The sequence below is a fragment of the Leuresthes tenuis genome, unplaced genomic scaffold (assembly GCF_036924035.1).
Source record: "Leuresthes tenuis unplaced genomic scaffold, fLeuTen1.0.hap1 SCAF_14, whole genome shotgun sequence".
NCBI classification, from domain to species: Eukaryota; Metazoa; Chordata; class Actinopteri; order Atheriniformes; family Atherinopsidae; genus Leuresthes; species Leuresthes tenuis.
The window spans coordinates 33,954,178-34,098,356 of record NW_027325368.1 but is presented as its reverse complement, the minus strand read 5'-3'; the positions used below and the strand labels follow the sequence as shown (position 1 = coordinate 34,098,356).

Sequence of the window (144,179 nt, the reverse complement as noted above, 5' to 3'; positions counted from 1 at the left end):
TGGAAATAGCCCAGGCCAGTTTGATTGGCAGCTATTGTCAATTCAGGTGGATCCCACCACCAGAGCTTGTCAGTAGCTCTGTGACGCCACATAGAAAGTTCACATGTGGGAGTCTCAATGGAAAAGAGGTCACCACCACGGTTATTGCTAAAATACTTCTTATGGTCACACATTCTTTTTGCCTTACCAACAGATTCAGCAGATTTAACCTTCAATAAATCAAAAAAGTCCTCTGATGATGATTTTTCACATTAAAACGTGAAAATGTGGAAAGCAAAGAGGGACATCATTTGCCAACTTCAATTGTCCTTCAAAATGCCATCAAGCACATCTGACAGGAAGTCTCTTAGCCAGGATCTGACATATTGAGAGCGCTTACAGAACCTCTGTAAGGGGGCCTTTGCATTTTAACAAACTTTACACATGGTGCATGTGAATTCGAGATCAATATCAATATCTGAGGTGCAGGACACTGGTCACAAAATGACAAGGCTCTTGGTGTTTAAGGCGTCTCTGACATGAATTATTCTGTGATCGAGCCAAAATGTGGCTTTCATTCCATGTTGATTAACCTACAATGTTTTTCCTCTCCCTCTTCCAAACTGTGACCCAGTACAACTAAAATTAGACTAAAGAACTGACTGAAGTGAATAGCTTCTAGTGAAATGTTGAAGTAACAATATTTTTGCAATTGTTCTGCTCTTTGGCTCCCCCTACAGTTGTGGGATGTAACACCAGTCATAAAACAAATCTCAGTTTGAGCCCTGCTCAGGCAGAGATATAAATGTGTTGTCATGTTGAAGAGGCAACATGAGACCATCAAAAAACCACAATAAAATAAAAATTAAATAAAAAGAACACTGAAACAAAATGGTGTGGTGAAGGGTTGCAAATCAGTGTTGTGAAGAGTAAGGCAGCCCCCGGTGCTCCAGGGCAGTTTCATGCCCGATCATTAGCATGTGGTCAGTGTACTTCAAAGCGAGTTAAAAGAACATAATGTTAATGTTCACAGACTTCTGTAGTGTTGCTTTAGATATATGATGAGAGCCACTTCTCCTGATGATGCGTTGACAGTTTAAACGAACATCGTGGCATTGACCTGCACAGCTAAGCAACGGCGTTCTGTAGCTACCAGTATCCTTTGAACTGTACTTCGTACAAGTTAATGTCAGCCTTTTAAAGACGCTGAAATATTTCTTCCTGCATGAGACATGGATGGCAGCTCAAATGGTAACAAACTGTACACGGTTTCAAGTTAAGAGACACTTTGTTTGGTTTTACTGTGACAGAGCAAGGATGTAGCTCCCTGTTACCTTACAGACATTTTAATGCGTCATTACAAAAGTTCCTCGAACTTAAAATCCTTCATGCACTTTTGTCTTTATGATTCTATCAGAAGATGGTGTTCATTTATCCACAGCTCCTGAATGTGTTTTAATACTAGACTAAACAAACCAAAATAACTCTGCATTTAAATACTATTGAAAGGTATGTTTGTGTTACTTGTACCTCATTTTTCCACCAAGTCCCATTGAATCCATCTCAGTTAGTCACATGTATGGGAAGTAAACCAGTAACCATATGAGAATTTGTGATTAAATGGGAGGGTGCTTCCATCCTGCGAGGGACGTACTGTAGCAGACTTTGGGGACATTTCTAACAAGACCGGCTATTAAGACAAGTTAGCCGATACACATCTCAATTTAACTTGTTAAATCACAAAAGCCACCTGCACTACAAAAGAATGTTCTTAAATAACAGAGGACCATCTCTACTCAATCATGTAAATACTCAATACCATGAGTACACCAGGTTCTTGCTTCATTTGCTGGCTACCATAAGTGATGACAAAATATTTATCGGTTTTCTAACACTTTATTTGAATTTCATAATAAATAAAAACATCAAGGCATAAAAAATAAGCTCCTAAAAAAACAAAAGAATGAACAATGTGACTTAAAGTATGGCATAAAAGTTTCTGTGGTTGCATTCTTATGGAGACAGTCCCACCCAAATGAAGGCATAACTCGTGCACACACACACACAGTGCACGCACACACACAGTGCACGCACACACACACACACTGCACACACACACACAGCACGCACACACAGTGCAAAGGCATCATTGTGCATTTTCCTTTCAGTCCTTGTTGACAAAATCCGCCATGGAGACCTGCAAACAATGGAAACAGAAGACACCAATTCACAAGACTGAACTTTTATGAGAACGTCAACTTCTAAAGGCTCTGTGGACCACTCCCAGTTCAGCCTTTCACACACACAAAATTGAGTTTCATCTACAATATCTTGTTAGAACTCATGAAAGCATCTATCCTACACCAGATTACATAACAATCCAAAGAATGGAAGGATGAGTCAGTTATAGTAATACAGGAAAAGAAAAAATCTGCACTTACCTGCATGAGCAGCCTCTCTTTTCTCAGTTTCTTGTAGAAGAGGAGAACATCCGGGTCTGCTCTGACCACACGGGGGTCAAAGTCCATGACTCTCAGACTCTCCAGGCTCTTTGCCCGAGACAGGGCCACGTAAGCCTGGCCGCTCTCGAACACACGTGCCAGAGAGATCTCAACACAGTCCAGTGTCATTCCCTTGGAAAAAAAAAAAAAAAGTAAATGAATAAAATAAAATACAAAAACTATTTTACAACCAATGGCATTTGTTGTGATTTGGCACTATGTAAACAAAGCTGAATTTAATCGTTTCACGCTATAGTCCAAACAATTCAGCATGTATGGTGGAAGAATGGATATTCCAGTAAGAACAATCACTGGTTTTAGGTCAGTTTCTTAAACTATTTATATACAAATACCTGATCACTTGATAACGAGGAGGGAAAAAAATAATTGTGTTTGCAATGTAATGTTCTTCCCCGCGGAAATAAAATGTTTGCCTAGTGTGCAAGATTTCAGAGAATGCCCTGGCATGGGACTAACTGCAGGATTCTAAATCACCAAGGCATCACCTACACACTGGTATTCTCAGGTGTTATAGCTCTTTTGTCACTCCTTTCCTCTTTTCTTTGATATGAAATGGCAAAGTGGTTGAACTGGTGAGTTATAAATTGTGTCCACATGTATTGATGCTACACGTTCTCCCTGAGCCAGCGTGGGTTATGTTTTCCTGTTCAAAAGACAAGCATGTCAGTTTAATAAGGGCTCTAAAGTGACAAAGTATGTAACCATTTAGGTTGCTAGTCTCCATGTTAGCCCTGTGATGAACTGGTGACCAATTAACCAAAGGGCCCCTTTTCCTTCTCTGGCCAGTTACAGAAGCTGTGGCAGCAGAGGGGAAGCTGCTGGTGAGATAATTGAAGGACATTTCCTGTTCAACATTGTTGCTCCTAGTCTCACCTAAGCTAACCTGAGTCACTTTGCCAGTTGTAAGATTTGAAAACCGTTAGCAGGAACTGTTTTGCCCCATTCCATGTTTGCTTTTATTTGTACACAGAAGATCAATAACAGGAAATGAAGAGCAGAGACAGGGGAACCACACATACCATGGAAGCTTGGACTCAATTCTAATAGAATCCCAACAATTCCAATTTTATCAATCCATTTTAATCCACTAGAGGGCATAACTCATTTGAAGGTAGACTAGTTCAACATACATGAGGTCCAAAGAAGTATTTCTAAGATGAAACTATCGTTTTATCCAAGCACTGTCTGCACTTCTAAGCGTGCATGTCCCCTCTCCTGTGGAAGCCAAACAGGATGTTGACTGACTGAGTTCCAAGTCAGACTCAGTTGGTGTCCAACTTGTAGCCATTTTGCCAACAATGGGGCTACAGATAACAAGCAATAATAATTCACTTCATATTTCTGCTCCTTGGAAACGCTAATCAATGCTTCCTACAAAGAAAGTAAAGTCATCTTTGGTAAGATCGTGTATCCGAATGCGATTTGTGGCTAACGTACTGATGGATGGGCCTTACTGTACTGACCTGGCTCTTGTGAATGGAGATAGCCCAGGCAAGTTTGAGTGGCAGCTGCTGTCGACTTAAGTGGATCCCACTACCAGACTTGAACACCCAACGCTCTGGCTTCATGACCTCTGTGACGCCGCACAGAAAGCGCACACGTGGAAGTCCTGAGGATATGGAGTTATGAGCCAGTTAAGAGGTTATTATATATTATATAATATATATATTATATTAATATATAATATATTGAAAGGTATGTCAAAAGACATATATATATATATATATATATAAAAACAGAAAGAGAGCATGGAGGCACATCAGCTATTTGTGGCATGTTTAGGATATAAAATTGACATGAATATACAGACAATTTACATTGTCAAGTGATTTCTACAATCATTCAAACTTTTTTTTTTTTAAGAAAAAAAAAGATTTGACAACAGATTTAAGAATAGAATAAGGAAAGACAGAAGTAGTAAAATGAAGAAAATATACTGATGCACGGAAGCATCTACAAAACTCCTGGGTCCCTAAATGTGTTTCTTATAATGTCAAACATTTCTTTTAATATGGTCTATGAAGAGAAAATATTAAATTCATCGTTTTTCCCTGAGCAGATATTGCTGGAATATCCCAATAAAAACATACGGACCACATTTTTCAGACTGAAAAGCCACCACAACTCCTCGAGCTCCATTCACCAGACCTCGAGCAACATCCAGGTTTTTTGTCAGCATGACCTTCAAAGAAGAAATATTTTGAAGCAAGCCTTCACTTAAACTGATCACAACAAAAATATTTTACTGCAAGGTAGAAGGAGTTAAAGAACAAACAACCCAAAAGGACACCACATGTGTGTACAAACAGCTACCTGTGCTCCCACTTTGAGCTGGATCAGTCTGTTAACGGGGCTGTGAGCGTCTATAGTCTTCACCAGGTCTGGGTCACTGTCGAGGGCCTCGAACACACGCACCGACCCTGAGGGACACAGAAATTATTCATTTACACATACAGCTTCTAACAATAATAATGTAGTGGGCAGTTACACAAACAATATTTCATGGAACACAGACAATTATAAATGTAAAAAAGAAAAGAAAAAAAAGTTACCAGAGCATTTAACTACAAACCAAAACAGGAAAACCAGTCTGAACATATCGACCCTGCTTGAGGGAATCAAACAGTTTGCTGAAGTAGTTGGGTCTTACAAAAATAAAAAGGTACACCAGAACAGAAAATAACATTACTCAGAACAAGTAGTCTACTAGTAATTATTTAAACAGCTTTTGGAAATTAAGCAGTTTTAAATTGGGTCACTGATAACAATATAATCAGGATCCAGACTAAACTATTCACACCAGTTTGAAGTTAAGGGGGAAAAAAGGAAGTCTTATTATCAAATGTCACATACACACCTGGCAGCTGCTGGAGTTTGTTCTTATTTGTGAGCTCCACGTCATCCTTGTGTGTGCACAACCTGGTGGCTAGAATATCGTCCTTCTCAATTTGATGATAGGCACTTTTCATCAGCTTAGCTGTGACTTCCTCCGTCACCCTGAATGGCGTTAATGGACACAAAATATGTTCCTTAGAAAATAGTTTTTTTAGAGTGAAGGCTGTAATAATATTTGGGTAATACTGAATGATGCAGAGTCATATTCTGCAACAAAAGTTAAAAAAAACTAAACAAAGTGCACTGATCAATTTGGCTGTACAGAAATAAACTGCGGTGATGACATAGCTTGGGGGAAAAAAAACAGATACTTTACCTCCCCACCCTCACTGCCTGCAGGAGGGAGATGAAAGTCTGATCCGTTTGCCTCCGTACTTCTGTTAACTCCAGGTTTACCTGAATGACTTTTCGCCAACTCCTGGCCTGAAAGTTCAAAGAGTTGAAAAAGTATTTCATTAAAGCTCTTCAAGAATGCAAAGCAGAGACTGTAGGATAGGACAGGTGCTGACTCAAACAGAATATCCATTATGAATAAATGTACACTGTTGTAATGACTTACAAGTACCAGACCAGCCTCGCAACTTATGCATTATTGTACCAGCAAAAAGCAGTGCATTGACTGTACTGATAAACCAGCTTTTTACATCCAGATTTACTTCCAATTACACAGAAAAATCAGAATGTATTGTTTCTCTAAATTCAAAGACAAACATATGGGCTGACCTGAAAACAGAAGCTGGCTTTTTCCTTTCCCTTTGAAACTGGAGGCAGTTGAAGGAAGTCGCCACATACGATTAGCTGTATGCCTCCAAATGGCTGATTAGACCTCTTCACCGACCTACAAGTGAGTGAGGTTTTGTCATTTCCATGTTGCCGTCACAAACAATTACAGTCAGGTCCTTAAGCAGTCAAAATCTTCATTTTATTGCTGTTGTGATATGGATATGAAGTAATCAAGCTGCAAATCAAATGCAGATTTTCACCCTTTATTCACCCATTTATCCATCCATCCATTTTCCATACCCACTTAATCTAATTCAGGGTCGCTGGAGGGCTGGAGCCTATCCCAGTTGGACAGGTCGTTAGTGTCTTGATTCACGAGGTTTGAAAAAGTTAGAATAGTTAAGAGTCATACCGCAGAGATTAAATAACTGGGACATCTTGCTTTCTTCTCCGTAGAATCGTCTGACTCGATCTTGAGAGCTATGATGTCGGGAGCGTTAGCCCCTGGTAGGGTCTCCAATGGCAAATTGGTTTAAGGGGAGGGGTCAGACTAAGAGCAATTTAAAGACCTTGATGGAGTGACACCAGAGGAAAAAACAGTTACCTCACCTGGAGATAGCCTGGTTCTAGCCTTGGCTCCTGAGGCTCAGTCAGGCTTAGCCCGAAGAGAAAAAAAAAAAAAACCACCACAGGAAGCCACCTTCACTTGGCATTGCAAAGTGGCTCAACGGATGCGGAACGTCACTTCGATAGTGGGGAATAAGCCTGAGCTGGTGTGAGGTGAAGCGATACCAACTAGATATAATTGGGCTCACACCTCTACACACAGTGTTGGCTCTAGAACCAAACAAATCTGGAGCTGTCCATGAAGAGAGGCATTTGGCGGGTGTGCAGATACAAACTCCCCCGACCCCCAGGTGAGCGAGAGGGTCACCTCACTGCGGCTTTAAATCAAAGTAGGGAAGGTGCTCACTGTGGTCTGTTGGTATGCACCAAACAGCAGTTTAAATTACCTGGATTTCTTGGAGTCTCTAGGTGGCTAGAGGGGATGTCATCTGGGGATTCCATTTTTCTTCTGGGGGACTTCAGTGCCCATGTTGCCAATAACAGAGTGACCTGGAGAGGCGTGATTGGAAGAATCGGCCTCCCTGATCTGAATGCAAGTGAGGTCTTGTTTTTGAATTTGTGTAGCCATAGATTGTCCATTACACGCACCATGTTCGAGCATAAGGTGGCTCATAAGTGTACCTGGTACCAGAAAATCTTAGGCCAAAGGTCGATGAACAACTTGTTGGGTTCACCAGACCTCGAGCAACTTGTGTCATCAGACCTGTGGACATATGTCTTGGACACTCGGGTGAACAGAGTGACAGACTAGGGTGTGTTGCATGTGGAGTATGGGGTACTGGAACCACTTTCATAAGCCATCCAGTCCCTGTATAATCAAAGCAAGAGCTGTGTCCACATTCTTGGCACCAAGCCAAACTTGTTTACAGTGTGTTGGACTCTGCCAAGGCTGCCTCTTGTCACGATCCGGTTTGGAGCAAGAGATGGACAGACTGATTGGGACCTCGTCAGCGGTAATGAGGGCGCTGCTCCGGTCTGATGTGGCGAAGAGGGAGCTGAGTCGAAAGGCGAACCTTTCAATTTACTGGTCCATCTTTGTTCCAAAACCTCACCTATGGTCACGAGATCTAGGTAGTGACCAAAAGAACAAGATTGCAGATACAAGTGGCTAAAATGGGTTTCCTTCGGAGGGTGGCTATATTTGGCTTTAGAGATAGAGTTCCCTCTGGATGACTGAGTAGAGCCGGTGCTCCTCCACATCAAAAGGACTCAGCTGATGTGGTTCGGGCATCTGGTTAGGATGCCTCCTGCTCACTTCCCATTGGAAGTTTTCCGGGCACATCCTACTGGGAGGAGGCCCTGGGGCAGACCCAGGAATCACTGAAGGGATTATTTTATATATACATCTCACTTCTGGCCTGGGAACACCTAAGGATCCCCCAGGAGGAGCTGGTGACTGTTGTTGGGATGAGGGATGTCTGGGTTTCTTTCCTAGACCTGTTGCCTCTGCATCCCGACCTCAGATAAGCAGATGAAAATGGATGGATGCTTTCCACAAAGGGACACCATGATATCCATCCTGCATTAATCCCATCATTTCATGGATTGAATGACGTCAAGTGTTTTTTAATACAACTAATACGACTTTTCAGACAAATATTGTGCATTTGTTAAAAGTTATTGCAATTAACTACTTTCTAAGTAACTTTTTAGAAAGTAGTTTTTTTGCTTGTTTTTTTACAGATGGCAAATAAGACTGCATAATAAAATCTTATATGAAATGACACTGCAATATTAAGACTGGTATTTAAAAAAAAAAAAAAAAAGAGAGAAAGGGAAAGAAAAGCCACAAAAGTGAAAGATGTTTTTTCAAACTTTTCTGCATGACTGAAAGGTAATGCAACATGACAAGACCACATATGCTTGAAGTGCCTTTAAATAAAGTTGGATTAGATAGCATTTAGGATGTCAGGTAGTTGTAAATCTTTCTATTTCAACTAGAGAAGCTGAAATAAAAATACATTTAAAAAAAAAAAAATGGTTTTGGGAAAACTCAGTGAAAGACCTGGAGTGCTCCAGCTGGACAGAACATCTCAAGATAGAAACTTCTTGAGAAAAGAAATGTCAATGAGATTGTCAGAAGTGACAGAGGGACAATGTACATGCAAATACTTTGCCAAGAGAAATTAAGGAAACCTTCCCTTTACCCAGTCTTTATGTTAAGAGTTAGAACACTTATTTGAAAAAACAAAAACCAGTATTTTAGTGTTGTTAACAATATACTGCAACAACTAAATTAAAAAATTACATAATAAATGTAATAATACCACAATGTAGATCACTTTATACAAAGTAAATATAATCTATTTGCTTTGTTAAAGAGTATGTTTATTTATACATCAATAAGATTCATACTGGATGTTTAAATCATTTCCCCACCTGGCTACCGATTCGAGTTTGTCAAAGAACTGGGCCTCCACCATGGATATCTCGTCAATGATGAGGTGTCGACAGCTGGTCCAGTGCTGCAGCATGCCAGGCCTCTGAGCGAGCTCAATACACTGCTCCAGTGGGGCAGAGCCTGAGCCAATACCTGGAACAAAGCATGAGAATGGAGACACGTGGGCAGAAGGAACAAAGTGAACAATATTTATGGAAAATGTAGCTTTCCCCATGAAATTCCATCATTTTTCAATGGTGCCTCTGCATAAAATGAAAAACCTCAATTTATGTAGAAAACCTCCGACACCCAATTCTTCATTATTTTAAATATTCATACGCTGACATACCCAGCCACATTTTAATTTAATCCACAGGTGTGTTTCTTCTTCAAAATACAAACACGCAAGAAATAAAAACTTTTGGATTACACTCATCTTTATAAGTAAAGCTAAAATCAGTTCAATATTATCTAAATTTGAACTGTTGGTGTGACACCTTAAGTAATTTTTATTTTATATTCAAAACCTTTATATATATAAAAAAAAAAGTAAATCAAGAAAACAAGTACAAGCACAGACCCATGAAATTTCTCTTGGCTTCTTTTTATTTGGACAGCAAACACTTTTGCTTCTAGCCACTTAATTTGAGCAGAGTTAAAACCTGAAAATTGACCAATCATTTGTTTGATATTTCTTGTTGATGTTTTTTTGTGTGTGTGCTTTCAACAGAATTAGACTGTAGCACAAGATATTTTTTAGTTTTCCTCAGACGCATGGGATGACTGACCTGCAAAGTTGTGTAATGTTGTTCCTCCGATGTGACATGCAGCCACTCCTGTGCTGGCTGTTGCAAAGGTGCTCTTTGGTGGGAGAGATCCCATGATCCTCTTTAGCAAGAAAGACTTTCCTGTACCTAGAGAAAATTTAACAAAACGGCACAGAATTTGATCAATTTATTACATACACCTAATAAAGAGAAATTTGTCAGGAATAGCTTATCCTCAAACACGTTTTACCTGCACTTCCGGTGAAGAAGACGTTCTTGCCACTCAAGACTGCACCAAGAACAGCAGCTTGGTCTCTATTTAATTTACTTGATGGGAGCGATAGGATGGGTTTCTTACAAGGGTTAGCCTTTACCTGAAATCATCAACAAATTATGATAAATTCTTCAAAAGCATCCACGACGTGGACAGTGAGCAACAGAAATTGAGACTAGCAAGTAAAATAAGACATTAATAAAGAAAGAGCCTAATTACAGCTTCACTGAAGACATGGAGGAACGTGGTGGACGAGGAATTAAAATGCGACTCACGGGGCTGAAGTTGGTGTCACTCCTGGACCGTTTGACCTGGTGCCCGGTACCCCAGACGGGCATCTTATTGGTGCAGTCAGCCAACCCAACAGGGGCCATTTTACTTCGCATCTCGTTGACCTTCTGAATATCCTTTTGCTGCAAGGGGCTGATGGCTTCGAAACTGCGGGGCAGAGCGGCTTTTAGCTTCTCTCGGTCGCTCCGAGGCTTGCTGCCCTTCCAGGCCTGATGTTTGATGCTCAGAGTTTTTAGAAAAAGCCTCAGCTGGTCAGGTGGACAATTGGACATGAGCAACTGGATGTTTGCAGGAAGCAGCTTCACGGTGCACTTTCCCTCTCTGACGAACTTGGTGAAAAGTCTGAACTCCTTTAAGTGGTAACTTTGCTGCACCTTTCCGTCATGCACTCGGAGGATAATCTCCTGGAACTCATTACGGCCGAGAATAACAGAGGTTTTGCGGACAACCTGCCTCCGAGTGGCCTGGCCACAGCTGTTCAGATGCTCCACTGCCAAACAGCACTGCAGCTGTGCACCGTCCTCCCCTGATAGCATCACAGCAACTTTGCGCCAGACAGTGATTCACATTAATTTAGGATCGATTACGTTGCTCCCGTTTAATGGCATCAAGATTCAAACTATTCAGTGCCAACGGTGCGTGAAGTAGGAAACCGTAGCAGCCTGAGCTGAATCAGTGTAACATTAGCGCAGCTGAACTAAATTCAATCAACACAAACATCGTTCTCAAATTAAAGCGAATTGAGCGTTCCAAATAAAAAGATGAGTCCCACTCTTACCTATTAAATTATGTACTTCTCTTTGTCTTCTGTCTCGGCACAGCAGCTGCTTTAAATCTGAACGCAAAACACCGACTTTCAAATTCTCAGTACGTGAAATCAGCCAATGGCAGAGCGACACTTCTGGCCAATCATAACGAGGAGATTTAAAAGTGCATCCAATAATAAAATACATAATCCGCCCCCGTGGCTACAACGACCAATTGTTCGGCTTGTAATCAAATACGTCATGTAATGCGCATGGTTATTCGTAATGGATATGAAGGTTCAGGTAAAAGCCGACAACGTTTCTTTATTAAATCCACCGTTTTCAAATGAAATTCAGAAATAGATATATTGAATTTGTTTTTTTTCATGGTGGATAGCACCGTAGCCTCCCAGCTGGGGGCTTTCTGTGTGGAGTGTGCTTGTTCTCTCCGTGTATGCGTGGGTTCTCTCCAGGTTCTCCGGCTTCCTCCCACCGTCCAAAAACATGCATGTTAGGTTAACTGGTATATATATTTAATGTGTATGGGACACCGCACTGTAAAACAACACTTACTTGGATCTAACTTTTTTAAAAAATAAGGCAACATTTTCCGAAACAAAAGTTTAGTTAACTGACTGGTATTTTAAGTAAGGATAACTTAATATGTAGATGAAAATATGTATGCTAAAAAAGTAGCATTTGCAGAAAAAGCCAAGAAATTGAGTAAAACCACTGTCAAAAACATCAACATATTAAATACATTAGACATCATTAAAATAAGTAACATTCTAATTATTTTTATTCATTTAAACAAATTCCCCCTTTTTTTGGAAAGTGGAAACTGCTTCAAATAATTAGTTCCCATTACACTACACAGTTTTTTCAATATTTCAAATTACATTGTTCTGCCCTGAATGTGTTTATGTTAAAGAGAATCTAAGTTGACTGTTAAAATGAGTTTTGTACCGTTTTATACACAAATAATTGTTAGGCTTTTATTTTGACACTGTCACTGTGGAGAAAAAACAGGAAATAGGAAGTAGAAAGCTCTGTAAACAGAAGACAAGCATGGTTTCATCTGAAGGTTGTCACATCTAATCCAAGCCAATTCATCACGTGTATCCTTCAGAAAGCAATGGCTGTGAGTTTTATGAAGTCTTTACATGTTTGATATTTATGATTATTGTGGACATTTTCTAAGTTTGTGTGAATATATTAGTGTGACGTGTTACTGCTTATAAGATAGCAATACCATCATACAGTTACATGCTACTCACCTGGTTGTTTGTTCTATTATTGTCCTCAAAGTCATTCATACTTACCTGTTGGTGATATAGTAGTTTATTAAGTCTATTTTTTGTATTTTCTTTTTTAGTTTCACTCCAATTCAATGTTGTCGTCTGAGAAGTGAATAAAGGAGCAAGCACGCTCACTTTCCTGGCTCATGAAAAGGAGTTTGGCTGGCTGTTTATCTATATTAACGCTTTGGTACAAAGTACAACATATAGAGAACAGTACATACTTCATTACCATATCTAAACAGTGGAAATGAGCTGGAAAGTATAAACAGTAACTTTTACATGCGTAAAAGAATGCATGATCTCAGCTCTTAAAGTGGTGCTTAGTAGAACACCTTCACAGTACAGTTTTTAAAAAAAACTGTATACATAACATGAAACCATGTTAACATTAATAACACAGGCACTTTTGTAACAATTCACAAGCCATATCCACACAGTGGCTGAGCTATCCAGACAGTTTTTAAATTGCAGCTTCACAGTAGGGCAATTCAGTGTGTATTGTCAGGTAGGGAGAGGTACACTGTGGCGTGGTGGAGGTTTAGGACCCAGATGCAGATATTTCAAGTAAAACTTTATTTATTTAACCACAAAAAAACAACACAAGTTGTGGCTGAGCCGGATTACAAAAACTTAACTTTGACTGTGAAGTAAAAAAATGATGACAAAACCAGACTATGAACATCAACCATTACAACACCCTGAAAAATTCAACTCAATGTCAAATGTATAATAATGTTGTTGAACAGACACAAGAGAACAGCTGTTCATGAGTGCAGTGTCATTGTCTAGGCTTGAAGCTCGTTTTTGAGAGTCATGAACCTGGGGCTTGGTTTTGGGTGCAGTGGGTCGAGCCCCACAAAAAGTCTTTGAAGCACCTCAAATGTTTTGGAAAGTTTGGATGGATTCTCAATATTAAGAGCATATGTCAGCCCAAGCAGTAAGCAGCATGCTTTAGCCAGATATCCAAGATGAGGAAGGACTGGTATTCCCTCAGTGATGACTCCTACCGCATCTGGCTCACGGCAGACGTAGATACTCATACTCTTCATTTTAAGGTCCTCATGAACAGTGTTCTCTGCAATTCCCTTTGAGATACAAACACAGTAATTAAGACAAACAATCTCATTTGTTGAAGAAAAATTAAAATAAATAGAAGTTGTGTGATTTAATTCAGATAATCACAGCTTTCGTTAAGACTATTTCGAACTTGTACATTGTACTTGTACATAAGACTTAAACAAAAAGGTGCCTTTTCAATTTGCATATAAAAAAAAAAAAAATAGAACCAGCAGAAATTCAAAAGAGAAAATATCAATAAAAGGCTTTGATGCTTGTTTCAAGTGAGGGTTTCTTTTTGTTCGTTAGAGCAAAGAGGCATCACACTGTAGCTCAGGAGGAGGAGCAGTCACCCACCAATCAGAAGGGTCCTTGGGTACAAATAAATGAAAAACCGAGGGGCAAGACACTGAACCCCACGTTGCCTCCCAGTGTATCACTGGGGTATGAATGATTCTTAGAAAAGCACGTAGTTAAGTATCTTAAGACGTGCTGTATGAGTGTGTGTGTGTGTGAGTAGCGCTTTGAGTGGTCAGTTAGACTATTATACAAGTACAAGTCCATTTACCATTTACTGTGCTGTATGCTCCACCTCCACTGGACAAAGTTCACACAAAAGTAAACCCAATTTAAACCTATACATCTGCTTTTAAACAATACTTACACAGTAGTCAGAGATGAGCTCCTGTCCACTCTCTCCCATATACTCATATGCTCATCTCAGAGTCACATCTCTCTTCTTCACTGCAGAGGCACTTGGGTCCTAGAGTTAACAGAAGAATAATGAATAATTTAATTTTGTTGACAAATTTACTCCAAACCTGCAATACCATTATCTCTGTAGGTCGATATTACTTATTATTTCTTTAAACAACATTAGTTAAAACTGGTTTGGGGGGAAAAGCTGAACTGAAGCAAGATAGCTGAAAAACAAACTATTGAGTGTAGTAATATAGTTAATTTAATCCTTTCAAACACTTTCACCCCATCTGTATCAGTTCCATTAACAAGTTCTTGATGCGCTGACCAGTGGCTCCTCCCTTCACACCGAAGAACTCCAGGACCTTTGGAGTGTACTTGTCCAGCTGGGACATAAATGTTGATTAATAAAGTATTTGTGATTCTGATTCCGAAGTGGAACAGTAGTGCACCTTCAGAACTCCTCATTAATCTGTAAGACAGCAAATGTTTGACTGTAACTTAGGGAGGATATAAAAAATGTTTAAAGATTAGCAACATTTAAACTTTATGCAATCAAATACTCCACCAGAAACTACAAATAAATGAAAAACCGAGGGGACTCAGTATATGTTGTCAAGCAAAAAGTGAACCTAGTATCTCATGTCAAAGTCACAATGTTCAAAATGTCCACATCTGCAGTGAGCAGTAAATGGAAACTCAGGAAAAAATGAATAATAAATCATTTACCTGGAATGGTTCGAAGAGCGCAGGCCATCTTTCCTTAAATTCTGCCACCCCAGGTGTATTGGCAACCACTTCCTGTCTTCTCCAACTGTATATTCTGGCCATCATATCATTTATGCTCCTGACACAGTCCTTTTTCTGGCAGGCTTCAATTAGGTTAGGGTAGCAACTAACGATTATTTTAATAATCGATTCATCGTTCAATATAGTCAAATAGCTTCAGTAAAAAAATAAATGTATAAAAATATATACAAATGTATGCTATATACCTGTAAAATCTGTTATATATTTACATATACAGTATATATATTCCCTGTCTAAATGCAATTCATAGTGTCTCACTTCTCACTCCCATACAGTGCAGTGTCTTCACTCAGACTTTGTCAGCAAATTAAACCTTGAAGCTTAATCATTAAATTATTTCCATCATTGTGTGCAAGTTAGATTTATTCATTAAGCACATTTAAACACTGCTTAAGACACTGCAATTTTTTTTACCAACATTCTTTTTATTATTTCAACATAGCAAGAAATATAACAAACAGAAAAGAAAAGAAAAAAACATCACAAAAAAAGAAAAAAAACACAATTACATGACTCAAACAAATATGTTATCCCCCACCTCCACCCTTTCAAGTTATTCCATATCTTGGCTGGGGAACAGGTCAATCAATTGGTCCACTTTTGTTCATAGTAAAAAAAAAAGAAAATGTTAATGGAAACAGCTGACTATCAGCTGATCCAGTTTGTAATTATAGATAGGTGTGTTTTGTTTTTTTACTCTATATTAATAATATAAACAATATTATAATCTAATGATAACATGGCGTAATTTAGAAGGTGTGTTTTAGATTTATAATGATTATTTTCCTGTAAATGTTTTTAAAAAATGGAGCATATTAAATTTATCAACCATTTCTTCAAATTAAATCTCTGGCCTATTTTACCTGGAAGGAAGGAGTAATTTTCCCAGATTGGGCTGAAGACAGAGAGCACGGGCAAAAGATATTTTTTAACTTGATACCAAACAACAGTCATATTTTTCACAATAGGGTTTTTTGTTTTCTTTTTAAGGGTTTTTGTGTTTGCTGAGTACAGGTATAGTCAGCTGGAGTTCTTCCATCTTTTTCCAGGAAGGAGCATCTCTGCCACGGGGCCAGCAGCGTGACAGTTTTGGTGCTTGTCTGTACTGTTTCTGTTTGTTACCTTCCCCTCCCCCTTGCACTCTGTCTCCTCTGGATCTGGATCTGTCTCCTCTGGACCGCCTGCCGGCCCAGCCATCTCCTCCAGCCCTCCTACAGCTATTTCCCCCCTGGATCCACTCTTCAGCCCTTCACCTCCTTGGACCAACGCCCCACCTTCCAACACCTCCCTTATCATAGATAAATGTGTTCTTTGGTCAGTTGGTCTCTTTCGATTCCTAGCGTGACATTGGTATGGGTGTCCACCTTTTCAGTAGTTTTGAGATCTCTTGCAGTAATGGTTTATAGTTACTGGTTACAATATACTTAAGTTGTGGCACAATTTGGATACCTATATATTGTAGCCAAATTATATATCACCGGCAAACAAGGCACCAACAATATATATTTATAGCGGACACACGTAGCGTGATGTGATAAGATATAAGGATTTATCCGAAAGTTCTCACTATCTGAATAAGCCTTATTTAACCTCATTTTAGGGCACCACCTTCAATCGAAGGAAAAAGACAGAATCTTACGATTCTGGTATGTTAAATTAATAATCAATGATTAATTAATAACTAATAAATTTCATGTAGTCGCTACTCGTGAATTCTCGTTTTGTTGGACTCACACATACATAAAGAACACATACACAAAAGCCGGTTGATTTTATATATGTATATATATGAACTATTTATTAAAATGACATGACCAAAGACATGAACCTTAAGACAACAGGAGAAATGCTTTGAATATGGATGATTATATAAGAAACATTTAGTGAATTGAAAAGAACTAAGGAGAGGGGATGGATGGATACCGGAATAATTCAAATAGTCGAGATTTGTTACTATCTGAATTTAAAGGCTAACAGCTTGGCTTAATTTATCATTTTAACAGTGAATTCCCTCGACACCCACCGCATACTTTCTGGAATGTAAGAACAGGGCAGATCTTACGGTTAGGTCAGCTCCGAACCACAGGTCATCGCCAGCGGGTCCAACTGGGTCTCTCTCGGTTCCGCGTCTCGCGGCCTTCGTTGTGGTTGACTTTCAGGGACTGGACCCGTCGCTCTCCTGCGCCGGACGCAAAATGTATCTTTCTACTACATTCTTCTCTTTCTGTCTTTGTTCGGACCTTCTTCTTCCATCTCATCTCATCTCATCATTCCATCAGTTAGAGCTCTCTGCTCTTCATCTTCTCTACTGATCTGGACCTTCAATATTCTCTTTCAATATTCCGTCCATGTTCTGTTCAAGAACTTATGCGATCTTATGCCATGACTGGGCAATAACTGACTTTTCCTCGCGGGTTTACTGGTGCAGTTTTCTCACAGGAGGTCATAGTATCCCTTCAGCCATTGTCTGCGCCTTCTACTGGGTGTGACCTTAAGCCGCAGCTGTTTACACACATTCTTATAACTCCGAGGACATCTCTCTTCCACTACTCTGCTACATATCACACTGCAGCCATTATAACTATTACTCACTTGACTTCTGCAAAATTTTCACTATTTTCAGCTTTTCTAGCATGGTCAGTTATCCTCATTAAGTTTTTCAGTATTCTCACTGCTGTTTCGCAGGAACAGCTTTTTCTAGTTACTTATGATATCTTAGGAATGTGGATGCTGTCCAGGAAATTATTCATTTCAGCTGTACAAAGCTTTAAAAAGCTCCTTAAAGCTTCTCGTAAAATTGTTTGAAGTTTTCATTTAGTTCAATTGGGTTAACAATTTTTTCATTATGATTGTTTTTTAATGAAGTTATAAGTCTTTCATTCAGGAGTTGTTTGATACGCCATTCCAGCACTACGCCATGCCAGGCTTTTCTCCTTGGTCATAAAATGTTTGTTAAGTCTACTTGTTGTAGATATTTCCTTATATTGTGCTCCTAACAGAAGTAATAAAATACTTTATTAATCAGAAGGTTTCACACAACCAAACGCCACCGCAACCTTAACAACCTCCGCTCTCTAAAGCCCACTTCACTCTGTGACACACCCTTGTCTGTGGGGTTGTGGAATTGCCAATCAGCGGTAAACAAAGCAGATTTCATTATGGCTTATGCCAACCACCTGTCCCTTGACATCGTGGCTCTCACTGAAATCTGGATTAAGCAGAAAGTGCAGCTACGCTAGCTGCACTTTAAACCAACCACTCATTCTCCCATACCTCTCATACATCTGGGAGAGGTGGTGGAACGGGCTCATTTCCAACAAATGGAAATACACCCAACTGCTACCTGATGCTAAATACAATACCTTTGAATACCACGCCATCTTGGTAACTGCACTGGTCAAAATCTATATGATTGTCGTATGTCGCCCACCAGGACAACTCGGTGACTTTCTAAATGAAGACACCTTGCTCTCTTCTATCCCGGAGCATGACTGTCCCATAATTGTCCTTGGTGACATGAACATCCACCTTGACAGTCCTAACTCTTCTGATTTTCTGTCATTAATGCACTCGTTTGAGCTACAACTGCTCAGCAGTCCTCCGACCCATAAAGCTGGCAAAGTGCTCGATCTCGTTTTCTCAAGAAACTGTGCCACAGAGGCCCTGTCTGTCACACCTCTGCATTTCTCTGACCACTATTTCATTCAGTTCAGAGTGAGTCTCCCGAGAAGACCATCTGCTTCTACCCCTATGGTTTCCTTCCGCCGCAACCTCCACAACCAGTCGCCCACCTGCTTCTCCTCCGTTATTGCCTCTTCCAGCCTCCAGCACATTCTCCTCCCTTCAGGTTAATGATGCCACGGAGTCCCTTTGCTCTACACTGAGCTTATCTCTGGATAGTCTGCGTCCTCTATCCACCAAACCCACCCGATCCTCCTAGTCTCACCCCTGGCTTAATGATACTCTCCGAGCGTTGCGCACTAATCTCAGAGCTGCCAAAAGGAAATGGCACAAGTCAAAGGATCCTGCAGATCGAGCTAAACTCCAGGCGCTACTGTCATCATTCGCATCCAGTGTTACTGATGCAAAAAAAGTCTTTCTACATCAACAGGATTCATAGTACTACTGACACCCGGAAACTTTTTTCCACCTTCAAAACTCTACTTAATCCTCCACCACCTGCTGCCAATCTAACAGCAGACACCTTTGCCTCATTTTTTACTGACAACAGTTTACCAAACCTTGTACCACAAAATCTGCATGCAGAAGTCCTACTGCATCATTTTCCTCATTTACCCCTCTCGCTCAGAGCAGTGTGTCTAAACTTCTCACATGTAGCCGTCCTACTACATGCCCGATGGACCCTGTTCCTTCTAATATTCTCCAATCCATTGTTCCTACTGTAACTGCAGCTGTCACGCATGTGATTAATGCTTCACTGACATCAGGCACATTTCCTACCACATTCAAGCAAGCTCAGGTTACACCGCTGCTCAAGAAACCTTCCCTCCCTCCGACTCATGTGGAGAATTATCGGCCGGTCTCTCTCCTCCCGTTTCTGTCTAAAACCATTGAAAAGGTCTTTAAGCAGGTCACCGATTACCTCTCACATAACAACCTCCTTGACCCAAACCAATCTGGGTTTAAAAGTGGACACTCCACCGAAACGGCTCTGTTGGTTGTGACAGAAGCCTTAAAGGAAGCCAGAGCGACAGCTAAGTCCTCTGTACTTATCCTGCTTGACTTATCAGCTGCATTTGACACTGTCAACCACAGTATCCTTTTGTCCATACTCTCTAGCATGGGCATCACAGGGAGAGCACACTCCTGGTTTGAATCATACCTCACTGGTTGGTCTTTCAAAGTATCCTGGTTCCCAAGGTTCAGTACTGGGACCTCTTCTCTTTGCCATATACACCAGCTCACTGGGACAGATCATCCAATCATATGGCTTCTCATACCAATGTTATGCTGATGATACCCAGCTCTATCTGTCATTCCCACCTGACGACCACACGGTCTCAGTACGAATCTCAGACTGTCTCTCTGACATATCAACATGGATGAAAGCCCATCACCTCCAACTTACCCTCCAAAAACTGAACTGCTTGTCTTCCTAGCCAAACGAACCATACACCACAGCATCTGCATCCAAACTGAATCCCTATCTCTTGCTTCATCAAAGGTTGCTAGAAACTTGGGTGTCATGATTGATGACCAACTAACCTTCAAAGATCACATTACCTCGGTTGCTTGTTCATGCTGCTTTGCATTACTAAACATAAGAAAGATCAGACCATACCTGACCCAACACACCACCCAGCTCCTGGTGCAGGCCATGGTCATCCCCCACCTTGACTACTGCACTGCTCTCCTAACTGGTCTCCAGCCTGTGCTGTGAAACCTCTGCAGATGGTCCAGAAGGTGGCGGAGCGTCTGGTCTTCAATCAGCCTAAAAGAACTCACGTCACCCCTCTGTTCATTGAACTCCACTGGCTGCCCTTAGCCGCCCGCATCAAATTCAAGTCACTGATGTTAGCCTACAAAGTGCTCTACTTGAATGCTCTTGCAAAGGCTTCTGTCCCAACTGGGTCCCTCCGTTGGTCCCAGGATTGTCTCTAGCAGCTCCTACACCACGCCTAAGACAATCCAAACTCTGTTCATGTGTCGTCCCACGATGGTGGAATGACCTACCGAGCGCTACCAGAACAGGGGCGTCCCTGTCTATCTTCAAGAAGCTCCTGAAAACCCAGCTCTTCAGAGAGCATCTCCTATCCTAGCACTTACCTTGTACTTCCCTACCCCCTCTGTCTTTGCACTCTATCTTCCTGCACTTCCCTCTTTGCCTGCACCCTATCTCTACTCTGTCACCTCTGACAGAGTCGTGGGCTAGTGGGTTCCTTCTATGTAGTTTATTGTTAGCTTTTTATATAGCTTATAGTTAGATCTTCATTTGTAAGTCGCTTTGGATAACAGCGTCTGCTGAATACATAAACATAAACATAATCTTTGGTGTGCATCTTGAGAACCTGACTGGTAGTATTCGTCTTCTAATTTCTTTATTTCTGTTTCTAATGATTTTGTTTTCTTGTAGGTTCTTTGGCTTTTGAGCTAATAACGTTAATTATTAGTCCCCTAACAAAGGCCTTAAACGCTTCCCACCTGATACTTCTTGAGGTTTCTATTGCATTTGTTTCCAAATAGTATTTGAATGGAGAGGTCTGTAATTTTCATCATAGGTACACTTCAACTTTGACATACAGAATCTAAAAAAATCCAGAAAATCACATTGTATGATTATTAAATAATTCATTTGCATTTTATTTCAGAAAATATCTATTTGATACAATAGAAAAATAGAACTTAATATTTGGTACAGAAACCTTTGTTCACAATTACAGAGGTCGGACATTTCCTGTAGTTCTTGACCAGGTTTGCACATACTGCAGCAGGGCTTTTGGCCCACTTCTCCATACAGATCTTGTCCAGATCTTTCAGGTTTCCTGGCTGTTGCTGGGCAACATTGAGTTTCAACTCCCTCCAAAGATTTTCTATTGGGTTCAGGTCTGGAGACTGGCTAGGCCACTCCAGGACCTTGAAATGCTTCTTACAGAGTCACTCCTTAGTTGCCCAGGCTGTGTATTTCGGATCATTGTCCTGCTGGAAGGCCCAGACTCGACCCATCTTCAATGCTCTTACTGAGGGAAGCAGGTTGCCCAAAATTTCGCAATACATGGCCCCATCCATCCTCCTCTCAATACGGTGCAGTCGTCCTGTCTCCTTTGCAGAAAAGCACCCCCAAAACATGACGTTTCCACACCCATGATTCACGGTTGGGATGGTGTTCTTGGGATTGTACTCATCCTTCGTCTTCCTCAAAACTTGGCGAGTGGAGTTTATGCCAAAAAGTTCTATTTTGGTCTCATCTGACCACATGACCTTTTCCAACGCCTCCTCTGGATCATCTAGATGGTCATAGATAAACTTGAGGCAGGCCTGGACATATTCTGGCTTGAGCAAGGGGACCTTGCGCTCCCTGCAGGATTTTAATCCATGACGGCATAGTGTGTTACCAATGGTAACCTTTGATTCTGTGGTCCCAGCTCTCTTCAGGTCATTGACCAGGTCCTCCCGTGTAGTTCTGGGCTGATCTCGCACCTTTCTCATGCTCATTCTTTTTCCACGAGGTGAGATCTTGCATGGAGGGAGATTAACAGTCAACTTGAGTTTATTCCATTTTCTAATAATTGCACCACCAGTTGTTGCCTTCACACCAAGCTGCTTCCCTATTGTTCTATAGTCCATCCCAGTCTTGTGCAGGTCTACAATTTTGTCCCTAGTGGCCTAAGACAGCTCTTTGGCCATGTTGGAGAGGCTGGAGGCTTTTCAGAGAATATGTGGGACAGCCCAATAATAAGGAATTACAGTAGTCCAATCTTGAAGTAACAAATGCATGAACTAGTTTCTCTGCATCACCCTAAGACAAGATGTTCCTGATTTTGACATTATTACGAAGGCGAAAGAAGGCAGTTTTATATGAGCGTCAAATTATGAATTCTGATAAAAAACATCTCCAAGGTTCCTCACTGTAGAACTAAAAGCCAAGGAAATATAATCTAGTTTCATAGATAAGTACAGCTGAGTATCATCAGCATAGCAATGGAAATTTATGCCATGCTGTCTGATAATATTACCTAATCGAAGCATGTATAAAGTAAAACGAATAGGTCCAAGCACAGAACCCTGAGGAACTCCATGACTTACTCTGGTGTGTGAGGAAGATTCTTCATTGACAAGAACATACTGGAATCCATCAGGTAAATATGACTGGAACAGTCCTCTCAAGCACGGGATACAACAACATCCACAGGTGATTATTATGGCTGAACCAACAGACAGAGATAACAGGATTGAAGTAATCAGTCCACTCCATCGGCCAAACCATTTCTCCATCATATCCGTGAAGGGGTCGTTGATCCCATAGTTCTCTGCCAGCTCTGCAGAGAGTGCTGCGAGTCCCTCTAGGGCCTTGGTGATGCTGCCATCTGGGGAAGTATTGTTAGGAATAAAGGTGCAACAAAAAGTTCCAAACATTTTACATACACCCCCTTTTTCTGCTAATAAAATATCTAAAGTCATCCTATTTTACCATGCCATAAGTGAAGTTGGACCTAATTGTGCAGCAAGGCCTTTAACAGCATCTCTAGTGTAGTTCACAAAGCCCTGTTGGTTGTAATAGATGTAATTCATCCAATCAACATGCTGCTGAGGATGAGGTTCACCTTTAACACTGTCCATGGCTGACTGTAGCTGTTTCATCTGCCTTGTTATGTCTTTCATGCGGGCTTCCATCCCTTCCAGCCTGAGATCTTCTGACCCAGTGAGCACAGTGTAGTCTGGAGCCTCTTCCTGATGCACTTCTATCATTCCATGCGTTGTATCTCATCTATGCAGATAGCCAGGGTGTTATCAAAGTGATATCCCAGTCTAATTTGTGCAGGGCTGTATATCTGTTAACAATTAATACAGTTTGCTCAGGATAAATCAGGTAATTTAATAACCGTGAAAGCCACTCCTCAGATTCCTAATACCCACTAGTGTAAGGACTCAGTTGACCCACCAGTGTAAAAAGTCACAATTACCTTGTAATAGTTAATTATTTGAACCAAAATTACAATGAACTGTAGTTAAGGAGTGCATCCGACATGCTAGACGAGGTATAAAGCTTGTTCTGAGAGCTTAGTGCTAGACCAGTAGTCCAAAACGACCTTCTTTAAACCCTGATGTAAGTGCAAAATTGTGAAGACTGGAGAGGCTGTATAAACTTGTGTAAAAAGGAGAGGTGGTATCCCCCTCCGGTCAAAATGCTGGAAATGTGTGTGCGTTTACTACTAGTTTTTGTATGAGAAGATAGTGGCTAAGCTTTCTTTGTCTGACTCACGCAGGACTGTGTGTCCATTAACGATTACTACAGTATGTTTTGTGATAACTAGGGTTTCATAAAGTATTTTTTCTGTTTTGTGTTTTGTGCATGTCAGTTAACGACAGTAGCAGTTTGTTAGTTATTATATAGTAACTCTGAAATTTCATAGAAAAGGACCCGTTGTTAAGGGCAGGAGTAGTAATCCAGTTTCCATACTATATACTTAGGGTACAGTGTTGTTATTTTAGGATAAATCAGGTAATGCAAAGCCTGTGGAAAAAGACTGTGGTTCAAAAAGGCATTCTTCAATTCTGATACAAGTGAACCGTTGTGAAGCCTGGAAAGATTATGCAAATTGGTGCAAAATGGGAAAATAGTGTTCCAATTAGGTCAAAATGTTGTAAATGTGTATGTTTATTCATAGTTTTTGTCTGTGAAGATGGTAGTTAAGTGTTTTGTCTGCCTTGTGCAAGACTGTAAGTCTGTAACAGTCTGCTAGTTTTTATATTGTCACGCCAAAATTCCAAAAACTTATGAAAGGTAGGAAAGGGATATCTGAATGTTCAAAAGTGTATGGGTCTCAGGAGTTTACTCTTGAAACGGGTGGTAGCTAAGTGTTAATAATGTCCATCAGTTGCTGAGGACAAAAGTAATATGCAAGGCTACAGAATATATACTTAGGGTACAGAGTTGTTCATTTAGGGTGAGTAAGATAGTAAAAAGGCTGTGTAAGTCGTTGCTGTAATGACCCAGTTGATCCACTAGCGTTCCAAGTAGCAGAGTGATGTAACCGATTTGGGTTACATGCTGCCATTCCGACATCTCGCCATTCCGACATTGGCCTCCAATTGTCGGAATGGCGACACTTAATTTTTTATTAAACGTCCCGCCATTCCGACACTTTTTTCCTCCTATGGTCGGAATGGCGGTATGTTTTTTTTTTTTTTTGACATACCGCCATTCCGACAGTTCCTTTTAATAGCCTATTTTTTACCCAAAACATTTTACACTAATGAAGGCGCCGGCAGATCAGCCTCGCTTCCATCCATTCCAAACATTCTGCGCAGGAGACTATGAAGTACAGCAGTAGATTCTTTGTCTGACTCTTGTCTTTGGATAACTGCTCCTAGCACATTAGCGCCTACTAGTGGTTGTGGGAATGACGGTTGACTGACTAGGAATGGGGCTTGTACAGTGAGGTTGTGGTCTTCTTGACCAGCTACAGTGACAGTGAGCTCGACCCACCCACCATTAACTGTATAAACCTCAAGCTCATCATTTAACATCTCCTGGAGTGGTCTCACTTGGTAGCTACAAATGTATCCACTGTCTGTCAACTATGCTCACTTGTGAACCAGAGTCAAATGACACTGTTACAAGATAACCACCAATCAAGCATTTACGTAGACTTTTCTTACCGACCAGAGGAACTTTGCATATTGTGGGACTTTGGCAGAATGTCACACAGTGTTCTCTTTTGTGCTGTTTAGACTGGTTCCTCGACTGCTTACTGCGGCGTCTGGTGCACTGAGTTGTAGCTTGTGCAGAGGCAGACTTTACTGGCTGGGACTGTGGTTCTGCACCAGCCTCTGGCTGTCCCTTGACAGAGGCCAATTACAGTTTTCCTGAATCTTGGGCCACTTTAGACATCCAACTGCTCTGTGCCCTGACACGCCACACACAAAGCAATGACTGTAGACCTACAAGTTTTGCTCAGTGCGCTTCTGACAGAGAAAGGTTTTATTTTGGGGTGTGGTGGCTTGGTTAGGTGATGGCTGAAGATGTTGAGAAGAAGGGTTGAAGGGGTTTGCAGCTTCACGTTCCATTAAGTGAGTGGCCACCATGTTGGTTAAAGTCTCTACTTGTGCAGCAAGTTGTTTGAATGTCTGTGCAGTTTGCTGTTCTTTGATCAGTCCGATCATGTGATATAAAAACTGCTGAGGTGACTCTTGTTCGGACTGTCTAGCACACATTAACTCCTGGAACACCAAGGTGGGATCTGAGAAAGTCCTGAAATTTGGGAAGAGACCGTTTATCTTTGAGCATGATGTAGTGAACTCAAGTGTGGAATTTAGTAGGGACAAGATGGGGATTTATACACCAAGAAAGAGACCAAGATTGTCTTATTATAACAACCTTTGTCCTATGAAGGTATTTGCATAGGTTCTCTTTCCACAGACCTGCCCCATGAACTTAAGGGGATACATTAACAACTTAGTGCTAACAAAGGATTCACTTTCAGTCGAACCTTAAAACTGTATGAAATGTGCCTTATATCTTTGTACAGGTTCTTTCAGGTTCTCAGGGAAATCACAAGTTGTATTTTAAGAATCTAAATAAAAATCAGTAACTGGACATTAATATGAAGTAATGCAACTGTTAACCGATGTTTCCTGCTGTTCCTTTTTGTATTCCATGTTTAACACAGAATTTTGAGATTCACAATCTTTATTTATGTTATGTTATGTTGTTATTTTTTTTTACATCTTTATATCACAAGTCTATGTCATATATTTAACCTTCATATCTTAACAAGTTGTGGTGATTTCAGAATCCTCTAGACCAGTGGTTTTCAAAGTGTGGGATATGTCTCCCCTGGGTGAAGTGAAAGAACAAAACTTCAGAGAGGGCGAAAGAAGCGAAAACATCTTAGCTAGCTAATTTATCTGAGGGGCATGGAGCGATTTGTGGTACCAGCAAAGTGATTATCTACAGTTTGGATTTTCATGGATTGTTACTGAAGATATTCCGCAGCCACAGTGTGTTATTTGCAAAGAGGTACTAGCTAATGACAGTATGAGACCATGCAAACTCCTGCACCACGTTGAAACAAAGCACCCAACTTTGGCGACCAAACCACAGGAGTTTTTTGACAGGAAGCTAAATGAATTGCAGTCACAGAAGAAAGCAATTGCGACATTAAGCACTGTGAATACCAGGGCAACAGAAGCATCATATCGGGTGGCGTTACATATAGCGAAGGTAAACCCCACAACATTGGAGAGACCTTACTCCTCCCTGCAGCTAAAGATATGAGTGCAGCAATAAAAGGAGAATCTGCGCCTGCCAAGCTAAATGCCATTCCCACGTCTGACAATACCATCCAGCACCACATCTCAGACATGGCCTCTGATGTCAAAGAGCAGGTGCTGGATAATGTGCGTAAGAGCCCTTTTTCCTCCATTCAGTTGGATGAGTCCATCGACGTGGCTAGTTTTGCTCAATTAACGGTTTATGTGTGCTATATTAAAGAGCTCAGTGTCCAGGAAGAGTTTCTGTTTTGTCATCCACTGCCAGCTCGCACTACAGCAGGAGAAATATTCAAGGCTTTGAATGATTTTGTTCAGGAGAGTCACTTGGATTGGGGCTGCTGTTGTGGAATATGTACTGACGGTGCGAGGGCAATGACAGGCCGTCACAGCGGTCTGGTGAAACAGGTGCAAGTGGTTGCCCCCGCTGCTGTTTGGAAGAACTGTATCATTCATCGTCAAAATTGTAAACCAAATGAAATTGCACGCAACCAAATTAAATGGATGCTCATTTCCAGCAGCTGCTGCTGCCCTCCGAGGTCAGGTGGCTGTCCCTCAGCAAGATCCTCATGTCTGTGGGATTTGCGCGAGGAAGTGCTCCTCTTCCTCACTGGTGAAACACACGGAGGACATGAACTGGCTTGCAAAGTTGGCCTATATCTTTCTGACATGTTTGACCGCATAAACACCATGAACACCTCTCTTCAGGGCAAAGAGTGCAATGTGTTTATGGCTCAGGATCAAGTTGCTGCATTCAGAAAAAAGCTAGATCTCTGGTGTACTCGGGTCGAACAGGGTTCGGGAGAAATGTTCCCAACACTGGAAGATGTTGTGGGAAGAGCAGGGCTGCAGCTGGACTCTACACAGCCGTTGATCATTGCGCATTTGAGAGGCTTGGGTGAGCAGTTTGGAGAGGATTTTGGAGAGGAGAGCTTGACAAATCAGTGGGTGAGAAATCCATTCTCCTTCCCAGTGACATCCTGGGATGGGCTGAGCCTGCAAGAAGAGAAGGCTCTTATCGATCTGAAGTCCAACATGGACTTGAAAAAAAAGATGAGTGAAGTCTCACTTGCGCACTTCTGGCTGTCTGTGGAATCCAAGTTCCCGCACCTCTCCAAAAAGACTGTCAAAGTGCTCATCCCTTTCACCTCCACCTACCTGTGTGAGTGCGGATTTTTCGTACTGACCATGATTAAAAACAAGTACCGCTCAAGGCTGCAAGTGGAGGATGATTTACGTTTATTCCTCTCGGAAGTGCGTCCCCGCATCAGCCGTTTTTGCGCATCAAAAACACAGACCCATTGTTCCCACTGAAGTAAGGATGAGCAAAAGTTTGCAGACAACATACAGAAAATGATACTGTTAGAAAGTGTGCTTCAAAAAATGTTAGGAACAGATAGACATGTTTAAAATGTTTGAAAATATGTTAGTAATTTTTAAAAATCTTTTGAAGAATGTGATGGTAAGAACACACGTTTTTAGATATCGATGAGACAAATTTGAATATTTTCTTTTAAAGAATTGAACAGTTGAAGATTTAAAAAGATTAAAAATGATAAAATGTATAAAATTATAAGATGGTGAGTGTGGCATACAGAGCCATCAGTGATAAACCCACATTGTTATTATTTATATGTTTAATATTACTTGCATTAAGTATTGGTCATGAGTGTGTTGAAAATTGTCTGTGTGTTGTCTGATCGGGAAAGGTTTGTTTATTGTCTGACAAATGTGGTGATGCAGTGTCTAAGTCACACCAGCAGGGGGCGCGCTCACGACACTGCGTACAGGGACAAGTCTCGCGAGAATACGCTGTGAGAACGAGAACACACTCCTGAGTCTGAAGATGTGTGTGGTGTAACGTTGATAAATAATATATATTTTTTGCTTTTTGCAGGTAAGAGAGGAGAGTGGTAATTATGTACTTAATGGGTGAATGTGTAAAGTGTGAGTTTATGTTCTCTGTTGGATTTTATGTCATATTGTTCATAAACTTTACTGGTTTAGAAAACCTAGTCCGGAAATAGGCTATCAGTTAATAGTACTCGTTGCCAACAACCGCGAGCAAGCGTAAGGCTGGAGAAAGCTATGAGCCGGTGTAAAGAGCCCGGACTGTTCGCGTATTGTTAATAGATAAATAAATAAGTTAAGATGGATACATAATTAATTTCGTTAATGTGATTATTTTGGTAGATATGTATGGCTGACTGTGTATTGGAGAAACAAATGGATATTGAATGTACAAGATAAGACAACTGGTCTGGAATAGCAATGTAATGGTCATGATTATTGTTTGGATGTTTTGTGCAGATGTTTATAATTTGTCTGTGTTATGATGTGTATTATGTGTTATATACACGGTGAGAACGAGAACACACACCTGAGTGTGAAGATGTGTGTGGCATAACATTTATAAAGGATTTTTTTATTTTTTATATACTTTTTCAAATTAAATGTGTAGTGGAGGACAACTTCACTTTGTACCACGCTCCATAAGCATTGATGGAAATGTTAAAATGAGTTTAAAATGTTAAAAAAGGTCTTAACAGACAGATTAAGAGATTTTTGTTATTTGTTTTATTATGAGAGATGTTTTATGTGTCTTTATATACTCTCTAGGGGGAGGCCCATAGGGGGAGGCCCATAGTCTCAGACTTTGAAAACCCCTGCTCTAGACAAATGTGTTGTAAGACGGAGAAATGGAGAGATCGAGTTTCTTTGTTTTAACGTTAGAGTTAGATCGTCTTCCAAAACATGCCCAGGTAGACGTCACAACAGTCTCAGGCACATCATTGACTGAAAGTGGGGCGTAAGCCTACGTGTTGCCCTGCCTCCGTGGATCAAAAACCGAAAACCCGCGACAGAATAAGGAAGACCGACAGAGAAATGACAGAATGATGATAGAAGATGAGGAGGAAGAAAAAGATCTGAGCAAAGAAAGAAACAGGATAAAGTAGTAAACATATATATGTTTTTGTGTTTTTCGTTCGTCCATCGTCATCTCTTCTCCATGTCTGTTTAGGTCACGTTTTTAACTTCCGCTGCTGCACACATTATCACATAGTTAGTTTTTCTTACCAAGAAAGCCAGCTTAAACTTGTCAAACTGTGAGATAGCACTGTTAAGTTCACTAATTGTGAAATATTTCTTAGAAATTAAATGGCTGAAGCACAGACCTAGTTCCAAGGGAACAATCCCTTCAATAATGTTGTGCAATACGCCAGGTGGGTAGCCGGTGACAGTGGAAGTAGCTCAGATTTTCTGTCAATGGGCAAGCCTTTTTCAAAAGGGTGTGGCCCACGTGAGCCTTTATTACCTTATTACTCAGGTAATAAGGCGCGCTGCACATTTTGAAGAAAATCTAAAACTTTTATGTGCGCCTTATGGTCGTGAAAATACGGTAACAAATGCATGAACTAGTTTCGCTGCATCACCCTGAGACAGGATGTTCCTGTACTTATTTACTGTATATTACTGTAATTTATTCTGTATTTTGCCAGATTATGGTGATCCTGGGGTCTTGATCACGGGGCCCCTGAATATTGGTGCCCAGGGTACAGCGAAGTGTTAATCTGGCCCTGAATGTGATGCATGTATGGAAGAAGGGGGATGCACTTCAGAGGCTGAAGATGATTCAATAGTTACACATTATCATGGATGTGAATTCAAATTTTTCACCCACTAGCTTTTAAAGAAAAAAATGGACCAGACTTAGTTAATAATTCCCTATAATCCCTATATAGACCAGTGAGCAGTGCTGACCAACATGTCATTGGGGTCATCAGATGGGCCCACAACACCTCCAGGAGGCTAGACAGTGATCATTGGCATCCTAGAGTCACTCCCCTAATGCCATTCATCACTGCTCCCACACCACAACAACCATCTTTTTTTTTTTCCACAACCACAAGCTATCCCAGCCTCTCACCAACTGCACACCAGTCATAGCAGGGTGGGGATACAAACCCTGGTTTGGGTAGGGGGTAGAAATAGAAGAGGTAAAGATAAGTAAGAATGGGATTCAAAGCCTGGTTCGGGTAGGGAGTAATGAAAGTATAGAGGGTGCCAGAGGTGGAGGCAGGACAGGACACACAAGCAAATTCAGCAGACAAACTCACCTGAAATGGCCGCCTGGTTTCAAAAGGCTCACGTGGGCCACACCCTCCATTTAAATGCATCCTGGATTTCTTCCTTGCTTCTTCTTGGTCTGTTTACCCTAAGTGCTCCCCCTGCTGGGCCCCCAGCATTGCTTCTTCTAATCCAAATCCATTGACTGGACTGGACTTTACTGCCTCATCTGACACTTGCTTCACTATTTTCCTCACACTCTGTACACTTACATCCAACTCCCACAACAATGAGACAACAGACAACCTCAACTTTTCCCCTGTTTGGGGGGGCCTGGGTGATGGTGGGTCTAAGGCCCGGGCTGCTGCGACTGGTATGACCGGGTGGTTTGTTTGTTTTTTGTAGAGGTCCTCCGGGGTGGGGTTGGGTTGAGTGGGGGGGGCGGGATGGGTACCTTCTGGGGGTACAGTAGCTCCCGGAATATGGTCGCTGCAGGCCCCGAGCCTGGTGGACATCAGGCCCTCCTGCCCTGTGTTGGGTCCCAGGTAGCGGGGATGCCTATTGTAGCCAGTCCCTGGCTGCCCTCTCCGGGGGAGAGTAGCTCCCCCCGGTGTATATCACCATACCCCTCTCCCTTCTGGCTCCTGTACACAGCACACACTCACACATGAAGGGTTTTGGGGGCGTGTGTGTTCGGTGGGGTGTAGTGGATGGGGCCACGTAGGTGGTCCCCTTGGTTGCACTCTGCAGTTCCCCGCCCCTGTTTTAATTGCACCTTAGACATCACTACTTATCAAACACACACACACACACATTAGGTCTTGGGGGGTGGTTACACTGAGTGGCATCTGGTGGGCGGGGCTCTTTGGGTATGTAGGCTGCCCAGGGGGCCGCGCTCCCAGTTCTACAAGGTTGGCTGCCCCTCAATTTTAATTGCTCACTATTAGAAAATATTGAAGAGCCAGACGGGTGAGGGGAGGGGTCTTCTTCCCACACCCCTGCTTCCTGCCTCTACTTCCACTGGACAGATCCTAACTTTCCATCCTCGCTGCTCTGCTTCTGCTACCATCTCCACGTACTTAAGCTTTTTCCTTTCATATGCTTCTGCTACTAATTCCTCCCAAGGATCTGTCAGCTCTATGAAATAGACTGTCATTCTACTCTCTATTCATCCTCTAAGCTGCCTTGCCTCCTTATTATCTTGTTAACTTTCTGCCCCTCTTGAACAAATTGAATTGCCACTCTCTTAGATCCTTCTAAATTTACCTGCCTTCGTTTATCTTCAATACCTGCAGCTAAGCTTCTTAAAACTTGGTTATGTCACCACGTATACCGGCCTTGTGACAGACTAACCTTACAACCTGACAAAATATGCCTTAAAGTTACAGTATCTGAACATAACGAACATAATGGGTCTCCATTTACCCAGAGTTTTAGGTTCTGGGGAGTTGGCAATACATCATATGTTGCCCCTATTAAAAATCCAACACTACTTTCCTCCATATACAGCTCTTTCCAACTTTCCAAAGTTTTTTCTTCTCTACACCTTCCCAATTCAACCACTGTCCCTGCTTAGCCTGAGCCACTGCCTTGAAAGAAATACTATATAAATTAGTGTGTGAGTTTGGTTTAAGGTTCTTTGTGTCGTCAACAAGAAAAGTAAATACAGTCCACTTGTTTTGTTGGAAATGTTGGACAAAAAATGCAAAAACAAGCTTATAAGACACCAACTTTTGTGAAAATGATCTCCAATAACATTAATTGAACGAACCCATAGGGCCTACTTCATTTTGCAAAAACAAACAAAATTTATTTTGCACAGGTATGGGAGGGTAAACCTCACAAGATGGCGCTCCTTTCCCAACATTTAAGTGGAAGCTTTGTACATCATCCTGTGATAAATAAAGGAAGTACTTTGCAATTAATAGAGTTCATTTCAGTTCATTTCATATACATACTCTTAATTTAATTCTGATAGGATGCCTCTGATTTGCATCAGCACATTATTTGCAGAACACAGGCAAAAAATATGTAATAGTAATCCTGAGTAATGTTTTTGGTGGAAGACACAAGAAATCAAACCTTTGACCTGGGACCTGAACAACAGAGCAAAACTAGTTGCTAAGAGAGGTAACCTCAGCTTCAGCTCTGGGTTTTCACTGTCACAAAGCTATTCACTTCTTACCAAGGTGTATCACCATGGCAACCTATACTGGAAACCTAACTAGACAAAGAGGAGCTTAGAAGAGACAGCACATTTATTACATATTATAATTATATTTATTCTATATATTATAATTTAAATATAATGTTTACCTGTTACAATACATAAGTTATGAACACATGTAAAGGAACCACCTTCTGATCATTATCACAGAGCTGTAAAATATTTCCGTGCCATATTCTTCTACAGTGTACCAGTGTGCAGCTGTCTTGTTTTTCAGTTTGATGTTATCATAATTGGTCATTTAATGCTATCTCCACCCATTTTCCATTAACACGGACATATCCATAGTAAGAAAACCTGCATTAACTTACTGAGGTGAGAACCAGCAGTATAGTACTCTGTGTGGTTAGTTACTATAAGCCAGATAAGACAAGCAGGAATTGTTGAAACAGCCTCATAGACTTGGCTGTTGGAAGAAAATAAATGTATCTGTGGCATGGAGTACAAATATTTCTCAAGTTTGCATAAAGGTTTTTTACTCAGAGGGCTTTACATAACAAGCACACATACATTTCTGCAGCATTTTTCAATTATATACTGTGCTTTTTCTGTCACCTTCATCAATGATACATTGTGAGCAATCATAAGTTCAGTGTTAGAATGGTGGAGATGGACAGGAAATTAACCACTGACTCTCTGACAAGTGTATGACCTGTTCTACATCCTGAATCACAGCCATCTCTACATCTAAAAGTTCTCAAAATTCTCAAATAGAAATGTTATTCACTAAAATATAGCTGTTATAATCTCGCTGCAGGCAAAATGTTAATTAGCATCCTTCTATGCAGACCTTCAACCTTGGGTATAAAACTTTCATGGGATTTAGCAAGAACTCAGCAGAACAAGAGTGTTTTTTAAAGCTTTAAAAACTTTCCATCCTACAGTTGTATTATGACGATAGACCAGTCCTTTCATGAAAAGCAAGTGGCTCTTAACAGTGGTTCATTTGGTTAACATTTAAAATGTAATCTGAGGTGATGTGGTTCCCTGCGGGCAGTGGACTTGAACATGGGGTTTTTAAGTAGGTTGTTCTGATGGTACATTTACAGTAAACACTGGCCTCTGATGCTACTGTAGATACTATGGCTTGTGTGTTAAGTGTGAGCACAACACATCACACGACTCTCTGAAAACCGCAACAAGTTTTAATACTTTGTATTCCTTTCCAACAGTGCAGGAACAGCAGCAACATTCACTTCCTAACAACGTGTGAAAATGGAATGATATATTTATGCATTAAAAAACAGGTATCTAAAGGCTTAAAGTAATAAATGCAGTGTTGTTTTCAACGCACTTTGAGCTGAGAGAACCACTTTTACCCTGTGGCAGATGCATTAGAGCACATTTTCATTAAATTCGATGGTGTGTGTGATGGTTCCGCTTTTAGATGAGATGGCACAGAAGAAAATTATTTGCAATTTTCTCTGCCCTTTAACACCTGCCAAGTGATAGATGTTGGCGCCTTCCGTTTCCTACAATCCTAGTCCTTTTAATGAGGATTTATGGGAAATAATGTTGACACATTATAAATCAAATCACAATGACTCCAATCAATGGGTATTTTTAATGCTTAGTATTGTGGGTGCTGTTGTGTTCTTGGCATCATTTTTCATTGCTGTTTATTTTGTGTCTTTTACCCGCAAAAACCACCAGGGAATCAGTATGGCAAAAGTTCCAATTTGAAGTGTATTAAGGTCACTATCTCTAAAACTGTGAAATACAGCATTGGTCCTAACTTAGGGTGTACTCTCCATTTGCCTTTCTGGTTTTAAATTCAGGTTGAAGCTTTTGAGGCTCTTTTTCATTTATTATTCAATAACTCACCTGTGTCATTTGGCATAAGCTAATGAATGGCTTCACTGGAGTACTGAACACAAAAACAGAGGACATTTATGCTGATGGAAATCGGCATGGCATTAGCATTATTTCTGCATTTTCTTTCTTCTCCCTCCATTCTCTTCTTCTGCCTTGTCACATCACATTTTGAGTTTTGTTTTGTCTTGTCTTGTTTTCAGGTTTTAGGTTAATTTCTGGTCATGTTTTTTCCATCACGTTAGGTTCACTCAAGTCACCTGTTTTTGTTCACAGCTGCACTCCATCACCAATCACCTCCCTTAGTATTTAGTTTCCAGGTTTCCCCAGTCTCATAGCCGAATAGCCAAGTCCTTACCTCACCTTTCCCCACGTTTGTCAAGTCAGGTTTTTGCCTCTTTGTTTCCAAAGTCATAGTCTCGTCTTGTTTTCTTTTGTATCCAGCTCAGCCGCGCTTTTTGTTCTTGCATTTTGTTCTCGTTTTTTAATTAAGTCAAGTTTTTGTTTAAGTTCTGCATCTGGATCCTCCCTTCAACACCTCGTCCCTGACACATCATTTTCTATGATGTGTTTTTGTAGGGTAACAGAACAGGGAGAGACTTTTCTTGTACAGTGTCAAAATATAGAGTAAGTCTCCTCAACCTTTTGCTGAGCCATCCACCCACACAAATGCTTATTAATGTTGTACCACAGGCAGAGAGTCTTTAACAGACCAGTAACAATTTATGTGTTTTTAATATGCAATCTTCTCTGACTAAGACCAGCAACAAATCAAGTAAGCATTTGATAATCATCTCTCATTTAAAATGTTTATCGTGTGCTTGTGTGTTGTTTATTCATGGTGAATTATTATGAAACACCTGGATGCACATGCTATTTTTAATGAAGATGTTGCAGTTGGGGAAACAAGAGTAGTACAAGAGTTTATTTTATTTATTCATTTATTTTTTTTGTTACAGAAAAACACGTGAACCAACCATAATGTCTGAAATGCAGAACTGTTGGGTCTTGTTACAGTTAACAGTTTGACCTGGCCATTCAAGTAGCTCACCATCCTTGTCCCACTGTACATACACATGTTGGGAATGCAGAGTTGTTTACCAAAGTATGTTTGATGCTGCGGTGCTGTGTGTGTGTCTGCTGTTCAGGACCTCCATTGCAGATGCAGCTTTATAACTAAAGCAAGAGCTGTGTCCACATTCTTGGCACTAAGTCGAACTGTATGTGTTGGACTCCGCCTCTTGCCACCGATATTCAAGGACAGGATCTCAAGGTGTAGTCCTTGAGAGGAGGGCATCTGGTTTGGGAACTTCAGGGTTGCATCTCTGCTTTTTGCAGATGATGTGGTTCTGTTGGCTTCTTCAAGCCAGGACCTTCAGCGCGCACTGCAGCGGTTTGCAGCTGAGTGTGAAGCAGCCGTGATGAAAGTCAGCTCTTCCAATTCCGAGCCCATGGTTCTCATCTAGAAAAAGGTGGAATGTTCTCTCTGGGTTGGGGACGAGTCCTTGCCTCAGGCAGAGGAGTTTAAGTATCTGGGTAACTTGTTCACAAGTGAAGGGTGGCTGGGCTCAGCCTTAGATATAGGGTGAGGAGCTTGGCCATCCAGAGGGAAACTGGAGTAGAGTTGCTGCTCGTCTGCTTTGAATGGAGTTAGCTGAGGTGGTTTGGGCATCTGATTAATGCCTCCTGGAGGGAAAACTTCCTTTTGGAACTATCGAGTCCCAGGGCTGGCCTGGGACTCAATAGTGGGATTATATGTCCCTTTTGGTCTAGAAACGCCTTGGGATTCCCCAGGAGGACAAAAGAGTGTCGCTGGGGAGAGCGTTGTCTGGGTTTCTCTACTAGACCTGTTGACTTTGTGATCCAACCTCAGATAAGCGGATGAAACTTGATGGATAAATTCATAAATTTCTTTTAATAAGATTATGAGTTCATTACAATGAATTGACTTCTGATATGAGTGAGTTAGACTCTAACTTTGAATTGCCTTGAGATGACATTTGAAATATGGTGCTTTATAAATAAAACTCAACTGAATTCAATTGAATCCTGTCAGGTGATTATAAAATCAGGAATTTATTAGTAGAAACCGCAACTGGACACATAGTCTTCACGGGCTGCTGCTCAGCTTCTGACACATTTAGCTGTCTGAGAAAGAAACAAAATGTGTGAATGGTTGCGAATATATTGGGGGTTCAGCTGTTCTGATATGCACTGGTTTTTTTTTTACAAAAAGATTGAACTCAAGAGCATGTGCAGTGTGCCAAGGCCCATTTGAGTCTTGTTTATCGTAAACATTCAGGTGTGATTTGAAGCCCAACTTACTGCAGTTTTGAGGGCTTTGATTTCAAACTACTTTAGTTGAACTAACCATCCATCCAACCATCATCTGCCGCTTCTCCAGAGATCGGGTCGCAGGGGCAGCAGCTTGAACAGAGAAACCCAGACGTCCCTGTCCCGGCCACTTCCTCCAGCTCTTCTGGGAGGACCCTGAGGCGTTGCTGAGATGCCCAAGCCACCTCATCTGACTCCGCTCGATGCGTAGGAGCAGCGGCTTTACCAGATGACCAAGCTTCTCACCCTATCTCTAACCGGGGGCTCACACCAAAAGCGTTGTGAGCGACCACAGCCGCTCACGACGCTCACAACCCGCCGCTTGTACTTCTTCTGACGCCGGAAGCGGCCAGAGAAGCCGGAAGCGGCCAAAGGGGCGGGGCGGGGCTTATATGTATAGCAACTAGCAACTAGCAGATATATAAAATAATCCATCCATACATCGGTTCCCTCTTTCACCATGGATCGTACTCTGGGCAGCCTTCTTTGTGTTTCTTTGTGTTTGCGCTCTGCCGTTTTCTCCGCCGTTTTCCGCTTTTTTCTCGCCTTTTTTTCGCCTTCGGAATCCAGATCGGCCCTAATTGGCTGTCGTCGCGTCACTGCTCATTTGCATAAAGTTGAGCCTTTCTCAACTCTTGAAGCCCACGAAGCCCAGGAAGCTCAGAAAGCTCACAACGCGCCGCTCAGAACGCCGGCCGCTCATCGACGCCAGCTTACATCGAAAATGAATGGCAGCTGGCCGCTCACGCCGCTTTTGATGTGATGTAAGGGAGAGCCCAGACACCCTGTGGAGGAAGCCCATTTCAGCCGCTTGTATTCGCAATCTCATTCTTTCGGCCACTATGGGTGAGGGTAGGAACGTAGATTGACCAGTAAATCGAGAGCTTCGCCTTTTGGCTGTCACGATTTACGTTCTGTTTCATGTCTTGTCTCGTCATTTCCTGTTTTATTTTGAAATATTAACTTTCCCCTCTCATTTCAAGTATCTTGCCCTTCCTCCCGTGTCAAGCGTCTGATTGTTTTCTCTGATTCCCAAGTGTTTCCACCTGTTCCCCTTGGTCCCTCATGTGTTCAAATAGTCTGCGTCTCCCTTGTCTTGTGCCAGTATGTTGTCTCCGTTTCCGAGCTTCATTACCAGCCTTGTCTTGAACCATAGATCCACAGCCATAGTTTCCTCGAGCCTGAAGTCGAGTGATCCTCGGTCAGAGCCATCTTTGTTGTAAGTTTTCATAGTCAGAGTTTATGTATTTATTAAAATGGTAAGTTTCATAGCTTTGTTTTGTTCCTCCATTTTAGGAGAGTTATTGATTTTTAATTTTCATAGTTTCTCCTCTAGCGGAGCGGTTTTGGGTTTTCGTTTATTGAAAGATTTTGTGCCGCTGTTAAAGGCGAGTTTTTACGTTTACAGTTTAAAGTATTATAGTGCCTCTGTTTTGTAAGAGTGTGTCCTTTGTTAAATCCGCCTCAATAGGAGAGCGTGTCTTTGTTTTGTTAAATAATTCATAGCCCTTTGTTTTCCTCCCAGAGTGGAGCGGTTTGTGTTTATAACTTTCATAGCTGCACTCGTCCTCACCCGTAGTTACTGAGGAGAGCGCTTAGGATTTTCACAGCCTGTTATTTTGCTCTGTGAGGAGATCCTCATCCTGCCTTGCTGTGCTCTGTTTAAATAATAAACACTCTTTGCATCTGAACCGACCCTGCATTTGTGTCCTGAGGCCCTGACACTGGCTCAGCTCCTTCAATCATGTTAGTTGAACAAACATGATTACAGAAAATAGTGACAGCAACAACTTTTTATTTAAAAAAAATAAGAAAACTTCAGAAAGTCAATACAAAACCACATACTGCCTCTGTCACAACAGCATGGCTCTGTAGTGGGAAATTTCAGGTGCTAGACTGGTTTGTATGGTGTCTGGACCTTTTTGCGCATCATGAAATGCAAAACACAACAAAGAAGACCTAGGCTCGTTGTGCACAAGCATGGGACACCATTCCCATCCCAAAAGTCCAACTACTGATCTCCTCGGTTCCCGGATGTTTATAGATGTTGAAAGAGGGATGAACTTGTCCCCATCCCAACTTTTTTGAGGTGTGTTGATCCCATTGTCTCACTTTCTACATTTGATACATTTTCTATGTTCTATAGTGAAACATTGGTTTGTATTGTTACAAGTTGTTGTATTTTGTTGTAATTTATATTTGTTTTACTCAGCAGAGGAATTTAAAGAAATCTTTTTTTTTTATCTATGTCATATTTATACCTAATTTGCTCAAATGATAACATGTCATCTAAATTGGGCAGATACAAATCTTGAATTTTTCCTAGTCCCTTTAATGCCCACCTTCTAAATACAGCATCTGCTCTTCCTGGTATAAAACGCTGATTTCCCCAAATAGGAGTGTACTGAGATAATAGACTAGTTTCTTTAGTAAATTTTTGTACTTCAAACCATACTCTTAACATATTTTTGACAATTGGATTAGCGGTTTGTTTTATCAAGTTTGGCACTGTATCAGAATAAAAATAAAGGGGTAACGGCAAAGGCAAACATTCATCCTCCATTTCTTTCTATTGTGGAACATCCCTTGTTGCAAAATAGAATTTAACAGTCCTTAATTGTACTGCCCAATAATACCATTTTATATTTGGACATTTTAAACCTCCATTACTATGTGGTAGGTTTAACAGGGATAGTCGAATTCTAGCTTTGTTATTTTGCCAAATGAAACCAGTAAATACCTTATTAATTTACCATCAAGCGGACACAACGGAATATTCTGAAATAGATACAGTATCTTAGGGAGTATATTGATTTTTATAATGTTGATTCTACCAATCAAGGATAAGGGCAGGGATGTTGATCTATTTATTGACACTGTTATTTCTTCAGTCAATGATTCATAATTAGATTTTACAATTAGAGCTAATTTGGACCTAATTCTTATTCCCAAATATTTAGACTCATCTCCCACTTTAAACTGAGAAGCTTCTCCAAGTGGATTGTCCTTCTCTCTCTCATCAAGTAACAAAATTGAGGACTTAGAGTTGTTAACTGTATATCCTGAGATGCTACCAAACGTTTTATTAACTCCAGCAACACAGGAATAGTACTACTAAGTTGTGAAATGAACAGAATAAGGTCATCTGCGTACAACCCTAATTTATGCTCTGTTTGACCAATTGTTAATCCAGCTATTTCATTATGTGTTCGCACAGCCATTGCTAATGGCTCTATCGCTAAGGTGAATAACAGCGGAGACAGGGGGCACCCTTGACGACATCCTCTTTTAATTATGATTGGCTGTGATATATTTTTGTTTGTTAATATTTCTGCTGTAGGACTCCCCCCTGAGCTGTCACCTTATCGTGGTGGGGGAGTTTGCGTGCCCCAATGAGTCTGGGAGCTATGTTGCCCGGGGCTTCAAGCCCCTGGTAGGGTCACCCAAGGCAAACAGATCCTAGATGAGGGACCAGACAAAGAACAGCTCAAAAGACTCCCTATGATGAACAAAAAATTTTGACCTCGTGATCCCTTGCCCGGATATGGGACACCGGGGCCTCCCCCCGGAGCCAGGCCCGGGGGTGGGGCCCGGCAGCGGGCGCCTGGTGGCCGGGCCTGTGCCCATGGGGCTCGGTCGGGCATAGCCCGAAACGATGACGTGGGTCCCCCTTCCGACGGGCTCACCACCCGTGGGAGGGGCCAAGTGGGTCGGGTGCTATGTGAGCTGGGTAGCAGCCGAAGGCGGAGGCCTTAGCGGTCTGATCCTCGGCTACTGAAGCTAGCTCTTGGGACGTGGAATGTCACCTCTCTGTTGGGGAAGGAGCCGGAGCTGGTGCGCGAGACTGAGCGGTTCCGGCTAGATATAGTCGGACTCACCTCGACGCACGGCTTGGGCTCTGGAACCAGTCCTCTTGAGAGGGGTTGGACTCTCTTCCACTCTGGAGTTGCCCGTGGTGAGAGGCGCAGAGCAGGTGTGGGCATACTTATTGCCCCCCGGCTGTGTGCCAGTACATTGGGGTTTACCCCAGTGAACGAGAGGGTAGCCTCCCTCCGCCTTCGGGTGGGGGGACGAGTCCTGACTGTTGTTTGTGCCTATGCGCCAAACAGCAGTTCAGAGTACCCACCCTTTTTGGAGTCTCCGGGGGAGGCACTGGAGAGTGCTCCTACCGGAGACTCCCTCGTTCTGCTGGGGGACTTCAATGCTCACATGGGCAATGACAGTGAGACCTGGAGGGGTGTGATTGGGAGGAACGGCCCCCCCGATCTGAACCAGAGTGGTGTTATGATGTTGGACTTCTGTGCCAGTCATGGCCTGTCCATAACGAACACCATGTTCAGGCATAAGGGTGTCCATATGTGCACTTGGCACCAGGACACCCTTGGCCGCAGTTCGATGATCGACTTTGTGGTTGTATCATCGGACTTGCGGCCGTATGTCCTGGACACTCGGGTGAAGAGAGGGGCGGAGCTGTCAACTGATCACCACCTGGTGGGGAGTTGGCTCCGCTGGTGGGGGAGGATGCCGATCAGACCTGGCAGGCCCAAACGTATTGTGAGGGTCTGCTGGGAGCGTTTGTCAGAATCCCCCGTCAGAAGGAGCTTTAACTCCCACCTCCGGCAGAGCTTCAACCATATCCCGGGGGAGGTGGGGGACATTGAGTCCGAATGGGCCATGTTCCGTGACTCCATTGCCGAGGCAGCTGATCGGAGTTGTGGCCGTAAGGTGGTCGGTGCCTGTCGTGGCGGCAACCCTCGAACCTGCTGGTGGACACCAGTGGTGAGGGAAGCCGTCAAGCTGAAGAAGGAGTCCTATCGGGCCTTTTTGGCCAGTGGGACCCTGGAAGCAGCTGATGGGTACCGACAGGCCAGACGGGCCGCGGCTTCGGCGGTTGCTGAGGCAAAAACTCGGGCCTGGGAGGAGTTCGGTGAGACCATGGAGAACGATTTCCGGACGGCCTCGAAGAGATTCTGGTCCACCATCCGGCGTCTCAGGGGGGGGAAGCGGCTCACAGTCAACACTGTTTACAGTGGGGACGGGGCTTTGCTGACCTCAACTAGGGATGTTGTGAGTCGGTGGGGGGAGTACTTCGAGGAACTCCTCAATCCTACCAACACGTGCTCGGAAGAGGCAGAGTCGGAGAGCTCGGAGACGGGGCCTCCCATTTCTGGGGCTGAGGTTGCCGAGGTGGTCAAAAAGCTCCTCGGTGGCAAGGCCCCGGGGGTGGATGAGGTCCGTCCTGAGTTTCTCAAGGCTCTGGATGTTGTAGGGCTGTCTTGGCTGACACGCCTCTGCAGCATCGCGTGGACATCGGGGACAGTGCCTCTGGACTGGCAGATTGGGGTGGTGGTCCCCCTCTTTAAAAAGGGGGACCGGAGGGTGTGTTCCAACTATAGGGGTATCACACTCCTCAGCCTCCCTGGTAAGGTCTATTCGGGGGTATTGGAGAGGAGGATCCGTCGGATAATCGAGCCTCGGATTCAGGAGATGCAGTGTGGCTTTCGTCCTGGCCGTGGAACAGTGGACCAGCTCTATACCCTCGGCAGGATCCTGGAGGGTGCATGGGAGTTCGCCCAACCAGTCTACATGTGTTTTGTGGACTTGGAGAAAGCGTTCGACCGTGTCCCTCGTGGAGTCCTGTGGGGGGTCCTCCGGGAATATGGAGTGCCGGACCCCTTGATAGGGTCCGTTCGGTCTCTGTATGACCGGTGCCAGAGTTTGGTCCGCATTGCCGGCAGTAAGTCGGATACGTTTCCGGTGAGAGTTGGACTCCGTCAGGGCTGCCCTTTGTCACCGATTCTGTTCCTAACTTTTATGGACAGAATTTCTAGGCGCAGCCAGGGCGTTGAGGGTGTCCGATTTGGCGACCTCAGAATCGGGTCTCTGCTTTTTGCAGATGATGTGGTTCTGTTAGCGTCGTCAGGCCGTGACCTTCAGCTCTCACTGGAGCGATTCGCAGCCGAGTGTGAAGCGGCTGGGATGAGAATCAGCACCTCCAAATCCGAGACTATGGTTCTCAGCCGGAAAAGGGTGGAATGCTCTCTCCGGGTCGGGAATGAGATCCTTCCCCAAGTGGAGGAGTTCAAGTATCTCGGGATCTTGTTCACGAGTGAGGGACGAATGGAGCGGGAGATTGACGGGCGGATCGGTGCGGCGTCTGCAGTGTTGCGGGCTCTGCACCGACCCGTCGTTGTGAAGAGGGAGCTGAGCCAGAAGGCGAAGCTCTCTACTTACTGGTCAATCTACGTTCCCATCCTCACCTATGGACACGAGTTGTGGGTAGTGACCGAAAGAACGAGATCGCGAATACAAGCGGCCGAAATGGGTTTCCTCCGCAGGGTGTCTGGGCCTCCCTTAGAGATAGGGTGAGAAGCTCAGTCATCCGGGAGGGGCTCAGAGAAGAACCGCTGCTCCTCCGCATTGAGAGGAGTCAGATGAGGTGGCATCTGGTTAGGATGCCTTCTGGACGCCTCCCTGGGGAGGTGTTCTGGGCTCGTCCCACTGGGAGGAGACCCGGGGAAGACCCAGGACACGTTGGAGAGACTATGTCTCTCGGCTGGCCTGGGAACGCCTCGGGGTCCCCCCGGAAGAGCTGGAGGAAGTGGCCGGGGACAGAGACTTCTGGGTTTCTCTGCTCAAGCTGCTGCCCCCGCGACCCGACCCCCGGATAAGCAGCAGATGATGGATGGATGGATGGATGGATTTACATATAACAACTGAACCCATTTTAGAAAAATATTTCCACATCCAAATCTTTCCAAGATATTAAAGAGATCTGCAGATAGCTTGTTATACTCTGCTCTTAAGATTAGAAATTATTTTTTCTACACCAGGGGTTCTATTCTTAAAGACCTGCTCTTGGAGAGTTTGTATTTTAGATTCTAACTGCTGTCTCTTTTGCCACGATTCTCTTGTTTTGGATGAGGTATAACTAATTATGTGTCCTCTTAAAAAGGATTTGAAAGCCTCCCACTAAATACCTGCTGTTGTTTCATTTGTGTTATATTTAGAATAATTATCTATCTCATTCCCTGCATACTTAATAAAGTTTTCATCCAGTAACAAATTTTTATTTAGACTCCATCGAGGTGGATCTTTTACCAGCCTTTTATCCACATAGATCAGACAGCATGGACATGATTTGATATTAAGCCAGTGTAATAAATGGTAAATGGACTTGTACAGCGCTTTTCTAGTCTAAGTGACCACTCAAAGCACTTCACTACATGCCGCATTCACCCCACTCATACACACTCATACAGCACGTCTTAAGATACACATAACTACGTGCTTTCTAATCATTCACACACCCAATGATACACTGGGGGGCAACGTGGGGTTCAGTGTCTTGCCCAAGGACGCTTTGACATGTATCCTGGGGAAGCCAGAGTTGAACCACAGACCTTCCGATTGGTGGGCGACTGCTCTTCCTCCTGAGCTACAGCCGTGGTGCCCTATTTCTAAACGAGGTCTTAAGAAATAATATCATAGCTAGAACGCTACATACTATACAATTATTCTCTGGTGCCCCGTGTGAGGCCTCCGCAAAACTGGGTTACGGAAAGAAACATTGTTTATATGGTCTGGTTACTGCCTGTGTGTGAGCATTGCAAGTATTTGGGTTGTCTGTATAAAGTGAATGAATGACTGAGCAAGAAATAACCTCATACAACAAACCTTGTCCTATGAATGGTCAGGCCCAGATACAGTAATAGTGGCCATGGTTGCCCTAGGCTACCTCCTTACTTTTGGGATAGCCTACCTCTATTTTCGACGCGCTAAAGCTCTCCAGGGCCAAATTAACAAGTGGACGGCGCGCCTAGGAAAACGTAAGAAGCTGGATCAGACGCAAAACACCAATAAACTTTGAGGAGGAGACAGATTTGGGAGAAAGTAGGATTAGCCAAATCCCCACGGTCCTTGAACTGGTGAGTGATTACTAAACTCTACGCCAACCCAAGTAAATATAGAGCAAACCTCATAGTAATCACCCTTCGTCACCTCCCCCTTTTTTCGTTTCCCCTGTTAGTTTTTCGCCCTTCAGTTAAAATTGTATTAATAGTTAGCGATAAGCTATGTTAGATATTAGACTAGGACTATAACTGTAACCACGTTAAGTAATCATAGTCCCATTTAGTATATCATCGACGTTGTGCATGTTAACTACGTAGAATTACCAAACCACAGCCATCATGGAGAAGACCTCAATCTCTGAAACTGGACCTACTGGGATTATTCATCTGTGATTCGGCGCTCCCTCAAGGCAGATCCGAATCAAGTGGGGGATTGTAGCGTAATCATGATGACCAGAAAAGGGGGGGGGGGGGACCCAAAGGAACCCAAAGGAACCCAAAGGAACCCTTTTTGCTTTGATCTGTTAGGAGTGGGTTCAAAATAACAAACCCCTTAATTTACGATCATGAGAAACGGAGTGAAAACAACACTCTAAACAAGGACATCCCACTTTTTGAAAGATTCTGGAGTCAGATTAACATCTGCTCGGCCAGCCAGAGCTGAGTTGGATAAACACAGCCTCACCTTTGGTACCAGATAAGGTCACTGAAGCACATACCAAAATGAACATTATCATCCTTATCTAAAGAGCTGTAAATTAAGATGTGACACCCACCATCTGGACAACAGACAGACTCTTGTAGGAAATAAAGGAAAAACTTCAGAGCCAGTTTCAGATGGATTAATGAATCTGTTACCAATAGGCCTCATAATTACCTACTGACTGTGGAATACGAAAAAGGAAAGCTCAAGCATCATTTTAAGACTTTCCACGACGCTGCACGTAAAACACCAGGAAAGTTAATATTACTCCGTAGGACCCGACCGTCGTGCTGTGGAACCACAGCGCCATCTACAGGTCGCGACAGCGAATCTTGGGATTAAAATCATTCTGTATTTTATTCTCTTGTTTATAATATGGTGACTACTGCATTAGTGCCAATTAAATGTGTGTGTGTTACAATGAACTGGAGGTCCAACCGACGGAATAATCGGCAGTCGATAAACCGTGTGAATAATACATTTTCAGTTTTATTGGTCACTCACTATAATCCTTCGTCATCTCTTGGTTGAACATGTCTACTGATTCATGTTTACATTGCTTATGTTTAATGCCTGTGTGATAAGTACGGTATTAATGTATTCTTTGATTGTGATTTGGGATGCCGGGATAAGAGAGATTAACTTTTCTTTTATAAAAGTTCATTTAAGAATCAAAGCCCCTCTGTGACGCCCAAAAGCCAACCCGACACTTCATTGGATGTAAACCAGTGACGAAACTCCGCCCTCGCCAGTGAAATCGAAGCAGTTTGCAGTCTAATTTTATTCTTTTTATTAGTCTAGTCTTGTTTTATTTTCAGTCTTGTTTATTTTATTCTTCCTTTATTTAGTCTTTACGTTTATTTTACACTTTCAGACTCTAGACTCATTTTCCCTTTTTGTCACTTATTTACCCTCTACTTAGATTATTTCCCTTCTCTCATTTTTGTTACCCTTTTGAGACGCTCATTTCCTAAGCAAACCCCACGGGGCAGACTCAACCAATAAACCCCCTTTTTGACCAAGTTTACTTGAAAACCCAATTTTTGTTGGGGTTATTTTGACTCGACCCCACTCAAAGCCACTCAGCCACCTGTCCACACCCGTCGGCAAGAAGAGGAGACCAGATACCGCATCAGGTGCCTTCAAGCCGAACCAGAACCAGAGACTGGACCGCACGCACCACGGATCCTGAGCTGCAACAACGGCCACAATTCCGTCGGAGAAAGAGAATCTACTAGCTTCCGCTCGTAGACTCGCTTATCCGATGATCCAAACTCCTGGGAAGGCGGCGGCCAAATTCTCTGGATTCTGCGCAAAGTATGGTCCACCCTTGTCTACCTTGGCTACGGAGCATCGGCTGTGGTTTGGTAATAAATAGGGCCGAGTTAAAATAACCAAGTTTTCATTCACGCAGTAAACTCATCCCTATAATCAGCCAGAGACCACTAAAGAAATATCAAGTCCCGTGTCTCTCTTATCCTTGGGCTCTTGAATTGAATCTTTGGTGTTATGTCCTCCTTATCATAAGTACTGTCTTTCCCCCATGTTAAATAAATGACCATATATATGTAATCGATCCATGTTTCATGTTTCTTAAGTAATTCCGGTCAATTCGGAGAGAATTCTAACCTTCAGTAACGACTCTTAATATAAATATTTTCATACGCTCCTGCCAGTGTAAATGGTAGGTGGTGCCCTATTTCTAAATGAGGTCTTAAGACTTAATATCATAGCTAGAACGCTACACAGTTATTACACTTATGCTGTGCGCTCTGTAACTGTCACTCAGTTCTCTTCATTCGCTCCTCCGGCTTCTTCTTTGATCTTGTTTATAAACTCCTGGCTCTTCGGTGTCCCGTCGTGGTCCGACTCGGTGCACCCTTTCCAACACTATCAGGCTTCGCAGAGGGGCCAGTCCAAAGGTCTTTTTTAAATGTATGAGACAGGATTTGGTCAGCTCAGACCTCCAGGTTAAAGAACAGCTTTTATTCGAGAGCCATTAGCCGCATTCGGACAGAGACGTTCTAAGAACGCAGTTCTAAGAACTGTCCACCTTGAATTTCGTTATAAGAGCTGCCCTTCCCCAGGGGAACTGTTTCATTGTGCATTTGCACATGAATCAGGGACCTTGACAGGGACTGATTTGACGCAACCGTCTGCGACAGACGTGTTACTTTAGCTCCACACACAACAACAAAACAAAACCCGCGAAACGTAAGGAGAGAAGAAAACAACAGCACCAAGAAGCTAACATGGAGAGCGAGGAGGCCACCGTGTTCATGGTCTGCATGACGGTGATATTAATCATGGACGATCACATCAGGCGTCTAAGATGGAGGCTGGAAGAGCGCACAGCGAGAGTCAGGAGACGGAGAATCCAGCAGCGGGCGATACTTCTTCGTTTCATGGAGGAAAGAAGGAGAGCAGAGCGCCGCAGACAAAGGAGAAGACGTCTAAGTTTAACTTATTAAACACACGGTGGTGGTGTCAATGTTGTATGAGTAAACATTTCAAACAAGGGGTGTAGTGACCAACCACCAAATACCTACGTCATATGTGTTCCTATGGAATCCAGAAAAGACCCTGCCTCGGAGAAGGAGCTAAAATGGTTGTACGAACTGAGGGCCGTGGTCCCTAGTTCCTGTATGTCCGAATGCGCGAAAAAAAAGGCCTAGGTTATAGGTTATAGGAACTGCAAATGGTTCCTACAGTGGGAATGCGCCAAATGTTGCATTGAACTCATATGGTTCCCCAGCTCTGTGAATTAGATAAACCTTTTTATCTAAATTGCGTGTGCATGCGTGAATGCTTCTGCAGCACAGCTTATCTACTCCGTGCTCTGTGGTAGTCAGCTAACTTCACACGTGGTTTGCTACTGATAGTTTTGTGCAACATGGCAGGATATTTATCAGATTTTGACGACGTGGACGACAACTTTGAGTACGATGGACGTCCTTACCGGAGTGAATGAGCTGTGCTGCAGCAGCGCGCATCAATGACGTCATACCAGTAGACGAGTGTGTAGAAAGCCCTCTATAAGCTCCCTGATAGCCGCCAATAACAACAACATTGCAGCTATGAACTAACAGTGCAATAGTACGCGTTCATTCATTCATTCGTCTTATCTTAAAGTATTGGTGAAATAAAGACAGATAATGCCTTATTTAGAGGCTGCATTGTCTATGCTCCCGTTCACTCCGTTATATGGCTCTTGAGGAATCTAAATTCTAAATATCTTTTTTTTTTCTTCTTTTTTTTTCCCTTGACCTGTCCAGCATTATGGCAGCAGAATTGTAGTCTGAATACCTTTTATGCCAAACAGATTTGCTTTGCCAAGGGAAGCTTTATAAATGTAAAGCTCCCCTTGATGCCCATCAACATATTACAATATATTACAATATATAACATGTAATAGACCCGAACCGGACCGGGGGACAAGGAAAGAAGAAGAGGAAACAAAAACCAGACAACCAGCTGCTACACCTGTAAAAACAAAACAGACGACAATCCACAGCCTCTGTTGGGAATCCAGCCTTAGCGCCACCAGGAGCACCTGAAAGCAGACAAGCAGAGAAAAAACAGACACACAAACAAACAAAAACAAGCACAAGTCGCAGCAATCACATACAACACAGCTGTGGATAGATGACCTGAAACCACAGGATAACACATCAACTGCTTAGCGAGCCTGCGACAGGGCTAATGAATATGTGTGTGTGTGTCTGTGTGTGTGTGTGTGTGTGTGTGTGTGTGTGTGTGTGTGTGTGGGTGTGCGTGTGTGTGTGTGCGCGTGGACATGCAATACCTGTGGCACAGGACCTACATGATAACCGTGCTTAGTTATGAGTGTATAAGTGTACAGAGCCACAATCCACAGCCCCCCCCCCCCTCAGCAATCAGAAGCAGGCAGAGAGGGCCACAAGACCCAGGCCACCAGCAGCCCCCACGGAGCACAGAACCCAGGAAGCCCACCACAGGGACAACCACGCATCCACTCAGAAGACTGCAGAGGAAGCCCTCGGACAGAGCCCCCATAAACACAGGGCAATGGCCCACCGACCCCGCCAGGCCCCAGCCACCCAGACATGGGCCATGCACCGGACCCGGGCCCCAGGATCCCGAACGTGTCCACGACGTGCCCACAGGTGGGTGAAGTTGCGGGGAGAGGCAACGCTACCCCTCCATCTGGAGCAGCACAAGCAGGCCAGATGACAGGAAGTCCCAGGAAGCAGGGGTGTGGGAAGAAGACCCCTCCCCTCACCCTTCCGGCTCTTCAATATTTTCTAATAGTGAGCGATTAAAATTGAGGGGCAGCCAAACTTGTAGAACTGGGAGCGCGGCCCTCTGGGCAGCCTACATACCCAAAGAGCCCCGCCCACTGGATGACACTCAGTGCAACCACCCCCCAAGAACTAATGTGTGTGTGTGAGTGTGTGTTAAGTACTTACTGTGATAAGTAGTGATGTCTAAGATGTAATTAAAACAGGGGCGGGGAACTGCAGAGTGCAGTAAAGGGGACCACCTACGTGGCCCCATCCACTACACCCCACAGAACACACACCCCCAAAACCTGAAACATCCCATAGTTATGCTGCTATAGGTCCAGACTGCTGGGGGACCTTCCATGATGCGCCTCTCCTCCCTCTGCTCCATTTACTCTCCGTGTACATATGACATTATTGTTGTCATTAACTTGTGTTTCTCTTTCTCATGGTCTTTCCATGGTCTGGTGTTATGGAGATTGTTGTATCTTCTTTCCTGTCCTCTCAACCCCTAGCCAGTCAGTGCAGATGGCTGCCCTTCCCTGAGTCTGTTTCTGTTTTTCAAGAGTTTTTTATTTCCACCATTGCCTTGTGCAAGCTCATGATGGAAGGTTGGACCAAAGTGAAGTTTCGGGGCAATCTGTTAGTTTTTTTCAATTGGCTCTGTATGAATTGGACCAATTTGATATATAATTCATTTTGATGGGATTATGATTATATTGGAATGACTTTTATTCTAATTGGCTTAAACTGGATGGTATCTTTGACGTGACTTAAAACAACATTGTAGTGATTTGGCACAATATAAATAAACTGAATTGAATTGAATTTCTCCTATCGCTGTTGACGGAATCTGGAGATGCACCTCCAAAGTCCTGTTCACCCTTGTCACTACATGCAGCACAGATGCCTATGTCATGAGCCTTAATCTTTTGTGCTCTGTAAAGATGCTTAATTGGTATTCTAGTTCACTAATTTTTTTTGTGCCATTTAGAGCTGCCACCATTCATCGATGAGTGAGGAGGTAGCCATTGTAATTAATTCTTCTCCCATCTTTCTTTTTTCTCCCAAGTCATATTTTCATGTCTTCTGCCTCCTAATTTGTCAAAGCAACACTAGGCCTTCTGAAAATCCTGCAGTGTGCCAGGCTTTCAAATTGAGTCATGGAGCTCTACACCCAGAGCCTGAGAGGCCTCTAATTAATGCTGGCATCTCAGTGAAGTGTGTGTGTGTGTGTTTGTAATGTGTAACTGTTAAATGGATTGCTTTTGTTGGTTGTGTTTCTCAGCAGGTATCCCTGGTTTGGTGTTATGGTGCTTGTTGTCCCTCTTCCCTGTCCTCTCAACCTCCAACTGGTCAAGGGAGAAGGTCCCCCTTCTTAAGTCTGGTTCTGGTTTCTTTCTGTGAAAAGTTTTTTTTTTTCCATCTTTCCACCATCACCTCTTGCATACCAAGAGCAGGATTGAATCAAAGAAAAGTTTTGATGCTGTTGGTGTCTTCAGCTATGCAAGTTTTTTTCAACTGGCATTGTACAATTTTGACTTCTTTAGATTTGAATTCATTTGATAGGATTATGAATGGACTACAATGAAATGGAATATAACTGCCTCAAATCCCCTTGTATCTTTGAAGTGATCTTAGATAACATTTGTTATAATTTGGTGCTATATAACTAAAACTGAGTTAAACTGAACTGAATTGAAATTTGAGATGCAATGAATAGGACAACACACAGGAGGAAAACAGAGACAAGAAATACCATACTTCAATTTATGCCATCACCATGGAAACACTACACTTTATGCCTTTTACTTCCTTTTGGCAAAATAGGCTTATGAAGCACAACAAGAAAATGAACCTTGTTGGCAAAAGTAAACTGAATTAACAACTCAGTTCTCTCATTTTGTACAATGCAAATTATCTCAGAAGTGTATGTTTAGATCAGTTTATCTAAATGCCTTTTTTCTCTTCTCCCAGTTGGCACTTATGGCAGAGACATGACATGCTCAGCAATCAGTAAGAAGTCAGAGGTAATGGCAGAGAGTAGACAGTCATTTAGTAATGAGAGCTCCAAGTTTTTTGTAAGAAAAATGATTGGAGAACAACTGTCAGATGTTAAAAAGAATTTCATGAAAACAATAGCATGACCTTTTATTTGACTTATAGAAAAAACATTCTCATCAGTGTCATCTCTTTGTGGTTTGTGTCTTGAATGGCTTTCACATTTCAAATTATGCAATTAATGGAGTCAGATGACGATTCCACATGGAGATGGTGGCAGATAGCTTATTTCTATAAATTAATTTGACTGTTTGTGGCAGGATTTCTTTGTGACAGCGACTACTTGCTTGCTCTGAACAAATGTTTCAAACTACTGATTCAGGCCCCCATTATTCTTTCCAATAAGGAAGTCTTTGTGATGTGCCTCTGCCTATTCATCCAGAAGATGTGGAGGTAGGAGAAGACTCCTCTAACCTGGTTTTTGAGGTATTTATTAGGTAATTAGGTGAAAAATATTTTTTCATCCCAATCAGGGTCACATACTGCTGTACAAGGGATGTTTAGTTAGGACATATCAATCTATCCAACCATCCATTTTCCTCTACCTAATAAGGTTGGATTGCAGAGGTAAGAGGTCCATTAAGAAAACTCAGACATCCCTCTCTCTAATAACACTTTCTAGCTCGTCCTGGGGAATCCCAGAGTATTCCCAAGTTAGAGGGGATAGATAATCTCTTCACTGAGTTCTGGGTCTATGCAGAGAAGCAGTGGCTCTAGTCTAAGCTACATCCAGATGCATGAGCTCCTGACCTCCTCTATAAGGCTGATCCCAGCCACCCTCTGAAGAAAACATAATTCAGCTGCTCATATTTAATTTTTTTGGTTACTACCCACTTGTATCTCGTTCTTTCGGTCACTGCAAAATTACCATAAGAGAGAGTTAGAATGTAGATGGACCAATGAATTGAAATCTTTGCTTTTTGTCTTAGTTCCCCATTCGCCACAACGGGCCTGAATAACACCCTCATAACTGCTGATGAAGTACCAATATGACATTCATCTCCCACTCCCTTTTACCATTGCTCGTAAACAAGATACCGAGATACTTAAACTCCTTAATTTGAGGCAAAGACCATCCCAACCTAAAGGGAGCGCTGCACCCTTTACAAGGTGAAAAATATGGCCTCAGATTTGGAGGGGTTGACTTTCATTCTGGCTGCTTCACACTCAGCTGTGTATAGCTCAAGTGCACACTGCAAATCATAGCTTGAGGACGCCAAGAGTACCACATCATCAGCAAAGAGCAGAGATGTAGCCCTGAGGTTCCCAAAATATACAACCTCCACTCCTCAAGTATGTCTTGAGATGCTGTTCTCCATGAACACCTCAAACAGGATAGGTTACAAGGGCTGCAATCTGTGTATCATTTGTTCATTGAGTTGAGTCTACTACTTCCCTCTAGTATATTACATTATGTAACCTTTCAGTGTGAAGTATCTGGCGTTTACACAGGCAAAGGGATGCAAGCGAGATCAGCTTATTGAGCTATGTTGAGCTGAAAGTTTGATCCGATTACCTTTTATTGGACGTAACACCAGTGTTGTAGTCAAGACCACCTAAACCGAGACCAAGACAAGACAAAGACCACAGTGTATCAAGACCAAGACCAAGACTTTGAGGAATCGAGACCAAGACAAGACCAAGACCAAGGCACGGCGAGATTGAGTCAAGACCAAGACCAGACCAGTGTCCCACACTGCATGACACACTTATGATAAAATGTGGAACATGCAAACCGTATAGACCTGTAAGTAATCCACATTCCCATACAAACACCCACAGAAAATAAATGAAGATTCCTGTTCATTCACATCTTTTGTTGACCTCTATTATATGTCTGTATAATGAAATGTCCTGATAAAATAATCAAAAGGCACTGCAGAGATGAATTTCATGTGTGGGAATTTTCCTTTGTTTTCTATAAGCTGACAAATACAAACACTAAGGAGCTGAAATCAACTTAACCATCTTTATTTAACACTGTACTGTACTGAATCTTTTTCACATAGTTACACAACAATATTATTGACATGGTACAATATGGCAAAACCAGTCAATTTTCTTACCATAACACTGAACACATCACCTTTAAAATTAATAAACGTCCATGGAAAATGGACAAAAGGGACAAATGTGTAATTTTCACATTTCTCAGCACCCATCTAACACACAGTGTGAGACAATCTGAGTGATTGAGCAAGCCAGAGAGTAGCTTACAACACTTACACACATAAGCTCTAGTGTTTGACTACATAAAGTTGTATATTTATTTGTGTATTCAACCCCAAAATTAGCACTCTTAAAGTATGTAATGTATGCTTATAGCCACGCAAAGCATATTTAATGTGTGAAACTAAGTGACAGGGAAAAAACATGACAAGAAAGTAACCTAGAAACCTGAAAAAGAACCTTAAACTTAAACTAAACTTAAAACGTGACAGCGATGTGGTCCCCAGGACGCCCCTCCAGAACAGCAGCAAGGAGAGGTGAGGGCAGAAGCGAGCCTGCCCGGGCTCCCACTGGTGAAGGCAGTGGTGAACCCGTCCAGGTTCCCACTGGCGAAGGCGAGGACAGAAGCGCACCTGCGTTTTAGGTGCTATCAGGTGCGTCACCACCAAAGATTCGTCTACATGGAGCCAGTAGTTACCTTGGGTGGAATATGCACATAATTCCCTTACCTCTGCTGCCACCGGTCTTTCGCCTTTCGAGTGCTCTCTTGGCTACCAGCCCCCTTTGTTCCCAGAGTTGGAGAGGGATTTGGATGTCCCTTCAGTTCAGCACAATCTACTACGAGTACAACAAACCTGGGTTACAGTCCGTGAAGCCCTTCTACGGATGGTAGACACTAGATAAGTTAAAATATACCATGCAGATTTCGTGCCTAGACACATGACAAAGGAAAGGTTTTTAACCTGGCGTTAAAAATGTCTACATTTGGTGACAGTTTAATCTCCTCTGGCAGTTTGTTCCACTTGTTTGCAGCATAACAGCTAAATGCTGCTTCTCCAGGTTTAGTCTGGACTCTGGACTGGACCAGCTGACCTGAGTCCTTGGATCTAAGAGCTCTGCTGGGTTTATATTCTCTGAACATATCACAGATGTATTTTGGGCCTAAACCGTTCTGGGATTTGTAAACCATCAGTAGGCTTTTAAAATCTATTCTGTGACTGGCTGGAAGCCAGTGTAAAGATTTTAAAACTGGTGTGATGTGTTCAGATCTCTTAGTCCTGGTTAAAACTCCAGCAGCAGCGTTCTGGATGAGCTGCAGATGTTTAATGCTCTTTTTGGGGAGTCCAGTGAAAAGACCATTACAGTAATCAAGTCTTCTGGAGATGAATGCATGGATGAGTCTTTTTGGGAGAGAAAACCTTTAATTCTGTTGATGTTTCTGAGTTGGTAAAAAGTTGCCTTGGTGACAGCTTTGATGTGGCTGCTGAAAGTCAGATCTGAGTCTATCAACACTCCAAGGTTACCAACTTGGTCAGTGATTGTAAGGTCCCGAGTCTCAAGGTATTTACCAATGCTGACCCTCTACTCTTTGCTACCAAACAGAATGATCTCAGTTTTGTCTTCATTTAGTTGAAGAAAATTCTCTCTCATCCAGGAGTTTATTTCCTCCAGACACTGACACAGTACGTCTGCTGGGCTGCAGTACATTGACGGTGTCAATGTGACATCGTCATTGAGCATTCGAAGTCAAGGGAACACGTTGCTCTGCAATTCATCACGTCGCTAGGGAGGTGTGGCTGTATGTTTGTGTGGTTTCAGGGGTTCTAGATGAATCCTTGCTTTTTCTTCCGGTCACAGTCAACAACAGCAAACAATGGCAACCAAAGTGGAGCAGCTGTATCTGCAGTTGGAGCTCATCAATATTGAAGAACAAATGCTTATATTGCAAATGTTGAAGCGCAGGCGACAGAGAAAACGTTTGCGGAGGTGGTCTGTACGACCGGTCAAGGCTCGGAACGGGTGAATTTACAACACTGATTCACCCACTGAGGGACCTGGATGAACAAATGCACTTTCGATACTTTCGAATGTCAACGGGCTGATTTGACGAGCTTCTTTGCCATTTACTGCCATTAAAACCGGAAAAAGCAACTGCCAGAAATGACGTTCTGAGCGGACCAATCACAGCCCTTATGGTCCACGTCTTTGCGACGTGTAGTTAGACTGTTTTGGAGGTGCACGTCAGGCTACGGCGTAGGGGTCCACGTTGATGTCATAGCTACGTCGTCGAAATGACGGAGAAGTATAAACTACGCTTTAAAATGCAGTAGATTCCGAGAGGAGATGGAGACCTTCAATACCGATCTTGAGTACTACAACACTGCCTAACACAGATTTGAAAATTTGGTCTAAAAGCTCTTCATAGCATAATTGATAATGAAATTAGTTTTCACTTTAATTCCGTGATTATTATGATCTTTTTCCAGCTCGACACAAATGCACTACTTTTTACAACTGACATTTTTTTCATTGCAGTCCTCACCTTCTTTGATCCCATTTTTTTTTTGATATATGGGGCACCAACCTGATCTGCCGCCCCAAAATGGTAACTTAACGTCACACGCACACTCGTGCAGCACTTCTAAGTCCATGCAGTGCTACAGGTTACACAATTCTTTTTTTTCTATATTGCACACAATTACATACAAGATGCGTCAGAGGCAACGTGGGGTTCAGTTTCAGGTTTTTGGAAGAAATGGATGCCATGCAGTCCAGACCAAAGATGAAAAGGACCATCTATCACCAAGTCCAAAGGTCAGGCTCTCTGACTGTATGGGGTTGTATCAGCATCCAGAACAAAGGTCATATAGACTTTTGTGATGGAAACATTTATGCAGAAGAGTTTAGAAGAGTTTAGAGATTCTAGAGCAATATATGCGGCCTTCAAGCCAACATCTTTTCTAGAAATGTCCATGTATTTTTCAAGAACACAAGTGCAGTCCTGATATGTCCTCAATAAAGAATGTGTGAAGAAAGACTTCATTTCTTGGTATGCTCAATGCCTGAACATGTCAGTACTCTGAAAATGAATGTAAATAGTTTTTGTGTGTGTTGTAGGCCTGACATGCAAAAATGAATATATATTAACAAACTGAATAAAGCCGACCTAACAAAGCATGAAATGTTTGAGTTCATTCTGTTTGCACCTAAATTAAAGATAAAGAAAATGCAATAATAGCTGCATTTTGTATACCATCACAAATTTTTCTGACATTGGATCATAGGTAAAGTGTATTCTTACAGGAAAAATAGGGGTAAAAGGTAGCTTTTTGGTGGCAAAGGGAGGGAGAATGATGGCATCATGACGTGAATACAAAGTGATCATAAACCAAATATTTGGCTGTGTGGCCTACACACACATCTTTTCATCCAAACATAGCCTTACTTATATTCTGAAATCTTAGCCTGTAACTACTGCTTTTGTTGTTTCAATGGCAACATCCCACACTTACTGTCCATGTGAGTGTTGCCACGCAACTTACACTTTCCAAAATGCAGCTGTATATGTGTGTGTGCATGAGTTTGTGTGCATATTAGTGTATGTACTGTGTGTAGTTTTTTGATTGGACTAATAATTCAGGAATTAGTGTCAATACCCTGAAGAGAACCATACCATTTTTTTAATTCAGCACAGTGAATGATTATGTGACTGTTTCTAATAGCTATATGATGGAGATATGAAATCCAATACTAATCCCTCAGGAGGCAGGTCTTTATTAAGCTTTCTTCTTAAACTTGTCAAAAAAAATTATGGCTAACTTGATTACCTACTCTCAGTTACTCAGTGCCCAGACAATTTAGTTTGTCGTAAAATGATACAGTATAGAAGATACCGTTATGATCTTAGCATTCCATTTTTCAGAACTGCAGGCTGCTGAGATGTTGGTTAATATTATTTGTGGATACCAATGAATAAAAAGACAAGTTGAAATATGTGTTAATAATATGAGTGATTGTCTCACTATGCTTACTTTAGTGTGCAGTGAGGGTTGCGCCCAATGTGTATGACTGCGGTAGTTTTTTTTTCCCCTCTGAATTAGGATTTTTAAACCATTGTATATGGACAAATTGTTTCACAATAGGTCTGTTTTATTTCCTGAAAATATCAAAGTTCACCAGAGATTTAAAAGATAAAAGAAAAGAATATGTGGCTGAACACAAGTAGGAATGTGAACCATATGCAGCCAAGCTTTAGCTGTCAGACAGCCTTATATTTGGCTTTGGAACACTTTTGTATAGAGAAGAGTTCAAGGTTGACACAATGACTGTAAAGTTCAAAAGTCCCAAGCCTGTATGGAACCACCATTTCATTTTCCAAAGATTGCTGGTCATTACCTTGTTTTATCAGATTTTTATTTGCTTTTATGTTTTTGGTTTATTGAACTAGCAGAGCTTCAAGGATTTCTGATATCCATGTTTCATCAATGTAATATAGTCTTTGATTGTTTTTTTATGGTTCCTAGTTTTAACACACCTTTATATGCAATATTCATTGTAAGTGAAATGCGCATAATGCACACCATAAGTTAGTACATGTGTTCTATTCATGGTTTCCTCATTCAGATTAACCAATTGGGACATTGCAAACAGGTAGTTCTATTCAAACTACTGTGTGGGTCTATAAATACAAAATAATTGATGTGCAGTACCAGAATTCAGTCCTGTTGATGTTGCTTATGCGCTGACAAGCTGGTTTGGCAACCACTTTGAAGTGGTAAGTGAAAAAGTAATAATCAGTAATTTTGATCAAATTCTTTCATCAATCAAACCATCATGAGTACTGTTCAAAAAGCTGATGAGTCAAGGCCTTGGCAACGTGATATAATTAAACTTAGGTTCAATTAACAAACAATTTGCAGCAGTTGCTTATACTGGAGACTGTGTTAAGGGAACAGGACAAAATAGACACAAAGACATGTGGTCCAGGCAGTAAATAGTGAGCCAGACCTGAAGATGGTACATGGGTCCAGACGTTGGGGCCACAAGGCAGCACGGCAAGAAAAAAGCATATGAAACTATGTATTAACATATTAGCAAATATTTCAAAGCATAGTGTGCGTACTGGTGAGAGTTTGTCCTTTCAGATTACCTGTATGCTGCTTTCTGTTTGCTTCCCTCTACTGTGGATACATACAGATACATGAAGTATTTGTTTCAACACAATAAGGAACCTCGACTTCTATTATCAACACATGGTAACAAAATAAACCCACGTGCTGCCTTCTGTGTGCTTCAGACATCTGTTTTCCGGCATCCTCTCCCTTGCATTTTCAGGTGGAAGAGCACATCTCAAGCACAAAGTTTCCCGCTGTGATGTGCTTGCATGGACAGTAACTGTGGAAATAGACAGCATCAAATGGCCCACACATTCTTCAAAAACTATCCAGTGTTCATGTATAAAGACAATAAACAACTGAGGTAGTTCATGGGGTACCATGCCTGGGTATCCTCTGCTTTTGATGCTTTTTGTTTAGGCATAAAGAAGGTAGAGCTCATTTCAACACTGGTAAAGATCAGATCTGATTTTCACAAACACAACTGGATGCAGTCTTTAGTGACGCTTAATCTCCATGAGTGGAGCTGTGCAGAAGTATAGTAGGTCAGAAACCCAACAAACTCCTACTACTTTGAATTTCACTGTTCTCTGCTATATTTCAAGGTATTATTAGATTCACTGGCTGCTGTCTTTATCTGAAATGATAGAGCCCACACTAATACATACCATTACTCAGACACAATATTACAACTTACAGATACCAGATATTAAAGTCCAAGGAGAATTTCTTGTTCCATTCATCCCTCACAATAAATGGCATCTCACAAGATGTGTTAGTCTGGTATTTTGTTTGAATTTTGAATTTAACTGTACACATACACATACATATACTTTACCTAAATAAGTACTTTGATGCATTTAGAGCATTCCCTACCCAGAGGATAAGACACTAATTAGACTTCCAGCTGCACAAACATTGTAAACATAGCATGTTTTATTCAGAAACTTGAAATCAGTATGCTCATCTGTACATCTGTGTTAATGGTGGCTCACATGATAAACTCCAATATCTTGAAGCCACCTGGTGAATTATGTGAAAACACAGTATGAAGGACCATTAACACTGAGCTGAGTTGCTCTCTGTTTTAGAAGCTCCAGTGAAAGGAACTTAAAGAGAGACAGTGGAGAGTCTTCTCTAAATGAAGAATTTAACAATGAACTTTCTGTTCTATCTATTTTTTAGCTTTTAATGTTTTTTGTACACATCATAACACCATAATACTCCATACTAATCCACATTAGTTGACAGCTTTTACACTTTTAGAGATGATGCAGCTGATGAATTGAAAAGGTGGAGATTTGTGGTTCACACATGCATACTTGTACAGATATGTTGCAGAGCATGTGTAGGATATTAACAGTGAAAAGTACACATCACATGATAAAACAACTATCAACTAACTGTACTTTGGGGGATGTGTGTGTGGGAGGGCCAGCTGTGTATTGTTTATCATAACCATCTAATGTACAATAGGCTGCACCACACATATGATTGTTGAGCATTTTCACCATCATGGTGAAAAAGAACACTTTCGGAAAAGCTGATGGGCCTTAACATTGACTTTTTTTTTAAATATAGTGTTACCCATTCAGTGAAGGCATTATCAGCAATGAAAAAAGAAAAACAATTGATTTACTTAATTGGGGTAGAGGAATGAAGTTGACAAAAGGAGGCAGAGTAGGCTACGGGGAGTAATTAAGCCTCAACATGTGATGAGCTTGGCAGACAGCAGGCTGCAGTGGGATTGCGTGTCGGTGTGTAGAAGCAGAGAAATCAGATAGAGCCAGATCACAGAGGCACAATGCCAGAGCTATGTTGTGAAACATCACTGTTGAGTCACAGCAACAGTTCCAACCACCAACATGGTAACATCATTCTTTCACTTCACCTAAAAGGCAAAGCTGACATCAGACTCCTTTTTTCTCTCTCTCTCTCACTCTCTTTCTCTCTTGTCATTGTCTTCCCTGGGTTGATGCAAACCTGAGGCACTTCTAGTTATTCCTACATCGGTTTTTGCTCATTAACTGAAGGCATATTTCACCCCAGAATTAATAACTTGGCCACCTTAAGAGTTATTAATCCCTCAAACAGTCACTTATGTAAAAGGAAATGCAACACTTTTTTTTTTTACCAAACTCTACCTTAGAGTTGTTTGAGTTTCGATCTAAGGGAATACTTGGTAAGTCTCAGCCATGACTAACAACAGATAGACAGCGCTGCAGAGTGATGCAGAGCGTGGGCATCCGGTACATCGGTTTGACTGAATCCTTTTAGTCAAAGAAAAAAACAAGAGATTTTTTTTTTTTGTCAACTGAATTCACTTTGACAAATTAAGGCATATTCATTTAAATATAAGTTGTTTGGATTCAAACACTTGTGAGCATGCAGAAACTCATTGTTGTAGCTGATTGAGGTTGAGAGATTCACTGACAGATTATCAAGGAGATTGAAACTTTGTAGTTACTTCTGAGAAAAGATATCCTTGGGCAGAAGATACCAAAAACACAAACGCAAAGATTCTCAATTCTTTTTTTCCTTTCTACTTTTTTACCTCTGCCAGAATTATGGCTGTGAACATTTGCATTACAACACAAACAGAGGACCTTCAGCTTGCAAAACCATCACATGCGGATCAATACCCAACCTATTTTTTTATTTGTCTCAAGGCAAAGGTTTGATTGAGGCAATTGAACAAAACAATTTGCCTCTACTAAGAAGTGCTTCCAAAGCCACTTGGTGTCATTGCTCAAGTGTAGTGGTCATCATCAAGTGGGATTGTCAAAGCCAGATTTCCCAAGCGTCCAGCGTTAATGTGTGTATCAATATCTCAGCAGCCCTTGAGACTGAATTCAAAACTAGGCAACGACAGTGAGAGGAGATAAACATCATGAAATATGAATGGGGAATCCCCAACAAGTGTTGGCTGGGAATAACAATGACACACACACATTAATATAAACACACAAAAAGGAAGCTCTTATTAAACCCATGGTAGCTCAGTGTGTGTGTGTGTGTGTGTGTGTGTGTGTGTGTGTGTGTGTAGAGAGAGAAAGAGTTTATTTTTATGAGTGGGCATCAGAGCTGCTGACGTCTGAAAGCTTTGGGTTATTACAGCATAGATAGCAGACGCAAAGCCCACACTCCTAGGAGGCACAAGTTCATAAGAGAAGGAGAGGAATCCATTTACATCGACAGAGACAGAGGACCCCAGTGCCACAGTCTACTGTTACCAAAGCCCTTCCTCTGCTGTGTATGATGAATTCTTTCATTTCCACTGATTAGATTTTCTTGCTGCTGCTGTGTGTTTGTATGTATGTGCAGTTTGAGCTACTTGATGTTAGTATGTTTGTACCTTTGATTTACTATATCTAAGAAGAAATTCTAATCAGTCATCAGCTCTATGACAGATTTTTACATAGGCTACAAATCTTACTAACATATTTATATAAATTAGACTACTTAAGCAAATGTAAATAAACTTTGTTAAACACTGCAATTTTAATACTTAGGTAAGGTTTGCAGTACTAGAGTTTTACATTCAAGCTTTCCTCTATTCAGTAAAAGATCTAAATATTTCTCCTATCATTGTTCATTGAGCTTCACGAGCTGCAGAACAGAACTGCTCATGTGAGTTTGTGGCCTCTTCTCAATAAGACGTTTTCAAGACACGTGTACTTCTCACAGCACTGAAGGAAATGTGTGCTTTCTTCACTGTTTCCCTCCATTTACAGTTTGACTGAGGCTCCTGTCTGTTGGGGTTTAAAGTTAGAAATAAAACAAACAAAAAAGGTAAGCCTCACAATGGCAAATTCTGGAAATTCCAAAGCAAAATTTAAGCATTATGAACCGATGTTTTGTCTGGGTAATATTATATCATGTGTGACCATACATTCGTTGCTGCATTTCAGGCATAAATGTTACCAAACCACGCCTGTTTGAGCGGCTAACGCCACCAGCAGAACAAACCAAATAAAGCTCCGATCAATTGATGTTACAGTAATTTTCCAATAAATTTGCGCTTGTTTTCGACATCGAAGCGCTTATCTACCACATTTTTACCCGTTTTGAGCGGGGATATTGTAATTAAGGTGGCGTTATGAACAGGTTACGTTTCTTTCACAGTGCAGGTGAAAGAAAATCTGCTTCTCTGGTGAGGAAACCCATGATCAGACAGATTTGTCTGGGTTAGGCTGATAAAGAGAAGATCTCAACCTTTTCTTTTTTTTGCCATTTTCCTTGTCCGAATCGTGACATCTCTGTTAGGTTGAGCGGGGAAGAAGCATCTAGGTATCCATACACGAAGGTCACCTCATAAAACAGGGGGCTTTTCAGAGCCTTAACTAGTTTCCCTGTAGTAACGACGGTATTTCCCACTGAGTCCTCTTTTACTGAAGTGGCATGTGCAAATCTATACGATTGGTGGCTTTTTCATTGCAATGTGTGGTTGACTTTAGGTCACACAAACAGGGTGATAAGCCTGCTTAGAACTATTCCTGAATGATAATGAGAAGAGCGGGTTTTACATGTGAGTTGTTTGTCTTCAAATCCATGCTTACTAAATCAAATTAGCGGTGAGACGCGGTCAGTGTCAGTTTCAACCTGCAGGTTAAAAGGTGCTGATTGTTTTTTAAGGCGCTGACCTTAGTGCTGAAGTTTTGACGGCTCTGTACCATTTCTATGCACTTATTCTTATTTTTGGATAGCTATTTCATATATAAAAAACTTTGGACTTCAGGTAGTTTATCATAATCATGAGTATTCATGTGTGAGTTGTTCAGTCTTTGTAAGCCTCCCATTGTAGACAAATTATTGATGTGCGCAAATCTTTAATTGAAATGGAGATAATGCTGGAACTTTTCAGATTAATAGACTGTCACGATGTAACTGACCTGCATTCAGGTGATGCCATTACACTGTATCTTATTTTTAATCGACCAAAAGGGTCTACTAGATCAAACCTGACTGTTGCGCTCTGTTAATTTTATAAGCGATGTGACGCATGTAACCCTCTGATATTAACACACGGTGACCACTTGGAATAAAATTAATATTGATTCCACATTCGCTGCAAAAGTGGGATTCGTAAAAGCCTGTGCGCACGTCACTAGTCTGACATCAGCACAAGGCTTAAATACCCGTAACACTGTGCGATTTAAAACATAAACAGATACACCTTCATATGGGCATGCCGAGAGGCAAACACACGGCTGGGAAGTGAACACAACAGTCTCAATTTAATGCACTTTGCGGTCTCTCGGAGACAAGATGTTAGTGTTTTTCTCTGAATAGCGCTCGGTATTTGCAGAACAAGTTTGCTCGTCATAGATAGTCTCCCTGCTTTCATGCTTGCGCACTGTTGATTTTAACAATGATCAACGACACTTTTGCCTTTGGAGACCTGGACACAAATGTTACTGAACCACCTCTCCCTCTCAGCCACAATCACAGCTCTTTTCCTGCACTTCGCCTCGAGTCCAAGTCTCTGGTTACTTCAGCCACAATGTTTGCCGTGGGAGTCCTGGGAAACCTCATCGCTATAGTCGTGCTGTGTGTCTCCAAAAAGGAACAGAAGGAAACAACTTTCTACACTTTGGTCTGCGGGATGGCCATCACGGATCTGTTGGGGACATGCTTCACCAGCCCGGTGGTAATTGCCACATATGTGACCAGTCGCTGGCCAGGAGGAGTGCTACTTTGCCACTTCTTCTCCTTCTCTATGCTATTCTTTGGTTCAGCTGGTATGTCCATCTTGTGCGCAATGGCTGTGGAGCGTTACTTGGCCATAAACCATGCATATTTCTACTCTCAGCACATTGACCGAACAATGGCGCGATTTGCGCTCGTAGTCACCTACCTGGCAAATATTGTACTGGGCATAATGCCCAGCTTTGGCTTCGGTCAGCACGTCAGGCACTTCCCCGGGACTTGGTGTTTTTTAGACTGGAGGGCGATGGATTCATTCGGTGCTTGTTACTCATTTCTGTACGGCAGCGTGATGCTGGTGCTGATCGCAGTGACAGTTTTGTGCAACCTGGCGGTGTGCAGGTCATTGGTGGGGATGAAGCAGAAGACAGGAATAGTGAGGACTGAGGTGTGTGAGCAAGGAGGCTCACGTCGCTGCTTCCCCCGACTGCAATCAGTCACTTCGGCCGCGGAGATCCAAATGTTCTGGCTTCTAATCTTCATGACCATCGTATTCCTGGTCTGCTCCATCCCTTTAGTGGTAAGGACAGTATGTATTGTATTTCACTTGTTTCCATATTTGCGTGCCAAAATGTTAATATTTGCATTCGGTTAGGTGAAGTTACAACACCCAGATTGTTCTGTTTCTTTCTACCTGACAGGTGCGAATCTTTGTAAACCAACTCTACGACCCAGACTATATATCTGCTGGGGGAAAGCCTGACTATCGGAGAGACCTACTGGCAATCCGCTTCGCCTCATTCAACCCTATTCTTGATCCCTGGGTGTACATTTTATGCCGGAAGAACCTCCTGCTGAAAGGCTGTGAAAGTGTAAAGAGAGCAGTTGCCAGGGCGAAGGGTGGTCGCGGCGACAACCGCGGCTGGGTGGGGGGTCAAAACTCCCCTCCATATTTACACAGTAATGAAACCAGTTACGCGTCATTACGCATAGCGGCCTACAAGAACGATTTGGGACACCAACTGTCAGTCAAGACCAGATGTTTTACAGATTTTGAGCTGACACAAGCGTGGGAGTACGACACCGCTCGAGAAAACTTTCATCCTTTCAGCGTCGAATCGACGGCGATCAACGGCTGTCAAGAATTAATAGCTCATTCAGACCGGGACGTGACGGAGAAAACTTCTCCAGGACTCAGCGGGGTTACGTCTATTAGAAGAGAGGACATTGTTACCTGCACATTTAGCACACCGAGCTCTAGTCAGTCAGCGAAATTTATTTAAGGCACGTCTCTCAGCGCATCTTGTGACGAACTGCAAGCTCACTTTATCGCTGATATAAGTTGATTTTAAACCAGCATATACAGTCATGTAAACAATGTAGTATGCCCTATATAGTTTAAAAGGTTTACATTCTTGACATGATAAAAAGTCATTTGGTCCTCACAAAGACTTAGATTGAGGCAAATACAACCTCAGAGACGTGTCATTTTTCACTGAAGAAAAACTATACAAAATTTGCTGGCCGAGAGCTTTCAGATGTGTTAACACAATGCCAAGGAGGAGAGACATCAGTAATGATATTAGAGAAGCTATAGCTGCTGCCCATTAATCTGTGTACCTTTCCCAGATTGATAAAACAAGAAGGCTATAGCTTGTTTGGAGGGGTTTCCAAAAGAAAGCCTCTCCTCTCCCAGCTTAGGTTTGTAAAGCTGCATATAAACAAACCTCAAGACTTCTGGAACAATGTTCTTTAGATAGACAAGACCAAAGAGGAGATGTCATAATGCACAGCAGCATGTTTAGTAAAAACCAAACACAGCATATCAGCACAAACACACCAACTAAATATTCTAGAGTTAAATGTGAGACCATCTTTCAGACAGCTAAAGATTGGCTGAAATTGGGTCATTAACAGAACAATGATCCAAAACACAGATGGTCTGAAAAAGAACAGAATCAAGGTGTTGCAATGTCCCGGTCAGAATCCAGACCTCAGTCTGACTAAAATGCTGTGGTAGGAACTTAAGTGAGCAGTGCATCAGCAAATGTTCACGTTACCTGAATGAACTGAAGTAACATAAAGAGGAGTGAATCAAATTACTAAACAGAAATGAGAGACTCAACACGTTACACTGAGAACAATTACCTCAATTTACTGCCACTAACAGTGGTTCTACATGCTGTTTAGTCACGTCATTTTTCACACAGTGCTCCTACATGTTGGCCTAGTTTTTGTTGAATAAATGACATACTGTACTTTGTCATGGTCAAGATTGTATTTACCTAATTTCCAGACCAGGTGGACCAGATGACTTCTTCATGTACTCATGATAAACCACAGAACTGAAGGGGGTATGCTGTATAATATCTTTAGCTGCTCAATGAAACACTTGAAACAATGCATTGGAATTAAATCTCTATTGAATGATTTAACCTAAACTGAAGAAAAAAACTCTTAAAATTTAATCAATGCTTAATTGTGAGATGTAGAATGTAACTGTGTGTTGAGTGAGTCACCTGTGAGGTAACTGTGATGCTAGAATAGAAAAAAAGTTTAATTTGGCCAGTGGTTGCAATTTGTTTTCAATTCTGCCTCAGAATAGAGTTTACATTATTAAGTGTGTTATGATGCTTTCCAAATATGGAAACTACAGTCAAATACAATATACCCTATGGGTACAAATAAAATGTTTATGGGTACAAACAAATAGCCAGTTTGTGTCATCATTAAGGACGTTTACCCATTACATGTTGCTGTTACACTATATTTCTGTTGCTCTGAAAGCTTTATTTTTGTAATCCTAAATGATGGATTTGTTTTGTTCCAATCGACAATGAACCGATTGTAAATGTTTAGCTTTTTTTTTTTTTACATTTCTGTTACACATTTGCACGTGTTGTTCTGATAATAGCATTTGTAAGCAGTCAATATGAAAATGTCTGCAGGTGTTGGACCTGAGATGGTTTCTGAATGTGTGTTGGCTGTGAAGATAAATAAAACAACACTGATGACATTCAATTATGAAACAATAGTTTACAAAAACTTCATGTGACAGGGAAGTGGCAGGAGAACAATGCTTCTTTTACTTCAAATTTAGAGCAGCATCACACTTAGCTTTTTATGTTTGACCAGCAGGTGGTGCAACATGATAAGTAAGCTGGAAAAGGGGCTGGTCAAAATGTAACGTTATTAGTTATCATGAAGAGGCAAGTGAACAAAGAAATGTAAATAGTCCTATAATGAGATAACAATAGTCAGAGTCAAATTTAAAAACTTTATTCCCTTAGAGGATAATGCCATACAAAAATAAAGAACATTTAATAATAATAATAACAACAATAATAATAATCAAATTATTAATAACAATAATAATGTCAGGGTGTAACTGAACTGAATTATGGAACAACTTTAACATGAGCCATAAATGTTGAGGTGTTGTAACAAAAATATTTAATCTATTCATATTAGTGTATTTTAGATTAATGAGATTGACTGTCCTTTCCCAATAGTTGACACCAAAAACATGATTATCTGTAAAACTCAAGAATGTAATGTATTCTGGAGAAAAGAAATGAAAGGTCAAAACTGAAGTGCACTACACAATTTCAGCACAGGCCTTTTGATTTCTATCCATCAGAGATGAAATGTAGGGGAAAATCTGAGATATTTCAGATTGTTTGTTACCACAATGTTTGGTTAAAGTTAGAATTTCTGCGCTGGGTAAATGTGAAAATCAGCTCCTTGAGAAGAAAAAAGAAAGAAACAAAAGAAAATAATGAAAGTGAGCATAAGCAACTGTCAACATGAAATGTGAATCTTGGCAATAAATATATATATATATATATATATATATATATATATATATATATATATATATATATATATATACATTATAGCGTTCATAAAAACAGCTCTAATATCAAGCCATAATAAATAAATAATTTATCTGAAATAAATATATTTTACTTTTCCACAGTAATACATGAAGATGCATGGCATCCATTTGGCTGAGTTCACCTGAACATTAAAAAGATATAACATAATGTCCTGTTTCTGTGTGGAAAGGAAAAAAAACTATTTGGAAAGAGCTGGGGTTTTTTTGGTGAGCGCCACATCTGTCGGTTTTATCTGAGGTATAATATAAACACAGAGTCAGTCCTTTAACTGTATTTTTTTCATATCTCTTGAGCTTCAGCCTTCAGGTCTCTCCCACATAAAATCAAAACATTTTCACACAATAGGTCTTTTTGATTTGTAATAACCAGCCTCAAATATCCTGCATTAGCTGCCGAACAATTCATTCTTTGATGAGACAAATATAAATCCAGACTGGGATTCCCTGATGAAGCTCCCCCTCAGTCTCTGATTTTGACCTTGACCCTTAATTTCCCAGCTGCACCCAACAAGTGGCCTCTATCACTTCCTGTGCTCAGTGTGTGACATCGCCCCCCACTGGTAATTTCCTACATACAGGCCTTCCTGCATACATGTGAGCCACTTGACTATTCAGGAGTGGTGACACCAGTCCTCATCACCAGTTTCCTGATTTGTCTCCTCAGCCCATACACATGCAGCTCGCAGCAGACAATGACTGGATGGTCCTCCACGTGGTCTGTGCATCCATGAAGGAAACTGGCTCATACCGGTCTGGCCGGCAGCAGGGGTGGCTACTGACCTTGCGGGCAGTGCGCCGAGGCAGTGAGCCATTTTCCAGCAGTGCCTTCAGTGCCAGGTCATAGTTTGTTCTTGAAGACTGGCAAGAACCAACGCAATACTTAAAGAGGACAATCTCATCCGAATCAAACCCCAGTCCCAGGTCGCGAACTTTCATCTCTCTTTTCTCTACACGACAGTCTTTGCTGCTCTGCTTTGGGCGCCGGCTTTTACCTTTACCCTTCCTATTGCCATTTCCTGTCTCTTCTTCTTCCTCCTTTTCTTTCTTCTTCCTCTTCTTCTTTTTTTTCTGTGATCCCTTGGGTTGAGGTTCTGTGGGGTCAGAGGAGCGTGGAGAGCGCCCAACCCAGCGGAGGCTGGGATGGTCATCCATCTCATCCATTACAAAAGGTTCTGAATGGAAAGGAATGAAAGGAAGTAGCAGACAAAGAGAAGGACAAGTTCAACTCTGTTTCACACAGAGAAACTACGGGCAGATATGTTACAAATTCTCTGACATAAGTTTCACTTTTGTGTTTGAATCTGAAATGATTTAAATTCTAAATATGCTGAAATGACTGAGGTAAAAAAAAGCAGATGCAGAGGCTCAAGCCTCTCTTCCTCACTGCAGCTTCTGTAAATTCTACTTTCAGAGCAGTTTTAGTACCATATAGAGCATGCCAAGTGGAGTAAGGGTCGCTGTCATCTTCCTGCTCCTTGTCCTCCACAACCTCTGGCAGTGTCACAGGAAACTCTCTCTCCTCCTGACCTCCCAGTAGGCCCACAGCATGGCCTGAATCTGATCCCACACCAGAGGCAGCAACTCTCATATGGGCACCTTCCACTAGAGGCAGCAGAGAGACAAGAACCCACAGCAGCACCTAAAAGGAGACAGATGAAATGAGCTGGCAGGAGGACATCTGACAGATATGAGTCATACACTTTGCTGTATTCTGAAAGTTGGTTAAACAAATTAACAATTTAAGGCTCAGTGTATGAGCTATTACAGTTTATTACACGTACTGTGACTTCTGCGAGTAAGCAACTATAAAACTGGAGCTGATGGGAAAGCAACATCTGATAACTAGGTGAACACAAGCAACTCTTGTCACATGATATACTGGTCAGATCCATTGATGATACAAAAATGCAATAAAATAAAATCTGGAGCTCTAAGTTTATTTCCTAGGACAATTTGTATCCAACTAACTCTATGGCAGTAGTGCTGCCCTTACAGTTTACTTTTCTGTTGTGTGCTTTCAATCTGCGTATGTCATAAGGGAATTTCATGTATCAGTAATATTGAATTATTGTATTTAGCATATTTACCTTTGATATTAGACCCTCGCTTGCTGTCTTTAACCATTTTCAGTCTTCGTGTAAGACTAAGCTAGCCAACTACTCATACTTATCCTACAGACAAGGGGATAGTACCAATCATCTCATCTTACTTTCGGTAAGAAAGAAAATATTTCCCAAAATGGTGAACTGTTCTGCTGTGTAGGTTTATTTGAAATGAAATCTTATAGGCTTCAAAACGTTATTACAAATAAATGGCTTTCACCAAGAGAGGGATTGCTTATTTAGTCATGACTACATGCTTTACTGGCAGACTATAAAATTGAAGAAAATATATTAGTATCAATAAAACACAGAACTCTGCAAAAGCTCTTCAAGTGAGCTCCAGCAGTACTTTGTTTTAGGCATTTTTCATCAAACGTGGGCTCACACACCCTTAAGGAACACTTAAGTCAGTCAAATAAGTCTTTATTTCCATCCTGGATTGAGAGTTGTCTGCTAATTCAGCTCCGCTGTCACAAAGAACGGTTCAAAAAGTCTGTCTTACCGTTCACCATCAGACTCTTTAATAGTTCTCCTTTTGGCAACAGATGAAAGAGTTTGCACATTCATTACTCTGTTTGCACCTATCCATTTGGGTTCAGTATTGATTTGCACAATAAAAAAAAAAAACACTTTATTCTGTGAATATATATTTATTCTTATTATTTTTATACTATGTATATATCTCTGGCTTATCCTCTAACTTATTATGTGTACTGTTTGCTGCTGCATTGAGAGAATTTCCCCTTGCGGATTAATAAAGTACTTTGATTGATTGATTGATTAATTGAAAATTCAACCACAGGAGCTTCTGTGCTGAAAAACTCACTTCTGAGTCTTGTGCAGATTGATTTAATAAGTAATTCATTCCTGCACTTAACTCATCTTCTGGTTTATAGTCATCAGTCGAAGGAAATAAAAATGACATGGCAAGGCTGTTTGCATAGTCGGTGATTTTTATTGTCATGGAGGAATGACCAAGAGATGTTGAACAAAAGTGACAGAAGATAAGAGGAAGAAAGAGAACAGACAAGAACAGAGGAAAGTTTCTGACAAACCTTGGCCTTTGCTGACATTACATAAGTAATCTGTCTATCCTTCCGCCGAACCCTCCATCTGGTCCCACCTGGAGAAACAGAGGCAGAGAGGAATTTAAGAACAAGAACAAGGCCACACTGTCAGCTGTCGTTCTCCCAGTAGGTCCTTTGAAAGGCTAACATAAACTAAAAACACAACATGCGGGCAATATGATGTCTATACATTCACAAATGTCCAGATACTGTAAAAAAGGAACAGCATGGTGGGCCCCCAAGCAGGTCCACATGTCACATAAATCACGTCCTCAATGCATGAGGACAGTGTTTTTGTTGCTGCTTAAGAAAAAGACCTGTTTGCTGCCAACAACTGTGGCTAGTGTTGGCTTGTCTGTTCAGACATCCATGCAAACAGACCCAGTTGGGCAACAAAAGGCAGAAACTGTGATATACTTGTCAAAGACATTCTTCAAGGTTATTCTTGTGACAGAGGTTCAAGCAAGGGGGAGTAAGGGGGAGCAAGGCGTAGTAAGGGCACTTCGCGGAGGTCCCACACAAAAACCACAGAGATGGAGGGCAGGTGATAAGAAATGTTACGGATGCAGATGTTTATATATAGTACGTGCTGTGTGGAGGATAGTCCTGGTCGTTACATGAGGTTATAACATAACATGATGTCATCAGGTTCTGTTGTAGCCCCAAAAACGCAAAACTCGTGTAAAGTCAGAATTTCACACACTTTGAAAAGAGGAGTAGTCTTTCCTGTTAGATTATGTGTGTATTTATATATATATATATATATATATATATATAAATATACAAACAAACAAAACAAAAAAATGTTGAATGCCTGTATCAAATTTTGAGCCATTCCATTATTACATTTTTAATGGATCTTGTTTTACCACTTTACCTACTCTGCTCTTTTCTCCCATTCATTGTGAAATGGAGCCAACTTCAATTTGAAGAGTTTGATTTAAATCCAACTCCTACAGTTATTAATCACCTAAAAACATTTCAAAGGTTTTCATCAAGGAAAGGAAAAAAAAAACAAAGGAAAAAACATATTGCTTACAAAATGGTTTGGAGTGTGACTTTATACATTTTTCTCCATCCATGACCTTACCTAATGTAATGGGAGCTATCGACTGCGCACACAGTGCTATATCCCGTCTTCACAGCATCATAGTTGGTGGTTAAAGTTAGTAACTTGCTGTTTTTTGCTGGTTAAACTACAGCTTAAGATCTTTCTAATAAGCCCCTGATTGTCTCTGTGTGCAAATGTTAATAACCCTGTACGTAAAGTGTGAAATGTTTTAATCAGCCTCACTTTTTCCCCGGCGCACTTCTCCTCTGGTTACTGTATGAACACGTTTGTTGTGAGTTACACAAATGTAGGTATTTACCTTGGGGGGTAATCAGAGGCACCCACACTCCCACACCCCTGAGAGAGCAGTGTCACCCATAGCTGTGCCGACTCTCTGTTCAAACAGCCCCCCCCCCCCCCTGTTTTGGCCACACTTTGGCGGTGGGCAGCCAGTCTCTGCTTCACATCCACCTTAATATCGGACCACTTCTTCTTCACCTCTGCTTGTGTGTGCTTCTCAGACTCCTCAGCATTAAAGGCCTCGCTCCCGCTCTCCCACCCACTGCTCTTACGTTTGCTGCTTATATCGTAGGACAGCGTGCCAAAGAGCACATTTTTGCGGGCCTCCACTTCAGAAAGTAGCACCTCCATCTCGCTTTCCTTGAAGTTCTTCTTTTTCCCGTCTTACTCACTCTTTTTTCTTTATTTTCTGATCCTACAGAGAGGAATCGCAGGTGCAGGGCTTAGCATATTTTGCATATTTAAGTAGGGGCGTGGCCAGGGAGGAGTCAGGTACTCCGACATGTGCGCTCAGTTCCACGTTGATTGGGATGTACAAACGAAATGTGCTTGGATTCATGCGTGCGCACACATTGATACATCCGGATATTTTTGTACGTTGGAGGGCATTTTGGTTTGAGCGTACGCCATGTTTCAGTAGGAAATCCACACAAGTCTTTGTACATGTCTGCCTTGCTTTTATAGTCTTCTTCATCTAGTCTGTGCTAATCTCTCCTCTACCGTGAGCTAGCCTCTCTTTTCGTTTGCCCCTCACAATGCAAGCAGAATCCCCACCCAGCAAGAGGTCAATTGGTTCTTACCATGTTCTACATGGAACATATGGGCTGTATGACCTCCGTTTTCAAGAGTGTAGGAGGTGCTCTGGGGATTGAAAGCAAAAGTCCTCAGCTATAGCATTGATGGCTGACTTTGTTTATTACATGTGTTGTGAAACATAAAAACATCTTGTGGACATGCTAACAAGGTTAAAAACCTCAACAAGTCAGAAAAGTCTTCATGGGGAAGATGCTTTCAACCGTGGGTCTCCAACTGAGACCATGATGAAACAGTGCTGTTAATCTAACATCTAAAAAATATATATTATTTATTTATTTTCATGAATTCATATTTCTCTTTTGGTTTCATTTACTCTTTATGCATCACAACTACTTAGAGCTATGGAACCTGTATTTTTGGTGAGGCTGAAAACTACTTGGCTAGGGTTAAGAATCACAACTAATGTGTGAGGGTTAGAAAAAGATCATGATTTGGACTAAACACACATGTTTACAATGCAATTGTTAAAACAATGTGACAATTCACAATATGAACCAGAAGGCACAGGTGGTACCCACTGTATGGCAAGAGTCTGCACGACTGAGAATTGATCTGCTAGCAGTAGGATAAACAAGGGTATAAGGAAGCTGCTCGGATTTGTAGAAAGAAAAATGGTGGATTGGAGGACCACCTAACTTTGTAATTCAATAGAGCCACATTTACTTATATCAAAGCTCTGTGAGAACTGGTCTTCATAGTCCCAGTTCCCAGAAATCACTTTCTTTTACCCAAATGTTAACTAAAGACTGAAATATTCTGTAAATGTTCATTTGAGATCAAAGGTTTATACTCGATCTCACAGACAGCGCTTGATCAATTTTTGTAATCTCAAAGGTCCATTGGCAAAACAGAGGCAAGGTGCCAGATTAAAATGAACATAGTTACTGTTGATGAGAAGTTTATTCATACATTTATTGATTCAAATCGTTTCATGCAGTTCTGTGTAAGTTCAGGGTTAAAAACCTTAGGTAATCATGCCTTTGTTCATGTTCATGTTTGGCCTATGTTTTGGAGCAAAGTTTCAGAAAATCCAAGAAGGTGCATATCTTTACAAAGCTAAAGAAAAATCTTACCTATTTGCTTGCTTTTGATAATATCAATTTAGCACATCTGTCTTGTTCAAATCTCACATGAGAATTTTTAAACAGTCTGCCCACAGTTACCTCCAGCATCTTTGAAACCACCACATCTATCATCTCTGCAAGGCTTTGTTTAACCTTGGCAGTGAACTACAGCAGCGCTGCATACCCACCGTAACGTACTCCGGCGTGTACCCTTCATGTATTTGTAGATCTCACCGCTTTGTAGGCACCATGTTTATTTAACAGTCAAAAACAATCCCAGCAATTCTGTCTGTGCAATGAGATGGAAGACTGACAGCTGGTTATGGATCACAGGTGGCGATAAGACCTATTGATGCATTTATGCAATCCTGCAAGTTCCAGCTGTAGCGATCCAGTCCAGGCAAAGTGGAGTCACACACACGCTGAGAGGTTGTGGGCTCGAGAGAACGAGGGGAGATTAACTGATCCAAACTCAGACACACAAACAGACAGAATTTATGCTATTGTGGCGATCTAAAACTAATCTATGGTGACTCTATTGCTCCCTTTGCCTCTGAGCTGTTTTAAAGCCTACTGGAAGAGGGAGGACGGCAGGTCTTCACTGAGTCTCTGGAGAGGTGCGATTCCGAGTCCCTAATGCCACAGCTGGAAGTGTTTAGCCATTTTTAGATCAACGAGCTAGGAGTCTGCATGGGCCTGTCCGCTGGTTCATTTCACTCCAGCACTCTGGAGCTGTTTACAGCTCAACGCCTCCAGCCTTTTCAGAGATGAGGTGGGAGGGGGAGTTTAGGGGTAGAGAGAGAATAAGGAGCGAGACACTGGTCTGAATAGCTTAAAGAATTACATGAGCTTGCTAACACTATTTGTGTGCAAGTGTGCATCTCTACAAGCTATGAGAAACCAAGAACACATTTTTGTGTCTTGTTTGGGTTATTAAAGCTCTCTGTTTGTTCATCAGTCTGCAGAAGGGAGCGCTGACGTCTTTTCACCCCATTTACATTAGTGGTCCTCTGCACTCCAGTTGTACATAAATGGTTGAGTGGATAAACTCTCCAAAAGAAAGAGCAGTACTTAAACCAGTGAGCAAAACATACTCCTCTGGTGAAAGAGCATTAAAAGAGTCATTTAAATGACTCTTTTAATGCCTGTAAATAATAAAGCAGAGAGGATATCAGTTTTAAAGGAGAAGCTCAAAATCAAATGTCACGTCACTCCTATAAGAATAAAAAAAAACTTTGTTAAATGATGCATTTGGGTCTTTGTCTCTGAACTATCAGACCACGGGTACAAAGCTGGAGAAAACTGTGTCAAGAACAAGTAAGTTTGTTTTACCACATAGAAGAATTAATCAATTAATGTTTATGCACCTAAAAATAGTAATAGAGAACCACTGACAGGAGGTTTCAAAAAGGTGTAATAACTTTGTGTCCACTTAAGAAAAAAGTTTTTCCTTTTATTTACCTGATGTTGAAAACTAAATCCCATATCTACAAAATGTACATGAAGAATTCATCAAACCAGCTCATTCATTCAACTGGACTAGAAGAAAAGATGCATTTAAGTAAGTTCCCTGAGCCCATTCAATTGTCTAAAAAATAGCATGCAATATCTATTAGTTTACATTTTATGTGATGTCCTTGACCTTACTTGATAGTTTAAAGGGCCTAGATATACATGTGCAAAAGTTGGTTCTAACTCTTTTCTCTGAACTTTACCGTTACTGTGCTTATGTTTGGGACCATAAAGTATTCTACAACTTCCTGTCTGTTACTCACAAATGTGTTTTTTGGAAAGAAAGAAAAGACCACAGTGATATCAATGTGTTTCTGATTAGTGATCTGTGTGTGTTTGATGCACACAGTTACATCCTCAGACCTGAGCTGTGTTCTAAAGAAAGAATGCTCTTGGGTCTTTCTTCTCTTCCTGAAAGCCAAACTTCTCTAATACTACAGTAATGTTCTCCCATTAGAGACGAGCCACGTTCATGCACGTATGTAAAAAGTTCTGACCTCCAGCTTCAACCTGTCACTACTGTGGTGCCTGATTGCAGGAGCCAGGAGAAAAACAAGAGAACAGTAAATCATGGCAGGCTCAATAAAAGACACCTGCAGTGTAAGAGGAGATGTAGAAGAGGGAGAGTAAGCACCAGGAGAGTTGCCTGATCAGTACCAGACACTAGGCAACCTGGGGAGGTCCCACAAAGTATAGCGTGAAGATATCTGCTGGTGCTCCAGAGCTCACAAAGCCGCGTTAAAACTGGTTTTGTAACTTTGCATTTAATTTAGCACCCAGCTGACAGAGTTTGATGTTTTGTTGCACATATGTCTTGCAGGAGTCTTTAGGGTAATACACTGAGTTGTTATTCTCTATTCTGACCTGACGGAAGAGTCTGAGAGTCCTCTAGGAGGAAAAGGGTGTGGATTTAGGGCAACAAACTTAGACTAAATTGAACCTTTACAGACATTAACAAGATATTCAGGAGTCAAGCTGTCAGATTCTTGCAACCGATTCTCATCTTCTCCCATTGATTCTGATTTCAAGCTTCTGATTATAAGCTCCTTACACATTAATTGTATTTCTCTCCTTTTAAGTATGCTTTCTTCCCATTCACAGCTAAACCAATTTCACTCTTCAGCAGTCAACGACTGTGAGGCAGCCACAAAGTCAAGGGTGAAAAAGCTATAAGGGGAGTGATAAAAAGAATGAGATAATTTTAAAAAAAAAACATGATAAGCGTGAGGAGAAAATGGGTTACTGTCCAGGGGAAAGAAAAATGAAAAAAAGATAATTAAACATCTGAACGAGAGAAGTCTAAAAGCAAAGATAAGGATGAAAAGAGGGAAATGGAAGAATGACTAAATGAGAGCGCAGTCTGAAGCCCGGTCACTCTGTAATCCCATAATCCCTGCCAGGCAGGCAGGATGTAATTGCTCGTTAGTGCCATTTTCCACTCTGAGGGCTGTCAATGCTGGAAAACCACAGAGTGCCGGCAAAATGAGAAACAGATAGCAGGTCCCATGTCTGTGTTCAGATAGGTTAAGCAGGGCACCAGCCTAGGGCGCACGCACACGCACACACTTCATGTCTGCTGCTCTTTTTTGGTTATAATCCTTTCTCTGTAACAAAGGGATATACCCTAATTCTGTTTCAACACACACAGGGCAGCTGTAGCTCAGGGGGAAGAGCAGTCGCCTACCAATCGGAGGGTTCGGCTCCCGGCTCCCCCGGGCTGCATTTCGAAGCGTCCTTGAGCAAGACACTGAACCCCACGTGTCCCCACGATGCGTCCATCGGTGAATGAATGGGACTGAATGCATAGAGTGATGGGTGAATGTGGCATGTAGTGGTAAAGCGCTTTGAGTGGTCAACTAGAATCTGTATGACCACGTCACTATACAAGCTTCTCCCACCAAGTGCTTTTATTGACTGACTACATCTAAGTGTAGAGATGTCTGAAAGTCTTTCAGGCCAGAATCAGACAGTAAAACGGTAAAAGTACAGGAAGCGAAGCAGGGAGGCTGAAAAATCTGTCAGGAGAAGGATAAATAACCCAACCCCTGCTGGGTTGGACTTAATTCCAACAAACAAAACAAAACACTTTTGATGATTTCAGTAAATCAAATTTATAATCAATTAGCATGAGGTCCCACTTTTTAAAGTGTTTATTCTTTTAGGACATTTCATTGCAATTAAATATCATCAGACATGGGCTGTAGTGAACATTGAACTGGATTTAGGTTTTGGGTATTTGATCTTAGTATCAAAACAGAATAGAGCAAGCTGACATGTAGGGTTCATTCTGTCATTTCCAAACTTCACCAAAATGATTGTTACCATGTGAGAGCAGAGCATTTATGGAAGACTTAACTAAACCAAAGGAAACCACATAATAATGCCAGATTAAGCAAATTGAGTGATTATAGATATATGACTAGCTTTCAACACAATACAGATGTAAACACAAAGTTTAGTGACAAACACATTACACTGAAATAAGATTACTTTGAAAATATTCACAGAAAGTAAAAACAGAAAAAAGAAAAAAAAACTTCAACCAGTATCCCTCACACAAAACAAGACCCTCTAAATGTGAGTATCCATCCATCCAGCATCAATCCATGCATTTATGTTATGCTGTTGGAAAAGCATGAAAGATTCCTGACGGATCTGCACCTTTTCAAGGCGTTTACCATAAAGAACCAACACTGGGAGGCTGCTTTGCCAGCAGAGATGCAAACATTGTACTGGTTTGTCAGTCACATCCAATCGGTTTCCAGCCTCATTGTGCTAATGAAAGGCCAAGGCAGCAGCTGATGCAAAAGGTGGCTATTTTAAATCCAGGACATACAAGCACTGTGTTATCATTGGTTAGGATGGTGTCTGGCTTCAGCTGCTACTATTCACCTCTGTTGGTCACTCACTAGTGCTAATTTTGTCCTTTTTTCTGTAACACAAACTGAATATATATTTGATAAATGATTAAATTCAGGTGTTCCAGTCACTTCCATGGCCACGGGTGTATAAATCCAAGCACCGAGGCATGCAGACTGCTTCTACAAACATCTGTGAAAGAATGGGTCGCTCTCAGGAGCTCAGTGGTACCCTGATAGGATGCCACCTGTGCAACAAGTCCAGTCGTGAAATTTCCTCATGACTAAATATTCCACAGTCAGCTGTCAGTGATATTATAACAAAGGAGAAGCGATTGGGAGCGACAGCAACTCGGCCACAAAGTGGTAGACCACTTAAAATGACAGAGCGGGGTCAGCGGATGCTGAGGCACAGTGAGAAGAGGTCGCCAACTTTCTGCAGAATCAATCGCTGCAGACTGTCATGTCACGTTTTGAGTTTTGTTTTTGTCTTGTCTTTTTTTCAGGTTTTAGGTTTATTTCTTGTCATGTTTTCCTGTCACATTAGGTTCACTCAAGTCACCTGTTTTTGTTTCACAGCTGCACCCCATCACCAATCACCTCACCACAGTATATAGTTTGCAGGTTTCCCTCAGTGCAGAATCCTCACCTCTCTCGATACATCAGGTTCACAGTTTCCAGGTTTTGGTCAGGTCAGGGTTTTGCCTATGTTTTCCACAGTCATAGTCTTGCCTTGTTTATTCTTTCCACAGATTTTTTGTATCCGGCTCAGCTGCGCTTTATGTTCTGGTTTTATTAAATAAATCAAGTTTTGCTTTTTGAAAATTCTGCATCTGGGTCCTCCCTCTACACCACATTTCTGACACAGACCTCCAAACTTCATGTTGCCTTCAGATTAGCTCAAGAACAGTGCATAGAGAGCTTCGTGGAATGGGTTTCCATGGCAGCTGCATCCAAGCCATACATCACCAAGTGCACTGAAAAGCGTCAGGAAGCAGTGGTGTAAAGCGCACCGCCACTGGACTCTAGAGCAAGGAACTCTGAATGTTTCAGCATACCAAGATATTTTGGACAATTTCATGCTCCCAACTTTGTGGAAACAGTTTGGGGACGGTCCCTTCCTGTTCCAACGTGCACCAGTGCACAAAGCAAGGTCCATAAAGACATGGATGAGCCAGTTTGGTGTGGAAGAACCTGACTGGCCTGCACAGAGTCCTGACCTCAACCTGATAGAACACCTTTGGAATGAATTAGAGCGGAGACTGTGAGCCAGGCCTTCTGTCCAACATCAGTGTCTGAAATCACAAAACCAACAGGCAAATTCCACACAGAAAGGCCCCAGCTGGGATTATAACCAGTAACCGTCTTGTTGTGAGGCGACAGTGCTAACCACCACACCACCGTGCAGCCCTGCTGGGTATGTGCATCCAACAATTCCAAAAATGACTGGAACGTTGTGTAAAATGGAGATAAAAACAATGCAGTGAACTACAAACAAATGAAGCGTTTTACTAATAAACGAAAAATGGATTTAATAGTGTGTAGTATCCCCTCTCCTGTTAACAACTTTTGAGGGTAGAATGTTGTCACATTCTTCATTTCATGACGCACCAAATGTTTTGAAATGTTGGAAGAACTGAATTGAACTGGAGTCAGGCCAGTCCAGCATGCAGACTCTTCTACAACAAAGCCATGCCGTTGTATAATAGACACGGTATGTGGTTTAGCATTGTCATGCTGAAATATGCAAGTCTTCCTTGAAAAAGAACATGGATAGGAGCATATGTTGCTCCAAAACCTGCATAAAGCTTTCAGCACTGATGGTCAAGATGTGCAGATTGCCACTTCCATAGGCACTAATGCACCCCCAACCATTAGAAATGCAGGATTTTTAACTGAGTGCTGATAACGAGCAGGTCCCCTACTTGTCCCTCTCCTCTTTACTTAAGATCACGGGGTGTCCATGATTTTCAAAAGAATTTTAAATGTGAATTAGTCTGACCACAGAACAGTATTCCACTTTGCCTCCATTTAAAAACAAGATTTGGTCCAAAAATTCTGTTCAAATATTGCTTCTTCTTGATGTGATACAACTTTAACCTTTGCGGATGGCACGGTGAACTGTGTTCACAGTTATTCCTGAAAGTGTTCCTGACGCCATTCAGTGATTTCAATGACAGAAGCATATCTGTTTTTAATGCAGTGCTGCTTGAGGGTCTGAAGATTACAGGCATTCAGTATAGATTTTCGGATGGGTCCTTTGCAAACAGAGATGTCTCCAGATTTTATGAATATTTTCATGATGCTATGTGCTGTAGAAGATGGAATATTCAGCGTCTCTCAAAGTTACAATTTTACGTTGCGGAACATAATTCTGAAATTAAATTACATGTGTTGACACAGTATTTTAGCAGACTGCTGAACGTCTGTCTATCTTTACTTCTGAGCGACTCTGCCTTTTCAAGGTGTTTTTTATATATCAACTCATGTTACTGACCTGCTAGCCAATTAGTTGCAACATGTTTCTCCAGTTACTTCTTTTTATCACCATGTAACTTTCCCATGCTTTCTCAAGTTCTTTTAAAAATGTTGCCAAACTCAAGATGAGCTAGTATTTTACATGACAGTAACATGCCTCAGTTTCAACAGTTAATCGTTTTTTTAAGTTCTACAGACTGTGAAAAGTAAAGTAAGTAAAAAAAAAGTAGCTTTAAATTGCATCTTTATCATTTTATGGGATGATCTTGTTTATTATCAGCTTGTGCTGGGTTAACAGGCTACATATTATGGAAAACAGTACGTCTTTCAAGCTTTACGTGCAGAGTTTAACAGCATAACCTGGACTTCATTAGAAACACCTATTAGAGGTAAACTTATTAGTTGTCTGATTGTAAAGCTGAGTGATAAATGTTTGACTTCACTGACCCTGCAGCTTTAACTCTGCACCAAATAGCAGAGCTCTAAAGAAACGTGCTTAATGGTTCTTCTGTGGGATAAATGAAGCACTTCCAGTGGAGAACAATGTGTTTGAAGTGTAACAGTCCTGGATTACTGCCCTCACACGCTTAGGTTCAGGTTGCCAAAAAATAAATGAAAAAATTAGATCTGCGAGTTGACAAAGTTCTGAGATCAGTGGGTCACAATGAGCATGATAAGATGCATTTTCTATAGGCCAAGGATGACACATTAATGAAGGAATTATTATGACAAATAATCTGAACCACCACAGCCACCTGACTCCACCAGTCACACCACATGTTCTAACAGAGTAGAATGCTAAAGCTGCAACAGAGCATGCATAGCAGACAAAGTCAACAGATATACTGTACTACACAGTTGTGGCAACCCTGTATGACTTTGCCTTTTTTTGAGGATGTGGTGGTGTAAAGAATCAATATCACCTTAGTAATGTTAAAGTTGGCATTAGGGTGTCTCAGACATACTTTCGTGTTTGACTGGTCTTTGTTATTCAAATCAAATCCTTTCCTTGGTTTGTACGTGTTTATGTTCTTTTGCATTCCTTTCTAATCACTTCTTGTTTGGTAAATTTGTCACATAGCTGTTACTGTTATTGGTTGACACACACTTCCTTGGAGCTACCTCTCACTGTAAGTCAGTGTGTTTAGCTTGTCAGTAACATTTAATTTGGAAGGGAAAAAAACAAGAGAGCATCAGTCATTTGAACCAGTTTTGTCACTACTGATATGTCCAAAAATGTATTATTGCCTAAGATATTTCTAGTTCCAGGAAGCTGATGTAAGTGATGGATGTTCAGCCAACTTTTACTGTTCACTGCGTTCATTTCCCTCTTTGAACATGATAAGTTTTACCTTTTGGGTTTAGTTTAAAGCTACACTAATCAATAATTTGAGACGAACAATGAAAACGACTGGATGTTATGCGACAACTCTACAATTTCCTTCAGCTTCACAGTGCATGTTTGACTTTTTTTTTAAGGAGACTGTCTCTCACAAAAAGATCCCACAGGTTGTTTGTTCATGCAGCCAGAAAGGAGCTAAAATCATGTTGGAAAACTATGGGATCTTTTAGCGGTTGAGAGAGCAACTGCATATCAAGTGTAAAAATGGCATTCATTCGGGAGATGGTTATATTGAACAAATAATGTATTTAAATTCTAATCAACGTGTTTTTAACCCGTGTTTTTTCATTTCTAATCCATCTGTGAAATATATCTATCCTGCTGCTTGTACTTAACAGGACGCTAATATAAGTACCATTTAATAGTATAAACAAATCAGTTTGGTTACAACAGTTTGGTTGTTTTAGTTGGAGGACTTGTTGGTTTTAAAGGCACACAAATTTACGATTGTAGTTCACGGTCAATGCTGTCATTACTCTCAATGTAAGATAAGCCACCGGCTGTTTTTACCACAAACACTCTGTACTCCACCTGACAAGCACCAGACAGCAGGAAAAGCTGCTGTGCCGAAGAACAAGGCATTTCCCTCAGGGAATGGTGGAGACCAAAACTGCTCTACACATCTGCTGGATGTAATATTTCAAATACGTATTTTTGTGTTTACATCTTGAAAGTAATTAATTAACTTCTTTATCATCTGACTGCTCTTTATTTTAGCAGGATCCCTATGTTCATAGATCACAACCATCAAATCCACAAATTCTTTGCTGGAATAAGCAATAGAAATAAAAGAAAAACACGTGCTTTCGAGAGGTAGCAAACTTGCGAGGCAAGGAGAAAATGAGGACTACAGTATGGAAGAATAATAAACCTGTCAGGATTTTCCATGTCAGCTTTAGCTTCCACAATGTACAACTGCCTTAAGACAAGATTAACCGTGTAGGGTCACCGGAAAGTTTAGCTGATGTGCAGTTAGCACTAATTACCCACACAGGAACCCTGAGAGCAACAGACTTACAAGCATCTTGTGACCTGTTCAGGTAAATTAAACGAGACACCACCATCCGCCACACAGAGGCCACTTTCCCATGAACACTCAGATAAAGACAGCCTCATGATAAGACACATCTGTGTCCTCACCGTCTCGCTCTCCTTCACTTTGTTTCTTGCTCAGGCTGTTTCCCTGTGTCCATGACCCTAATAACCCAAATTCCTACCTGATTAAGTTGGTTTTAAAAGGAAGCCACACAGAGAGCAGTTGGGTGAGCCTCACCTTAAATGGGAACACATTTTAGCTGTGTTGGAACAATGATCAGAGAGTAGGATTTCACTTTCCGGTGTGTGTGAGGACTGTAGCACTTGAAAGGCTGGAGAGAGGAGCAGAGAGGGAGAATTGCTATGAAAAGGAATAGATAGAAAACACGCTCATCACAGAGCAGCTTTTTCCCTGCCAAATACATGGTGTGAAAGTCATATGTCGAGTAAGAACTGACTCTGCAAAACTACAAACAAACACCTAAATCTGCTCTCCCATAAATCCCTGACCCTCGCAACCTTGTCTTGCTCCCTTTTCATGTGGTTATTCCTTCAAATTAAGCTCACGCTGGAGCAGAGAGCAGTCCTCAAAAAAGTGGCGATCAGTAAGAAATGAGCACACACACTCATCATTATAAGTGTGTCTTGTGTCTGGCTGAGCCAGCGCTCTCCAAAGTGTTTCCGTGTCGCCCGCTCGTGCCCCAGACAGACTGGGTTTAATGACCCGGCCTGATGGTTCAAAGCAGCCCTCAAAAGCTATGATTAATGTATCTGACCTGCTAATTTCAGGAGAATACAGCTTATTGTATCAAAAAACGCTCTCATAAACACAAGCACTATACTCAGCCAGTTAACATTCTTGTGCATTTTGAGGAAAAGTTGTTCTAAAGAGGGAGATTTCATGATAAGGACAGGAGTTAGCTACATGTTTCATCAGCGGCTCCAAAAGTATTAAGTGCTGCTTTGTTCTAAACAATTTAAGCAGTTTAAACTTGAAGAAAAGTGCTCGACATCAACAAAACAATTCAAGATCACAGAAAGAAAAAGATTTCGCCCATGTACTTACACGAGACTGTCCACCAGTACAAAAGCAAGGACCCAGAAAACAGAAGTAGTATGGGAAGCATTTGTCTGAAGGAATACATCTAACAAATTGAAATTCCTTTTTGTCAGATCATGCCTCCTTCAGTTTGCCCTGAAGGAATCAGTGTGGTTTGCTACATACTCTAAGCACTTCCAGATTGAAGTTGCCCTGTGGCACTTCAGGTTGCATAATCAATCTCTCTCCCTGCACTCTCCATTAGTGCAGGGACAAAACAACCAGAGTAACATTACACACCAACGCTGAGACACAGCTGAAGACAAGGCTCCCTGCACAGAGCACACATCCATCTTTAACTGACAGATCTCCATTATTCTGAAAAAAAAGGTCTTTAATGGTTGAATGTAGCACTACATTAGAGTTGCTTTGGAATGAACATGATGCTTGATAGTTTTGTGCCTTTTGAGCAAGCAGTTCATTTCACCTTTTGCATTTAAGTTCTTTCTACCTCTTCATTTGTGTCAGGACTCAGCTCTTTTATTATTCTCTGGTGCAGACCGTAATTCATATATAAAAAAAGTTGGGGCCTTGTTCTGAATGTCAACAACATAAATGCTATTGTAAGAAAATGCTTTTCCTTGAGGGAGCAAAATCAGTAGCACAGAAAAAACCTGAAAGGTGTTTAAATGTTAAGATTATACGTTATAATTACATTCTTCTTCATTCAAATTGTGCCAGTAAAAAACAAGAATTTAATGCTTTTTGTAAAGAAACAAAAGAAGAAAAGAGCTACTAAATTACAAATGCTAAGTGTGGTTAAGCATATTCAAACTAAATAACTCAAACAAAACTGAAATTTAAAGACATTTAGTGATGTCATTCCAACTACAGCACAATTTGATTTAATCCACATAGCCAGTATTGTATACATTTGACAATACTGCAGCTTCTTCTATCTTACTGTCCTTCTGGGAAAGTCCAGAATTACAACAATCACTGGGATACGCACATAACAGGATATATTAAATCAAAGCATTTGTGTAAAACACAAAACATAAAACAGTCACTAAAAGACTGCCATCTTCAGATAAGAAGATGAGACAGATTTTGTTAAATCTAGTGAAAAGAAGTTCCCAGTTAAAAAAGCAGAGATGTGGAGGTTTCCAATTAATATCTTAAAAACGTCTCAGTATTTCTCTTACATACACCAAACTCTCCAATTTTATCCCTATACATATGTGAACATATGTTTGCCAATTGAACTGTTTACAGCCTGATTATCTTTCAAAGGGATTTTCTCAATGACATAATGATGAAAATAAATATTCAGTTCATTTTGAAAAGATCTTTAACTGTCTCTGTCAACAGAATGTAAAAAATAAAACCTGGTTTTACACAAATTTATACATTTCTGTTGGCAAATATATGCATATTAGTGCATATTTAGACAGATGAACACTGCATTTAGAAAATTAGTAACTTAAAGAATATTGGGCATAATTTCAGTTATGCTTTCTAAAGTTTCTAAAGATATCTTATTGCCACAATGATGCAAAGTCAATTTATGAGGATGCCTTAATGGAAATTAATGGTAATAATAATAACTTATCCAGTGAGAAGACCAGTACCACAGAACGGCATTTGAGCAAGAAAGAGTTAAACCCATAACACTAACTAACAGCACGCTCACTCTTGTAAAGCCACATGCCAGTTAAAACAAACCAGACCACACAACAGCAGGGCGGTGGTAAAGAGAAAACGCCGGTCTGCTGTACCTGACCCTCTGCAAGGCCACTGACCCCATGACCTTTGACTGGAGGAAGTGAAAGCTGTGGCAGCGTGACGGGCCCGTGTGAGATGCCTAAAGCGGGGGCCATTCCCTTGTGTTTAGCTTGAGAACAAAGTGGAGATTTTTAAAACAAACCAAGTCAAGAAAAAAAAGACTGTTTCACAGCATGTCTTCATGCAGTTTATAGATATTCAGTGAGGTACACTTGCTACAGAAGTGTGACATGCCAAAGCTCTCGAACACAGCTTTGAGATTCAGAGAGGAGATGACAAAACTAAATAATAAAGAAAAAAAAGAGCATGAGGCTGATCATCAGAGAACAGCGTAATCTGTGTGTGACATTGTATGTACATGACAAGGCGAGCCAGCAGGTCACTGAGTCAGTGAATAAGTATGAAAGTTCATCAACAAACGTGTGACTCAGTGAGACATCATCTCGTTTCTTTTTCATCTGTGAGCAGACAAATCTTGTTAGTTCTGCACAGGGTTGTGGGTGTGATAATGACAAAATGTAGAGTTCAAATCCTCAAACAGCATCCCTGCCACCAATTTCATAAAGCTAAAGTCTTAAATAAGGGATCTGGTCCTAACCCCTTTAACAGAAATTAAACATGACCAGCACTTGGATTTTTCTATTTGAAACTCACAACAAAGGAGGATGCACTGGAAGACTTCCTGTCCTACACTGTCTCCTCTTATGCCAACACTTTTTTTTTTCCTCATGTCAGACTTCACTCTCACACCTTGTAAAGACTTCAGATCATATATATATATTCTTCATGAACCAGTCAAGCAAACATTTAATTTTAGTTTAAACTGAGTTCTGCAGAATCCAGGTCACAGTGACCTGGAGTCAGTGAAGCCCTCGAGCAGTTGGCAGGTGCGTGCAGAGAGCTTTTCAGTTTGGCAAAAAAGCCACTGAAGGGAAAGGAAATCAAACATCAAACAATCGTGTCAGTGTTGTCACAGCAAACAAGTAGACAGGAGCCCAGGTCTGCTTTCATGGCAACATTACGCACAAAGTATCTACCTATAATACTGTAAGACCATGTTGTTGGCGTGTATGACTGTATAGACATCTTTTTAGAGTCGGAATGCTGCCTTACCTGCTGTTCCGTGGGTATTCCGCTCCAAGCGCGCACTGGGGCGGGCAGGAGAGCCGCCTCTTCCACGTTGGATGCCGCTCATAATTTTTTCAATCCATACGCTGCGAAGCGTCATGTTTTGCAACGTGTTGTCACGGCTCGCAAACGTTCTGAGCAGACTGTCTCTTCGGAGGCTGAAGCAAACATGAAGAATCCATCTACAAGCGGCGCAGCTTCAATGCGAGAGGCGCCTCCTCCTGCTCCTTTGTGCGCGGCCAAAATGCCCTTTTCTGTGGCAGCACTCCTGTCAAGGCCTCTCACAGTTTCAGCACCCTGAACAGGAAAAAGGGAAAGTGGATGGTAAACACAGGGTAATATTCCGCGAGCTCCATCTCGTCATCACATTTAATGCCCTCAGTAGGGGGTTAACCCTTCAGTGAGACAACACCAACAGAAGCAGTTTTTAATCATTTGAATTTTTATTTAAGAAGCTTTTTGAGTGAGATGTCTCAAGACTTTTTCTGCTTCTGTCACTCGTGAATTCTCCCACAATATTTAATTAAAAACCAACAAAGAAGCCCAGACACGAGTAAAACTTTTGTAAAAAAAAAAAACTTAATCTTTTACTTATCATTGATCATTAGTTTTTCTTTCTTTTCTTCTTTTTTTTGTAGGCGAAATGTGAGACTAAGTGACTCGTTGAATTTGACATTTTGCAGGCGGTAGAGTTATCCCGGACGAGGAAAATAAACTTCAGCCTTCAGGAGTTTGCTCGCGGTCACATAAACAATCCAACAGAGAGAAAAAAGGCAGAGAGAGGAACAGAGAGAGGCAGGAGGACAGACAGTCAAACAGCCAGAAGTTTACTTCTTCTTTTTTTTAACCCTGAATCTACATGTGTCGCTCTGGTGACTCACGTCTAACCATCGTTTGATGAAATGAAGCCAGTTTTTCAGGCGCGACTCCCCTCTTCGTACCTCCAGCAACCTGTTCAGTCTTGTCTCTAAAGAGCTCGTAAGGTTAATATGTAAATAACAACACGAGAAAATTCCTTACAACAAGCTTTGCGTCTCTTTTAAGAAAAGTCGAGGTCGACACAGTACCAAAACGTCCGATGAGAGACTGCACGTTCACAGGATTGTGCGAAACCACCAATAAGTCTCGTTTTCAGTAGTGCTGTGAATTCATACAGAGAAATACGATGCACCGTTGGTCAAAATATCTTACTCTAAGAACAAATTGTCCATGCGTCACGCCTTTACGCAGCTAACGTCCGCATATCCATGGACGCGCGTCCCCTCTTCCTATACCGGCTAATCAAAAACAAATCTTATTATTTAGACATTGGTATCCAGTTAGAATAGGTCGCGCCGCTGCTCTGTCTTCTACAGCAGTGCACCACACAGCGACTAAATATCTTCTTGAATGCTGACTGAAGGCTATGCGTAAAAACAGCGCGCCGGTCCGCCTGTCAGGGACTTTATGAAACCGGAGCGCGGTGCCGGCCTCACAAAGCGCTGTGAATTGTCCTCCCCATCCACATGTCTCGGGTGTCTTTTTGTTCCTGCTGCTTGGAGCAGGGAAGGAGGGGGTGACTGTCACACAGGGTATTCATGGAGTGTTTCTGTAAAAGTGTTCCAGTGGAAGAATCCAGCAAGAGACATCTGTCCTTCGGTGTTTACACTCCCGAACTGATAAATGTCGAGTGTTTCACTGTGTTCCACTTGAAGGCGTAGACAGTCAGCGTGGATAGACACATGCATGGCAGCGCTGATGAAATACTTTGTCCCTCAGCATATGCAGGACCCTAACCCCTCGTTATGGAAATCAGACTGCCAGATTTATAAGTGTATTGTTAGATTTTTTTCCCTAACAAATGTTGCTTTCTTGTTGTTGCCCCCGTCCTCATAAGCTGCAGTCTTTCCATGCTTACATGCATGACTGAGTGCACCCATCGCTTGTAGACCCATCTGTGACAGACTGTCACCTGCTGTCAACCCTAAAGGATGGCTGAAGGGAGCAAGCGGAGGGATTCTTGTGACACAGACCCTGAACACTGCACCACAAGCGAAACATCTTTACTTGTCCATCTCTCCCTGTTATAGGTTGGTCTCATTCTTGTATGCCACTCCGCTCCACTCCACTCCACCCACCCATCCATGGACACCCGGTAGGGCCTTCAAGCTGAGGCACTCCCTGCAGGGCAAACACAGAGGCCCGCCAAGAACAAAGGCTGGGTAAACAGCTCCTTAACTTTCGTCTTTGGGCCCACTCTCTGTGCTGAAACAAAAACAAATGCAGGGAGGATCCCTGAACTCTGCCACCACACTATTAATAGTAGCAAGCCACAATGCAACAATGCACACAGCACACAGCTGAGGTGCCTGACATGCAGGAATGTACCCTCAGATGATAAGGATGAGCTCAAAAACAACAGAAGGGAATAGAGAGATTTGTCACAATTATTGAGGTAAACTTGACTAAACTAGTTATCCAAAATGCAGACTGGTGCATTATCACACACATCAAACTGATCTGGCTGCTTAATACGGTCTGTTCTCCTATTTAAAAGATGACATAATGACCTTGAGAGTGAAAAAAATGCTCTAAATAAAATTAATCACTTCTACAGCAGTGAACAAGATGACAGAGTTTCAAGAGTGGGCATCACAAATTTAAGAAGTGTATGCGTTTGTAAGCAGTGTGTCTATATCATCCATCACTGTGAGCCATGCTGAGGAACTTGTTTGGCATTGTAAAAGGGATTTGCAGCATGACATTGTTTGTACACTCACAGTTAAACCCCATGCAAGCAAAACACACATATATCTTCAACACGCACTCATTCATTCATTCAGACTAGACTAGAACGGGCCGCCTCTCTGGCAAGCACTAGAAACATGATGGCTGCTGTGGAATTTTTCATTTCCTTGCAAGAATATTAAAGTGAATTTATGAGAACATTATTTAATGTGAGAATATGATCTTTTTTCTCTTATTTTTTTGTTTGATTATTTTTTCATGTGTACTTCTGATGAAACTCAACTCTCTATGCTGTTCTATCACCCCCTTGGGATATGCACAGAGGTTTCCATGGATACAGTGTGCAGGTTTGGGTCTCTTGAGCCGATGAGCCAGTCCAAGTTGAGGTCAAGATGGGAAATAAAGGCGAGTGTGGGTGGTTTGGATTTTGGGTGGTGATGCAGTAAGATAGAGGAGAGCAGTCAGTGGCTGTGCTCCTCCAGATGTGATGTGAAGGAGGGTTAAAGGGTGTTCCTTTATTCCTTCCATGCTTTCTCCAGTTTTTTTATTGAAGGCACAGGTCACAGCCTGTCCTTCCTCTCTGACTTTTTTCTGTTATTATTCTTTCCATCTAAAGGTAAAAAGTTACCTTCCTTGGGCCTCTTCCAACCCCCAAATTTGTTTTCACTTTTCACCATCAAATCTCCCCCCCCACCCCCAACTCAGGTCATAAGTTTTTTTATCCAACTCCATCGCAAAATCCTTCCACATTAGCTAATGAAAAATACACATTACTGATAAATCGGCAGTAATTGCAGCTACATCGGAGCACTTCAAAGCTGCTGTCCTGCAAGTTTGTTCTATCTTTTGCTCATACAAGCCACTATGAAGATGGATAGGTGGATAGTGAGTGGAGTTAACAGTGGTGCATCTTTAGATAGCTACTCTGTCTCATCTCAGAAAGCACAGCTGATAAGCTGAACAATGAAAACTGCAACAAAAGAGTCAAAGAATAATGGTAAGCCTTAAAAAAAAAAAAATAAATAAATGAGAATAACCCCCAAGTTTTGCAAAATGGGCTCAGACAAACTCTTTTTGGACAAGCCCCTCATGCTTTAATCTAAAGGCCACATCGCTCACAGATGTTCCTGCCACCTTTTAGGGACCCACTGGAACGTCCTTGTTAAAGTTCTATGGATAATTTAAAAATCAACAGAGTCTGGAGGCTCGCCTGCAGCGTAAGAAACATTTAGTTCCTTGTGTGCACCGTTAACGCGACAGACCTATAGGTGCGCCACATATAAAGATAAACTAGCAGAATGTGGGACACTGCGTTAAAGGGAATGTTGCTCTTCCGCACCCCAGCTAACCCAGCCTTAAGTAAACGAAGTTTAAAAAAAGAGAAAGAAAGAGAGAAAGTGTCCGATTAGGTGTTTTCTCCTCTCTTTCCAACTCTTTTTATGAGGAGTTTAAATTTCAGGCCCGGAGGTCGTGGCCTCCCCGTTGTAGCTCTTCTGAGAGGAGGTGGGGCGGGGGAACCTGTCGCTGAGAATAAAAGCCCACGTCGGCTGAAGCGGTGCAGGCGTGCTCATACCCCTGTCTACCAGACTAACAGGAACAACCGCCTCCAGCCAGCCGGCCCGGCCAGCTGCCCCGGGGAGATCCCAGGTGGCAAATATTCTCCTGCTGCTGGGAGCAAGCATTCAATCCCACCCTGCGGAGGTAAGGAAATCTGTCGAGTCAGTGTAGCCAGAGCTCAGTGGTTTCAGTGAGCGGTGAGGCGTGACTTTGTTGGGGCTGAAAGCTTCTGGCACCCCATTAACTGCAGGATGGGACGGTCCAGAGGCACTGCAAGGGCCTCAGCTCTGGGTCCTTTCACACAAGCATGGACTCACAACACTCCACAGCTGGATGGCTTGTTCTCCCTCCCTTTCTTAGCAACACCACTCTGAAGCTGCGGGGCTGTGAGAGTTTTTAAGGCCGCAGATTACTGATCCTGTGTGTTTATTGTGTGCGTGCGCACAAGTCTCACGTGGGTTCCTTGGGAAGGAGAGAAGTTTGAAAGAAATTGGAATCAGATTGAGACATTTAGTGAGACACACACAAACACGTGAGGAAATGAGAGTGTGCTTCTTTAAAGGGCAAGGTCCAGTAGATGGAGAATTGAAAAATGATTCCCAGGTTGAAGACAGAATACAGAGCAGTAAAGGAAATAAAATGTCTCCCAGATACTCCACCCCATCACTCCATCTTCAGAGCTCCCTGCAGTTTGTAACCTCTGCAACAGGCTGACACGCCAGACAGTTGATACCTGATCTATTATGCATAGCACGAGGCTCCCAGCTATAGGCATACTGGACTGTGACACTGAAGCCCACACTGTCTGCAAAAAGCCACCCTCTTGCACATTACAATTGGATTATAATGAACTGGACTAAATTGGGTTGTATTTAATTGGACTTGTATTGAAATTGTTTACATTCTCTGTAAAAAATACCTCAAGATGAATGGTGTTTGTGAACTGGCACCATATAAATAAAGTGAATTGAATTACAGTAGAAGAAAAGCATGTTTGATGACATAAAGCAGAACATAGACTAACTAACTACATAAAGATATTTACTGTGTACACAGAAAACTTACAGGGTACAAAATGTATATACACACTATGATAAAACCAACACACAATACCCTGATGCTCCACAGAATGCAAAATGAAAAACACATGCAGGGTCAAATATCAATTTCAACTTATTTATTGAATTGCTGAAAGCCATTATACTTAGAAAGGAAACATCGATCTTTGACTTTCCACTCATGGAGAAATGAAAAAACCCAACATAAATATGATGAACCAAAAGAAAAGAAAAATGACATCGTGTTTTACCGTGAACAGGAAAGTAGTGGTAGAGATTCAGGCTTTCCAGCATTTAGAGGAAAAAAAAAAGACTCACTCCAACAGACGGTCTGCTTAACTTCAATGCTTCTGAAAGCATAATGGTAGTTTGATGCACTTTAGCCCACAAAGTACAAGCCGCACATCTTTTATATGATTAATGGATTCTTGTAAACGACTCCAGTGCACTATGACAACCTATTTTTTCTGGTTTCTGGTGACTCTGTGGTGAGGGTGCAGACCACATGGAGAGAGACCGTGGTTTGATTCCAAACCAGTCATTTGCTACAGGTCATGTTCTGACTAGCATCTCTATATTTCCGGTTTCTCTTCACTTTTCCTGTGAAAGTAAAAGAAGACAAAAACAAACCCAAAAAAAGAAGAGCGAATGAAAAGTTATGTTTGTGGAAGTCTCATTTGTAGCCATGGGTTCAACCACCAGTAAGGATCTTCAAGTCTCTTTCAGCTTATGTGATGAATATTCTGCACAGAACATCAAATGGACTGTTCTGAATCACAGAAGTAGGAAGTAAGCAGTCTTATCCTGGAGCTGATCCTGCAAACTGCATTACACTTTACAGTTTCCAGGTGATGAGGTGTAAGGCACTTCAAGCGCCTCATGATTGTGCAGTCAGCGGTTCCTGTACCTTTGTTCTTCCAACAGTACCACACAGGGTCGGGTTCGTCCAACAAGCGCTCCACTGCTCCTAACCAAGTGAAAGACTTCTGAGTGGACTGAGTAGAACACACTGCTGCACGATCCAGAAGTGATTGTGGAAACCAATCAAAATGATTACGTGACAGACACAACAGCAGCAGCTATTTGATTGAAAACACAACGAGTAAACGTGTGTGTATTAAGTACATGCACTTGCAAAGATGTAAAAACAGAAGCTAGATGAAAATGTCATCAATTTTAAGAAATAAAACTTCAGAAAACAGTATTTCAAATGCACCATCACAATGTAAAGCTGGTTATAGCATTCATATGATAACAAGACAAACAGACGGAACATTCTCAGCCTGGAAGAAGCACAAGGTTTGATTGTGCAGCGATAATAACCACAATAATATGCAATAAGAATACTGAAAAGCATACAGCAGAACCTTTATCTGCAAAGTGCAAAGGCCTGATCAGCACATTGAATCTTTCTTTGAAATGATCAGAATTGAAAGAAAGCTGAATTGATATCTATACTGTCCATTGTAACAGAAGAGAACACACGTGAACTGAAGAACAGCAGACATGTAACACAAGGCCATTTTTAACCAATTCAGTCAGAACGCTGCTTCTGCAACTTCCACAAAAGTCTGAGGAAGCACACGGTTGTGAACTAAAAACTCAAAAGAAAAGACGCAAACGTCTGTGTGTAACAGGGAGCAGGCCAGCCTGTGGCCATAATGATGGGACTCTGTAACAAAATAAATAATCAAATCCGCCTAAGAACGAAAAATATAGAGATTTCATATTCTACAAGAAAAGATTTCACAATTTATCAAAGAATAAGAAACTGCAGCAACAGGGGTTTGGAAAAGGGATCAGACATACAGCCACAGTTATCCTTGACCAGGACAGATCATGTTCCAGGCAGCACTGTGTCTGTGCTGCAGCCTCCAGGCTCCCAGCTGATGAAGACGGGACTGTGACATGAGTAAAAACAAGAATTTTACTCCAAAAAAGAATACTTAACACACTACTTAAATAGAACTCATCAGAATCAATATGCAGTTTTGGAGCCTGATCTGAGGCAAGCAGTTACCTGGGAGTAAGTAACCATCCAGGTATTTTCCAAGAGCATTGTCATGCAAAGACTGAGTGGTTAGAAAGGACCTTTATGTGGAGTCAAAGGAGAGCCATGAAAAAGAATTACCCCGGAAATAATGAGAGAAGAAATCTGGAAATATAAAGAAGCTATATATAAAATAACTGCTTAGTAAACAGAAAATTATATAAAACTGGAAAAACTGGAATTATAAAAATCAGCTTTAGAAAATGCTTTTTTTGGTCTGGACAGCCACAGACAGGCCAGCCATACAAACACGAGCGCCTCGAAATATGTGATAAAACACCATTGGTCAGAAGTTGCAGCGTTTCATTTTCCCATTGGTGCTCTTTTAAAGCAACACTAGAGAAGAGTGGAAACCCTCAAACTGTCTTCTTCTGACTTGTACTGTCGCTCCCTGACTTTGTTATGCACATTTTAGACACCGCCGTTCACAACTTTGCTCCCAGGCCCGGCACCACAGCTGCATCGTGTTAGCTTTGACTGATTCCTACTACTCAACTGAAGAAGCACGTTTATATAGCCCAACATTGACTTTAGAGCTCATCGTGGCTAAGGGTTAGGACACGGATCTGCGTTCACTCGGCAGCGGTTTACTTGCTTGAACTCTTCTGTGCCACATGGGGGTTTCATTGAAAATGTGTGGAACCAAAGTAACGGCCCGTTTGCTTCTGTTGGTTCTTGCCCTGTTGGGGGAAAGAGGCTATTGCGGAAAAAGAAGGTGAAATAAAAGTGGGTGCTTCAAACTATGGAAAAGTTTGAAACAACTAAGTTAGAAGCAAAGCTTTTGTGTTAGTGATCCGAAATAGAGCTGATCAAAGAAAGATCATATTTCTTTGTGGTTATATCACGCTTCTTCCTTTAATGGTAACCTCTGATGACGTCTCTTCATTTTTCAGTTTAAACCAACTTTCAATCAGTCAGTATTCAACTACGGGGGCTCGCGCTGCATCTGTATGTAGGGTGTAATAGCTGAAAATCCTTTGCTCTGACCTCTTTATGACCAGGAACCAGGTACCATGGGAAATGCACCACATTTCACAGGCAGCGTTATGTTTATCAGAGATGTGGCGTTTTAGCGCGCTACACAGGGCACTGTAACATACACCCAGGCACAGAAAGTTCAAAATGTCCTGTTAAATTTAGATGTTTGGAATATAAACATGGAAATTAAATACTTTCTGTAATTAATCCAAAAGTTTTCTTTTGTAATTGACCCTTTTTTTTTAATGAATAACTTTTACCATGGCCCACATTTTTTTTCTCATTTATTCTTTTTTATGGCACTCCGTACTTTCTCGTCTCACAACCACACCAGTCTGTGGCAGGTGATGCGCACTGATGTGATCTGGCTTTGGACAAGGATTCACAAACAAATCGACTAATGAAAGGTGGGAGATGGAGTCGTGGAACAACTGCAGTTTGTTAGAAAGCACATTAAAAATCTTTGATATTTACACTGAGTAAGGTGAATACATTCAGGCAGCAAAAGGAGAGGGGGGCACGACCTCTCCCCTCTACGAGGTACATTTGGCACTGCTAACACTCAATCCATCCCCAAACCCCGCTCAGTCCTGTTTCATCCCTTTGTCAACTGTCCCGTCATCACATTAACCCCTAAGTCAAGTTAAACTGTGACTTTGTAATGGTCAACATGTTACCTTTGCTCTTCTCTTAAATTGTGTTATACTTGGGGTTCTGAAGTGGTAAACGTTGAATTGTGGGGCCAGCACAGTGCTACTGTGGCTGTTGTTTGATAGGAACCAGCGTAACCAGGCAGATCCAGTCTTCCCGAGGCCCATTACACCCCCACCCCCAACCCCCTCCCTGCTTTGATGAGCAGGAGTCTTTGGTTCAGAAGGCACGAGAGTGCATCTTTCCACAAAATCTCTCCTGTATTTTCTCATAATCTCCTTCGACAGAACAACCCAGGCGGTGAACAGGTCACTCGGAGGGTCTTCTTCTCCACAAGCCAATCCATTTCCCTGCCTCCAGTTTTTGTCCTTTGGAAATGGCAGAGGGAGACTGTGGTTGGGTATAATTCAGATGCCTTTGGTGAGATCTGTGACAACATTGGCCTTCACCAGCTTGCGGAGGAACTCCTTCTCCTTGGATATGTTGTGTGTCCAAGACTGTGGAATAATGACCAAAAGGAACACGTTAAGACATACAACATCACCAATAAAGTGGGAAGATACTGGCCCAAGTTACCCACAGCACCTTTTCCAAAAGCATTGCTATGTTCACTAATATTCAAACCTGTGTGTTAGTTTAGCATTTTCAAATTCCCAGGACGGGGACATATGGGTATTCTACGGTGAAAATATAGGTGTTGAGCAAAGCTAAGTCAGTTTTCCTCCCTGCTGTGTAAAGAGAATTCAGTTAAGCCAGCCGATGCGTAATCAGAGCCAGCGGTTCCTGTGAGGTGCTTTGGGATGAAGAGATGAAGGAGTGGCCAGAGAACAAGCAGATGAGGGAACAGGAAAAGAAAAAAGCTCCAGGGGACTCTCTGTCAGGCTCCGTCTGTCTGGGTCAAACCTCCTACCACTATGTGAACGGGTCCCACGTTAGGGATTGATGAGCTTCAGTTTCACTGAAAATTTACTGAAACCACAATGACACAACCCATTTGGAAGTCACAGAGCAAGCCAAAATGCATTTTAATTTTTGATGGTAAACATCTGAAATGCTTCTAAACCCCACCAGCCTTGAAAGAGCAATTCAAGGTGGACTGATGCATGTGGGTGGTTTAATTCATGCATTTACCATCAGCCTGTTGCCTGAGCAACGCGCTCCACACCTGCATATTACAACGCAAAAGTCCAACTTCACAATAGGAAGAAGAAGAGAAGAAAGATAGATATTTCTTTGATGATTAGGAATAAAGGTGTAGATAAAGGTCACTCTTTTGGTAAAAAACCACAATCTCACAGGTTCTTATTGGGACTACCTGTGTAAGACAGGACCGCTTTTTCTAAAATGTTTGTGCAGGGAAGAAATCCCCGATATGTGCACACTAGGTGGCACAACCTAGTATACATTATTATTAGTGAAGGTTTTCTCTTATAAGGGAACCCAGACTGTGTAAATCAGATCTGTATGTTCTGAGCAGCATGCTTATAAAGAACTGAACTTAAGTTAAGTTGTGCTTCTTTATTATTATCACCCTTTTCCAACTGGAAACAGTTCCTTTCTCTAAAATAGAGGCAGAATCTAGGTGGAAAGTTTCACAGCTGTGTGTTCAAGAGGAGCAAATAACCCCATTGACAAGCAGCGACAGAATTTTTTGTTCCAAACAAAAAATCCAAAAGTATTCCCATTAATTAGCCATGTGTGGCTGATGATGACAGTGTTGATGAAGATGATGATAATAAATGCCAAAGGTTGGCTGGGAGTTTAGACAAAGGTTATCATCATACTGAGCTCATGGTCAACAAACGGGTGACATCTCTGATTCCACTGGGTTTCAGTGTAAACACAGAGAGAAACACTTGACTGATGGAGCAGAGAGCTCTGTCACATGGGCGCTCAGAAAATGATCAAATGACATGCTGCTGAGGCCCCTGATGAAAGATCAGTGCCGTTTCATTGTGGCCAATTTACAGATTCTGACTTTTGCTTTCATTTTTCCAGTCTAGTTTATTTTTGTTGACCTGTGACATTCGATCTGATTGTGTATTTCAGTGTGGCTCTAGTTTCTAGTTGTTATTTCTAAAGAATCTTTAATCTCCTGTTACTCTTGCTTCCATTTCTGCAATAACATTTTCTGTGACCATTGTTACCATCATGGCATGCGATATGAAACAATGACATGGATGTGGTACAATTATACAACTTATTCACTTAAGTGGAACATAAAGCAACATACAAGTGCGCATTGCGATTATGTTCAGGGTACAGGCATGTCTCAAGTATCAGTGCTGGAAGCAGCATTTCACATGACAGACTCTTTACACTCCATCACTCATAAATTTAACTGCACTTAAAATCGTGTTCTTAAACTCGTGATTTAGCAGGGTACAAGACGCTGCTGATCAGTACAAACCCTGAACAACAGATTCAATGTGCCCCATTCAAACATGTTTTGCCATAATGTTCATCAGGCTTCAAAGTACCATACATATGGTCTTGAGAAAAAAGCTGACAGAAGTTGAAACCTAGGAGAATTCTTGGGCTAATATCACCATCAGCCTAAATAGTGAAGGCTTTGTAGTAAATGTATTTTGGCTTCAGGCCAACCCCCCACCCCCACAGGAGTGGTGGTCCCTCCTAATCAAAGACTACAGTTATTTGGATCTTTAGCTATTCCTCTAAGGACAAAGGGGGTAAGGAAAAGTCAGAATATACTGTTTCCATTAGTGAACGTATTTCAGTGAGGTATGCATGTTGCCACATTGATGCATTTGTACTTAAATGTGTACTGATGGTAAAACACTCACCTCTTTAATGGCAGACATCTTGACAGTCTCGTAGTAGTGCAGAGGTGCATGAGGCATGTTCATATCATAGCCAAAACCAGCCACTGCCACTTCATCACAGTTGTGCAGTGCCATCGTTATGGCAACTGTTCCCAAAGTTGGAATGTTCTGCAGTGAAAAGAAATGTGGTTATGGCGCACACACACACACACACACATCAGTGGTATTTGTTAACAAGAGCAGACTGCATGCCTCCACTAAGGCTGGATTCTTCAAAGATTCCTGGATCCAAATCTGGATCAACATCAAAAGTTAATCACAATTGTACTGTGTCATGCCTCACCTCTAATTACAATTTCAAGCAATTCAGGCCATAAATCCTCCTAACAAACACACTAAGCATATCAGCCACACAACCACATCTGTTGGCTGAGCAATTTTACAACTTTATTTTCAGTTATAATTTGTCCTCCAACAATTACAAAAACAAGTTAATCAAACTAAAATCCAGCATTCTGTTGTGCAATTAGCCCACAAATCCAGCGCCTCTCTCACTCCTTCAGAGGCTGTGACATGCTTTCTCAACTTAAAGTTAGATAGGGAGAGAGAGTTTTTCCAGTCAAGAAGTCTACATGTCATCCTTAAAGATCAATAAAAGCATCATGTTTCTGTAGTTTACATAACGACTCAAATAAGCAGGAATATTCTGATCTTTGTCATAATCAGTCAATCTGCTTCCATTCCTCCTGTGTAAATCTGCCTTTGTTCTACTCCACTGCCACTAACTGACTTTGAGCACTTGGTGATTAACTATTACCTTTACAATGTGACCCCTGCAGCCCCCTACTACAACATGGTGATCTACAGGGTTGAACTGTGCTTCCTAACTGCTCTGGGCTGCCAGAGAGCTGGGGTGTACAGGGGCTGGGTACATGTGTGTGGACATTGCAGAAAAAAAAAGAAGAAAAAGGGTTTGAGTTGGAAAAAATGCAGGTGGAGAGGGGAGGGAGGCCCCATTTAAATCATTACCCTGATTTGCAGCCCTCAGGGTAGGTGGAGCTCAACCAGCAGCTGGACAACCTCCTACTGCGTGTTCTAATGCAGATTATTTTACACACATGCACCCACACACATTAAACATAAACACCAGTATAATAAATAGCCCTCTACATTAATTTCTGTGTGCATAAACATACACCACGAGGGTCAGAGGAGAAATAGTAAAGTGTTCCAGGGAACAAATGTGCCAAATCATACAATCTGCAGCCTGTAATGTAAGACAGCAATGCAAAGACCACTCCACACTCGTCTCTCTTACACTCACACAACCAGATAGCCACATGTTCAACACATGTTGCAGAGTGGAGTTCATGCAGGGGTGCTCCGGTGGCCCCAGAGGGTAGAGTTAGGGTGATACACTCCTCATGTCCCCTCCAATACTCTAACAGTACTCCCCCTCTTCTTACAAACAGCACATACAAAGCATGTGCAAATGCATCTGCACATACATGCACACCAGCATTTCACTCATTTCACTTTGGTTTGCCATTCTGATCTGTACTCTGCTTATTGGTTGGACAGGTCTTCACCTTGTTATCTCTCTCAGGTCAAGACAAATATGATTTCTAAACCAAGTTAAGCTACATCAGTCCTAGTGAGACTGGAATATCTACTGAACAATTAAGCAATGAGAAATTATTTGTCATTTCCTCTTTATATATTTCATTTCTCTTTGTATGCTGGAGGTGGTTGAGGTGCACTGCGATAGTGAGGTGAGGTGAAGAATCAAACAGCCAAGTACAAATATATAGCAAAAAATAGCTTTTAGACAGAAGTCCCCTAATCAGAGGCCCCTTTAATTGAGTGAAGAATTCCACTCATAAGATACAGCAGACATCCTTAAATGACTCTAACATAGCAGATTATGTGATGTTTTTCTTCCTAATGCAAACAATTCTATGGAGGAAAACTCAGCACATTTCTAATCAACAAGTGAAATAAATTCTATTTGAGTAAGTTACTCGTTTTGAATAAAGCCCTTAGAAAATGATATTCATTTGTGTGTGTGTATTGCTGTGAATCGTGGCTTTAAGAATCAGTGAGCATCTTACCCCCTTGCCCATTAGGCCATTGTTGAATGGCAGGCCTATGAACTGGAATGCAGCCTCCTGGATAAAGTAGGGATTGAGGATTCTGATGTCGCTCGGCTCCCGAGGCACATAGTGAGCCACCGACTTCCAAAACCCCTCCGTACCCCTCTTGAGTGTTGAGAAGGAAATGGGGACAACAAACAGTCATTTTCAACATTAATAGTGGACTGTTTCTGCAAGAAATATAACACACAAAACAGACACATGACACCTCTGCTGGGGACAGCGCCGTGAAATTTACCAAGCAAACATCAAAGTGGGATTATCCTCTGATTCATTGACATGAAACACAGAAGCTAACCAGGAGCCAGACTCTTTCTAGCACTCATTAGGGAAATGGCTTTTTGGCCTTTAATGGACGAAGTAAGGCCGAGGGCCACGCAGGACATCAGTAATTATGACCTGTCAAGTGAAAAGTCTAACAGTCTGTGAGGGCTGCAGATGCCCTGGAGGGTTAACAAGGTCTTACAATACAGTCAGCCTCTTCCAAGTTTAGTAGATGGAGTGAAGATGATTGTGTTATCATTTGTTACCCCAAAGATTTCTTCCCACCCGTTTTCCCACCAGATCTTATTTATTTTTGCATTCACTAACTAATTACTTATCACCGACAATTATTTGTCTCCCATTAACGCAGTTTTTATCATTTATTATTCTTATTGTAAACATCTGTCGCTCACCAGCTTTTATTTTGAAAAAGTCCATCATGGGCGAGCCTAGTATGTTGCTTCCTGCTGCGGCGCTCACAGGAAACAGTCAGAAAAGCAAAGAATGGCAGATGAAGCGGGCTAAACAAACGTGGAGAAGGTTACGGAACTTTTACATGGCCGTTTTCATTTCAAAGTTCTTCCAGACGGCAGAGCCAAAGTTATCTGTAAGCACCGGAGTACTGTGTATAACAATGCGATTAATCACAGGAAATCATACGATTAACGCGATTAAATCATTTAATATTTGCCCAGCCCTAAGATATATACATCACATAACACCTGTGGTGAAATGGCATTAGACAGGAAATGGTTTAAATCACACCCTGACCCCAGGGTGTTCTGTGAGACCTCATAACACAGGGCAATCATCATCAGTCGCTCGGACAAGCTGTCAGACAAGCCGCTAACACCACCTGAATGATACGTCACACTAATAAAACACTCAATCATAAAAGTACAGTCACTTAATGTTAGAGAAATGGAAAAATAACTATACAAAAGGGTATCTAATAACAAATTCTGACTTTTTAAACTGTACAGAAAAGAACACAGCATGATCAATAAACCCCCTCACAGCATTACTAAGAGTAAATAAAAATACAGCATACTGGCAGTGCATGATTGACTCGCCTGACAGTGTGACTTCCTAAAGCCATGAAGCCAATAGGGTCAGCAGATGTAAATGGAAATCACCTGTTCAAATAGTCAAGCACCCGCCCAGCCACCTTTGACAAAGCAGTGCATGACTCTATGTGAGCGTTGGCAGCGTTTTAACAGCGGCGGCTCTTTTTGAACGTGGGCCGTGTTCTGTGCCTTCAGCAAGCTGCAACAGGAACGGCAGCTCATCTCTCCTGTCAACACAGCTTGTGTTTGCCAAGAACCTATTAAGCTGCAATGTTTGGATGTGTTTCTATGTCCTGAATAAAGAGAGTGATGCATTTTTTTCTTTATTCTGAGCACGAGAGAAGCTCATGACACACAACACACACCCCTTGCTTTACAGAGCCATGACCTTACATGTACATTGACACAAATGTCACAGGGTGGGGATCTTTTTGAAGATCTTCAGACAAGTACAGGTGGCTTTGAGAAATGTAAGACCAATTAGTATGGACAGATTCTGGGCTGCTCGGAGGAAGGGGGGTTGTGGGTACTGTTATGAGTTAAGGAATGTGGGAAGTTGCTTACATTAAAAAGGACTCCAACTCAAACATCTTACAGTATTTACCTTTCAAAGTACGGCAAAAGAGCTGTAAAAGGACAGCAATGAATAATTTGGGTTTGTGGGCAAAAAACCAAAAACATCCATTTGTGTCGGAAGGCAAGTTTTAAGGTTAAGGCGTCACTGAGCCTTGTTTGAAGGTAACAAAAGTAAAGGGGAAGAAAGTTACTTATCAAAAAGGTTTCACTGTCAGTCCTTAGTCCTTCAAAATCAGTTCAAAGCTCTGGCAAATGACTTGAGAGTGACAGGACGAGGTTACCAGCGCTAACCTCTACGTGAGCGCGGTTTAGTTTGTCAGGACAAATTTTCAGCAGGGACAGGAAGCTGTAGAATGAGTAAGTCCCACAACACTTCCCAAGTCCCGACCCACACATTCTTAAAGGTGAACAGCAGTGTGTGGCTTCGGATGGTTGGGCTGTCACTGAGCTGTGGTCAAAGAGGAAATACTGTTTCCCCCTCTCCTGCAACAGCTTTATGGTTAAATTGGGCAGGATTATTAGATTTAAGTGTGCGCAGAGGGCTGTGTGCTCGAATAAAGCACCTGTAAAACAACCATGAAATGGCAGAGTAAATCATTTGCACTGCATGGAGATGGACATACAGAGGTCAACATCTGCCAGTCAGAAGGACGCACAGTGAACTGGAAGAAGCCCTGCAGGATAAGAGATGATCTAACAATAACATTACCACCCTAATGCTAATGGTAGCTCACCTTTGCTCATTCATCCGACCAAAACAGAGGTCGTGCTATCAAATATCATAGGTAAAGGTGTTGGCGAACAGAGCGTTGTCATCGCTGTGCAGGCTCTCCCCTTCACTGCTCTGTTGACTTCACACTGACCTGCCATTCAGCTAAAGTACCTTACAACAGAACAACAATGCACAACTGTCCTGCCTTCAAAAAAACTCAAACTTGTTTTTGCAATTTCTTGTAATTAGCATTTTATTTAGTTTTGTGAGATTGTTGTTCTAGATTTAGCAATCAATATATAACACGCAAAGGGGGAGAAGTTACACATTTTCTTCCCTGTACGAGTGACCTTCCCTTTGCCTGCGCCGCGCTTAAGTTTTGTTTGAGAGCACTAGAGCACGCATAAGGAAGAGTCATTCAATAAGAGTCGTTCAATTACGTAAAAGCTACGTCCCTCATTTCGTTTCCCTCTGTCCGATGGCGGCGGCGACAACAACAACAGTAATATCGTCTCCTTCGACTTCCAGGTCACGATCCTGGGAAAAATAAATAAATTGAGCAGGCACAGAACGCAAAGTCCAATTCCTAGTCCAATTCACCGTATACAAACACGTTTAGTGCAAGTTATTTCAGGGTCTTAATTCGACTTCGAGGAACCCGAACCGCTCCAAGGTTTAGTCAGACTAAGGTGTATACATGAAATGATAACTCAGTCTTATTGTAATTTAGCCATTAATTCGATTCTTTACGGTGCCTTGTAACCCCACTCCATTCTACGTTCACACAGCAGAAACAACCATTTCAAATAACAGAACACTGTTTGGCGGCTGTTTCGTAGCGCCCAGCACAAGGGGAACCACCCATAAATGTATAAATGTACAATTGGACCTCTTCAAACACCAGTGTAACATTAACACAGGTCATTGAAATGGTTCAAAAAGTTCTAGAGTGAAAGATGGATAAAATCCATCCTGTTGTCGGCAGAGTTCCAGTGTAAGAATTGTATCCATGTTATTACGGAATTCTTTTTAAATCGGGAAAGACACTGAAGATTACAAAACTATGAAAAAAGAAAGTAATCTGTGTACTAATCTAACTCTACTTGTATAGTTATGTTTACTTGATGATATTAAAATCAGCCTGAACTGAAACAAAACACAGAGGGATGGATGGACATTATGATTACAATTATTTAAGTGCCTTGAGATAACATTTGTTTTAATTGAATTGACTAAATTGAATTGAATTGAATGAAGCCCAGATTAAATTGAACTGTATGCAACAGAGGAATTAGAATATGATTTTGACTAATTTACCAACGGCAGACTGACCGTCACGTCCCTTCAGCAATCCTATCTGCAGTGCAACAAGAAGAAAAAGCTTGATTAAAAATGAACAGTTTGGTCCAAAGAGCCAATTAAAGCAACATAAAGCTCACAAGTTTGGAACGGCTAAGAATTATCATTTCTGAGAGGCCAAAATGTAAGAAGCTAGTTGTTGTGCAGTATGTTTTCAGTTCACTCAGAACTGAAAAAATATCTTCAAAACTAAAAAATCTGAAAGACGTTTTGCTGTCTGAACTCAAACAAAGATACCAACATCTTATAATGAGAATATAAAAAGGTATAATTATTGATTCCACAGGAAATTGAGGAAGTACCATTACTGAATGTCAGAAAGCAAACAAAAAAACCCAAGCCTGTCTGTCAGTGTTGTCAACGAGAACTGAAGCTTTGCTTGTGTATTTGTCTTGTGATTTCACAGCTGCAGGAAAATCAGAGCTACACAAACCATCAAATAAAAAGACAGAAAAGCGAAGGATTAAACGGAGACAATGCTACAGGCAGAGGAGAAAGCCTGCTGTCAGCCAAGAGAAGCAAAGGATCAAAAAGATGGAAAGAGTGATGTGGAGTGAAAAAAAAAAGGAAGCTAAAATGTCAGTTAAAACTGTTAAAATAGACACGGCAAAAAAGTGACGCAATGAATCCTTTTCCTGCTGCATTAAATACAAAATAAAACTCCCTAAAAACATAAAAATGCCTAAACAAGAAACAGTGTGGTTTAGAGGGCCTCTTTTATAGTTTTCAGCATGGCTTGGTTTCACAAGCACAAGCCAATGAAATTTGACTCACCTTTAAACTAAAAAGCTTCTCTGTGTTGAATGAAGCAGATAGATCAGTTTATAGCTCCTGAGGGGCTGAGTGAAAACTGTAGCAGCACTAAATGGAAGTGAAATATGGCAGGTAGAGGAAAGACAAAATGTTTCACATATGCTGGTGACTACAGGTGGCTTCGAAGCTCCTCAATGTAAACCAACACAAACAAACTCCAGATTCATGACTACCACAAGAAGCTAAAAGCATCTTGTCACCAGGCACGGTGTATGTACATTTCAAGGTTACGGCCTGCTTTTGTGTATTCTCCACAATAATCTCATAATACAGCTGGAATATGGCAGATTTGCTTCCTTCCTTGATAGGCAGCTATCACACAATTTGGCTCTATCTGGGTTCTTCAGTCCTGTAAACCACTGAGTGAGGATGTGGTTATATTTGATGTTTATGGCGAGACTCAATTGAGGAGGACTGGATTCCGGAAGGCCGACTTAAAGCAATTTAAAAACAAAAACAGCAGCCCTGAACTGCGAACAATTGCAATTAAAGTAGTCTGGAGGTCTTTAGCACTGGGTACATGTTAGGTCTTTGAGTTTACAATGTGCAGAGTCTTACCACATAAGCGCTCCACTGACGGGGAACCATTTCAGAGAGAATGCTCAAAAAGGAGAGAGGAAGGTGGTAAAAGGTCGGGTGCGCAGCAGGGGATTACAGTTACTAAAATCAAGAGGTGAAATTCTGAACAACTGTGGTTATTTTTGTTCACCAGGAATCTGAAGCACTGACCAATTTGTCTCTTGTGTCTCGTCACACATACCACAACCTCTGCCCTCTGTGAGGTCACAGTGGCTTCTCAGTTCCTGCCCTCGCTGAAGTTTTCCGGTGTGTGAAATCTTTGTCTCCACACCCCCATGACAACAAATGTGAAAACAGTACAAAAACCTGACAGCATTGTGACCCTGAGCACCTCTATGTTGTGCTGGTCTCTGGGAAATAACAGGTGACACATCACAAAGCGTCACAAAGACCTACAATTCAATGACTAAAAACTAATAAGCTCATCTCACGACCTACTGCGAGTTCTCCAGAAATACTTTATACAAAGAAAATAAATATCAGAACTCACCAATAAAAAAGGGGACCAGATCGCTGAGTGTCAAACATGGCAGAGTAGGTAGGTGACTCACCCTCATGGTAATCAGGGACATCCGGACACCACGTTAGTAAATTGGTTTGTGTTCAAAATCCCTGTCTACAAGTATGTAAATGTTTACATCTACATGTATGCATGCTACTAAGTGCTTAACCACAGATGTTTGGATTTAAAGGAGAGCCATATAGCTGCCTAGAGAGCATCCTCAGTGATTATAATAAACTTCCTGAAAAATCTGAAATGTACAAAGAGAGAAACCAAGATAAACACTTCATAGTATTTTAGCAGGAGAAAGTTCATTTGTCTGCGAACAATGTGCAGCTATTTTAAAAGTAAAATAAAAAAGTTAAATTCCTTATACACTCAGTTTCTGACACTGCCGAAGAGAGGGTAATGCAATCTAAATACCGGCTTCACTAGAATATTTTGGTACTTCTGTGCAAGAACCTCTGGCTGGATTTCTATTAAAGGAGAAGTACTCTTTTCCTAAAATTGTCTGCATCCATCATTTATCTTTCAGCGCTGTTGCAAGCAGGGAAAGCTCCTGTAAACAAACAGGAGAGACTGAACACCGACACTCCACCTTCAAACCTCGTGTTTACCACCAGCTGTATATCCTTCCTCAGCCCTGTTTAAAAATAACCCCACATATACAAACAACTGGAGCTGCATGTGCACTAACCACGAGTGTGCACTAACCACGAGTGTGCACTAACCACGAGTGTGCACTAAGCACGAGTGTGCACTAACCACGAGTGTGCACTAAGCACGAGTGTGCACTAACCACGAGTGTGCACTAACCACGAGTGTGCACTAAGCACGAGTGTGCACTAACCACGAGTGTGCACTAACCACGAGTGTGCACTAACCACGAGTGTGCACTAACCACGAGTGTGCACTAAGCACGAGTGTGCACTAACCACGAGTGTGCACTAACCACGAGTGTGCACTAACCACGAGTGTGCACTAACCACGAGTGTGCACTAACCACGAGTGTGCACTAAGCACGAGTGTGCACTAACCACGAGTGTGCACTAAGCACGAGTGTGCACTAACCACGAGTGTGCACTAAGCACGAGTGTGCACTAACCACGAGTGTGCACTAACCACGAGTGTGCACTAACCACGAGTGTGCACTAACCACGAGTGTGCACTAACCACGAGTGTGCACTAACCACGAGTGTGCACTAACCACGAGTGTGCACCAACCACGAGTGTGCACTAACCACGAGTGTGCACTAAGCACGAGTGTGCACTAACCACGAGTGTGCACTAACCACGAGTGTGCACCAACCACGAGTGTGCACTAACCACGAGTGTGCACTAACCACGAGTGTGCACTGTGATCGGAGGCAAAATGGAAAAAAATCATCAACAACCGTGGCTGTAAACATCATGTAACACAGGTCTACAACATCAAGTTGAACTGAGTAATCCCCTAAAAATGCAGCAACGAGGAAGCTGGAAGTCCTCTGATGCTGCCACTAATTGTGCATATATAGCTGGCAACAGGCTTAAAAAGATAACTGATCAGTACCAAGGTCAAGAGAGAAAGAAGGAGCTTATACGCGTTTGTTTGTGAGAGTACAACACGCCAAAAGGCAGACAGGGAAGTTGCCTCTCTACATTGTGTTTTGCTCAGACTCCAAGCCTGAAGTCATGGCAAGTGAAAAACGATAACAGCACAGAAGGGTAAAACATGCTGTTCACCGGCTAGATGAGTCACTTGTGACCGCACAACTGTGCACCACCCACCAGCACTGTAGAAATTAAAAGAAAAAAAGAAGGAAAGAAATACACTTGCTTGCATAACCACAAAGTGAATCAGTTTCTGCATGCTTTCCAGCTGCAAGTGTGCAGGTTGCACAAAGATATTCCCCTCTGGACAAATAGATGCAGAAGCTGCAATGTTCAGAATTACATCACATTTCTATCTGTGATCCACAAAAAGGAAAGAACAAAATAAAGGAAGCTTTCGGCTACATGATGAGGATTTCCTGTTTAAAGTTTAGGACGCCACTTTCCACTTCAAATGTCTATAACTGATCCCTTTTCTTTGGCTTAAACATATCCTGTCCTAAATATAGTGGAGCAAAAAGCAATAAATAAAGTAGAACCGATATGATATTATGAGTAACTGTTTTTGGAAAAAGTTCCCTGAGTTCCCAATAGGCACATTTAGATGCACAGATAGCTCCTTCTTTATGTTTCCTCTGCATTTGTCTTTGCCAAGTGATATACAATGAATGCAGGATACCAGTCTTTAAAAAGGAATCACAGGGGTTTTCATGTAGTTGCCAAGAATGAAAATCCACTGAAAAACAGATATTGTTGCCCTGGAAACACAATCATTTCTGCATTACCTAGTGAATCTTTAATGATACTTGTGTGGATACTTGAATGCTAAATCAATACGGAGGGAATGCAAAGGTACACCTCTTTATACATGTTGGCTGAAAGAAAAGTCAGACAAATAGTTTTCTGCAACGCTGCCTTGCAACAAAACCGACAATCAAACATTTTTTCACAAGTTGAGCATCACTGCAAACTGCCATGGTGAGGTTAAGTTACCGTAAGAGCAATTTGACTTTTCAATGCGTTTGCTGAGCTCTTTTGTACAACAGTTCAACTAATCTTGAGAGATTCCTTTAAGTATAAGCCTAAACTGATGAAGAAAACATTCCTTAATATATCTACTTAAGTATTTAACAACAAGACTTAAGGTTTTTTTGTGCCGAAATATCTGCATTTAGACAGCAAGAACTTCCTCAAGTAACTAACCAAATCAAACTGGCCAAGTATTTCAAGATAAAATGGGGAAAAAAACCCAACAGCCTCTGCATTAATGCAGCTCAAGCACACTTTCTGGTATGTATGCTTTTAGTGTGCTATAACTATCAAAGCAATCCTCACACTCCAGAAGCGAGTTTGGGGGAGGAGCTGACGCTTCAATGGACTTCATTTGCCTAATCTACTTTGCACCTTAGACCTAGCTGGAAATGTAAAAGACCCATGACTGAAATAATCTTATAGCCCTGTTAAAAAAAAAGTAAAAAAAACAGTCGTGGGCTGTTGCGTTTGGTCAAAAAGTGCCTTGATTTAATTTACGGACTTCTTCACTTGGACTTAACTGAAGGCGTTTTGTAGAAACAGCCCCTGATTATTAACCCATGAGAAACATTCTTCCCTTCTCAGCAGTTCAAAGGGGGCCGAGTCTGACGCCAGAGGCTAGATCAATTATCCCAAGCAGCCATTTCCATTGTCCTCTCCCTCTGACACACCAAAAAATCTGGGCCCTATCAAAGACTCAGCCAGCCAAGCAAGCCATTTTCCTCCATTTGACTTACCTTTACTCACCACTGCTCATTTTCTTTTCCCCAGCCATTATCCCTTTACCCAATTTCACTCTATCCTTTTTCTCATCCTTTAATCCAAAGTCACCCTGTTACTCGGTTCCAGCCTGCCCTTTCTGTGTCCTATTCATCCCTTTTTTAATAACTTTATTGTCCTTTCCCTTAAACTGTTTTATTGCCAGTTTTTCTCACTAATGGCTGTTTTGACCAATGTCACCTTCGAGAAATTCCAGATGGCAGCTGGTGTCTTATATGTCCAGACAGCTGTGTGACTTTCAAACGGTTTTCCCAATCTTGTGTTTCCTAATTACACAGAAGAATCCTGCACCAAATACATAAAAGGGGTAGTTTGGCTGCTCTGCCAGTGTAGAATCTGATCTCAAGATCATAATTACAATTACCATACATAGGCAAAGGCATAGACGGATTATCATGACCACGGGCCCTAGACACAAACTTGCCACGGGCCCCTGCCTACATGTGCAAAATGTGCACGCGCAACACCAGGCAACACGCACACAAAATTACTGTTATTTAAGGTCTGTTGTGTGTGGCCCCTCTCATGTACAGGACAATATCAATATACAAATTATGGGAGATACACAAAGCTCAAATAGAATAAAATACACCTTGATTAAAATATAGGCAACCTAATAGGTTATCTGCACCGTTCTTTTTCCGTAGCCTCTTCACTTGGGCTACAGGACATTTCTATTGCACAGTAAAAAAAAAAAACATTTCTCTTGGTGCTGCCCCTGGCAGCTGTCCCGTATTTTATAGTAAACCTACGCTCACTTCCTCTGAACTGATGCTGGGGCAGTCGTTTTACGGCAAGCTCTCTTTCTCGGTACAACACTTGTACCATTAAGTCCTATTCCTCAAGAATTATCTGAAATTTTCTGCCAAAATTCTTCAGAGGTGTCACAGAGAAACAGACAAAAGGGTTTCCAATATGCATTTGAAAGATACGTTCACCAGATTAAATGTTGGCAAAGTTCAAACGAAGAGGAACTCAAAATAGAGGGAAAAGTACACCGCCCTCAATGTAAGTGCTAGGCACCACATATGTTGACACTTCAAATAAAAGTTGTTTTTTTTATTTAAAAAAAAAAAAAAACAGCCAACAGGGTAACTCAATATATATTCATTAAATTTAAATGAAATGTTATGTTAGCTTTCTCCATTGTTCTGCTTGCCAATTTCTTGCTAAAATAAACTATCTTGCATTTGTTTACAGAATATTGCTCACGTATGTGGGGCTGATATACACATTTGACCTCATTAGGGCACATCAAAGCCCAGCAATATTTTGCACAAAGTCTGGCGTGAGCGCAAGCGGAGACCCGTAGATTGTTGCTATCTGTTAGCATTTATTTTGCTTAAATATCACACAGTGGCTCAAGGTTTAACAGAAACGTTTTTGTTAACGTTATCACACAAAGCTATGGTTAGCTCACGTTAGCTAGCACTTATTGATTTTGGAGGGATTCAGCAGCTCGTGTGGTCTTCCACACTGCTTTATGCACACTCGGCATCTTTCATGCATAGTTACGGTTGCTAACGTAGGATTGGACAGAAGCTGTTTGTGGGAGGGGTTTAGCAAAGGGTCAATTGTGTCATCACACATTACCGATTAATCTTAGAATTTCTAAAACATTCAGATGATTTTATTATCATACTACATTTCAAAACCACATTGATTGTGCGGTTACATGAGTGCCATCGGATCGGATTAATGGCTAAATTACAAAAAAAAAAAAAAAAAAAAAAAATCGGATTGGGTTACTCGCGACCAAATTAAGACCCAGAGATAACTCGATCCAAATGTACACTGAACATGCCTGTAGACGGCAGTGGATCGGATCAAACGTTCTGCGCATGCTAAAGATTTTTTACCGGGATCGTCACCCCGAAGTCAAAGGAGACGAAATTACTGTTGTTGTCGCCGCCGTCAGAAAGAAATAAACAACGCGATGGATACAATGCGCCGTTGTGCATCGCGTCTGTGCCATAACCAGCTCATCATAAACGAAATGTAGAGGGACGTAGCTTCATCTTGCTCTTCGCTCGCCATCTTTCTCAAATGCCTGAGTTTTGTTGTTGTTGTTGGTGGTGAAGACGTCATCAGGAAGTGGCTCTATTAGCGATAGCTGAAATGGGGACAGCGCCACCTATCGTACTGTGGTATTGCATGCTTTGTGCCAGTGATTCGATTCATTCACTGCCATATATCCAAGGATAATTACCCTCAGATAAGGAGCAGAACCCAACTACAGCTATAATCCAGTTAATCTCATCACGTAGACCCACTGTGTGATAGGTTTTTAATCCGACTAATTGAATACATACAGTCGACTACTGTTTTTTTGAAGAGTCGACTCATTTTTGTTTGGGGGGTATTAAAGGTAGATAAGGAGCATAACCCAACTACAGCTATAATCGAGTTAATCTCATCATGTAGATCCACTAACTGGGGCTATTTGATCTGGGGCTACTTGTCCATCTCTGCTGCAGGAGTCTTCCAACCAGCCAGCTGGACCAAACAGTACAGCGGCTGACCCAAACACTTAAAGCAGGGAAATGGACGCTGATGGGATGAGGTGACTGTATCTGTGCTTGCATGCTTGCTTCTGTATGTGTAGCCAGGATGGATGAACCAAGTTTTACTTGAGTTTTTTTTTAATTTTTTTTTAATAATTTTTTTTTTTCTTCCCCTTTAAGTTGTGCCACTTAATTCCATTTTTCTATTTTACTATAGCTGGTGCTTTTAACCAGACACGTAATCATCCCCAGCAGAGGAAGAAGCACTATGCAGCAACAAAACCCTCCCACATCCTTGCTTTGGACTATTAGACCAGGTTTGCCTGCTTCTGCTAACTCCCAGCCGATAAAAAAAACGATAATGTTTCAGCTTATATGCTGGTGACTTGATGGAATAATCACATTATACAATCTTGTGTTGTGTAAAAACATGCAAGCTTAATTTTGTGGTGGTAAACATCTACCATCTGTTTATATAGTGTTTTTTTATGGTGCTGCACTGCTGCTGGAGCCTTAATTTCCCAGAGGAAACCTCCTGTGGGATCAATAAAGCGCCATCTATCTAAACAGTTATTCAAGATATAAAGCCTGACACAGCAAAGCTAAAACATATTAAAAAAGCAAATATGGCTACCTTCATTTTGATAACTCTATGAAGAGCTTTTAGGTCGATTCTATTAATAGGGAGATCATTTAAAGAGGCACAGTGTCTGTGAAATCACTAAATGTAAATAGAAACTGTACTGAGTAATGTCTTCGCCCAGGTGCTGAGGGGATGCAAAATGATCTCAAGTTCAACAAGAGCACGATGAAAATTATTTTCTGTGAGAGTGGACATAAAGGACTAAGGAGCTATGAATAACAGCTGTGCTCCGCTACAGTGATAAGGTAGAAACAATTCTGCCTTTCAGTCCGACCCTTGCCAATAAAAGCCTCCTATCATTTAACTGTGGCAGCCATAATGTTCACAGGGAGACAAACGATGTCTCAGTTAGAAAAACTAAGATAATAACTTGTGTGCTAGTCATTTTCTTCCACTGTTCTTTGCAAACAATGTATTTGCATAATCTAGAACCCGCATACTATATAGCAGGTATTTGTGTTGTTCCTGTAACCACAAAACAAAAAATGGCTTACATCAGCACTAAATTTCATTGCCGTCTTACTTAAAAACTGAGATATTCAGGCACAGTTTGTCACTGGATGAGGACATTGTAAGTGGATCTAAAGCTGAATTATTCAGCAAACACTCCTCTCATTTTCAACCAGTTTATATTCCAAACCTGTAGCACCTGCAGCATTTCAGATCTGTCTGCATATTTCAGCCATCACTCCTGAATTAATTAAGATTCTGTGCGTTTTTGAAGCAAAAAAACGTTATTTTCATTCCACAATAATAATTATCTCCTTACCAGTTTTTCCTTGAATACCATCTGTCTGAGCCACTTGAAATCAAGTGGTTTGAAAGCAGAAAAGACAAAAAGTGAGTGTTTTTCATAGTTCTCAGGTTTCTGGATAGCCCCCTCTGGATAGGTAATCCTCAAGGTGGTTTTGGTCCCTACATCTTTGCCATAGCCCCTTACTGGGGCTTCATTCAACCTGCCAACAAAAAAGACAAATGGAATGGGATCTGCATTGAAAAAGGCTCATTGTACAGCAGTTGTACCTTTGATATACATTTATTTTTTAGTTAACACAATCCTGCAGTTAACAGAAAAAAAAATCTGAGCCTTATTCAGATGATAATTCAAGTTCATTTCTTATCAATTTAAAAATAAAGGTGGAGAAAAAAAAACAGTATTACATGAACAAGTATGACACAGACAGCTAAGTCTACAAACATTATTAAATGGACACACCCTAATAAAAAAGGCCTCTCTTGAAGCCCCACCACAAAAGTCAATATTCAAAATTGGCAAAGCAACATCTGGATGAGATTCTGCGAATATGTGCTGTGGACAAATACGTTCTAAAGTGAGCTCTTCAGCCACAAGCACAAAAATATGTTAAGTACCTTACTTACTCCGCATATGTAGGTGGACATATTCTGCTTTAGAGGCTATCAGGCCCCTCCCCAATTAAAACAGCAGTAACAGCTTTTATCACAGATATATCTAGGGTTGTGCACACAAAGTTTGCCCACTGCTGAAATGTATCAGAAACAGGGAAGTAGTAACAGAGGGGAAATGCTCCCACCTTTGTGCTTATGAAGTACAGACACCTCCCAAAGCCCACAATTAATCCACCAATGACATTTTAAGCCACCAAGATTTATATTGTCAGCTAAAGTTTGACCGAGTGTTAGGGAGAAGCCCTGGAAGAAAGTCATTGGCACTGGAAACACTGTACAGATGAAACACATGGCCACAAGTGTGACCCATGAAGATGAGATTTAAAAAAAGGCTCGTTCCTACAACATGCCAATGATTCAAAGCATATTCAAAACACATCACAGAGGACGTCAAGAAGCATAAGTCAAAGCTTTCCGAGTGGCCCTCAGAGTCTTCTGACATGATCATGGAAAATCTATCAGGGTGTCTTTATGTGTAAGAGTTAAAATATCACAAGACTTTACATGATCTGCAGAAAGAGTGGGTGGACATTCGGAAACAGCACAAAAAGAACTAAATGTGTTTGCAATCTGTGATATCTACCAAGTGGGAGACTCTTGCATATGCCAGAAGCACCTTACTTCATGAAAAAACGATTAAGAGCATACTGGCAGTTATAGAAAATCTCATTTGGAACGTCTGTTTGCTGCAGAGGCTTTTACCTAATTTCATTTCAGAAATCAACTTGAAGTAATAGTAAATAGAAGGCACATATTTTCACATCCAAATAAATACAGAATGCATCAAGCTTATTCAAATGAATGAAAAACAAAACATCAACGATCCCATCCTATGATTTAGCCTTGGATGAGACATGATTCACACACAAAACTTTCACGTTGACGGACAAACTGTTCAGAATGCTTAATCACAGTGTCTTATTCATATTTTTGCCTCAGCTTACCTCACTACAACATCATAGTCATCTATACGGGAGCCCAAAGACTTATTGGACAAGATTCCACCATTGCCCACTATGATGCATCTTTTACAGCTGAGACTGGGAGGAGGGACAATCAGAAGTTAGTGATAATGACATAAAGGAACTTCATGTTGACAAATGTGAGTGAGTGTGATTACCTGTCTAGCTTCTCTCCAAGTCCGTAATTTTTCGTCTCACTTAAAATGTTGTCTATTATTCTTTCTATAGAGGAAGAAACAAAATGACGAGGACAAAAATATATTAAGAACTGCACTGAGCATGTTCACTAAAAATAACTTGGTTAATTTTATCACTCAGTTGGGTTTGTGTACAAATATATCAGAGAGCTTTTTATCTTGGCATTAAATGGGACTACTGGTGCAAATATCTCAAACTATCCAGACCACCGCAACTCACGTTTTGGCACAAAACACAGCAACTAGTGTTGCGTCACCTTGAGCATGTCACTTTAACATCATAGATGTTCTCCAATAACAAAAAGTAGGTAACTGAAAAGTGAGGAAATTGCTCCTTTAAAAGATGAGCAGACCTCAACATAACACTTGAGACATCACAGTTTAGGTGGTCCTAAGACAGAGGGAGAGAACATTTGTCTCCATTTATTCGGCTACAGATATGGAGCGACCAATCAACCCTCAGAATTAGTGGGAAAAAAGCTGCTGAGTTCCAAAGAGCAGTGAAGCTGGGAGAAGCAGAAATACAGAGTTCAGAATGGTACAAGTGTGCATGTATGAACTCTCCCATAAAAAGCACTCAGGGAGGAATGCTGTTTTCAAACAAGCGCATTCTCCTGGCTAAGCAGTCGATGCCGAGCTTGCCTCCTTGCGTGGCTAGCACCTCTCTGATAGCAGGGTGAGAAAGGAGGATGTTTAGCCATAGCATGCATACCTGCTGAGTTCTACAGGACATTCTGCTGGAGTCATGCTTCCAGTATTAGATATTTTAAATAATTCCTCTCCTCCTGAGTATTTTTAGGTCTGTCAAACTCATAATTCATGTTCCATAACATGCCCAAGTGCAGATTCCATTACAGTTGTATCCATCTTTGACTCATTTGTACTTGGAGTTAATTCTTAAGGACCATATAAGGATGCTTTGGATTACACGATAAATTGATTTTCTTGTTTTGCTATCTACATAACACACAATCAATCTTCACCGCATTGTTAAAAGTATCAGGTATTTTTAGTGTACTCCACCAAATATAATCTCCACAGAGCACACTGTCAGATAGGGCCCAAGAGAATCTGAGAAAGTAAGAGTAAAGGCAGAGTGATGAGAGTTTAGATGAGACCTCAAAGCTGTTTGTAAGGCATTACAGTTCGTTCACCCAGACTAACGATCCTAATGATTAACCTGCTGTGGAGAGGCAGGCAGAGCCACAGCTCGTTGTTTGGATGTGGTGTCGATGTCTGGCGTCAAGCATCACCCCGAGCAGCATAAACACAAGGCTGAGGACCACACCTGGATCCAAGCGGGTGAAAAGTGAAAGATCACACTGGGCAGTGCTCTATTCCAAAAGACAACATGGCAGCTAATTGTTATAAGAACGGGGTAAACATTTCAGCCAAGTATGTCTCGTGGTGGAGCCAAAGACGAATGGCTTAAGGTTCAGTCATTAGTCCAGCATGGAACTCTTGAAATGAAGAAAATCTTTAACCGTAACACAGAAGAACTGCAGAAGCATCACATAAAACATAAACACAGACACATTGCTGGGAAGGGTGTAGCCTAAACAATATAAAGAATCCTGTGATGAGAGAATGGTACTTTTTTTTTTAGACCTGAAAGACCTTTGGGGCTCTTGATTAAAAATGTTGAAGGGGATACTTAACTCTTTAAATGATCAAAAAACCAAAGAAAAGAACATTTCGCCTTTACTTCAAGGACAACTAAAAAAAAAAGAAAAAAGCATTCAGGTTTGTATTGTCAAACAGTTAATATCTCAGTCAATTATTGTATTTTTTTTATTGGATCCATCCAGGGATCAAAGGAAAAGCCATCCTTTGAGGATTTATGTCAGTAAAGGGAAATTAAGCAGTAAAATAACTGTAAGTATCTGTTAATGAAAATCTTTATCAACTTCCCTGATCTGATTTAAACCAGTCTGGGTGCACATGAGCTTTCAGAAATTACAAAGAAGTCTCCTATACTTATTAAAACAGAATAGAATTTAAGATTCTTCTCCTCACATATAAAATCTCCTAATGACCGAGCTCCATCATATCTTAAAGATCTCATTGTAAGATATTTTCCTAACAGAGCACTTCACTCCCAAACTGCAGGATTCCTTGTGGTTCCCAGAGTTTCTAAAAGTAGAATGGGAGGTAGAGCCTTCAGTTATCAGGCCCCTAAAAGCAGAATGGGAGGCAGAGCCTTCAGTTATCAGGCCCCTAAAAGCAGAATGGGAGGCAGAGCCTTCAGTTATCAGGCCCCTAAAAGCAGAATGGGAGGCAGAGCCTTCAGTTATCAGGCCCCTAAAAGCAGACTGGGAGGTAGAGCCTTCAGTTATCAGGCCCCTAAAAGCAGAATGGGAGGCAGAGCCTTCAGTTATCAGGCCCCTAAAAGCAGAATGGGAGGCAGAGCCTTCAGTTATCAGGCCCCTAAAAGCAGAATGGGAGGCAGAGCCTTCAGTTATCAGGCCCCTAAAAGCAGAATGGGAGGCAGAGCCTTCAGTTATCAGGCCCCTAAAAGTAGAATGGGAGGTAGAGCCTTCAGTTATCAGGCCCCTAAAAGCAGAATGGGAGGCAGAGCCTTCAGTTATCAGGCCCCTAAAAGCAGAATGGGAGGCAGAGCCTTCAGTTATCAGGCCCCTCTCTGTGGAACCAGCTGCCAGTTTGGCTTCAGGAAGCAGACACCCTCTCTACCTTTAAGATCAGGCTGAAACTTTCCTTTCTGATAAAGCTTATAGTTAGGGATGGCTCAGGTGAGCCTGAAACATCCCATAGTTAAGCTGCGGATGGCCACCCTTCCTGGTTCTGGTTCTGCCAGAGGTTTCTTCCTGGTAAAGGGAGTCATTCCTTTCCACAGTCCCTCAGGCTCAGGACGGGAGATTGGACTGAAGATAAGTTTTGGTGCAATCTGTTGGTTTCCTTAGCTAGGATATTGCTTTTGAATTGGCTCTATATGAATGAATTGGACTAATTTTGATTTAATCAATTGGATTTGATTGGATAATGATGACAATGAATTGGATTGTATCATTGAAGTGTCTTGAGATGACGTTTGTTGAGATTTGGTGCTAAATAAATAAACTGAATTGAATTGAATAGATTTACAGAGACGTACTCTTACAAACACAGTAGTTGAACAAACTCTGCTCTAAACTTCCCTCTAAAAAAAACTGCACCTTCCCCCCCAACATGTTCCCAAAAGATAACCCACACACTACTGCATTTTGAGGAGTAATTCAGAGCTTAATGCCATTCCTATCGAGGCACAATAATACTTTAAGTGGGAGAAGGCCAGTGAAAACGTGCACTGAACACAATCAATTTTAGCACAAAAAAAAGTTCCTCTGAGACTGAATGAATCCCGCATAACTGTTCTCAGGCTGTGCTTGATGTGTGCCAAAGATACTTCTTGGCAGAATAAAAAGTAAAAATAAAAATCCCGCCCACCATCACCTCTCCAAGCTCTCAATTTGGAATCCTTTGTGGTGTTCTATTCAGGATCCACACGTATCATCTCTCCACATGAGTACCGCTCAAAGGGAAAAAACACTGCCATCACAGTCCGTGGAGAAAACAGAAACCAGGTGTAACACTCACACAAGGAGTGCTCTTTTGATAGTGTCTGTGTAGAGTGAGGGTGCGTGTGTTCAGATGACAGTAGAGAACTTGCACAAGCACAAAGGTAACATTCACTGTACTTTCTGCTTCTAAGTATTGGAAAAATGTGAAAGAGATTAATGTTATCTCCTCAGTACCCATGGTGCTGTGTTCTGGTTCGATATCTGAACTGCTGGGGTGTGTTGAACTCAGGGAACAAGAGTAAACACTGCATGCTCATGTAGTAATGTCTAGGGGTTAGATGGCAGTGGTCCAGCAAACAATCACTTAAGGGGTTAGGACAAACAGAAGCATGGATTTAAAAGAAAATAAGAATAGAAAATATGAATAAAACTTAAGAAAGGGGCTCAAATAGAATATAATATGATCTGTTGGCTAATATGATCATATACAACTGTGGCAACATTGCAAAAATATATCAAACGACAATCAAGTTGGTTTTATTAAATAAACAGCTATGAAATAAAAACTTATTCACAGCTTATCTTAACTGAAGGTGTGGACTCGAGTAACATGACTTGGACTTCAGTCAAACTAGTCACAAATTTGATTACTTTATACTTGACTAAATTATAGATCTGCAACACAACTTGTGCTTAAAAACGAAGGACTTGTGACTTCACTTGGGGTTAAGCATATTGACTGGAAAGTACTCCTCAACAAAAGACCCGTAGTGGGCCACGTGTTGTTCAGAAAGAAAGAAATCAATTAAGTACCGGTACCTTAAAAAATAAGTATATCATCACTGACACTAGTTGTTCTGTCATGACACTGAACACTACAGGTAACCGGGTGCATGTACACTCATGTAGAACGGGTGGAGCTGGCATCAGGTGACCAACTGCAATCTAGAAGCCTGACAGGCTGAAGAGCAATGCAGCTGCTGCTTCCGGAGCAGAAAGGAAATTAGACAAAAATGGAAAAAGAATGTGGAGAGAGCACAAAGCAAAAAGCTGATCAATGTCACTACTACAGTATCAACCACCAAACTGTTGTCGGTGAGTAGATGAACGTATTTCATGCCAGAAATAAGGTCCAGGTTTAAAAGTACCGGAGTTCCCCTTTAAGCACAGGTAGATCTGATGGATTTGCGTCTGTGCATTTTTTTCTATTAGGTCATTTTAACAGGAGAATATTTCAGTCTTATTACGTCAGCTGTAATACTGGCTGTTCTAAATGCTCTTTGCTCTAAGGAAGCCAAATGAAAAAATATAAAAAACAAGAAAAAAAGAGTCATGGGGCTTTTTGTTAGTAATGTCTAAAACAAAACAACATGTATGTCACAAAAATATGAAACTTTTTAAGGCCTCAAACTTAAAGCTCCAAATTTGAGACTTTTTAAGACCCTGCGGGAACCTTGGGCTACATAAACATCCCCTCTGCTGACACATCTCTAATAGAGATGCTTCTGACTGAAAGTCAAACAGCACAATCAACCTCTGACTCCAGTAGGAGTCGAACAGAGACTCTCACACTGTTCATGCACTGAAGCCTAATAGGTTTTTAGGTGATTGGTCAGGAGGCAGTGCTTTTACGAGGCAGGTTAGGTTAGCGGTATAAGATACGGTAAGAAGTGACCCAGCTTTCTTTGCTAAGCCACCAGACCTGCTTCGTAGTACAAGCTTCATGTCTAAATGGATTACGTTACATTTGGTAAAAAGCACATTAGTTAAGGACTCAAACTCAAAGTTTAAGACTTGGACATGACTTAGAACTTCAAAGGAAAGAGTTGAGACTTGCATATTAATGACTCTGACCTTTGGTTAGAGGTTTTAATTTAGCTTCTATAGAATTTAAGATTAATTATGATTTAAACATTGCAAGGCAGCACATCAATTAAAAAAAATGCATTTTTTTCAAGAGAGAAGATTCTCTACTTGTTCCTGTCGGGACTCCAAAAACACACTTTAACAGCAGTTATTCAGTGGTGCAACAGACTGATGAGTCTTTTCACTTAGTCTTCAGCATCACCGTCCACATTAATCAGACGCCAGTCAAACATTTGTTTGTAACCTTTCAGACGATCTGCTCTGCTGCCAGTTATGTCCATCAAACCAATCACGGTAGTTTGCTTAAATTAAAGACCTTTATGTTTTCCATTTCTCTCTAGAGATAAAAGATTTGATAAGAGTTAGTGTTGGTGTTTGACCTGAAAAATCTGTGTGTTTTGCCAACTAGGAGTTAGAACCAAAATAAAACCAGTCACTGGAACCCACCCAGAAGTCAAACAATAGCCAAGCATGCATGATGGGTGGCAGAGATTAGGTCATTTCTTGCATTTAAAAAGGCTACTGTTTAGTAACTGCTTCAGACATCTCCAACAGTCCATTAATAAACCAACCCTTGGAATTTACAAACACTCCCTGCTTGCATTATTATTGGATGATTACATAACCTTGGCAAAAACTTAAGGTGACTACAATATGATGGATTATCCACCTCACACTGTCATAACTCAGGACAAGACGAAATAACAAACCAAAGAAACGTTTTTTTCTTGCCAAAAACAGGACTTAAAAAAATAAATAATGAACAGAAACAGCTTTTTTTCACCCTATACCTCGGAATTACTGTTCACGTCTCAGATTTAGCATAAAGTCAAACAGAAAAACCAAGGACAGAGAATATCCTCTAATGAGACATGTTAAGTCAGTATTAAAAACTCAGGACAGTGTGAGCTGAAGCTTCCTGATAGGAGTGGCATGTGATAGTTCTTAAGGACTTTGAGAGCATTTATGCAGGAAACACACAGCATACAACATATACACACAATGAAGAACAGCTGTGATGAACATTTTTACCTTGTGTTCTGAAACCAAATGGAGGCAAGTAATTGCTGACTTTCGCTAGTCGTTTGAAGTTCCGATCAAGAAACATGGGAGCTGATTTTGTGAACCTGCAAGAAAGGAAGAAGGAAGAAAGTTTTCATTAACTGATTTGAAAATGCAGCACGTTTAGATCATTATTTTCCTTTGCATACTTACTCCTGTAACCAGCCTTTTTGGAGTAAGAACTATTTATGTGTTCCATCACTACACCTTTTGTCTTCTTGAGTCATGCGGTTCATCAATTTCCCACCTCCCATGGGCCATGTGCAGTAAAGCCCAGACAAAAGCAGCCAAAACTGAGCAGGTAACAGACACTGAAGGGCGGGGGGGGGGTCTGACACTATGTTGGTGAGTCAACATACATACAAAATGTATGATGGAGAATGCAGTTTAAACTACTGCAGCCAGAAGCAAGCCATATTAGGAGTCCAGTACTCAAAACACAACTGTGACCAATGTTTTTGATGCCCCATGAACTGCTACCTCTTCCTTATCCCATCTATGGAAGTGTGAATGTGTTTCCTCTGATTAATAGCAGCTCCAAAATCAAAAGAATCCATTTCCTTTTGGTCAGGCATGTGACCCGAGCACCGGGCTTAGTGCCACTTCTGCGAGTGCGACTTCAGGGTGGATGTGTGTTTTCACGACTGCTGTGATAGCTCAGGGGATGCCAGAGGACAGCAGAAGGAGACGGAATTTCTTCTCTTTTCTTTTTCGATGTTTATATGCACAGAATTTTATAACACACACAGAAAAGACTAATCTAGGTGGCTGTACAAAAATCTAATAATATGGTTACTGCGCATTATTTTCAAATGCTCTAAGACATACAGAAATTACAATACAAAGACTGAAGTACCATTCTTGTGGCCAGAACCAGACCACCAGCAGCATACTCACACATCCTGCAGAGGGGATGATGGCTAGCGCTGAGCAGTAATTACACAGACTTTCACAGTAAACATAAATTATGGCTCCCACAGCCTACAGACCACTAACTAGCAAAGAAATTTGGAACTGTGAAATAAAAGAGGACACATAAGCACAAACTGCTGTTTCCCAGCAGGAATCATGGATATCTTATTATCCTAACACTGCCATGATGAACGTGGATCTCTGAGGCCTAATGACTAAACGTGGCCGACACCGCTGCTATACCTTCCGGTTAGGTTCAACATCTTCCGAGCACTGTTAACAGCCCTTGATATCCTCATTAATCTCCACCTTTTTTAGCATGAGAGCAGAGACAGACTCAGATGAGGCACTTATGTTTGGCTTTCTCCCCTCCTCACATCACCTGACAGAAGCATACACACTCAGAGACTTCTGTCCTACCAAAACAAATGAAGATTCATTAAACCTAAGACTTCTGAGGCTATAAGGGGCTATAAATAACAAGAGCCCACTGCAAGTCACTGAGCCCTGACAATGCAGAGAGAAAGGGGGTTGCTTGATGTTAAATAAAAAGTGAGGACTCCCAAAACAGCCAGGAGGCAGGGATGCATTGTGCTCATTTCCTTTGCTGGGTCCATCTCTCACAAGCAATATTTTCATAACCGTGCCCCCTCAAGTTCACTGCCAACACTTGATTTAGGGCTCCAATACAAACAGTTTTGGGTAAAGCAGAGGGAAGAGGGAGGTGTGTAAAATAAATTGGACTCTGCAAGGCAAGGGCCTACAGAGAGGACAAACACGGAGGAAGCAGGAGATGATTAGAAGGGGAGCCACAGGACCTCACTGCTAAAGGTTAAGTAGTTTTCTTTAACCACTGAACTGTGGGCCACACCCATTTGAAAATGCTAAGTATTCAATGGATTGCTTTGCTTGGTAAATGCACAGCAGGCAGGAATAAATACAACTAACAAATAAGATGTTAATTGGTTTATTTCCTTTAAATATGCCCACAATAAATCACAACCGAACATTCATACTGCATGACTGTGTCCACTCAACCAGACGATGGCATTTATGCGGAGAACCACAAAAATTTAAATAAAATGTACACAAAGTGTAGCGTTAATGGTGCCCATGGATCTGTGTGTGACTGGGGGGGTAATCGGTGGAATCCCAGGGGTATTGTTTGTCGTGCAAAACTTTGTTGTGACACGTGCAGTTGATTAGAGGAAGTTATTATTCCATAGCCTCTCATATAGGTAGAGGGAAGTTCTACAGAAGTGTTTGATCAATTTTGCACAAAACCTCTGGAAACAGTTGCTGCTTGGGTGTAGAAAGACCCAAAAACAGTTCAGTCATTCAGTGTGACACCACATGCCTGTGATGACAACACTTTTAAAACCTCTCTCTCTCTCTCCTTGTTCCCATCATCTCCATCATCTTCACTGTCAAATAAAGGCAAAAAGACAACAAATACACTTCAAAATATTCTTGATCAAAACTTTTTTTTAAACTAGATTATTTTTGGTTGTTTAACAGGTACATTACATTCTCACCCTCATTGAAGGCTTGGTGAATTTGAATCACATAATTAGGTCAAGTACTCCTTAGTGCCAGTGGCTGTTGTTAATCAATGAGGAAAATTACTCGTGCTTAGCTTCAAGATTAGCTAATGGGACAATGTTCTACAGATCAAGCTGAGAATAGTGGCAAACAGAGGCCCAAATGAAGGGGGAAAAAAATCAAAAGAACCAATGACATCAAGAGGGCTGTGGAGCATTGTTTGGACTGCGTGGGCTGCGTACTAGAGATCTCATGATTAGTCCGGACAGGAAGTTGGTGTCACCCATAGAAACAGCCTCTAAAGGCTCTATGATATGACAAGGAAGAGATGGGAGACCTTGTGCTCGGGTGACAAAGGTTCTATTGTGTAACAGGGGGATTACAAGGACACAGTTGAGTTTTTGTGGTGGGGAGAAAATGATAAAAACACGATTGAAACCGAGATTGGACAGGAATGTGGAGTCTTCTTTATTTCTGACAAAAAACCCTTAAGGCCTAGTTGGCTTGAGGAGTGACATCATGGATCTTGGTATGCTCGAGTAAGAGCTTCTCTCCTGTTAACACCAAATTAAAACGATTTTTTAAGTTTTTTGCAATCTGAGAATTAGTTGGCTAATCCACCTCTACGTGTGTTACAAGAAATCATGAGCAAAAGTTAGAGCAGAGCACTTCTCACTTGGGATAGATGGCGTTCATCTTGGCTTCTACATATCCTGGTTTGCATGCCCCTTCGCTGAGGTTGCCATACTTGTATGCCAACTCCAATGAGCTGTAAATTAACAAAACAGAGAGGGACATTAATCAGACACATCATTATAACTGATGTACGGTTGTCCTGACAAATTCAAAGCCTCAAAAAAACCAAGCTTGTCAAACAGTGTCTTGCAGAAAAAGGGCTGTGGATTGCTTAGCCAGTTGAAGAAGTCAGTAACAGCTCCGTATGTCAGCCGTGTGTGGCAGGACAAAGCAGAGAGGCCTTGTCTAAATAATCACACCAGCAGCGCTAAGTCTAGAACCTCCCGATTACTACTGTGATCATTAATAATCTGATGTACACCATGATTCTAGTTCAAATAAACAGGGAGGAGGGAGAGGGGCCAGGGTCTTCCACTATGTGAGGTCCAAAATCAAAGCTAGCAGAAACAGCTTGACTTCAGCATGTTTGCACATAATTTGAAGCTCCGCTATGCTCATACACTATATTTCAGCCCTGTTCAAATGCACTTGCAACTTGGCTTTTGCTGGAAAGGAATTTGGTGAGAATTAAATCTCGGAGATACTTTTTCATTAGTCAGACTACCAGCAGGATTAAATGACCTATGTCATATACTAACAACTAGTCTTAAGATGAATGGCAATGTATGGTTGTGCTCAAATGGAATAATTAATGACATTCTAGATATAAATTGAGACCCATGTGAAATCTACCTTAAAGTATGTGTTGACACAGTGCTTGCAGTGTGTGCACAGACACTGGAAGCCTGACAGCACATGGGTATTGCCTGTCTGCATGGTCATGAAGGAGCACCTTTAGGACCTTCCATTGGCAGTTTACAGTTGAAGTGTCAAACCAATTCAGGGAATTATACACATTTCAACTGACATGCTGACAAAATGACAGCATGAATATCTACTGAACCAGCTCCTCACCCTGACAAACATGAAGAACTTCTCAATTCACACAAATTACTCCAATTACTACACCGACCACCTGTAATATCTGTGCAGCTGTCATCACCTGTGTTTGAGGCAATGTAAGTTTGTTTGAAACAAAAAGAATACATCAAATTAGACTAATTGGCCCAACGTTTACATTTTCATGCTTCTCAACTGATTAACAAAAACCTGCACAATAACACAGATGTAAAATCACATATCATAGAGTCTAACAGGGACTTGAAGAGTCCTTAACTCAAGAGTTTGAAATACCCTCTGCAGTGCACGATGGAGAATTGGTAAATGTGCTCCTTTAAAGCAGTCAGTAATTCATAAAAACAGATATTTACTCACAGTTTTGTGTCCAGCTGGAGCAGAAAGCCCTGCTTATCGTACACTGAAAAAAAAAAGATTAACAGAAATGGCGATGAGTCCACAAAGTGCATGGATAAAAGACTTTTTATAGGCATCCAGTCTACATTGTTTCAACTAGCAGCCCTGTAACTATCAGCTGTAGTTGTAAACGGCAGGTGTAGCTTTCACAGGAAAACAATATGGCAAATGTAAAAGCATTAAGTATTTGTGACAAACAAGCAAGGTTAGGGAGAAGCCGGCCAAAACAATCTGTTGAGATTTAAAAAAGAAAATGTTAGAAAATAAGTTAGAGATCACCTATGGACATCCAGTAGGTGCCTGGTGAAGCATTGAGGTAGAAGACAGAAGAGCACAGAAAACCAGGAGGAAATTATTTGATGTGAAATGAAAGGTTTATTTCAAAATGTGTCATTTGAGTTTCTACTTCAGTCTTCCATTTTTCAATATAGTTTACAGAGTCTACCAATTTCTGTCAGCAGAATAATGCGAGGACTGAGTTGAACATAAGCATTAGTTGAAAGTAGGAATAGCACAGTATTACTCCTGTAGTTGTGGTTCTGGTCTTCAAAGAGAAGCTGGAGAACAAAGATAAAAGAAAAAGACAATGGGAATGTAAGACAACCGAGTAGGGCAGGATCCAAGCACTGCCTTGGAGGATGGTAACTTGCAAGAGGCAAGGTGAAGGACTGAGTCTGTGTGCATTAAGTGGAGAAGCATAAAGCAGCCAGAGGGAAAGACGGGGCAACTTGGAAGAAATTGAAGCTGCAGGTACGTACTGCAAGAAAAATGTTGATGCTAAAAGGTCTCTTACAGAATTAAGCACCAAAACTCCAGTGAACTCCCTCACTGCCATGTGTTACCAAGCCACGACAACAGAGGGCAGTGTTGTAACACACTGGAGCTTCACATGGAGGATGACGACTGGGGACAGGTTTCATTCCAACTAAACTAAACTGAGTGCTTGATGACTAGAACTCGGATTTACTTAAAGTTTATTAAATATGCAGCTTTTCAAAGCTGCAAAACTTAGAATGGAAAAAGTTCCCATTTCTTAACCCAAAAGAAGCTGCCGATCTATCCCAAGGTTTTAAAGGGACAACAAGGTTTGACAGGGATTGGACTGGTGGGGCTACAGCTGTACCTGAGCCTACTATTCGTCCAACGGCGATGTCTGTTTCCATCTCTGAAACACAAAAGGGTCATTTAGCACCATTTGAGGTAAGTCTGTTGTGGTAGAATTGGGTTTAGTGCAGAAAAGTTTTCTTTTAAGAGGAAAAAAAAAAGAGGAGATAAAAATTGGTTAGTTGCTTTAATCCGAGGAGGCTGAATTAAAATTCTTAGTAAAAATCTTTTTTTTTTTTTTTTTTTCAAAGACCGAAAGCCCCAATGAAGTGGAAAATTAACTGCAAGAAGCCTTTATTGTGTTTGTGATAATTAAAACAGGTTATTGAGAAGTACCCATGAAGACCGGATGAGAGAATGAGCACAAACATTTGATACTACTACACACAAACAAACAAAAAAAGGAAGAAAATGATAATGAAAGCTGTCAATGCTGCCATAGCAAAGATTTATGGGGAGGTCTTAACAGTTCAGCCACTTGTTTCACGATAGTACATGTGAGCAGGGTCCCAGTGCCTCTACCTGTGATTCTTTTCACTTCAGCAACTTTAGTCAGGACTACTGTTGTTTCTTCTGCATCTTTCTCTGGAAACAAAAGGGGGTTAGCACTGACATGAGATCATCATCAGCGCACAGCTGTGGAGGCAACAATGATCTCAACAAAAATTAACCAGGACCACAGAATTCAGATCAGAATGGATTTTAAATTAATGTCAATGTAAGCAAAACAAAGACTGAACAACAGATGAACGAACACACAAACAAAAAGGCAAAAAGAAACCAAAGGCATGGCTTCGTTCTCCGTGTCTCCCGTCTTCAACATCAGCAGCAACTCAGTCTGCACTAAGGCCCCATCTGTTCAGGCCAACAAACAAGCTGAAGTTTGCTTCTTTTTTCATTTGTTATACCTGAAAATCTGTAGCTAATCACTGTGATTTATCTCCTTTAAATCTAATCAATGTCACGATCATTTCATTCACATAAAAAGAAAAACTGTCAACCTTCAATTAACAAGGTTCTCCCAAATAAAAATAAAAGCGCATCAAATTCACCCAAGAACAGCTGTGATGCTACTTCATCCAGATACCCGTTATCAAACATGACAGCTGCAAAGCTAGGCCTCCTTGCTGCTGATGCTCTTCTACCATTCCACCACCGAGAGCATCCCTATGGTACACTGGATGCTCTGCAGCACCACAGAGTGATAAACACCCAAAAGATCGTCGGCTGTCCTCTTCCCTCTGGAGGCAATTTCTGACTCAAAATTTCTCTCAAAAGCCACCAAAAATCAAAAGCTGTTTTCACCCTGGTTACTCTCAGTTTGATGCTACAGGTGTGTAAAAAGAAGGATGAGCAGATACAGGAACAGCTTCTGCCCTCACGGTCTTAAATGATGAAGCTAAAATCCCCCGAATTATTACACACATTACTCTGATGCACTTTATTATCTAACACCAACACCATTTAATATTCCCTTAAGAGTGGGATTGCGTGTGCACATCTTTATGCTTTCTGGTTTGCATATTTGCAGACAGGATGTGTTAATGGCAGCAATGATGAAGTGTGAGATGTATTTATGTGTGTGTTTGAAAAGAATGATGTGAGAGAGTGAGCGCTTTACCGAACAGAAGTGGTTGTAATGAGGTACCTTTCTGGAGCAGCTCTCCAATTTCCTTGCATTTAAATGCAATGACAATAAAGGCATTCTATTCTATACAACAGCTCAAAGGCAAAATGTGTTTCCTGCGACAAGAACACATCACAGAGTTATGTCAAAGTACATTTCTCTATACACTTGTGCCCTTTTATAACTGACAGCAAGCACAATACAAACCCCTCCTGTGAGAGCTCTGGCAGATCCAATTCCCTAATTAGTAAACTTCAACTGTTCCAGGTGAAACTGTATAGGTAGATCACTCCAGCTCCGAGACGAGAAGATGATCCCTAATGTTGAAAACAAAGCTGGCTCAAGAGCATTTAGGGCCTCTGCTGAACGCAATGCTTCTGAAACTGTGAGCAACTCAGAAGGACCTTCTTTTTCTTAATCTGTATTTCTATATTTATAGTTTCATGAGCCATGACATCTTATCTTAGAAATTAAATGTTACATCCTGTTGGTAACTGCAAGCAGGGATTAAAAAAAAAGGTTTACTGCACATCTTTTCTTCCCTGAGGGGATCACCTTCAAGTGGAACTGCTGTAACGAGCAGCGAAAACTTGCTGTAAACCACTACGTTGTTTTCAAAGTTTTTAAAGAAAGTTCTACAGTAGCTAGGTGATTTTGTTGCTTATTTTAACATATCTCCACAAATGCTGACCAATCTCATGTCAAAGCGTGACAGAGACCTGTCGAGGCGTGTGAAAGTCCACATCAGGTGGTGAGACGCACAGCTGAGCGAGCCGTTGTTACGGCTCGCTCAGCTGTGCCACTTAACTGGACCACCATCCTGGTTACCGTTTCCAAGCACAGGAGCGCAATCGAGATATTAAGAGCAGCATGTCCAGCGTCGGAGTGTGAGGAAACATTGAAAACATTCTGCCTCTTCTAACTCTCTCTGTGGGAGATCATCGTCCCTGTAAGTATAGCCAAATGTTCTGCCCCGATGTCATCTTACAGGAACCTGAATGGCCATTTTGTCAGAAGACACTGCTGTTCTAAAACCAGGATTTTAGGCAACTGACAAAGTCTGGAGAAGCACAACTTTGTACAATTTCAGTCAGACAATGTGCTGACATGCATTTCAAAAGTCTGCTCTTGGTCATCAGTGCGACGTAAACATGCTCACGTGTCTAACTTTTTCAGTTGCACAATATGTACATAAAACAAGATGTTGAAGACAGAGGGTGTATGCATCTACTGCAGCCCAGCCTGAGCACAACCACAGCCTTACGTTTCCCTCCTGTTCACACAGCACTACATGAGAAACCTTTTTCAGTACACAGTAACGCGCAGGTTCCAGACATTTTTTCTTCAACATCTTATGGCATTGAATTAATTTAAGATCACCATTTGAAAAATCACTCCATCCCTACTAAAGAGCGAGGGGCCCCTCGTCACTTCAGCCTTACGAGTGTCAAACAAACACTGTAGCTGACACAAGACTGCGTACAAAAACCTGGTCTGGAACGGACAGGCTATGGAAGCTGAGATAGCAGCGTTTAAGATGGTGTAAAACAAGTGGCCACAGGAAATGCTGCCTCCAGCTCTAGGTTGAAAATTCCAACACAGCAAAGGAAGAAAAGAGCGGACACAAGGTGCTGCTCTGATCTGATCAGTGACAAACCTCCTGAAAGTGGTGACCATCTGGTTGATCTGCAGCATGTCAAACCGGGTCACCGCCACAGTCCACCGATACAAGCACCCCGTACACACCGGTATGTCAGGAAACAATTCATCTTTATCTTTTTTTCCTTTAAACGTGATCAACATGACTCCCGGTGGTGTTTTATAGACCCTACATGTAGTACAGTAAGGTTGCTGTATATGAAGACCAGAGCATAAGCCTTAATATTTCACTCAGCCATGGTGCAGAGAGTCAATACAAAAAGTGATTAATCCGATTTGATCTTTTCAGCCAGACAGCACAGCTTAGCTGACCTGAACAGAGAGCAGGAGATGCTGTCCACATGTTCCGTTTCCCTTTAGACTTTATTTAAGCCAAACATCTGGTACCACAACACTGTAGAAAGCCAATATCTTTCACAGCAATGGAAGCCTCTTTCCTTTTTGTGTAGTTGTGTGGTAAGAAAAGAATTCATTAAATGCTCTGCCTTTTTCACATCAATATTATGCCGTTTTAGTGCAACATTAATAGGAAAGTCTGTTGTATTAAATAGAGAAATGCAGGAGAAGAGTGAAAATAATGACACCACATCAAGCGTTTTCAGTTCCCTCCCATGCTACCTCCTTTGAGAATGTGATATACTACATCTAAAAGGTCAACTGAATTGTTTGAGAAGTTAAGGAGGGAACTCCTGGTGCTGAGGATAGAGACTTGGTTAATCCAAACTGTAAAGTTTGATTAAAAATGATTCCATCTCCAGCTCCATTCCACTGCTTCACACACACACACAAATACAACTCAAAGCAGAACAAGCTGGGACAGCATTGGAAAAAGCACAAACAAACAAACTAAAAGTGATTCTATTCCACTGCAAATAGCAGAAATATGTTGTCTTTGAACCTAACTTGTTAACGCACATCTGGTCTTACTTTTCAGGCCAGCAACACAAATAAAATAAAAGTTGGAACAAAAAGCCTTTACCATTTTAGAATGATGCCACTGTTTCTCTTAACACTTCAAAGACGTTCTGACACCGATGAAACCGAGAATTCCAGGTGTCATTCTGTCCCATTCTTCCTTTAACAATGTGGAGGTGTATAACAGCATAGGTTCGACATTGCATTTGACACTTCAAACTTTTGTCTATTGGTCACAGCTCAAAACTGCAGGTATGGGATTTTGCTTTATGTTGTAGAAAAATGGACAGACATCACTGGACGCCTGGTAGATTGCTTTAAAATCTTTTCCACATAATGCTGCCACCACAGAGGAGGAAATGACATTTCCTAAGAGCACTGACACAACGCCATGCCATCACAGAGCCTGGCTTTGGATGTGTCTGAATGATCTTTTTAGCCTTTCATCCAGAGTGCATGGATCCATTTCCTCCAAAAGAGACCCAAAATACTCAATCACCTGACCACAAAACAAGTTTCCACTGTGTGATGGTCCATCCCAAATGCCTTTGAGCATAAGTTTACATAGATTAAGGATACAAACATTTTTCATAAAACTCAATCTAAAAGCAAGATTTTTTGTGTTTCTGTCTATTTATTTTCTTTTGCATATTTCACATTATCCCAATTATCCCATTATCTTTTTTGCATATACGTATATTCAGGTAGATAAACATTTAACTAAAACCCTACATCTTAAATAGTATATTATCCCTTTACTTAGGCTGCTGATCAACTTTAAAACACTATCAGTTGTGTTGTTTCTGCCAGACTCGGCTTCCTGACAAGTCATAGTGTGTAGATGGGATAAACAGATCAAGAGAAATCTTCTGGCCCCCTCTGCTGGCCTTAAACGGCCGATTCAAGGAGGCCACACAGGCTGATGCGATTTCCCCAGCTCCATCACCAGCTAGTACAAGCTGAATCTGAACTTTTCCTACATGCCAACATTACAACTTCTCTAAGTATTGAAAAAATACTTCTCAAACTTGCAATGAAATCATAGAGTCATTGGCAACACCCAAACACACCAGGGGTGTCTTCAGTGGAAAGTAAAAGGCACTCTTATCACCATTCTGGGCTTCGGTGAAATGATTTCACATCTAATTTCACATCCGAAACACAGACAAACAGGGGAAAAAACAATCAGCACGGAGAGGCAGACAGACTGTCACAATTAAAAACTAAGATTATGGCAAATAGATGATTACATAAATAATGAATGTAACAGTTAGTCAGACTGAAGAGGTGACTTACGAGGCTTCTGGCCCCATACGTGCAGTTGTAGCTTCCAGGAAGAGTAGTAAATAAAGCCCAGAACCAGTACGGAACACAGGACAAATAGCAGCTTGTGTGTGGGCTTCATGGTCTTCAGTCATTTACATGGTACCATCCAGGTCATCCCCTGTGATGACAAGTGGAGAGCAGGATTTAAATGTACTCATTTACACGTCCCCAAAGAGACATTTCATCTATTAGCAGCAGATATACGATGCTGACAAAACCAAGAGTGATGCGGAAATCCCCAGTGATAGCTGATGAAGCAAAGGGGGAAATAAGAAAGTAATTGTATGTAGTTTTGGGTCTATGTGATGATAACAGCAAGCAACTGCCATTTAGCAGTCGCCAAAACGTCCGCCAGAAACCTCTCTAAAAACACAGGTTAGGCTGAGGTTAAAAGCTATCACACCCTAACCGAAAGCATGTCAGCAGCATGGTAAAAGCAAGTCAGCTATCAGCCATGCTCTTTATTCTACACAAGGTTTGTGAGTCAATTACCACATTAGTTTTAATACGACATTAATCTACAGCTGGTACACAACATGCTAGGCAGAATTTCTCAGATGAAACATCCTTGAAGATATTTAGATCGGTTTCCATCTGTGTTCATCTTGAGAACTGCTATGGGAAAATGTAGATGATGGACTACACCGCTACAAAACCAATGCTTTTCCACCAGTTCCAGCCTCAACAGTGTACCTGTTGACACCATGTGGACTTTCTCACATTCTTTACATCCAAAATTGTCAAGTAAAATATGTTAACAGAATAATTATCTGACTAACAGCAGAACAGTTACAGGATGCACTCTCGTGTAAAAGGAAATAACCCAAATGAAAAACAGCACATGGCAGAGCCCATGTATAATGTATCTGTACAAGATACAGAAAGGATGGAGTCAAATGATAAAATGAATACAACTTGTTGAATGCTGTACAGCATGCTGTAATTCATGGCATCTATAGCTCATGACCATATAACACTATAGAGCTAAGTGGAAATGTCCGACTCCAATAAAGCATGTAACACAACCACAAAACCACCGCCGAAAAAACCACAATTCCAAAGTGGTTTAAGCAATGGTCGGAAGTGAACGGCATCAAATAGTCACCTGACAAATACCGTTATTCGTTTCATATGCATGGTTAGTTGGAATTGTATTTCAGGCCATGTCGAAGGTTGGGTCTCCACTTCAACTTTAAAGTCGTGGCATTTAAGCCATTTGTCTAGCAAATTCCAAATAAATTAACTTCACTCGTCGTTTTAGAGAGCCGGGCTTCATTTCTTAATCTAAGTTCGGCAGCTAGCAAGACAAACATAACGGAACTTTGCAGTCTGATTGAATCCTGTTATACTTGAGTCTTTGCGAACAGCTTACTTTTTTATCCCGAGAGGTGTCAGTTTGCCCCCGACGTTCTTAAACTAAACTAGGAGCAAACAAAATGATGCCAGACACTTAGAAAAACGGCTAGAAAAGGTTGTAGAAAATCAGACGAGAAAGCAGCTGTTTTTGGCAGCTCACGTTAGCCAGTCGCTAAGCTAACAACGCTACGTTGGCATAGTGGGACTATGCCTTGATCAGTAGGCCTGCGGCTTAACAACAGCCTTGGTGGAGAAATTTAGTATCTTGCATACAGTCTTACGAGCCGAGCCCAAACCGTTAGAGCATGTTTGAATACTAGCATGTATCATTAAGGCGTTTAACAAAAGCGAGACGACGATGCTGAGCGGATCCGGCTGAGATCTGGAAAAAATGTGGAGTAGCGGTTTACTTTAATTAACCACCACCATCGCCGTCGACTAAAACACAGCGTGACGACGTCTCAGTGCAATTTCCAATAAACTGTGATCATTGTAGACCGTACCTTTCTTTTCCTTTAAGTCCATGGGTAAAAAAAAAGGTCAATGTCTGAGATTAAATGACGTTGTGGTCGATAAAAACAACCGTGTTCTCCTTCCTCTCCAAGCCATGTTTCTGAAATCTGTGAAAGTCGGTGGTTCACGACGACCAGCTTGACTGCGCGTTTTCACCAGCTCTAGTTGACCTCAAAATAGGCATAAAGCGAAAGTATTTACATCACCGACATGATCTTCACTATTCCACAGGAAAGGAGTGTGTTAGTCACATGAAATGTTTCGGTGACTTAGAATGCCCCCTTCCTCTTACAGAACAGCGGGAATGAATGTCTCTTTTCAGCTATTTCTTCATGAGGCGCTTCTCTCTGCTCATCAGTTGTTAACGTTGCATTGGAACTGACTTTGCTTGAATGCATTTATAGCAAACTCACAGGCCAACCCAAACCCAACTGTAACAGTCCTTGCTCAGCAGCAATAATAGAGATCCAGTAATGTATAGAACTTGTTGACCTGCCTGTCCCACACACACACTATATAATGGTATGTGCTTGGCCAGCAATGTTTTTTGATTGACGAGGTGGGCAGTGTGTTGTCATTCTACCATGAGGTTATTATTGCTGTAATTCTAATGGACAAAAACAGTTTTATCAAGACCAAAGCCAAGTTAGTATATTATTAAGCCAATTTGGTCCAATGTCTTGAGGTAAAGGCTCTTCTTCAAACATTGTTTGTGTCGTGTTGGACACAAACGGTCAATGCTTTTCAACATCAATATCCAAGAGAACTATTATGACACTGTACAATGTAAAGTGAAACGTTCTGACACGTTTTTCACAAACCACAGTTTTTATTTCTAGATACCTAAACATTTTCAGATACCGAAACATACTCTTTTTGAATGAAAATATAAGCTCTTGCATCTTTCAACACCTTCAGTGCAAATCATGAGCACTAAAGTGAAAGGCAGCTTAAAGTGAGGGAGTGTGGGAGGCTCTGCTGAAGGTGAACAGACACTACTGTTAAACTCCAAGAGCAGAGGTAATCATTTTTAAATGAGTAAAACATTGACTCGTTGCTTACAATGAAATTCTGCCATTTAAGATGCTTAATGTACATGACTCCTGCAGTCCCAGTTGGGCTTTCCTGTATCACATAACTGTTATCAAGAGATTGTGATGTGGCAGCAGATCCATACTCCTGTCCCTCACACCTTCTTGGGTTACTCGAGAATCGTGCATCTTATTTGTGACTTGACATTCACAATGCCTCACATCCTACTTAAGCAGTTGTTTGGCCAAGAGCCAAGGCTAAAGAGGATGGGAGGCAGCAGTCTTCTGTATTTGCTCTGCTAAGAGTGTGGCCTAGAAGAACACCAATCTATTGATATCGAATCAAGCTAGATATAGAATCTGCTCACCCACTTTTCTCCATCTAGGGTCAGGAGATTAGTTGGAGCCTGAGAATAAGATACTTATATGAGAAAATGCTGAGACATATGGACAACCACACATTCTTAACCTATTGAAATGGTCAGAGCTAGTCTGGGACACCTTGGTGAAATGGAAAAACTTCATGGCCTTTAGCCAATAAATCCAACATGTAAGAGGGAATGATGAAAAGCCAGAGAAAAGATTACACAAATGTGACATTTTCCAATTCCATGTCTTGGATGTACACTGTTAAGTGTTTTTTTCCTGTTAGTAAGTAGGAGTTATGTTATTTAAAAGATTTATCTTAAGAGAAATTATGCCTCTCTTAATGAGAGATTCGAGTTATACTATGTATGTCTTAAGCTGATAAATCAATGTTCACAAATAGTTTGAGAGTTTGTAGTTGTAAATTAGGCTATGTCACCTTGTAAGATAGATGCATCTGAGAAATTCATGTTTGTCAAGTCAAGTCAAATTTATTTGTAGCACATTTCATGTACAAAACAATTCAAAGTGCTTTACATGAAATAAAAGCATTGGAGCGGGGAGTGGAAGAAGCATTAAGAATACAGAAAAGAAATGTTTTAACCTGGATTTAAAAATGTCTCCATTTGGTGACAGTTTAATCTCCTCTGGCAGTTTGTTCCACTTGTTTGCAGCATAACAGCTAAATGCTGCTTCGCCAGGTTTAGTCTGGACTCTGGACTGGACCAGCTGACCTGAGTCCTTGGATCTAAGAGCTCTGCTGGGTTTATATTCTCTGAACATATCACAGATGTATTTTGGGCCTAAACCGTTCTGGGATTTGTAAACCATCAGTAGGCTTTTAAAATCTATTCTGTGACTGGCTGGAAGCCAGTGTAAAGATTTTAAAACTGGGGTGATGTGTTCAGATCTCTTAGTCCTGGTTAAAACTCTGGCAGCAGCGTTCTGGATGAGCTGCAGATGTTTAATGCTCTTTTTGGGGAGTCCAGTGAAAAGACCATTACAGTAATAGAGTCTACTGGAGATTAATGCATGGATGAGTTTCTCTTGGTCTTTTTGGGAGAGAAAACCTTTAATTCTGTTGATGTTTCTGAGTTGGTAAAAAGTTGCCTTGGTGACAGCTTTGATGTGGCTGCTGAAAGTCAGATCTGAGTCTATCAACAATCTAAGGTTACCAACTTGGTCAGTGATTGTAAGCGCCCGAGTCTCAAGATATTTACCAGTGCTGACCCTCTTCTCTTTGCTACCAAACAGAATTATCTCAGTTTTGTCTTCATTTAATTGTAGAAAATTCTCTCTCATCCAGGAGTTTATTTCCTTCAGACACTGACACAGGACATCTGCTGGGCTGCAGTCGTCTGGTGACAGAGACACATAAAGTTGTGTATCGTCTGCATAACTGTGATAATTGATGTTAAAGTTCTGCAATATCTGACCCAAAGGGAGCATATACAAGTTAAACAGAAGAGGTCCAACAATTGACCCCTGGGGGACTCCACAAGTGATGGCCACTTACTCAGATTCATAGCTGCCAATTGTAACAAAATAACTTCAGCCTTCTAAGTAGGACCTGAATCAGTTAAGGACCGCTCCAGAAAGTCCAACCCAGTTATCCAGCCTGTACAACAGGATTCTGTGATCTACAGTATCAAACGCAGTGCTGAGATCCAACAAAACCAGGACTGAAACGTAAGCAGAATCAGTATTCAACCGAATGTCGTTTAACACGACTGTTTCAGTGCTGTGATGACGTCGGAAGCCTGAGTGAAAGTTATCGAGACTTCCACTTTCATTCAGAAAGTCATTGGGTCGTTCTGCCAGTCTGCTTCCCGTTCCTTTCCACAGTTGCCACAGGCAGGCTCAGGACGGGAGATTAGACTGAAGAAAAGTTTCGGTGCAATCTGTTGGTTTCCTTAGCTAGGATATCATCTTTTGAATTGGCTCTATATGAATTAATTGGATTATGATTACAATGAATTGAATTCCAATTGGCTTGAATTGGACTATATTATTTAAGTGCCTTGAGATGACAATTGTTGTAATCTGGCGCTATATAAATAGAATTGAATTGAACTGAGCTGGTTAAATACAACTTTCTCCATAATCTTGGATATAAAAGAAAGGTTAAAGACAGGTCTGTAGTTGTTCATCATAGAAGCATCTAGAGTTCTCTTCTTTAGGAGTGGCTTAATGGCAGCTGTCTTTAGTGACTTGGGAAAAATGCCTGATGCCAGTGAGCTGTTAACTATTTGTAGGAGATCACTTTCTACTGAGGTAGAAACAGTTCTTAAAAAGTCAGATGGTATTATGTTCAGAGTGCAAGTTGTTGATTTCAGATGCTGAACTGTTTCCTCCAGGATTTTTAAATCAATAATATTAAATTGTGACATAAGGTCAGAGTTAGTTCTAGGTTTTAGACACAGATTAGTTTTCTTGTTTGTCTGTGTGGCGTGTTTTGGCATGTGGAATGTTTTGTCGAATTGCTTTGATTTTTTGGTTAAAAAAGTTGGCAAATTCGTTGTATTTCTCAGTGGAGAGGAGGTCTGGGTTTGACTATTTAGGAGGATTTGTGAGTTTTTCAACCATAGCAAACAGAGTTGGAGAATTGTTGACATTCTTATTAATCAGTTCAGATGTTTGCCTCGCTGCTGTCTCCTTCACCCTTGTCTGTACACTCTTGTTTGGGTTTGCCGCCCCAACAGCATGACGTAAGTGTGCACCAAGTAATATGCATCCAGTTCGATTTGGATGCAGGTCATCAGGTCTGAAACGCTCCTTACAGTTCCAAAAGATATTGAACTTATCAATGAATTTAATCCCATGGGCGATGCATGCATTTGATAACCATGTGTTCAGACCGAGAAGTCTGCTGAAAAGTTCAATTCCTTTACCCAAAGTAGGAATGGGGCCTGAAATGGAGACATGGTGAGCTCCATGGTGACACAGTCTCTCTAACAGAAGAGAAAAGTCTTTCTTTAGGATCTCAGAGCCAGTCTTCCTTCTCAGAATATCAAAAGACCCCGTGTGGATAATGATCCTCATGCCATCTGGATATGTAGACAGAATGGTCGGCAAGATATCTATCAGTTATCTTGACTGATGAATCAGAAAAAGTTATATTTTCTGTCTTTGCCATTCTGACATGCTGTGTTATAGAGTTCCCAATTAAAATTGCAGTTTTGGGGTCATTTCTCTTGTTTTTATTAATTTCTGCATTGCATTCATCGTCACACATTCTATTTGGAGTCAAAGGATCGTATTTATTGTGCAATGGGACTTCAGGTGGTGGAGTGAGTGCTGGGTTTACCTCTGCAACGGACAACAGGTCCTGGCTGGGGTTGATGACTTTGGTTTGGCACTACCACTGTTCCAGTAGGAGATGACAGTCCAGTTTGGGATCTTCACCAGATATTCCAGTGTCATTTGGACATATCCAGGGAAGTGTGTCAGCCAGGTCTTAGAAGTAAAATTTCAACTAAAAGTCTGCTTTGCCTTAAAAGCCCATTTCAGAAAGTATAGGTAGTAGAGTGAGTTGGTTTAATGGGTCAAAAGTTGCAGAGATAGCAAAACAAGAATCAAAGAATGAGCTACAGTTTTAGCTGTCTTGTATTTGTGGTCTCTGTCATAGAAAACAGAACAACTTCAGTGGAGTGGCTTCTCTTAAAGCCATACTGATTTAGATCAAGGAGGTCACTGTGAAAGGAAACAGTTTTACGTCTGTTTGAAAATTGCCTTTTCAATAACCTTAAATAGGAAGGAAAGTATTAAAATTAGCTCATGGTTCTCATCTCAGTGAGGGTTGACAGATGGCTTTTTTAGTAAAGCTGTTTCTTGGGTCTCTTTGAATGTTGCCGGAAATACAAAAAAATTTTTTAAAAAGGAGATCAGATATACCACACATGTGGTCGAGGTGTAATATGTCTTGATACCTCACTCTCAGTGAAAGAGCGAAATTATGTGGCATTAGCTGGGGGAGATATCATATAGCATGTTGTATGACCTGCAGTACCAAAAGCACAGCAGATTCTATGGTCATCTATCACTGAACCAGTGGTACTGCACAAAAATAATTACCACCACAGATTACATGCATTGATAGCATGTTCCAAAAAATAAGCAATATTAATAAGCAATAATAAGCATATTTGATAAAGCTCATTAAAAACAACTGCAGGTGATAGGAATGCTGTGCACTCAATAGCAGAGACCATCAAAGTAATAACTTGTATAGCGCTTTTCTAGTCTAACTGAACACTCAAAGCGCTACATGCCGCATTCACCCCACTCACACACACACTCATACAGCACGTCTTAAGATACACATAACTATGTGCTTTTTCTAATCATTCACACACATTCAGTGTCTTGCCCAAGGACGCTTCGACATGTATCCCGGGGAAGCCAGAGTCGAACCACTGACCTTCCGATTGGTGGGCGACTGCTCTTCCTCCTGAGCTACAGCCGTATGAATAAGAGACCATACAAATTACGAAATGAAATCAAATTAAGTAGGATAATTGCAGTGGAATAAAGATGTGCTCTTATGCTGTAGTCAAAAGCCAAGGAATGAAAAATTTAGGAATGAGTCTTCATAACATTAGTGCCCTGAAAAAATGGCTTAAAGAAGGTGAACTATTAAACATTTGTATGATTATCCTAATTTCTGAACAATGTTTGCATTGAGTTGTTAGGAAATATAAAACACATTCACAGAGTAGAATTCAAACCATAGAATAAAAAAGATAATCTTGTAATTTAGGTTTTTAGAATGGAATACCTGCAAAAATTACATATGCTAATTAATTTGCAGAGCTTAAGGAGCGGTTGCACCCAGCTGATTGACAAGATCCATGGCCCCAACAAAAGAACTGTCTGTCGAAACAATGGAAAGGGTTATAAAACATTTTCCAGTGGATAATTCAACACAAAAGTTGTGGCAAAGTGTGGCAAAAGATGCTGACTGTTCCTAATTAGCTGAGTCAAAAATGTGATGCAAGTACAAACAACATGGGGCAGTTGTAAAAGTGAAACATCGAGCAGCAGCACAGAAAACTCCAGTGAAGTTCATGCCTCAAAAATTCAAAAAAGAAAACTTTTACAAAAAAAACCCAGCTCAGTGACAAGAGCGGTGATTTCTTCTTTTTTTCATGATTTTGGTTCTTTTGTTTTGTTTTCAGGAGCTTACCATAGCATTGAAGTATGTTACAGTATTATATGTGGTAAACGTCAACTAATTATGCAACAGCATACAGATTGTTCTATACCAGGGATGTCAAACTCCGGACCTAGAGGGCTGCTGTCCTGCAGGTTTTAGATGCTTCCCTGCTTCAACGCACCGGAGTTTGACATCCCTGTTCTACACTGTACCACAAAATGTGAACTATGGTGCCACAGGATATTTAGTACAGCACCAATGAATGCTTGGTTTCAGTACTGCATGAAATAATGTATGGTATAGTACCACAGTAACATCAGGTACAATACAACACAAATTGTAACATATTCTCATTTTTGTAAGGGATGGTTCCCCAGCACTCTCACAAACTTTCTAAAAGTTGCAGAGATTAAGGTCAAACAAATGTGCTTTCAAGTCCAAGCTGGTACAGACAAATATGCCCTAATGTGAGAGAGAGTAGCACTCAAGTGACAAATGCATATACAAACAGCATTTGAAATCATTCTCATGTCAGATATACTCTGTAAGTATGATCTTAATCTTGGTGACTTGTTGAGCTTACCAAAACAAATAGGTTTGTTTAGGCACGTCATACAGCATAT

The 144,179-nt window shown here is 41.4% G+C and overlaps 4 protein-coding genes across 8 annotated transcripts; 1 reads left to right on the top strand and 3 right to left on the bottom strand.

The window, feature by feature from the left end:
• Window positions 1-2,143: 2,143 nt before the first annotated feature.
• pif1 (PIF1 5'-to-3' DNA helicase homolog (S. cerevisiae)) lies at window positions 2,144-11,233 on the bottom strand. Its single transcript, XM_072363599.1, has 12 exons — window positions 10,443-11,233; window positions 10,144-10,267; window positions 9,915-10,040; window positions 9,126-9,279; window positions 6,120-6,234; window positions 5,713-5,819; window positions 5,359-5,498; window positions 4,815-4,921; window positions 4,596-4,683; window positions 3,965-4,110; window positions 2,421-2,612; window positions 2,144-2,176 (listed from the first exon to the last, which is right to left on the bottom strand). Exons 1-12 carry the CDS (start codon window positions 10,992-10,994, stop codon window positions 2,144-2,146), a joined length of 1,884 nt encoding a protein of 627 aa, XP_072219700.1. The 5' UTR covers window positions 10,995-11,233.
• A 53,544-nt stretch (window positions 11,234-64,777) lies between these two features.
• ptger4c (prostaglandin E receptor 4 (subtype EP4) c) lies at window positions 64,778-66,335 on the top strand. The gene is made up of 2 exons (XM_072363003.1): window positions 64,778-65,632; window positions 65,754-66,335. The coding sequence occupies exons 1-2, from the start codon at window positions 64,778-64,780 to the stop codon at window positions 66,333-66,335; spliced, it is 1,437 nt and encodes a 478-aa protein (XP_072219104.1).
• A 2,593-nt stretch (window positions 66,336-68,928) lies between these two features.
• On the bottom strand, window positions 68,929-88,879 carry artnb (artemin b). The gene is made up of 4 exons (XM_072363032.1): window positions 88,573-88,879; window positions 72,108-72,175; window positions 70,376-70,589; window positions 68,929-70,122 (listed from the first exon to the last, which is right to left on the bottom strand). The coding sequence occupies exons 1-4, from the start codon at window positions 88,685-88,687 to the stop codon at window positions 69,611-69,613; spliced, it is 909 nt and encodes a 302-aa protein (XP_072219133.1). The 5' UTR covers window positions 88,688-88,879; the 3' UTR covers window positions 68,929-69,610.
• Window positions 88,880-94,033: 5,154 nt separating this feature from the next.
• Window positions 94,034-137,353, bottom strand: st3gal3b (ST3 beta-galactoside alpha-2,3-sialyltransferase 3b). 5 transcript variants are annotated; one of them, XM_072364330.1, is made up of 13 exons: window positions 136,995-137,353; window positions 135,106-135,253; window positions 130,131-130,193; window positions 129,628-129,669; window positions 128,466-128,508; window positions 127,132-127,224; window positions 123,972-124,066; window positions 117,517-117,580; window positions 117,341-117,436; window positions 115,738-115,924; window positions 102,503-102,649; window positions 100,413-100,559; window positions 94,034-98,105 (listed from the first exon to the last, which is right to left on the bottom strand). In XM_072364330.1, exons 2-13 carry the CDS (start codon window positions 135,212-135,214, stop codon window positions 98,016-98,018), a joined length of 1,176 nt encoding a protein of 391 aa, XP_072220431.1. In that variant the 5' UTR covers window positions 135,215-135,253; window positions 136,995-137,353; the 3' UTR covers window positions 94,034-98,015. The 5 variants fall into 5 exon arrangements, with proteins under 5 accessions (XP_072220431.1, XP_072220432.1, XP_072220433.1 ...); XM_072364331.1 differs by lacking the exon at window positions 136,995-137,353 and adding an exon at window positions 136,508-136,588; XM_072364332.1 differs by lacking the exon at window positions 129,628-129,669.
• Between the last annotated feature and the right edge of the window lie 6,826 nt (window positions 137,354-144,179).

Coding starts and splice junctions, on each gene's coding strand:
- pif1 (XM_072363599.1), bottom strand. CDS start 10,994: ATGCTATCAGGGGAGGACGGTGCACAGCTGCAGTGCTGTTTGGCAGTG. Junction 9,280..9,914: donor AACATTACACAACTTTGCAG/GTCAGTCATCCC, acceptor GCTTTGTTCCAG/GTATTGGCTCAGGCTCTGCC. Junction 4,922..5,358: donor CAAACTCCAGCAGCTGCCAG/GTGTGTATGTGA, acceptor TGTGTCCCTCAG/GGTCGGTGCGTGTGTTCGAG.
- ptger4c (XM_072363003.1), top strand. CDS start 64,778: ATGATCAACGACACTTTTGCCTTTGGAGACCTGGACACAAATGTTACT. Junction 65,633..65,753: donor TCTGCTCCATCCCTTTAGTG/GTAAGGACAGTA, acceptor TCTACCTGACAG/GTGCGAATCTTTGTAAACCA.
- artnb (XM_072363032.1), bottom strand. CDS start 88,687: ATGACGCTTCGCAGCGTATGGATTGAAAAAATTATGAGCGGCATCCAA. Junction 72,176..88,572: donor GAATACCCACGGAACAGCAG/GTAAGGCAGCAT, acceptor CTGTTTCTCCAG/GTGGGACCAGATGGAGGGTT. Junction 70,590..72,107: donor TAATGTCAGCAAAGGCCAAG/GTTTGTCAGAAA, acceptor GTCTCCTTTTAG/GTGCTGCTGTGGGTTCTTGT.
- st3gal3b (XM_072364330.1), bottom strand. CDS start 135,214: ATGAAGCCCACACACAAGCTGCTATTTGTCCTGTGTTCCGTACTGGTT. Junction 124,067..127,131: donor ATGAACGCCATCTATCCCAA/GTGAGAAGTGCT, acceptor CCTTTCTTGCAG/GTTCACAAAATCAGCTCCCA. Junction 102,650..115,737: donor TGGTATTCAAGGAAAAACTG/GTAAGGAGATAA, acceptor TCAACACTCAAG/AGGGGTACGGAGGGGTTTTG.